We start from the raw sequence: 136,797 nt of genomic DNA, 5'->3' as shown, positions 1-136,797 counted from the left end.
AGTTTTTTTTGTTGAGGAGTTTGGTGTCACTCTTCAAAAGGGATATTGTTCTGTAGTTTTCTTACAGTGTTTTTTCTTGGTATCAGGGTAATGCTGGTCTCATGGAATGGGTTAGAAAGTGTTCTCTCCTAAAACGGAGGAGTCACTAGCTAGGGCTGCCCTGGGCCGGTTGTGTGCCCTGTGGCCAGCACACCAGCTTGGGTGGTTTTGACTTTGAATCAAAGCTTCAGGTGAGGCTCATCCTCTAGACAGGCAACCTTATCACAATTCCAGTCGTTTAATTTTTGTGTTTCTTTGTTTATCGCCACTCTGTCTAGGCGTTGAGCTTCATGAGGTCAGCACCCACGTCTTCTTGGTCCATCGCCCTGCAGACCCGGCCCCGCCAGCACGCGGTGTGAATGGTACCTCATGTGCCTTAGGTGAACAGGTGAGCCAGAGCCATCCTGGAGCTGAGAGGATGCTCAGCACGTGAGGTGTTGATGTAAAGTAGGGAGCTTTGTCTTTTTACGAAACGCCATTAACGCTGCCTGTGTGGGGACTTACCTGGTGGTCCAGTGGTTAAGACTCCATGCTTCCAATGAAGGGGGCGCAGGTTTGACCCCTGGTCAGGAAACTAAGATCCCACAGGCCGCGTGGTGCAGCCAAAACAACCCAGCTGACAGCCTGGCTGCCTTTGCTCAGTTCCTGTCTGAAATCCTCTCTGGAAATGCTTTATTGCTTCTTTTCAGTTAGCTTATGAGTCGGCAGGACCTTAGCATTTACAGAGTGCTTCCCATGTGGTTTCTCATTGGAATAATCACCCCCATTTTGAAGTTAAGACACTTAGTTGCAGAGAATAAATCTGCTTGCGTCACACAGCAGGGACATGACAGGGTGAACTTGAACCCTGCTCCCCAGTGCCAACTTGGTGCTTTTTCTGCTTTACACCCACAGTGGGCGTCTTGTGTGGTTTCCGTCGAGGGGTCTGGGCCTCTTGTGTGCTCTGGGAAAGAGGGCAAGATCACTCAGGCATCTTCCAGTAATACTAAATTCATTTTATAAAGCACATTAGAAACCAAAACTGTGGGGCTTCCCTGGTGGCGCAGTGGTTGAGAGTCCACCTGGCGATGCAGGGGACGTGGGTTCGAGCCCTGGTTCGGGAAGATCCCACGCGCCGCGGAGCAGCTAAGCCTTTGCGCCACAACTACAGAGCCTGAGCTCTAGAGCCCACAAGCCACAACTACTGAGCCCATGAGCCACAACTACTGAAGCCCGCGTGCCTAGAGCCTGTGCTCCGTAACAGGAGAAGCCACTGCAACGAGAAGCCCGTGCACCGCAATGAAGAGTAGCCCCCGCTCGCCACAACTAGAGAAAGCCTGTGTGCAGCAACAAAGACCCAACACAGCCAATAATAAATAATAAACTAAAAAAAAATAAATAAATAAAAGAAACCAAAATTGTTTTTTGTGACAATGTGTCTAGGTAGCTATCATAAGTGCTGTTTTTAAAAACTAGTCAAAGACCTTGACCCATAATAAACGGTTAGCCTCCAGCACCCTGTCCAAGTGTCAGGAGCCCGCGCTGCAGGGTCTGGAGCTGTGCTCAGCACCTCTCATCCCACCCTCCCAGGCTGGGCATGCTGTGCGGCGGGGGCCCAGCATCTTACTGGAGAGCATTGCTCGCTTCTCCAGGACTGGATGCTCAGGACCTGGTCTGAAATACTCGCAGGCCTTCCTCTTGGTTCTGTCTTCACTAATGCCAGCCTGCACTCCTTTAAACTGGGGGCCCTAAGGCTGCATCCCAAAATACACCCCATAGACCACTCGTTCATGGCTCGTTCCAGCATTCCAGAGAGGGCCTGCTGACCTGAAGGTATCCTCTGGTCCAAGTTACTCTGCCCTGAGTCAAAAGACCAGAGTAGACATGGGTGCCGAGAACTGCCACTGGTGAAGTATCTGCTGTCTGAGGTAGGATGCTATCTTTTCTTTTCAGTCAGAGACGGCCTTAGCTGCTGCTTCTCATACGCTTGAGACCAAGAAAGAGTGGCTTTACTCTGCTTTTACTTTCTGAAATTAGATACGTATTTTCAGATATGGGTCATAAGCATGACCTGTAGCTTACGTCACCTGTAATAGAACAGCTGGCTGTCAGCGCTAACACACAAGAGTGGATGTGGGCTATGGGAACTGAGCCTGACTGCTTTTGCTGCCAAGCCCCTCCTTGCCCTGTGGCCTCAGTCCTGCCGTCCGGTTGGAACCCCTCTCTGCCCTTTAGCCTGATTTTCTTGTGCATAACATGGCAACTTATTTCATGACTAATCCTTCCAGACCTGAACTCATTATCATTTTTTTAAAATTAATTAATTTTATCTTTGGCTGTGCTGGGTCTTGGTTGCGGTGTGCGTACTTCTCATTGCGGTGGCTTCTCTTGTTGCGGAGCACGGGCTCTAGGGGTGTGGGCTTCGGTAGTTGTGGCACATGGGCTCAGTAGTTGTGGCTCGCGGGCTCTAGAGCGCAGGCTCAGTAGTTGTGGCGCACGGGCTTAGTTGCTCCGCGGCATGTGGGATCTTCCTGGACCAGGGCTCGAACCTGTGTCCCCTGCATTGGCAGGCAGATTCTTAACCACTGCGCCACCAGGGAAGTCCCTCATTATCATTTTTAACTTTGGAGGGTTTTCAGATCCCCTCCTTTGATTTTCAGATGTAGCTCTTAATGGTTTAATTTCCGTGTGTGGTTTCTGAGTAGATTCTAACGACTTGTTTTTATTGACGGTTCAATTTATTTTATTTTTGTAACTGAGAGAAGAAAGGAATCTTAGGAACAGATTCCATCTGTTTAATGCAATGTAGAATTTTGGCCAAAGGGTTGAGAATGGAACAGATGGCATAAGAGGTGACGTGCCTGCTCCGAGTTGGTTTCTCGGTGACGGTCTTGTTTCTAGTTTGAGGTTTCGAAAGCCTCAGTAGAAAGGAGGAGAGCAGTGCAGACCCACAGACTTTCCGGCCGCCTGGCCCAAGTGACAGGCACCTGTGAAGGTGCTTTTCCACCTTCACACTCTTTTGACTTAGGTCTGGAGCGCCGTTGTGTGTGCTGCGAGAAAACACAGGCAGACCACCTGGGCCCGTGACTTCCTCTCTCTGGTCACTTCCTGTGTGGGGAGTGAGTGGGCGTGGCTGGTGTGGGTGGGCGGAGCCTGCCTCCCCTCTCTGCACGTGCCTGTCCTGCTTTTGGCTCTGGCTCACCGCACTGCTGGGCTGACTGTCCCTCTGTGCTGTAAGCTCATCTCCAAATGCTGGGAATCGTGAGCAAGATTGTTTTCCCACTCCCTTTTTTTTTACCACCAGTCAGTTATATCTGAAACTAGCAGTTTTAAGAAGCATTTTGGCATAAAATGCAAAATTTATAAGCATGTTATATGCCATTTTCAAAAAAACCCAGGCCCCTTTTGACCTTGCTTTACATAGGAGATCTATTTCCTGATCTGGAAATGTGGCCAGCCAAGACTTAGTTCCTTTCTTCCACTTGGGAGCTGTCCCTTTTGCTCAGAGAAGGCCCCCAGACACCACAGCAAGTCAGTGGGTCTGAGCTACTTCTTTGTCTAGCTCTCTTGGCCATCATAACTGCTGAGGGTGAGACAGGAAGGAGTTGGCACAGCTACCTCTGAGAGTCTGGGGGAACCAGGGCCCATCGGTGTGGCCATGTGTACTGCAGAACAGAATGACAGGTGGGAGATCTTTAAGAATTTGAAAAACTTCCAGGAAGAGTTGAGATTGTCTATATTAGCAGCTTCACCTGGTCGGGGGAGTTATGCTGAAGTTGAACCTGACTCTAAAGTTAGTGGCTTGCTCTGGGGTGTCTTTTCCCACCATCATCCTGAGTTACTGGGCAAAGCTGCACTGGTTTATAGTTTATGTTCTGATTCTGTGAGAACTTGCCAGACTGAATGCAGATGCACTGTCCTTACAGAAGGTGGGCTGAGGATGGGCCCCCTAGCCTGGTGCCATATTTGCCTCGGGCAGAGTGGCCCCTGGGGCCAGGCGACCAAGGCTGGCTTGCGACGTTGGGTCAGGTGCTCAAGGAGTACCAGGCACGTACAAGACGGTGTGTGGTTTCCCTCTTTTCTTCATGTCAAGGGTTGCTGGCTTGGGCTTCGAACAGGTGCGTGGAGCTCTGGTTGTCTCAGTGGGGCGCCTTGCTGGGTGGGCTTATCTTCATCCTGATCCTCCCCTGGGTATGAGAAAGGGGTGGACAGCACACTGTGGCCCTTGTCTGCTCTCTCTTTGCTGTGTTGGCCTCCATGACTGGTGTGTTGGCCGCATTTTGTTTGTTTCTTTTTTATTTTTTTTAAGTTTATTGAATTGTAGTTGGTTTACAGTGTTGTGTTACCTTCTGCTGTACAGCAAAGTGACTCAGTTATAGATACATGTATTGTTTTATTTATTTATTTATTTATTTATTTATTTATTTATTTATTTATTTATGGCTGTGTTGGGTCTTCGTTTCTGTGTAAGGGCTTTCTCTAGTTGCGGCAAGTGGGGGCCACTCTTCATCGCGGTGCACCTGTCTCTCACTATCGTGGCCTCTCTTGTTGTGGAGCACAGGCTCCAGACATGCAGGCTCAGTAATTGTGGCTCATGGGCCTAGCTGCTCCGCGGCATGTGGGATCTTCCCAGACCAGGGCTCGAACCCATGTCCCCTGCATTGGCAGGCAGATTCTCAACCGCTGCGCCACCAGGGAAGCCCGCATGTATTGTTTTTCATATTCTTTTCCATTATGTTTTATCAAAGGATATTGAATGTAGTTCCCTGCGCCATACAGTAGGACCTTGTTATTTATTTATTTATTTTTATTTATTTAGTTTTTTGCGGTACGCGGGCCTCTCACTGTCGTGGCCTCTCCCGTTGCGGAGCACAGTCTCCGGACGCGCAGGCTCAGTGGCCATGGCTCACGGGCGCAGCCGCTCCGCGGCATGTGGGATCCTCCTGGACCGGGGCACGAACCCATATCCCCTGCATCGGCAGGCGGACTCTCAACCACTGCGCCACCAGGGAAGCCCCGGTTTGCTAATATCTTGTTGAGGATTTTTGCATCTATATTCATCAAAGGTATTGGCCTATAATTTTCTTTTTTGATAGTATCTTTGTCTGGTTTTGGTATCAGGGTGCTTGTGGCTTTATAGAATGTCTTTTTGAGTGTTTCTTCCTCTTCAGTCTTTTAGAAGAGTTTGAGCAGGATCAGTGTAAGTTCTTCCTTGTATGTTTGGTAGAATTTGCCTGTGAAGCCATCTGGCCCTGGACTTTGTTTGTAGGGAGTTTTGTTTGGTCATTTGTTTTTACAGATTTTATTTCACTTTTAGCGATTGGTCTGTTCAAGTTATCTCTTTCTTCTTGATTCAGTTTTGGTGGGCTGTATGTTTCTAGAAAGTTGTCCATTTCTTCTAGGTTGTCAAATTTATTGGCATATAATTGTTCATAGTATTCTTTCATGGTTTTTTTGTATTTCTGTGGTATCAGTTGTGATTTCTCCTCTTTCATTTCGTATTTTGTTTATTTGGGTCTTCTCTCTTTCCTTCTTAGGGAGCCCGGCCATGGGTGTGTTAATTTTTGTTTACCCTTTCAAAGAACCAGCTCTGGGTTTTATTGATTTTTTTTCTATTTTTTTTAATCTCTATTTTATTTATTTCCTCAGTAGTTGTGGCGCACGGGCTTAGTTGTTCTGCGGCACGTGGGATCTTCCCGGACCAGGGCTCGAACCCGTGTCCCCTGCACTGACAGGCAGGTTCTTAACCACTGCGCCACCAGGGAAGTCCAACGAACCTGTTTTACAGACAGAGGTGCCGAGGCCTCAGCGGTGTGGCCTTGACCCAGGCTGGTGAGTAGCTGAGCCAGGTTGTGCACCCGGCCAGGAGGCGAGGGCTCATCTTTGCAACCCCTGTGCGCAGCCATTAGTTGGTGTTTTCCAGGTGGTCTCTGAAACCTCTGAATTTTTAGAGGCAATAGGGCTGCATATTGGTGCTTGATCCCTCGTAGCCTTCAGTGAAGTTCTCACTTAGCCCCAGGTTATGGGTCTGAGACAGGCAGACTCCACAGGGCTGTGATCTCCGTGGGCCTGTGTCCACCCACAGACCCAGAGGCTGAGCCGGTTGTCTTTTCCTGAGCAGCGTCTCCACCTCCCTGGGCTTCCTGGGCATTGTCTGGGCCCCGGGTAATTTGAGCCAAGCAGGGTGGTCCACCTTGGGACCTACATGGTATGAGGATGTGGGATTGCCCTGGGGATAAAGCTCTTCCCGCACAGCTGTCCCGCTGGGCTGAAATGCACCCCACAGCCTGCCGTCTTCAGGGGCTGTGCCCTGTGAAGGCCCCCAGGCAGCACACCCACAGACCCACGGACTGGCGGAGGTGCCCCTGCCTGCTCTAAGCCTCTCTGAGTACTACCAGGTGCCAAACAAAGGATCTTCGTTTTCGTTTTTTTAATTAATCAATTAATTAATTTGGCTGCGTTGGGTCTTAGATGCGGCATGCGGGATCTTCTTGCGGCACGTGGGCTTCTCTCTAGTTGTAGTGCACAGGCTTCAGGGTGCGTGGGCTCAGTAGTTGTGGCACATGGACTCTCTAGTTGTGGTGCACGGGCTCTAGAGCGCAGGCTTAGTTGCCCCACGGCATGTGGGATCTTAGTTCCCTGACCGGGGATCAAACTCGCGTCCCCTGCTTTGGAAGGCGGACTCTTATTAACCACTGGACCACCAGGGAAGCCCCCAAACAAAGGATCTTTGGGTCCTCACCTCTCCCCTGGGACTCGGCCCTGCCTGAATGTCTAGTTGAGGGCAGGGGTTGGTGCCAGTGGTACCCGGGCAATGAGCTCGGCACTTCAGAATCCACTTGGATTGCCAGGGCGTCCTCCTGTGGGTTTGGCACAGTGTAGGGTAAGAGGGAAATGTGTCCACTTAGCAGACGGCAGCCGGCATCTTTCAGAAGTAGATTAAGTGGAGGTTGATAGGAAAGAGTCATTTTTGCAGATGTTCATCCAAGGATGTTCATTTTTTATAGTGATCAAGAATTCGGGTGTGTTTGGAAAGGGAGGTGAAAAATCAAGCTAAATACTAAACTAGCTTAGTTGACGGTTCAAACCGGAGCAGAACCTTTTAGCTTAGATCGGGACGGCCCCTCCCAAACCTGGACTTCAGAGTCAAAGCAGCTCCGGGCACAGGCGGATGCGTGCTGGGATCTGTGTGTTCTTGGCTTCATGGTATCCACAGGGTGGGTGCTGTCTTGGGAAGGGAGCAGATAGGTTTTTAAATATGCGGAGTTGAGGGCTTGGGAGGTGGGCGAGGGCTTATGATTGAAGGCTGCAGGCTTGTTCGCGGGCGCTCTGCCCTTACGTCGCAGCCCCTTCCTCCCCCAGAAGCTGCCGTGCTTCTCACATCCTCGTCCTGGGGGCCCGGGGGCATCCCAAGGCGGCATGCGCGCAGCGTCCCTGTAGCCCCGTGTCTCCCCTGTTGGCTGCTGCTCTGGGCCCAGGGCCGTGGAGGGTGGGAATGGGGAAGGGAGGGGCAGTTGTAGAAGGAACGGATGTTTCCTAAGCGTGGACCCCGCATGGTAGCGCTCGCCACGCTGCCGTGGGCTCCTGATTGGTCCGGCTGACGCAGCTCGCCAGTGGCACTTGGTGGGCACAGGCCACAGTGCAGCGGGGCCTCCACTCTGCGGCCTGAGTCTGCGCGCACTTGGCAGAGGGCTGCCTCCCCTGCCGTGAGTCGCCCAGGCATCCGGAGGCCTGTGGCCGTGGAGGAGCCTGTCCAGGGGAGCAGTGTAAGGATCGATAGAAGAACTTTCCTAGTTTCACGAATATCAGGAATTGAAAATGATACGATACCGGCTGGTATTAAGTTCCTCAAAACAGATTTCTGCAGGAGGCTTGGGGCCTCCTTCACACTTCAGGAGCTGGTCCTCAGCCTGCCTGGGCGACGCGCGTCTGCGCCCCACCGCCCGCTCGCATCCGTGCAGAGAGGAGACTGGTTCCACCACGCTGAACGGTCCACACGGGGCGCGGGGCCTGGGGAGACACTGACGGGCTCAGAGCTGAGGTCCGCGCGAGAGATCTGGGCTCTGTGTCAGACTTGGGGGAGGAGGGTTGGTGAGTCCCTGGCGTCCTCCCACCTCGTCACTGATTTATCTGGTTTGTTCTTCCAGAAAGAGTCTGCTGAGGGCGAGGATCATGGACTTCATCACCTCCACGGCCACCGTGCCCCTGCTGTTGGGCTGCGTGGGCGTCTTCAGCCTCTGCAAGCTGCTGCAGTGGCTGCGCACGAGAGCCGACGTCCGGAACGCCGTGGTGGTCATTACCGGCGCCACGTCGGGCCTGGGCCGAGGTGGGTGGTGGGACAGTGCTGGGCGGGGGGCAGCGGTGTGGGTGCAGACACATGAGGCGGGATGGCATCTGGGCAGCAAGGGTGGCACTGCCCTTGGTCCAGATAGAGACAGAGAGCTTAAGCACAGTGAGAGACGGCCCTGACCTACGGCACCAGGGCCAGAGGCGGAAGCCAGGGAGGGGGCCGCGTGTGCACGTGGGGCAGCCTCAGTGCCGGTCGGTGTGGAAACAGGCATTTGTATGTGGAGACTTTCAAAAATGGACACTAACCAGGGCCAAACAAAACGTTCCTTTCCCTGGGTTCAGCGAGCATCCCAGGTTTGTGGCTCTGGTGTCACCTCCAGCTTGCTGTCCCCTTACGGAGCCGTGCCTCCAGCTGTGCCCTGGCACCTTGGCAGGTGGGGACGGGATCAGTGAGGCCTCAGCTGTTCCTCAGCTGGGTTCTCCAGTTGAGCTCAGCTCTAACCTAGTGACCACATGGAGCTTCTGGGTCCCAGGCCCACCCCACACGCCTGTGCCAACCATGGCAGTGTACCAGGGCAGGTGCAGGTGTGTCAGCTTCCGCACATGCTCCGCGCCACCTCTGCACGCCCCCCATGCTCACACTCAGTTCCATGGAACGAGGCCGAGAGGCGCCCTGAGTTGGGGCACACTCAGCGCCCCTGCGTCTCCTGGCCGGTGAGAGTACAGCCAGTGTGGCCCTGGGCCACGTGCTGGCCCCTAGGCCAGGTGCTGGAACAGACGGATGTGAGGCAGGGTCCCTCCCCTCTGGGAGCCCATGGTCTGTGCAGAGAGGAAGGACTTCTCTCCGTGTGTTGCCCTTTCAGGACGGGTGTTCACAGTGGGCTGGCAGGGGAGGCACCTAGGTGCGTGCTGGCTTGGGCTCATCTCCCTGAGTCCTCATAGCTGACGCTCAGAGAAGGTGCGACTTGCCCTGGGACTTCTAGGCAGGAGTGCGAAGCCAGGACTTAAGCCCTTGTCTTGTCTCCCTGGGGGAGGGGGCAGGGTGGGCCGTGAGCATGGGTCACACAGGGGCTGCTGACACTCGAGAGCTACGGGAACACAGAGGAGCAGACGGGGAGTGGCGTGCAGGCGGCCAGGGGACCTGGGCAGAGTGCGGGGAGCAGGGGTCCGTGCGTGCACCAGCATGGCGTTCAGGTGAGCTCTCGGGGTGACCCAGGGTCTGCCATCAGATCTCCAGGCCCCAAGCCATAGCCGGCCTCTGACCTTACTCAGCTGCTAAATATAGGGTGTCAGCAGCCGCTGCTCCACCACAGAGAGAAGTGTTTTTTTTTTTAATGTCCTTGAAGTGTGTCAGGGGGTTGGCTGTGAGGGAAAGGCACACTGCGGCGCCGACGCGCACACGCGTGACGGAGATGCTGTTCTCTCTCCATCCGCGCTTCCTCCTGTGACACCAGGGCCGGGAAGGGGATGGAAGACACAAAGCCCGCGTGTCTGTGTGCGTCCGTGCTCTTCCCACCATCTCCTAGATTCCATCGGAGGGCCAGGAGGGCGTGTATCCCTCCCCCTCTGGCTGTCTCAGTACAAACACCCCTCAGCGACTGCCCAGGAGGCGTGGGGAGGAGACCCCGGCCACCCTCATGGCTCTGCCCAGCCTGTAGGCCACCCTGGAGGCCTGGGTGACGTGCTGAGTGTTTGGACAAATCTCGTGTTTCTCCTGCCTTGTCTCCTGGCTTGTCCTTGTGGACTGGCAGGACACTGGGTGAAGGGACACGTCTCGGTCCCGAGGCCATGAGCCTAGTGGACTTATAAGCTGGTAGTGCTGGTGGCTGGGGACCGGCTGGCAGCCCAAGATAAATGTATTCCTTTTTCTCTCCACCCTCCCGCCTCTATCAGCTTTTTCAAGAAATGAAAATGGAATTTTCTCAGCCTGTTGGCATTTCTGTCATTCTCTACACGACCTCTGATTTCCTCCCTTGGCTTTCCTTGGGAAGCAAAGCTTAAGTAGAACGCGGGTGGCCAGTTTCCAGAGCTGTTCAGACACTTCACTGAATGTCCATCGTGGTGGCCAGGTCGGGACAAAATGGGGCGAGGAAGCCAGCAGGGCTTTGGGCGTGATAGGAAACGGGCCTCAGGAGCGCCTGCCCCCAGCCCCACCCCCGAGGAGGCTCCGCAGGGCAGGTGGGATGGGGGCCGTGACCCAGGCAGACCCCGGGGCCAGAGCGGGGGCTGTGGCTCCGTCCGGGTTTGTGCCCTCGGTCAGGGTGAGCTTCAAAGAAGACAACACCGCACGCCTGGAAGTGCACTGGTTTAGTTGAGTTGAACCTCCTTCCAGAAGGCTCCGTCGGGGTCAGGCTGGGAGGCGCCAGCCCCGGGATAGCAAGTGACGCTGCAGGAGGCGCCGCGTCTGGAAAGAAGGCTTTGCCGCCAGGGAGCCTCCTCCCTCCTGCCCTGAGGGACGCTGGCATTCTCCCTGCTTCGCTTTCGCTTTCGCAGCGTGGGTGGGGGAAGGACCCCGTCTGGACCCCAGAGCCTCCTCCCTTCCTGGATCCCTGACCCTCCGGTGGGCCCCTGGGGCCAGCCTTGCCCTCCTAGCAGCCCGCGGCACCAAGACTCCGCTTGACCAGCCGGCCCCTGAGACTCAGTCTGGGCCCCGGGGGTGGCCGCATGGTCAGCTGGGGCCGCACACACCTGCTCTTGGGCACCTGAGGGAGACTAGGCCTCTAGCGAGGACAGACTGTGCCCCTTTAAGCCCCACGTTTCCATTCTCACTAACAGCCAGTCTTTGGAACATTTTAAGAGGGCAGCTTAGAAGCACAACGAAGCCCTTGTGCAGTGCTTTCTCTCCTCGCGGTGCTGGCCCGGCCGCTGTAACCCGCTCAGTCCTAGCGCTGCTGACCTGCACCTGCAGAAGAGGGAAGTGGGGACCAAGAGGTCGAAACTTCCCACGTCACAGGGCCGTCAGGGCTGGGGTCTGAGTCGGACACAGGAGGTCTCGCTCGTGTCCGTCCTCTTGACCGCAGGGCTGTGCGGCTCTCCGCGGGCATTTAGCTTCGGGGCACCAAGCGCTCGGCTGTGTTTGGGGGCAGGGCGAGAGGACCTCAGCCCCTGCTTCCTGCCTCTCCTTGCCCCTCCTGTCGTGGCCTTGGGAGTCACACGTGACCCTGGCTGGCCTAGTCCTAGTGATGCCGCCCCCACCAGGGCTGACCTGGTCCCTCCCAAGGATTTGGACACCAGAGCTTGGAGGGAACAGGCCAAGGGCACCCTTGTTGGCCGAGGAGTGGTGTCCACGGGAACGCAGCGCTGTCTGCAGCCCCGCCCCCATCTGGTGGAGAGGCCAGGCTGGGAATGCAGTGGGGAAGGGACCTGCTAGCATTCAGAGAGCTTGATTCCTGCTGCCCAGGACCCTGGGCCACCACCACTCCTGTCCTTCGCATCTGAACCATTCAGCTCCTTCCCTGAATTCCTGAGCTACCCTGGAATCCTCCTGATAAATCCTCTTTTTGCTTTGCCCCGGGTGACTTGAGTCCCTTTTCTTGCCACCAAAGAATATTGACTAAGAGAGGTGCCCAGATAGTTCTGGACTCCCCGGCCATGGCCTTCATCATTTGTCACCTGGATGCTGTAGTGACTCAGGAACCCCCAGCAGGAGGGAACCTTTTAAAATGATGCCACCCTTGGACTTCCCTGGCGGCGCAGAACCCTCCTGCCGATGCAGGGGACACGCATTCAGGCTCTGGTCCGGGAAGATCCCACATGCCGTGGAGCAACTAAGCCCGAGAGCCACAACTACTAAGCCCGCGTGCCACAACTACTAGAGCCCGTGCTCTGCACCAAGAGAAGCCACCGCCATGAGAAGCCCGTGCACCGCAATGAAGAGTAGCCCCCGCTCGCCACAACTACAGAAAGCCCGCACGCAGCAACGAAGACCCAACGCAGCCAAAAAAAACTGACGCCACCCTTAATGCCGCCCTGCTGCGCGGGCGCTCGGCATACTTTAGCTCTTTAACCTCCTCGCAAGGCTGTCAGCCTCCCCACGTCCTGTCCCCGCTGCGTGTGTCCACGATCCCTCGGGCCTGTGTACTCTCGGGAGGAACAGCCTGCAGGCTTCAGGCCTCGGGGGAGCCTCTCTGCCCCTCTCACCAGAGTCCTGTGTCCCCTGTGCGTCCACAGAACCACAGAAGCAGCCCCAGCAGGTACGTGCCTGCTGCGTTGAGGTGACGGCATCCCCGAGCTGGCGCTGCCTGACCGTCGGGCACATCCCTTGCCTCACTGAGCTCCTCGCCATGAAAGTGGGGATACTGCTCGCAGGGTGGATCAGAGCTAAAGGTTATGCTGGAAAGTTCTGAGCCTGGTACCTAACAGTCTGTCCCCCAGCTGCTGCCTTCCTCCTGCCTGTGGACGTCTGTCACAGCCCCGAACGTGGGCTCTGCAGTGGTGACAGCAGAGCTCCCTGTGCCGGGTCCCTAACCCTGCCCCCCAGCCTTCCACGGCGGGCCGGTGCCGATGGCTGGGGAACAAGTAGCCCTATGGTCTGGGGCTGGGGAGCTGGGAGCTGAGCTGATGGTGAAGGCCTGGGCCTCCCCAGCTGCCACGCTGCTTTCTTCTTCCTCTAGAATGTGCCAGAGTTTTCCATGCTGCCGGTGCCAAGCTGGTGCTCTGTGGCCGGAATGCCAAGGCCCTGGAGGAGCTCACCCGAGAACTTGCTGCTTCCCGGGCTACCGAGGTGAGCCCAGGGGTGGTTTTCGTGGGGAAGAGGTGCAGCCCTGGTCGGCCAGCTGGGCTCAAATCCACCACTTCCGCAGTGCCGCGAGTTTAGGGAGGCCCCTCTGTGAGTGCCTTCTTCCTCCCCCATGTCTCCGCTAATACCTGTTCACCTCTTGGCCGTGGTAGCCGGGAGGCTGGCAATGACTTTTAACATTTTAAGTTAAGATGACATTTAACATTTCCTTTCCAGTTGAGGTGCCTTTTATCCTTTTTCTTGTCTAACGGCTCCGATTAGAACAACAAGCTCTGCTGAATAGCTGCAGTGAAAGCAGACATCCTTGTCTTGTTCTGGAGCACAGTGGAACACTTTCAGTCGTACACCACTGGACGTGATGTTAGTTGTAAGTTTTTCATAAATACCTTGGGGGAATTTCCCCTCTGTTCCTGGTTTTCTGAGAGTTTTTATCATGAAAGGGTGTTGGATTATGTCAGATCTCTTTTCTGCGTCAATTGAGATGCTTACATGGCCCTTCCCCCTTCGTTCTATTAATGTGGTGGGTTACACTGATTGCTTTCCTCACGGTACACTACCCTTGCCTTGCTAGGATAAATTTAGCCTGCTCATGATGAATAATCCTCTTAATATGCTGTTGAATTTGATTGGTTAGTATTCTGTTGAGGCTTTTAGCATCGATATCCATAAAGGAGTTTGGTCTGTAATTTTCTTGTGGTGTCTTTATCTGGCCTTGGTATCAGAGTAATGCTGGCCTCACAGAATGAATCAGTGTTTTCTCCTCTTCGGGTTTTTTTTGTTTTTTTGTTTTCTAAATATTTATTTATTTATTAGGCTGCGCCAGATCTTACTTGTGTAAATGCGGATCTGTTGTTGCATTGCACGGGCTCCAGAGTGTGCAGGCTTAGTTGCTCCGTGGCATGTGGGATCCTAGTTCCCTGACTAGGGATCAGACCGCATCCCCTGCACTGGAAGGCAGATTCTTAACCACTGGACCACAAGGGAAGTCCCTCCTCTTCAGTTTTTCGGAAGAGTATAAGTATTGGTGTTAATTCTTCTTTAAAATTTGATAAAATTCACCAGTGAATCTGGTTCAGGATACTTTTTGTTGGGAGGTTTTAGGTTACTGATTCAATTTCTACCCGTCACATGTCTGCTGAGATTTTGTTTCTTCTTGACTCAGTTTAGGTAATTTGTGTTTCCAGGAATTTGTCCATTTCTTCTAGGTTATCTAATTTGTTGGCATACAGTTGTTCATAGTATTCTTTTATAATCTTTTTTATCTATGTAAGGTCCCACTTTCAGTTCTAATTTTAGTTACTTGCACCTTTTCTTTTTTCTTTGGTCTAGCTAACGGTTTCTCAATTTTGTTGATCTTTTCAGAACACCAACTTGTGATTTCATTCATTTTCTTTGCTTTCTATTCTCTCTCTATATATCTTTGTTTTTAAATATTTTATTTATTTATTTATTTGGCTGCGCCGAGTCTTTAGTTGAGGCACTCGGGATCTTTATTGCCGTGTGTGGAATCTTTAGTTGCAGCATGTGGGATCTAGTTCCCTGACCAGGGATCGAACCCGGGCCCCCTGCATTGGGAGTGTGGAGTCTTAACCACTGGACCACCAGGGAAGTCCCCTATATTTTGTTTATCTTCTTTCTAACCTGCTTTCCTTCCTCTGCTAGCTTTGAGTTTAGTTTGCTCTGTTTTCCTAAGATGCAAAGATATATTAAAGATATGTTATTGAGGGGCTTCCCTAGTGGCACAGTGGTTGAGAGTCCGCCTGCCGGGTTCGTGCCCCGGTCCGGGAAGATCCCACATGCTGTGGAGCAGCTGGGCCCACGAGCCATGGCCGCTGAGCCTGCGCGTCCGGAACCTGTGCTCCGCAACGGGAGAGGCCACGACAGTGAGAGGCCCGTGTACCGCCAAAAAAAAAAAAAATCATATAGTTAGGTGTTTGTTTTTTTTTAATTGCCAATCAGTCTTTTGATTAAAGGGTTTAAACTATTTACATTTAAAGTAATTACTATTTAGGAGGGACTTCTGCCGTTTCGCTATTTTTTTTCTATATGTCTTGTAGCTTTTTTGTCCCTCATTTCCTGCATTACTCTCTTGTGTTTAGTTGATTTTTTTTGAGTGAAATGCTTTGATTCCCTTCTCATTTCCTTACATGTATATTTTATAGCTATTTTCTATGTGATTATCATGGAGATTACATTGAATATCCTGAAGTTGTAACAATCTAATTAGAACTTATACCAACTTAATGTCAATAGCACACAGAAACTCCACTCTGTCCTCCCCCATTTCTGCTATTCATGTCATAGATTACATCTTTATACACTGTTTGCCCAGTAACATAGATTAATAAGTTTTAAAATGCATTTGTCAAATTATGTAGAAAATAAAGAGTAGAGTTACAATCCAAAGTTACAATACTACTAGCTTTTATAATTCCCCATGTATTTATTTTCCTGGAGATCTTTATTTCTTCAAATGGCTTTGAGTTACACTGTATAGCTTCCTTTCATTTCAAACCTGAAGGACCTCATTTAGCACTTCTTGCAGGGCATGTCTAGTGGTAACAAACTCCCTCAGCTTTTATTTATATGGGAACTTTAATTTCTCCCTCATTTTTGACATTATAGAACACAGATATAGAATTCTTTGTTGACATTTTTCTTCCTTCAGCACTTTGAATATATCGACCCACTGTCTTCAGGCCTCCAAGGTTTCTAATGAGAAATCAGCTGATAGTAAGGATTTCTTTTATGTGAGGAGTAGTTTCTCTCTTGCAGTTTGCAGATTCTCTGTCACTTGGCTGTGATTGTGATGTGTCACAGTGCGGGTCTCTGAGTTTATCCTACTTGGCGTTGAACTTCTTGGATGTGTAGATTCATGTCCTTCATTAACTTTGGGACTTTTTCAGCAGTTATTTCTTCCAATGTTTTCTCTGCCCCTTTCTCTCTCTCTCCTCCTTCTCAGATTCCTACTAGGAGTGTGTTGGTCCACTTGGTGGTGTCCCACAGATCCCTTAGGCTCTGCTCACTTTTCTTCATTTTTCTTGTTCTTGGATTTGAGAATTTCAGTTGTCCCCTCTTCAGGTTCATGGATTCTCTCTTCTCCTTGCCCAGATCTGCCTTTGGACCCCTGTAGTGTATTTTTCATTTCAGTTATTGTACTTTTGAGCTCCAGAATTTTTTAATAATTTCTGTTTCTAGTGATATTCTCATTTTGTTATACATGAGTTTCCTGCCTTTGTCCACATCTTCCTTTAGCACTTTGAACATCTTTAAGACAGTTGTTTTAGTCAGTTCATTGTCTGGGCTTCCTGAGGAATGTTTTTCTGGGGATTTATCTACATTTTTGAATACCAGAAGGCAAGTGCAACTCCATTAAACCTACTGGAAGCCACTTCAGCAGGTGGTGGTTAAAAGAGTGCAGGCTGCTTCCATGCTGCAGCTTGGCGATCAGAACAGCATCCACCATCAGAATGCAGTCCTGATATGTGGAAGACAAGGTCCTTATTGTCTACCTTGGCTCCTTCAAGCTGCAAGAGAAATGTGGGTTGCCTTTCCCACAGCTGCCCACCACAGGGGTGGGGCCACCATGGAGCTAATGGTTGAAATTGGCCAAAATTGTCTATACTTTGCCAGCCGAGCACTCCCCTGGAAGCTTCAAGCGTTCAAACAGACTTCAGAGTCATGACGTCATTTCACTCCAGAGAGTTGCCGCCAGTGCACCTGTCCAGGCAGAGGGAGGGCTCCAGGCACTTCCATCTCCATGCTCCCTCTGACTCCATCCCCTCCCTCATCTTCTTAGATTCTGCGACAGCCCCTGAGTTAGACTGCTTGGCTAGTCATTCTCTTCAATTACAGAATTTGTCTGTTTCCCCCACAAGACTGCGTGCTTTAGGAAGACAGAAGCACGTCTGTCTTGCTTTCTGCCATGTCCCCAGTGTTGAGCATATAGGGGCATATAAAAATGTTTTGTGGGGCTTCCCTGGTGGCGCAGTGGTTGGGAGTCCGCCTGCCGATGCAGGGGACACGGGTTCGTGCCCCGGTCCGGGAAGATCCCACATGCCGCGGAGCGGCTGGGCCCGTGAGCCATGGCCGTTGAGCCTGCGTGTCCGGAGCCTGTGCTCCGCAACGGGAGAGGCCACAGCAGTGAGAGGCCCGCGTACCGCAAACAAACAAACAAAAAATGTTTTGTGACTGAAGAATGAAACTGATTTGGCCTGAGAAGGATAGCAGCTCTGTGACGTAGGACAGGTCAGCGCCAGGCTGGCACAGGGCGGCAAGGGGAGCCATGCTGCCATCATACGTGACCCCTGCCCCATGGCATTTACAGTCAGTTAAGGAGAAAGGCTGCCTAAGTGAGGTATGAGCAGGGTTGGCAGGCTCCTCCAGGTCACATCCTTCAGAGAAGTGTTGTGACCTGTCCCTTCACAGCCAGGCCCTCCAGCACTGAGAAGCAGGGCCTGGGGCTCCCACGCCCGTCGCTCTGAAGCTACGTTTGGCTTCTGTTGTTCTTGCCCAGGTGCAGACTCACAAGCCTTCCATGGTGACCTTTGACCTCACGGACCCTGGGGCCATAGTGGGGGCCGCTGCAGAGATCCTGCAGTGCTTTGGCTATGTGGATGTGCTCATCAACAACGCCGGGATCAGCTACCGCGGCACCATTGTGGACACCAGCCTGGACGTGGACAAGAGAGTCATGGAGACAAACTACTTTGGTCCGGTTGCTCTGACGAAAGGTAATGGTCTTGGGTGAAAAGGAAGACGAGCACAGGTACGTCGGCATTCTTTGTATTTCCCTTGGTTCCTTCTTCCTAGACCTGGCCTGTCCCATCCCTTTGACCCTGGAGTCAGTGGTGTCCTTACAGCCTGGGTGTTGGCTTTTCTGGGCTTATATTTGCATTTTCTTCCACTGCTTTATGGTCTTACATCGAGATGTTTTCCTCAGCAACAGCCTCATCTGCACAGTGTTGTTGGCTCCACGTCTTTCCACTGTGTCTGCACACCTACAGAGTGGGGCGTTCTGACGTCCAGCCACGGTTCTCACTCCAGGGAGAGGCCTTCCCTCCCCTCCTGGGCGCAGGGGGCTAAGAGTTCCAGTAAACAGTCCCCCCCCCCCCCACCCAGGCTCTCAGCATGAGCTGCAGTGACCTCTCCCCTCTCCCCACAGCGCTCCTGCCCTCTATGATCAGAAGGCGCCAGGGCCACGTTGTCGCCATCAGCAGTATCCAGGGCAAAATCAGCGTTCCCTTCCGATCCGCGTGTGAGTACTTCCTTCTCCTTCCCACGTTCCCTTTACTGTTTTCTCCCTGTTATAAAAACAACACGTTCACTGTCCAGAATACAGACGTTAGAGAAACACTCAGCACGGAACGTGCAGGGACGTCATCAGCGTGTGCTCCTGAGCAGAGGCCTGGGCTCAGCCCCAGCTCTGCTCCTCGTGCCACCTGTGGCCCCCGTGCTGTGACCCCCGAGTGTCGGCCCCCAGGTGCTGCCCCACCGCCACTTTACCGCATGTGCCTCCAGAATTCTTCTACATGGGATCAAATGTGCAAAACTGGGGCACGTTATATGTAGCTTTGTGGTTCGCTCATTCCATTTGACAGTGTCTTTCTGCATCAGCACATGTGGATTTACCTAGTTCCTTTAAGTGGATATACAGTCATTAATCGAATGGATGTGGCATAATTTCCTTAGTAGTTTTCGTGACACGTGAGGATTTGCGTCCTCCCTTCAGTCGGTGACCAGTAGCAGTGATGTGCTGTGTACAGCATCCTTCAGCATTTTTATCTCTGGGCTCTCATGGGAGGGTTTCAGTAAGATTAGTTCCAAAAAGTGGACATAGGACCAAAAAATTAACGCTGCCAGCTTGACTTCCGTCCCAACTCTCACCTCCCTGCGTGAGTGGCTACGACAGAATGTTGAGACTGCGCCATCACGAGCACCAGCAAGCAGATTCTACTTTTGTTAAAGGATTTGAAAGGTGATTTCACAAACTGTCCTGGGAACTGCGTTCTTTGCTCCACCGTCTGCAAGGAAACACTCAGCTGTAACAGTCTCCCCCTCTCCAGATGCTCAACGTAGCCACGGGAAGGGAGGGGAGGGGTGAAGCTGCCTCCACACCGTGAAAGGACGGCCACGCACACCCAGCTGGACGACTGGGAACCACCTGTCAGCCCGAACGCAGCGCAGCCATCCTCCTGGTCCTCCTGGTGCTGGCTGTGTGTCTGGGTCAGCCGTGGGACTCGTCTGAGCCCGCACTGCCCCCTCCGCGGCCGTGCTCAAGACAACGTGAGACACCCGCCGTATCGTGCTTGTTTCTGGGGCGGTTATCCCTGTGCCAGTTCTCTGTTTCACTTCGCTGGCACAGGACAGCCTCCTGAGGACTAGATATGCAGGCATCACATGTGACAGAGCAGATGAGGCAATAATAGGGAAAAGGGTATACAGGGTAAAGGAGTTCTTTGTAAAGTGTTCTTGTACTGAATTATTTCCACACTTCACTTGGATTTAGTCCCACTGAGGTTTGTCCTCCCCTTGGCTGTGACTGTGTAGGTCACACTTGGTTGTTCTGGGTGCTTTATAACCACCAGGCCGGACGAGGCGGTGCCTCCTGGGCATGTCGGCCAACCCAGCGGGCAGCAGTCTCCCCACTCGTGAAGTGGGGGTGGCTTCGGGTACCTCTCGGGGCTGTTGTGAGGCCGAGTGGGAGGATCCAGGATGTGTGTAGAGCGCGTGGGGCCCTGGGGACCACAGTCACGGCGTCTAGGTTAGCACAGCCTGGCCGAGGACCTACATGCAGCCCGAGAGGCGTGGAGACCGGGGGTCCTCTCGGGCCTCGGCCTGGGCCGTGCCTCTGGAATCACGGCTGGTGGGAGCGTGTCTCGAGCCACCCGCCCGCAGAGCGTTCGTTCGGCCAGGCCGCCCTCCAGAGGCTCTGCAGAGTCTGGACGCTGCTGGGCTGCTCACAGGACCTACAGTTACGTGGCTGATGGATGCGCTTTCCTCAGGCTCGAACGTGTGGGCTCCAAATCCGGAAACCGTCAGTGGAGATGCTGTTTCCCAGGAGTGCCATCGGAGGGTTCCGCTGTCCCCTCAGAGCACCTGACGCTGTGCAGAGAGGCTGTTGCTGGGGAGTGGAGGGGGCCCGGACAGCTCTTCCAGATGAAAGGCCATCCTGTGGAAGCTGTCAGGCAAAAGACGTGAGAAGGCCAGATGTGGGTTTGTACACACGCTCCTGCACGTGCAGGGAGGCTCCCTGGACGCACTGTTGCAGTGTGGCCTGTGACCACGAGGGGCATGGCAGCTGCCCCGTCTGTCCCCCGCTGGAGAGAGCTACGTGCAGGAATGACACGGAAACAGGCACAGCGTGAGGCCGTGTCCGCACAAATATGACTTCTGTGTCGCACCCCGTGTAGGTACCTGGTTGATGTGAGAAATGAATGCTGAGAAACCGGCAGCCTGGCTCCCTCTGGGGAACCGTACTGGAAGGCACGAGGAGGACTTTCACTTGGTTACTTTATTTCCTCCTGAACTATTTGAATATTTTACCCAGTAGGCATTAAGTGTTTTTTTTTTAAACTTTTAATTTAGATTAATTTCACACTTAAACCTTGCAGGAACAGTACAAAGAACACCCTATGCACCCTTCCTATACATCCCCAGTGGTTCACGTTTGACCATGTGCGCTGTGTCATGTTGTGTGTGAGCGTACCTGTAGGTCAGTGTATCGTGTACAGTGTTTTCCCTGAACCACACGAGAGCAGGAGACCTGACACCCCCGCGCCTGTCCAGGGCCCAGGCTGGGCGCCTCTGACTCAGGGAACGAATGCGTCCCCGCCCCTCACTCACCTGCCTCTCTGGCCACTGACCTTTGCAGACGCGGCCTCCAAACACGCGACCCAGGCCTTCTTCGACTGTCTGCGGGCCGAGGTGGAGCAGCATGACATCGAGGTGACCGTCGTCAGCCCCGGATACATCCACACCAACCTCTCCCTCAACGCCGTCACGGCCGACGGGTCCAAGTACGGAGGTTAGGCCCTGGTGTCGCTTTTCTTCTATGCAAAGCTACCTGATGATTCTGTGGTCGTTTTCATTTTCTTTCAGAAAATAAGTTTAAAACTGAACCACTTGACGTGTGGGTGTTGGTCGTATATACTGAAGACTGACCTCACTCGGCATGAACCCGAGCTCAGTGAGTCTCTCGTTTCATTTCAGTGATGGACAAGACCACGGCCCAGGGCCGAAGCCCCTCGCAGGTGGCCCGAGACGTGCTGGCTGCCGTGGGGAAGAAAAAGAAGGATGTGGTCCTGGCCGATGTGGCGCCTTCCCTGGCTGTTTACCTGCGCACTCTGGCTCCCAGGCTCTTCTTCAGCCTCATGGCCTCCCGGGCCAGGAAGGAGCAGAAACCCAAGCATTGCTAGTGCCTGTCCGGGCAGGTGGCGCGGCAGCACCGCTGCTCCACAGGGACAGGTGTGTTTGCGTGGACTGTACTGGATTCTTGCCTCATGGCGGGGGTGGGGAGGGAGTCATGCCTCTCTCGCAGACCCCCAGCCTGTCCTGCTGGAGGAGGACAGGCTTCCTCCGGGGGGAGGGGTAAAATGCAGCTGGATCTAAACTCTAGGACGTGAAGTAAAGGGTTGAGCTGTGGAGCTGTGATCCCTGAGGGCAGGCAGAACCACGCCTCCTTTGAATTCGGGTCTCGAGATCAGAAGACTTCCTGGCATCTGACCCAGTTCTTGTATTTGACTCACCTAGCGCTGGGGGCTTGGGGAGAAGGCTGCTGCCGCCTTCACACCGTTCACGGGGTCCCCCAGCATCTTGCTCAGCGTGGCCAACAGTCAGCATGTGGCTGGCTTCTCGACGTGTCCCATTGTTCCGTGTGCTGGAGCCGCCTATCTGCACCTGGCTTGTTTCTGGTGACAGCTTCTGCTCAGCTGCCCCAAGGTGGCCACAGCTGGTCCGTCTCCAGCTGCCTTACCCATGAATCTGATCTGCAGGCAGATCACAGGCTCCCTTTCCAAATCTGGCCTATTACAGAAACACCTCCCAGTCCCACCCAGCAGGCTCAGGAGGGTGGTGGGCACTGCACGGTCAAGATAGGTCTGTTTAGGATCACTGCCAGTTTACCCTTGTTCCAGACCATTTGCCACCCAGCACCCAACTGAGGGACCAGCATTTCCAGGCCCTTGGAATTAAGTCAAAGTTTCTCACTCTTCTAAAATCTCTGGCTCTCCTCCTGTGAACAGATGGCCCCATCACCCCCATACACCCTTTTGACACCTTCCCAGCACCCCTTGTTACTCTCTGGTGTCTGATCTTCCTGAGGGATCCTTTAAAACCACGTGAACATCAGTCTGGTTGCCGCTTAGAAAAGTGCCCCTTAGGGATGACCGAGCAGAGTCTCGGGCCGGCATGGCCCCCTTTTCTGTGGAACACGAGGGGGGCAGCAGGTTGAACTCAGGACAGCTTCAGTGCTTTAAAAAAAATACAGATGTTAGTTTGTGTTCTCCTAAATCAGAATCTGGACAAGAGGTCCCAGGCCCCAGCTCTCCAGGTGAGCCCAATGGAGACCCAGTGACTGCCAGGCCTCGCCACCTACCTGTCCTGCCACACCCCTGAGCGGCACTGAGCTGCGCTGCCTTGGACCAAGGCATGAGGCTGCTCTGGGAGGGGCTGGGCCTGCCTGTCCAGAGGCCTGTTCGCACTACAGGTGGTGCCCCTCCTGCCACCTGCATGCTCCCACCAGGACCGTCACGGAGAGAGCAGACACCTGGAGTTGAAATTCTTATAATTTTAATGGTCAATAGCTTCTGGTTGGCTCTGGATGGTACAGTTAAACAACATACTTAACGACCCCCCAAGCGCGTTCACATCCCCTCAGTAGCGTTGCTTCCATCACATCCTGCTGCCTGGTCGGCCTTCCACAACCTCAGGCCCCCGTGGGTTACAGGAATCCACATCTTAGTGTGATGAGCTGAAAAAACCCCTGGTACACTTGTGATCTGTTATTTCTTTAAAATAACCAGCGTGCAGCCAGACGCCTTCCCGGGCTCCTTCTGCCACCTCGCGGGCCGGGCTGCCTGCTCCCCCTACGCTGCCCCGATCATACGGCGCAGAGCTCGTAAATCTTCCTTACACAGTACACCAGCGCCGCCAGTGCTATCGTGTTGTGCAGTCTCTTTCTGTGCAAGTCGTCCTTCCGGACCAGCACCACCGGGGTGGAGGAGGTGAGTGTGTGCAGGGGCAGTCGGGACAGTTTGTAGGCGTCGTACTCCACCTGGTACTTACAGCAGGGGTCGAACTGCCAGGAGATGCCGTAGAGGGTGCAGCACGCCAGGCTCAGCACGCCCGCAGGCAGGGAGATGTAGTGGGAGTACTCCAGGGGCAGCGCCAGCGGGGTGAAGAGGCAGGCGGTGCCCGCCAGCACGGTGGTCTTGTGTAGGCAGTTGCCCACAGTGATCCAGCGGGCTGTCTCGTCACCGATGCGTGTGGGCTCGATCACGATGTACTTGTACTGGGCTTCCAGGGCCTGCTCCAGCTCGTACTCAAACTGGTCTTGGGCGTTCTCCCCGTTGTAGATCTCATGCACAATGTAACAGTCTGTGGCCGACAGGCTCACCCTTAGGAGGAAGGGGTGGGGAAAAAGAAGAGCTGGTTAGAGGCTGCTGCTCTGCAGAGATGCCGTCCCCAGAGGAGAGGCGCCTGCCCTGAGCACACCAGGCGGCCGCTGGGAGCGGGGCTCGGAGCTGCCTGGTCAGCGGCTGCACAAGGGGCCGCGCGCGTAGGTACCAGGGAAGGCTTGTGGAACGAGGTCACCCCAGAACCTCCAGGGTCAGCATTTCCTTCAAAGAGGAAAGCTGTTACGCGTTCAAGGCAGTGGAGACCGGACTGTTGGGTAAACTCCCGGGAGGAAAGACAGGCGAGGGAGAGCCGGCCACTGGTGCCCGCCCTTTTGTGCTCCCAGGGGGATTTTTGGGGGAGCCGTACTGCACGGCATGTGGGATCTTAGCTCCCCAACCAGGGGCTGAACCCGTGCCCCCTGCATCAGAAGCATGGAGTCTTAGCCACTGCACCGCCAAGGAAGTCCCCCTCCCCATTTGGTTTTAACTCAGAATGGAGACAGGCTCCCAGGTGGGATCCAGCACCTTACAAGGCACCTTAGCAGACAAGCAAACCTAAGAGGCAGGGCCTCACTCCCGGCAGGAGCAGCTCTGGCAAGTTCATCAGCCAAGACAGGCCCAGGGAGAGAAGCACGGGAAAATGGAGGGTCTGTGCCGCCCCGCGGACCGTCAGAGTGAGGCCAGGGGACGATGCCTCCCTGTCGGCGTCCAAGGTGAGCTTTCCGGCCACACAGTCCCTCTGGAACGCTCAGAGCGAGGCGCGGGTGTCAAGGCCGGGATTAGAGAACATTCTTGCCCAAACCCTAACCTACCTGAGTGCAGTGACAAAACAGGCCCAACAAGGAAGCACCAGTTGAAGCCCCAGCATCTCGGGGACACGTCAGTGGGCAGACCCCACCCTCACCTGGCGCTCACCCAGGCCTTCCTTTCCCGTCTGCCCCACCCTCGCCTCTGCCGCCCACCCCTGGGGCGGGCTCCTGCTTCCTCCCACAGCGTGCTGGGCGAGCCCATCTCCACAGGTTGGTGGCTGTGCCCCCAAGTCCCTCCAGGCTATGGCTCAGCCCTGATGGCACGGGAGCAACTACCAGTGGACACGGGCAGTCGGGACTGCACAGCTGAGGGTGTGTGGATGGCATGCTCACCCACCAAAGCCGCCTGGAGCCCCAGTCTTACGCTGGGCCGGTCACCCCACTCCTGTCCGTCACCGCCAACCAGTGACCAGCCTTCCACAGCGCGGAGAACCCTCCCCGGCGCCTTCCGACACAGCAGGCTCAGGAGCCAGCCAGCCCAGCGGGCACACCGCCCTGGGCTCACCACCAGTTCTGCTCTAGAGGCCAAACCTGCTTTACCTGCTCAGGAAAGGATGGACCGTGACACATAAAGCAGCAGGTTTCCAGGACTCCACAGTGTGCAGGGAAGGGAAGCAGCACAGGGTCCAGAACAGACCCAGACCCACCAGCAGGCGCCCCCTCTGTCAGAGGACCCACCCTGCCGTCAGCACCCACAGCCCCACCTGCTTGGGGGGGCCGGGGAACCCTCTGCCCTGCAAATGTAGTTTCAAAGGCTGCCTGGACCACCAGATTCAGTCCTGCAGTTGACAGGACTGTTGCTTCTCAAGCCAGGTGGCTGAGGACTCGAGAGTGAGCCATGGCCGCCTCTGCCCGGCTACCCCAGCGCCCAATTAAGGAAAGAACCCCGTCAGAAGTTTGCCGTGAACCATCTCAGAGCACCACCAGCCAACCCCCAACTTGAACCCTGTACACAAAAGCAGATGAAAAAAACCCAACAACTAATAGCTAATTGGGATCCTTTGAGTCCTGGGCTTCCTAAGCGACTATATTTTTGCATTTTGTTGCAGGTGTGAAGTGACCAGCAAGAGAGCATAGTAAAAAGGGTTCACGTTGAAAAAACTGAGAGCGCATCGATAATGGAAAGAGGTCTTTAAAGTGAAAAAGCCAAGTACAGACCAGTGTTCGCAGCCTGTGGTCTTCAGTGCCTTTCTGAGAAAGTGTGCGCTTGCTTGTAGATGCACAGATGTCTCTGGGCTGATATACAAAGACCCAAGAGTGACGACTCTCTCTGAGGAGGGGAATGGAGGGGCTCCAGAAAGAAAAGGGGCCCCTTCTTACCAAATGACTTTAGAACTCTTTGAATTTGGCAGGTTCCATGGAGCTTACAGTACGGAACTGGCCTGCACAGAAGAGCACAGCCTGCCGGGCCACGGGGCTGCTGCAGGCGCTGCCTCGGGTCAGCGTCACGGGCTCCCCCTGGGGGCTTGTGAACCTGCCTCCAGCTGGGGTCAGTCTCCTCCTCTCCTCGTCAGAATCGGTTCCAGCAGCACCCAGGAGATAGTCCTCAAAGGAATCCTGGGGAACGTGGCAGCCACCACGAAGAGCCCACAGAACAAACCTCATTTTGCCAGCACAGAATCCGGCCCAGGGGATCCCACGCCATCTCGAAGCCAGTCTTGAAGGAACCTGGGATTACAGGAGCCTCAGACATGGGACCCACAAAGTCGGGAGACAGCTCCAAAAGTCAGGGGTGCACAAGAATGTTCAAAGCAGCACTCCTGGTGAGAGCAGAAGACTCAAGAGCAGAGAGAAAGAGACCGTGACTCAGCCTAGGGAGGGAAAGCCGTGGAGGCACAGCCGCCCAGTCCCTCCCGACCCTGAGGGGGAAGTGGGTGCACCACACCCGTGAACGCCCCCCCCCCCTCTCTCTCACACACCTCTCTCACACACTCTCTCTCTCACACACACACTCACACACACACGGCTCAGGAACATGCAGGACCAAGCACATGCTGTCACGGAGACGATGGAGGACTCAGGAGTAAGGTGGCTGCTGCCTGCGCTCGGGAGGGAAGTGTGGGCCAGGGAGATGCTAGCACTTGGTTTATTAATTTTTTTCTAAATTATGGTAAAATACACATAACACAGAATTTACTATCTGTAAATTCTGTGTTATGTGTCCAGTTCAGTAAGGTTAAGTACACTTAGACGTTGTCGGGCAACCAATCTCCAGAACTTTTTCGTCTTACAAACTAAAACTCTGTCCCCATTAAACCACAACTCCCACCCCACCCTTCTACATTCTGTCTCTCTGAATTTGGCTGCTCAGGGAGGGACCTCATGTAAGTGGAGTCACACAGTATCTTTTTTTTGTGGCTGGCTTCTTTCACTTAGCATAATGTCCTCAGGGTTCATCCACGTTGTAGCAAGTGTCAATTTCCTTCCTTTTTAACGCTGAGTAATATTCCCTGTGTGTATAGACCACGTTTCGTTATCCATCCATCCGTTGGTAGGTTGCTTCCACCTTCTAGCTATTGTGAACGATGCTGCTGTGAACACGGGTGTAAAAATATCTGTTTTAGTCCCTGCTTTTAATTATTTTGGATACATACCTAGAAGTGGGATTGCTGGATCATGTGGTAGTTCTATTTTTAATTTTTTGAGGAACCTCCACACTTTCCCACAGTGGCTGTACTAATGTACATTCCCACCAACACTGCACAAGGGTTCCCTTTTCTCCATATCCTGGCCAACACTTTTGTTTTTTCCATAGTAGCTATCCTAGTGGTATGAGGTGGCATCTCATGGTGGTTTTGACTTGTGCTTCCTAAATGACAGCTTTATTGTGATAGATTCACCCAGTTAAACTGCACAAGTCAGTGGCTCGACACTTTTCACTGAGTTGTGCAACCAACACCACGATCCATTTTAGAACATCTTCCTCACCTCAAAAGTAACCCCGTCACTCCCCACTCTCCCCTGACCTCCGTCCATGGCGATCACCAACCTACTTTCTGACTGCGGATCTGCCTCTTCTGGGCGTTCTGCAGGAACGCATCACGTGGCACGTGGGCTTTGGAGCTGATTCCTTCATTTAGCCTCGTGTTCCCAAGGGCATACATATGGTAGCAAGTTTATAACTTTTCATATGGTAAAGACATACTTTTGATGGATTTAACATATAATTTTTAAAATTCCAAGACAAAATATCTGGTGGGAAGCATCAAAGATGCTCTGCATAAAAAAAGGCCAATAATGTTTTCTCTGGATGGTGGCCCAACAGGTAACTTTTAAATTTTAGTTTTCTGTATTTTTCAAAAAGAAAAAATAAACGTGTTTCTTTTGTAATGGGAAAATTAATTATAAATTTTTTCATAAAAAGAAAGATCCTGTCCAATAGCTCTGTATCCCTTGGGGTGGAAGAGACCAGACAGGGCAGGCCCTCCCAGCCGAGGAGAGGGGGCCCCCCTCCTGCTCCAGTGGGCACTGGCCCTGCAACCCACCACCTTTTCTGGTCATGCTGGAACCAGAAGAACCGACCCAAACACCTGCCTTAAGGCCCCTTCCTGGAGCTGCCCTGGGCTCACAGTCTCAGCTCAAACAGAGGAGGAGGTGATGCCAAGCTCCTTGAGGGCAGTGACTGTTTTCATCGCAGTCTGCTTCGCCCCACCCCACCCTGGGCCTGAATGTAACAGGTTCCCAACAGACTTAGAGGAAGTACGTTTGAAAGGACTGACAGGAGACGAAAAACAATTAACAGTAATTAAGAGCACCTGTGGCTGAAAAGTAAACTAGGTCCATGCATCAGGTTGCTTTCCACCCAATAAGCACCGGGTCACGTGACCAGCTGTGACATGCCGCCTGGTGCCACCCCTGCATCCCTGGTCTAGGGAAACCCACTTCTGGCAAACCCCAAATCACTTCCTTGGGAGCCAAGGAAAGCAGTAAACTCCTATGCTGTGGATTCAAAGGCCAGTTAGGACTGAAAGGCACAGGCTTGTAGCTCCAAATACTGAGGACGTTTCCAAACTGGCACCTGACGTTCTCATTGTTTCAGAGGAAGCCACGTGCCAGGGAACAGGCTCCCCGTGGTGCTCCAGGGACCGGGCAGCTCTGCTTTGGGGACAAGACCACGGCGCACCAAGAGTTCCTCTCAGTCACTCACTGGCTTTGTGTCCAAGGACAAACCCCCTTGCTGCTCTGAGCCAGCTTCCGTCGTGTCAAACGGTGCAAAGGCCCCAGCTTGCAGAGTGCAGACGGGGTGAGATGGGCTGAGCCGGGCACGCACACAAGGTGACAGCTGCAAGGCGCCACCCAGCGCAAGGCCCGAGCACTGTTTAAACTTAAGTAAAATGGAGTGAAATTGAAAATCCAGTTCCTGGGCTTCCCTGGGGGCGCAGTGGTTGAGAGTCCGCCTGCCAATGCAGGGGACGCGGGTTCAAGCCCTGGTCCGGGAAGATCCCACATGCCGCGGAGCAACTAGGCTGGTGAGCCACAACTACTGAGCCTGCGCGTCTGGAGCTTGTGCTCCGCAACGAGAGAGGCCGCGACAGTGAGAGGCCCGCGCACCGCACCGCGAAGAAGAGTAGCCCTCGCTTGCCACAACTAGAGAAAGTCCTCGCACAGAAACGACGACCCAACACAGCCAAAAAAAAAAAAATTCAGTTCCTCAGACACACCAGCCACATTTCCAATGCTTGACAGCCGCAAGTGACCAATGGCTGCCCTAGTGGACAGCCCTGAGCAGAATGGCCGAGACTGCCCAGGAGGCAGTGCACAGAGGCCCGGTTCAGGACACAAGACCACCCTCCCTCCTTCAGAAAGTCAGGCCTGAAGGACTGAACTATAGAGGCACGAGTTACTGCCATTGGAACCCCGAAGGCTTGAACGAATCAAGGAAAATGGAGATTCACCCCAGAGGACGAACCCCAGCAGACCCTAACCCACAACATCCAACTTCCAGGATCAGAACCTTCTGGCAGCCAGCTGAGCGGGACCCACACCCTCAGGCCTGCACACCCGCGGACCTGGGTGCAGATGCTGCACTGGCACGACTCATACAGACCAGGAGGAAAGAAACTCAAGAGAAAGAAAACATCCAAATCCCCTGGAGGCCCTCAGCTCTAAAGGAAACGACCAGGTCAGAATGAGGGGAACATCGCCCTGGGAATGTCAGCCACCTGCCCACGTGGCTCGTGGTCCACCTGTTCTGGGAACTAAACCCTCCACCAGCCAGCCAGAACCACATCCATCCAGTTCAAAGATTACAGCAAAGCTGTCAAAGAGGACGGCCCAGTCCCCGGGAATAAAGCGTAGCACAGAAGATGTGGAAGTAACCCCACAGAACTGGCTGCCTAGAGAGGCTGGAGCAGACACCCGCATAAGCCGGGGAGGGGAAAGGCCACAAAACGTGGTTTCACCCTAAAGCCAGAGCCCGGCCCTCTGAACACTCCAGGCCTTTAAACAGTGCTGCTGCCTCACATCGTGATCAGAATCAGATCCCATGCATCCTCACAGGCTGCACTCACATTCAACAGTCACAGAGAACTAGGGACACTCGGGGGCCCTTCAGGAGGAGGACAGGCAGCCCACATGGGACAGAGCGGCGACTCTGTGAGCTGGCCCAGGTTGGCACCAAGCGGCAGAACACACAGATACCTGCACCGCGCCTTCCCAGACGGGCAAGTTTGTCTCAAAGAGGCCGACAGGACAAGTGGCAATCTGTTTGCTGTGCTTGCTGCCAGTGTGCGGAGTTTTGGACAAGAATTCAGGTTACAGCTCAGGGTCTGATGTTCTTCATTACAAACACTGTGGGTTCCCTAGATCTAGTGGACTGAAGAGAAAACTCAGCGTGCAAGCAGCTCTCATTTTGCTATTTCCACCCCTCTCCTATTTTGGTCTAGACCAGCGCTGACCTTCCTATTCTCTATCTGCGCTGTGCAATATATTAGCCACGAGCCATGTGTTGCTACCAAGCACTTGAAATGTAAATAGTGTGACTGAGGAGCTGAATTTTTCACTTTATTTAATTTTAATTAATTTAAATTTAATTGCTGCAAGTGACTAGTGGACACTGAATTAACACAGCTCTAGACTCAAGAACCAGGTAAAGCAAGAATTCACACACTATGTATTCTAAACTGGACCATCATTAACACACAGCTGACAACAGTAACTCCTGCGGAAGGTCTGGCACCAAGCAGGGCCTTCAAATACAATGCAGGCTTCAGAGTTTGCAGCCACAGGGAAATCTGGAAAGTCTGCCCAGAGCGTTGCTCTGCTCCAGCCAATGCCCCAAATTAGACGACGTTTCCTTGGGTGTCAGCATAAAGCAGATTGCAACCAAGTGTGTGCAGCAACTCGGGAAAGTGGTCTTACAGCGTGGAGCTGAAATCTGAGTCAGCACAAACATGCCATGGAACAAAGTCATTTCAGAACACCATAATCAGCCTACTTCGGTCACAGGAGCCACTAGGTATGCTTGGGCCTCAATCTATGGTGTGGGCAATCAATTAATCCAGCCTGCCCCACCCGGAAGTCTTCCCACCCACTGAGCAGGAATGGAGGTGTGCCCAGGCTAGGTTTCCATCTCCTACTCAGCGTGGAGGATCTCTGGGAAACAGCCCAGGCAAACACTCCTCCAAAAGAGCCCAGCTAGGGCCTCACGGCAGAGGCAAACAAAGGGGTACCCCCAGCCACTCCCGGTTATCTGGAAGGATGACAGATGGTGCCTCCCAAACCACAAAACCAGACGCCCCATTCCTGGCATATGCATGTGCAAGCAGAGCCTGCCGTTCAGGCCAAAGGGTGCAACCTGAACACCTAAGGAGACCAGGCAAATAACTGCAATGAGTCAAGCTGGCAGGTGAGGAATGATGAGCACCTGCCCTGACCAAAAAGAGCCACCACGCAGCTTTTCCAGAGGAGTTTTATGTGAACTATTTCCATTTATAACCACTGGCAACTAACTTAAATTCTCTTAAAAACTAAGGATCACAGTCAAGGACTAGTTTCAGCCTTTGGGATCCTGGTTTGCAAACTCAGTTTCGAATTAACACTTGTCTTAAACCAAAGAGGAAAAAAACCCAATATCCAATTTCTTAGATCAGTAAAATTGTAACTTTTGCTGGCACGGCCCCTGTATGGTGTCTGGGGCGTCCTCATTTGGCCCCTTCTGCTGTTTTTATCCAGTAAGGAGGAATGCTTCTCTCTCTGCAACTGAGTCTTCTAAACCAGTTATTTCCTATTACTAAAGGATTAATGTTTGCATTAAAGATCTTGAAAATGTTTGCTAGTTTTTCAGGCCATCTGGAAACCATCGAGATCTCTTCTTTAACTTTGTATGGTCTGATCTAAGAAATAACCAGGTGGGAGGTGGAAAAACAAAAATACTTGCTGGCCATTCACTGCTGCTTCTCCAAGAGGAAGTGCGGCAGGGACAAGGCTGGATAACTCCGAGCTCGAGAATAAAATGCAAGCTGGAGGGGTCTATCAGCACAGCTAACCAAACAGGAAGGCGACCACAATGAGTATGTGATGCAATCAAAGAGAGAGAATAACGCAGAATAGTCGAGAGAAAAAGAGAGCGGGGCGGGAGGGGAGAAAGGGGGAAGAGAAAAGAAAGAGAATTTTTCTGTTCAACAATCCTCACCAAAAAAACCCAAAAGCAAACCCGGAGATCCTGCTGACCTATGTCTACCGCACCAGCCCACTCGTAACAGAATGGTCAGGACAGTGCAAACCGGATGACTCCACGAATACACATCCTTTCCCAAACTTCTGGGGCCTGAACAGGTTCTAGTGGCTTCTTCTACTAGCTGAAACTGTTCCTCAGAAGCAAAAACTGTAAATTCAACACGAAACACGAAAACGACGACTCCAATCTTATCTTCTAGAAATAAGTCTTTCAAATCGAGATCTACCTTGTTAGAAACAAGCTCCCGGCTCCCTGCCCTACTCACGCACCGTTCGTTAGGAAAGGTCGCTGCAAAGGATTTCCACGGCAGGGGCGCTGGCGGAGACGCCTCCAAAGTCCCAAGGATCACCCCCGGGGGAAGCGGCCGGCTCCCCGCCCGGAGTCACAGCGCGGAAGGCTGAGGCCCCTCGGTGACCGGGCGAACCACGCCGCCCGCCCCGCATCGGCCCGCGATGGGAAGGCGTCCCCTGCCTCCTCCGTCCCAGGAGCCACTCCTCGCTACGGCTGAGAGGACCACGCGCGCGACCAGGCGGCCGGGGTCTCCGGCGCCGCTCGGTCCGCGGCATTCAGGCGGGTCCCGCCGCAGCCCGGCCGTGCCCAGCCCGCCATCGCCCCTTCCTGAGCCCTCCGCGGAGGCCGCGTCGACCAGGACCGGGACCCCGCGCGCCCGGCGGCGGACCGGGGCGAGCCGCGGGGTGGAGGCGGGGACGGCGCTGCAGCCTGAGGAGCCCCGCCGGCTTCCAGCCCCGAGCCACCCGCAGGGAGCAGCCCGCGCCTCACCTCTCTCGGGCGCCGCCGCCGCCGCCCGGGCCAAGACGCCTCCTTCCCCACGCGGCCATCTTGGAGACTCCCCGCTCGCGAACGCCTCACGCCGGGCGGCCTCGCGACACCGCGCGGGCGGGAGGGAGTTGTAGTCCGGCCGCCGCCCCGGACGGCGCGCCGGCTGGGGATCGGGCCCCGCGGGACTATAAGGTCCACAATACACTGCGCGCCGGAAGCCCACCCCGAGGCCGCCTGGGAAACGCGGGCCCAGACAGGAGGAGCTGAGGGCCCACTTCCGGACTAGCCGCCGCTAGGCCTCCTGCGCTTCGAGAGCTTCGACTGCCGAGGTCACCGAGGGGCCACTCTCGCTCATCCCCCAAATTCTCGGGAGGCGAGACAGACGCGGCCCCCGCCGCCAGGGGGTCCCTGCTGGCAGGCTGTTGGCAGAGAGTGTCTGGAAGCGGAGAAAGGGGAGAGTTTAACGTGTGATGACTCCTGGGAGAGACAGGGCGCCGCGCACGTCGCAGCCTCGTCCGGCCGTGGTGGCGAGGACACAGCCCCGCACTCGGGCGTCTTCGAAGGCGGGTGCTGGCCCCTCACCCCGCCAGCGGGAGCCCTTCCTGGACCCTGCCGAGTCGGGAGGGCGGACGGAGCCCAGTGACTCCTGCCCGCTGTCCCCTCCGAGCAGGGGCTGATCCGGGGGACCCCTCGCAGCTCTGAAGTTGTAGTCCCTCCCCTGCTTCCGACCGACAGCGTTGCTAGACATATTAATTGGTCCCATAAGCATTTGAGCAACTCTCATGCTGAAATCAGCGCCGTGTCCAGAGACGGGAGAAGCACGGCGCCTGCTCTCAGCCCCCGGGTCTCGCCGAACCGGGCGAACCAGGGCCCGAGGGCTGTCGGGTGTAGATGCGGCTCCCATCGTTGAGGATTCCTCAGGATTTCCTTTCGGTTCACAGTCTACAACAGTCTTAAGAGTCTGTCACGGGCCCTCAGTACCTACAAGATGCAACTCAAGCTCCTAAGCGCGACCCAGAAGCCCCTCCGTAATGTGGAGGTTGCTCCCCTCTCCGGCTTCAACTGCCTCCCTTCCCTGCCCAGAGCCAGGTTAGCAGATTCGGAGGTCCCCAGACGGTCCATGCTGTGCCTAAAATGCCTTTCTCTCCCTGCCAACCATCCTTCAGCAGCACCTGCTCTTCCTGTTGGGTCACAGTCCCGCCTCCAGGTAACAGTGTGCGGCCCTGCTTAGTGACCTCCGAACGATGACCATCTCGCCTTGTGATTAGTCTATTTTCTCTGGACCAGTTTGCTGATTCAGAGGGTTTCTAGGGATTCTAGAACAGTTGGGTTTGAAGCATGGATCTGGACCTGGGGCTGCTTTGTGTGTGTGTTGGGGGGGGGGCTGCTTTTATAACCTCTCTTTCTCAGCCTCCCAGTTTGTAACCTGGGTGTGATATTAACACCTCTCCTCAGAGGACCAGTATGAGTATTACATAAGGTGACACCTTAGAACTCAGAACACCACACAAGGTAACAGTCAACGGACGTTTAAGTCAGGCCAAGCCCTGTTCTAATTATTTGAAGTGATTAACTCTTAAATCTTCACAACAGCCCTGTGAAAGGGATACTGTTTTTATCCACATTCTCATTTTGCAAATGAGGAGGCCCTACCTGAGGGACTCGCTAAAGTCATGCGCCAGGATTTGAGCCCAAGCTGTCTGGTTGCCGAGATTTCGCTATGCTATGGTGTCTCTCAGGAAGAGTCAGGCCAGGATCTAGTGCACAGAGGAAAGTGCTCAAGCAACTGTGGGCCTGGGACCATCTCCCCATCTCCCTGCTCTTGCACTTAACTTCTAACAGGCCATCTGCCGCAGTCTGCTGACTTGAGTGGAGACACCCAGAATGTCACCTGTTCATCACTACTAGTGCACAGACACCTGGAAGATTCACGGGCAGCGTGTAGTAACTGAGCTCCCACTGAGGGCACAACCTGAATGATGGGAGTTGAAATTCCTGTGGGCCCCCAGAGAGCCCTGATTGCTGGCAGAGAAGCAGCCAGCAGGAAAGGTGGGTCCTAGCTGGTGCTCAGAAATCTCTGCCACTTCCCTTACTCCTCTGTTCATTCATTCTTACAGCAAATAATTGTGTGCACAGTCAGTATCAGGTACTCTCAGGCACCAGAGTCACAGCACTTAGTAAGACAAACACTTCCTGGTCTCATGGAGTTTCCAGTCCAGCCGAATAAACAACTAAGTAACTAGGAGTTTTCAGTGCATGATAAATACTAACAAGAAACTAAGCAGGATGATGTAATAGATGACTTGGAGATTACAGTTGGCTAGAGGTCTTTTCAAGAGGTAGCATCTGCATGGGGCCTGGATGAAGAGTGTGCAAGGAAGAGCTGGGGACAGCATTGTGACCCGGTAATGGGACCAGACTGACAGAGGAGAGGTACTGGGTTTGCTTTTGGTTAGTCGTTTCCTCTCTCTGAATGTCACTTTTCTCAACTGTAAAATGGGGGTAGTTTTATCAATATTAGTCAGTGTCTAATTAGGAAAAGAAATCCACCCGAGGTATTTCAAACAGAAGGGATTTAATACAGGCCATTGTTTGTGGAGGTGTTGGGCAGGCTGGCTGAATCACTATCTTAAACACCTGAAACTTATTCAATATTGTACATCAACTATACCTCAATTTAAAAAAAACCTGCTTTCTTTTACCCAAAGTCTGCACGCTGTGCCTGCAGCTCTGTCCTGCCGTTTAACTCCAGGCTTAGAACCTCCCAGGACCACCTTGCCAGCCAGGCTGCCTTGAGGGGACCCTGCCCCATGCTGTGAGCAAAGAGCCCTCCCCCAATCCCCCGCATCCCAATGGGGGTGCGTTTTCCTCTCTCCCCATCCAGGCCTCAGAACGCAGGCTCCTTGTTTGTATGGCTGGAACTCACCCCCAGCCTGCCCTGAAGCCGTGCTGGGAACACGAGGGGCCCCTGGGCCCCATCCTGCCCGTTCCACAGCTGGATGTGGTCGGCTTTGGGGATGGGGACTCTGCAGGCTGGAGGGGACATGGGCCTCTGAGTTGCTGCTCAGAGGAAAGCCTAGTCACACCCACGTGGTCAGGAAAGAGCTGCAGAAAGTGTGCAGGCTCCTCCTGAGAGGTGGCCACTGGGAAGCAGGACGAGGAGGGCTGGGTGGGCAGGGGTCACTCAGCACCCATGACTCCTGCCCCGGCTGCCGGCTCCTGCCCTCCCTTCTCCCGGTGGGACCTTTACTGGGTCTGTCCTGTCCCTGCCCCGCCGTTTCATTCTGGTTCAGGGTAGACGGTAACTTGGGTTTTACTTCTAGACCACAGGCTGCTGCAGGGCGGGTGCTGGGGGTGTCCCCGGGTATTGCCCTGTGAAGTCCCCGCCACGGGATGCAGACGTGGAGGGCCAGGAACTGGGTGTGGGTCCTGGTCCCCTCGCCTTCCTGCAGCCTTGTGAACTCCCCACCCCCAGCCTCTGGTCCCCAATACCTGGTGTCTCACGGAGCTGCTGTGGGAGCCGAGCTGGCCACGATGGAAGGCTGGCGACCTGGTGACCGCACAGCCCCTTCCTCTCCGTTGGGGCAGCGATGTGACCCCCTCCCCCCCACCCCCACCCCCGCCAGGTGGACCTAGAGGAACACGCCCCATCCAGGAGTCCTCAGGCTCCAGACACCATGCCGGAGGCTCTCCATCGTCTGTGTTCTGAGTGCCGCTTGCCCCTGGCCTGTGCCCCCCTGGGCCAGGAGCTCCAAGGGAAGGCTTCCTGGGGAGAGAGGGACAGGGCTAAGAGCAGCAGCTGATGTGACCTGACAGCCTCTTCCTGGTCACCCCATCCAGCCACTCCCAGCGAGGGGAGCCAGTGCCAGGGGCATGACTGTGGCCTTAGAGGGGCCCATACCTGGGAGGAGGCACGGGCCGGGCCGGCAAAGCCCCGAGATCCTGACGCCACCTGCGCCTCTCAGAGCCTTGCTTCCCCTGCCGCCAGCTAGGATGCGGGAACACAGAGCACCTGCCAGGTCTGCCCTCTCACTCCTCCCTCACACCTGAGGGCCCCCCCCAACCTGGGTGGAGCCCGACTGTCATGGGGGTGGAGCAGAGGCAGGGGCGGGGGAGGTGGGGCGGGGGTGGGGGGGGTGGGAGGAGTGCCCCTGCCCTTCCAGAAGCAGTCCTGGAGCTGCACTGGGTCACACCTTTTATTGAAATGTACGTCATGCAATCCGTCTGGAGACCAGCCCTGGCCCAGACGCCACCTGCAGCAGGTCCTGAGTGGGAAAGGCACGTGAGTGACCACCTGTCTCGACCGGGTGAGAAAGAGAGACCCACAGTCAGCTGTGGCAGGAGGGCACGGGGCCTCGGGGGCGATCTGCTTGGGGGGCCTGGGTGGGTCTCTGAGTGTCCCCCTGCCCTGCCAGTGGCACACAAACTGGCCCACGTGGCCTGCCTCCTGAGCAAGGGTTCCCCAGGTGTCCCGGGATGGGTGGGGCTGGGGGCCGAGGCTGGGACGCCAGTCAGTCAGGGTAGCACGGGGTGGGGGGGCAGCCAGCCACAGCGGGATGGGGTTGGGCGTGCTGGCAGGGGGGGGGGGCTGGGGCTCCGGCGCAGGTGTCTGCAGTGGACCCGGCCCGACCTGGGAGAGTTGGCCGTTGCTGCCGCCGAGGGCTCTAGCGGAGCAGCAGCGGCACTTTAAGGCAGCCCGAGGCGAGGAGGCCCGGGTCGCACCTGCAGAAACTGGGGACAGGCTGTCCCTGGGTCCAGTGCTGCAGGGGCCCTGGAGACCCCGCACATCCCCTGGTTCAAGTACTAAGTGTTTTGTCTGCATGCCGGCTGGGCACCCAGTCACCTGCTGTTAGAACACAGGTGCAGGCTGGGACGGGGGTTGGTGGGCCCTGGTGCCACCCAGCCCTGGGGTCCCCTGCGCCACTGCTGCAGGACACCCGGCTACGGACAGCGCCCCCTGGAACTGGGCCACCTTGCCCCAAAGGCTGCAGAGGGGTCAGCACCAGCTCGCTGAGCTACTGGAGAGAAGTTCTCATGACGGAGTCTGTGCTTGAACTTGGGAGGGATATGTGGACAGGGAGCGGGTGGTGCTGGAGAGGGAAATGGCTCAGAGCCTGGGCTGCCCGTCAGTCCACTCTCAGGCCTACAACCCACTCTTTCCTTATGCTGCACCAGGAAGGGGACACCCCCGGGCTCGGAGGGGACCCAGCAGCCGAGCCCACCTCCTGCCAGCACGGTAGAGGCCCAGGGGCCTCCCTGACTCCCCCAAAAGCCCTTTGCAAACAGAGCTGGGAGTGCAATGGTTGCCCTCGGCCCTCTCAGGGATTCCTGGAGGCCAGAGTGGGGCTGGGGGCTGGGACCTGGGAAGGTGGGGTGCTGAGGACGGGGACCCTGGGGCTGCCAGGCCTTCAGGCACGCAGACAGAGAGGTTCCCGCCACCAGGTGAGAAGGCATTTGTGCACAGGTGTTTGGGGGCCCCGGGCCACTGCAGTGGAGAAGCGGGGCTTGGTGCAAGACTGGGAGCGGACGAGTGGGAAGAGGACACAGGCCAGTGCCTGCCGAGGTCAGGCAGGGAGGTGTCAACGGGGCAAGCAGCCCACCCTAGCCAGAGGGCTGAAGGGGCCACGTCACTCATGCCTCACCCCAGAGGGACCGGACTCCTGGGCTCCCCTCCAGCCCCACAGAAGAGCAGGTGTGGATTCAGCCCTCGTGGGGAGCGCGGCAGCGGAGGCTGGTACCCTGAGCCCTAACCAGCCCCCAGAAAGGCTGGCCCCACAGGACAAAGGGTGCTGGGGTGCTTGCTCCCCAGGCTGTTCCCAGGAAGGCTGGTCCGGGAGGGGCCCCAGGACTCCTGACGGGCCACGAGCTCGCAGGAAGGCAAAGACGCTCTGATGTCTGGCGGCTGCACAGGAAATCCCTCTGCAGAACTACTTCTTCCTCTTGGGTGGTGCGGCTGGTTCGTGGAGGACGGTTTTCTCCCTCCTACCCCAGCTCGGAAGGGCCCTCTCTGAGAAAGCTCAGCCACAGCGAGGGGCGGGGACCCCCAAGATACTCGGGCTGGAAGGGGGAGGGCAGCCACGGGGGGCCTGCCTCTTGCAGAGCTGAAGGGCGTTGCAAGGAGTAAGGAGACATGTGCGCGCGTGCTTGGCCCGACGCCCCCAGCAGTTGGCACACAAGGTTCCTCGTGGCTCCTCATCTGCGGAGACGACCCGGCCTGGGCATGTTGGCAGGGCCCCAGATCAGCCCCCCTGCCCATCACGGAGCGGGGAGCAGCAGGTGGGACCCAGAAAGACCAGAGGGACGCCCCTGTCCGCGTTCCGGTCCTGACCGCGGGCCCTCACGGTGTCTGCAGAGCAGGAACAGCCGGGCCCCGTTCGCCACGGCAGCTGGGCCACGGCCACAGACAAACGTCCTTACAAAAATAACTCTGAGTCTGTCCCCGTGGGGACCAGGGTTCCTGAGAGCACGCAGAGGCCGGGGCGAGGCCCGGAGGGAGGGTCCGGTGGGCGGGCTCGGGCCCCGCGGGGCCGGGGCTACGGCTGCAGGCGCTCCAGGTACTGCGGCAGGGGGTTTTCCTTGACGAACTTCTGGATGTACCAGCACGTGACATGGGCTCTCAGGTCCTCCTCCACTACGAAGTCCAGAGCGGCCTGGCAGCCGGGCAGAGAGAAGAGCGGTCAGGGCCCCCAGCGGCACCTCGGCTCAGAGGCCCAGCCCCTCAGGCCCCGGGCTTTCCCTCGGGTCTGCGATGGAGCCAGGGGTGCTGCCACCACCCCCGTTACAGTCGGGAAGTCGGGGCAGGAAGCTCTGGCGAACTGCCGGAGGAACAAGGCAGGGAAGAGAGGGGCCAGGGTCGGATCCGCCCTGGGAGAGCGCTGCCCGCCCGTCTCCACAGCGAGCCGGGGTGCCCAACAAACTCCTCTTCTCCTCTAATTCTTCACTGGACACTCCTCTAGGAGCCTCCCCTATGGGCTGGGTTGGGGCGCCCGGGGCTCCCTCCGCCCCTGGCAGAGGTCACTCAGTTTTCACAGGGATCCCAAGAGCAGCAGCCGGGGGTGGGGATGTCAGCGTGCAGTTGTCGTCCTGGTGGGTCTGGTGCACCTCCCTGCCCCAGTGCCCTGCACACACTGGTGCACAATAAACGTTTGCTGAAACAGTACAGCACAGTCTGGGTGTAGCTGGAGGGTCTGATGACAAAGGCCGAGGGCTGACTAGGCGCCTGGGCTCCTGGTCGCCCGTCTGACCCTCCGGCCACCCCCCAGCGGCCCACACCTGACCCCGGGTTTCAACCCGAGAGCCTCTAGTGACAGGATTCCAGGCTCTTCTCCCATTTTGCAGATAAGCGCCCTCACCCCTGGCAGATCCCTTCTCCTGTTACCCAGGTAGCAACTCTGGGTTCCTTGCTTGTAACGGGGTGGGCCCATAGGCCAGCTCGAGCTGCTACTGAAAGACACCTGTCCCCCGCCGGGGGCCAGCGGGGAGGGGGCGGAGGGAGCAACGGGGCAGCAGGGGGAGGGGCTAGGCCCCGTCAGCCGTCAGGGGAACGCAAGGCCGAGCTCTGCTCCAGGTCAAAGGCCCTTGAAGCCCAAGCTGCTCTCCTAGCGGCTGGGGACGCAGGGGCAAGAGCCAAGTCACTCCAATGTCTGCCCACCTGTTCAGCAAGGGTTCACGGAGCACCTACCACGTGCCATACACGGGGTCCCGGCAGTGAGCTCCCGGCGCCGGTTAGGTGTGTGCGTACGGCGGTGGGGGCCCGGAGGCCCAGCCCCCAGAGGAGGGGAAGGGCGCGAGGCGGCCGCAGCCGCTGGAGGAGGGCGGGGCCTGGCCCGGAGAGGAGGGGAAGGGGGCGAGGCGGCCGCAGCCGCTGGAGGGCGGGGCCCGGCCCCCGGGGCGTGGTCTCCTGTGAGTGGGGGGCAGCCCCCACGCCCCTACCTTGGCCAGGTGCTTGGCGATGCCACGCCCGCGGTAGGCGTCGGGGACCTCCGTGTGCTGCAGGTCCACAATCCGCTTGCCCACGTACTCGTAGAGCAGGACAGCCCGGTCGTGACACCCTGTGGGGAGGGTGGTTGGCGGGTGAGGCCCGAGCCGGCACGGAGGCCTGGGCCTTGGAGGCGCAGGCGTTTGGAGCCCGGCTGAGGAGCTGGGTCTGGAATCGCCTCTCTGCGCCTCAGTTCCGCGTCCATAAAGTATGGATGTAACAGAACATTCCTCATTAGAGTGTGTGGAGGGTTAAATGAGGCAATTTCCGTAAAATGCTTAGAACAGCGACCGAACATACCGAGCCCCGCGTGGGCCTTTCCCGCTACCCTCCAGCCAGCATCCCAGGGCCCCCGGCGCCCCCCAAAGCTCAGCTCTCTGCATCCCCACCGGAGCACCTGCCCGAGGGACTGGGAGCCCCAGCGCTGGATGAAGAGCAGAGCTCAGCAAGTCGCCAACTAAACCAGAGCCTGAAGAGACAAGAGAGCAGGACCTCCCACCGGACCTGGGGAAGGGCAGAAGGAGGGGCACACAGGAAAGCCACGCCAGGCACAAGAGGGAGAGCAAACTGGCCTTCATGCCCTCTCAGGCCTGGCACTCTGGTCTACCCTGGTTTCCTGCTGGAAAAACATTTAACTGGAGTTCCTCCAACCAAAGTCTTCAGTTCCTCATCCGCCTGTCTGTCTGTCCATCCAACCACACACCCACCCACCCATCCGGCCCCCATTTGCCTGCCCATCTACCTGCCCAGGCATCCCATCCACCCATCTGTCCACCTGTTCCCCTTGACAAAAGTTCACTGAGCCCCAGACACTGTTTCAGGAGCTGAGGACAACTCCATGGGTTACTATTTCAGGAAGTTTCAAGTGTATGAAGGAAAAAATAATCTGGGCCTGGGGAGACGGGCATTTAGCCAGGGGAGACCTCCCAGGAGGAAACCTCTGAGCTGAGGGGTAACTGGGGAGCAGCAGACGTCTGAGGGAAGAGCAGGGGAGGGGTGGGCAGAGGGCACAGCCAGCACAAAGGCCCCGAGGCAGAATGTTTACGCAGGGCAGCAGGCCACGTGGGGACTTCACAGGCACTGCGCGGACCTCTGCTTCTGCACCGAGGCCCCCTGCAGACAGGGGGCAGGGTCTGGAGCCCTTGTCAGCCTTCTCCGGGTCCCTGCTCACTCGCTCACCCATCGCCTCCCTCAGCATTCCTGAGTGACAACTTGGGCCACAGATGGACCAGATCCCAGGATGGCCTGGGGGATTCTCTGTCCCTCCCACTCCGTCAGCTCCTGGTGGTCCCAGGGGCTTGGTCACCACCACATCCCCAGTGCCCAGCCCGGAGCAGATGCCCAAGAAATACCTGCCCCACAAACTCCTGCTGTTCTCTGTGCCACACACACAGCAGGAGCTGAAGGCCGGCTCGTGGCTGCTGTACGCCCAGTACCTCCCTGGAGCCCGACCCCACGCCCTTGGGGACACTGGGACAGGACAGCTGCAGCTCACACTGCTGGGGCCACTCAGCCCCTGCACACACCAATCCTCACGAGAACCTTACAAGATGGGCAGGGTTCTCACAGCCCCATCGACAAACAGGGAAACCGAGGCTCTGAGAGGCTATGGCGCAGCTCGGCATGTGTGGAGCTGTCTGGGGACCCCGGGTCTTGCGGCTGAGAGGAGCAGAAGGGCATCGGGCCGCGGGGCAGACGTGGCTGCGTGTGAGGGACAGGGCGCGACGCTGTCCCCGCCCCACACCTCCCTGAGCTGCGGAGGAGGCAGACGCCAGTGGACAGCCCTGCACCACCTGGGCCTCAGTGACCGCAGAGGCTGCCCAGTGCCAACTGCCCCACGCTGCCTGGAGACGGCCACCCCCCGAGGCGCTTCTCATACGTCTCTCAGCCTCTGCTCTGACCTCCGGCAGGCCCGTGGGAACAGCTTTCAAAACATGCCCGGAATCTGGCCACTTCATACCTCCGCCGGCCCCTGGGTCCCCCGTGGAAGCCGAGTCACATCCCGTCCGTCCTCTGCTCAGGGGCCTCCTCGTGGCCCCTCACGTCCACCCAGCCTCGGTCGGGTGCTCCCTCTGCCTGGCGCCTCCCACCGGAGAACCCCCTGACCTGCCCCCCTGGGCACCACGGCCACCCCATCCCCGGCATCTGGGTCCGTGGATCCCACAGCCTCCGCGTGTGGCAGCCTGGCTGGACCCCAGGCCCTTCTCCGGGCTGGGCCAGTACTTGCCATGTGGGGGCCATGGAGCCAGCCAGGGCCCCGGCTTCCAGTCCCAGCTCTGCCAGGAGACCTCAGACGTCACTAGGTCTGGGACAGCGGCTACCTCCCTCCTGAGAGTCACGTCGAGATCATGGGCTGTGACTGGTTTTGAGAAAAGTTAAAGCAACCTGGCAAATGAGGAGACCTTCCCTCCGTCTCCGCCCTGCCTGCACCAGTTCCGAGAGCAGGCCCGGCAGATCAAAACGCCTGTTATACAGGCGATGAGGCAGAGGCAAAGCCAGACCCCAGGCTCTCTGTGCCCTCTGGGACGTAGCTGGTCAACGACAATTGGGCGAGGGAGCCCAGGGCGGGCGGCACCGCCTGGCTTCTCTGGGCATCTCCACCTGCAGAGCCTGCTGTGGGCAGGGGCCATGGGCTGGTGGCTCAGAGCTGGGAAGCGTGAGAGGGCAGACCCTGGGGGCCGCCCAGGAAGCCCACCCACAGGCCCAGCTGGTCCCATCCCCCCCAGGCACCCTGCCCAGGGACCCGCTCTAGCATGCATCCCAGGACGCGAAGGGCATGAGGGTGCCCTGGGAGCACAACGTGGCTCGGGCAGGGGCCTCCTGCCCGGGAACTGGGATCTGAACGTAGGAGGCCTCTGCTGCGCTTTCAGCCCTGCTGCCCCCAGGGCCTCAGTCTTCCCATCTGCAAAGTGGGGGCTGGGGAGGATGTGGAAGGCGCTGGGTTCCAGGACCCCCAAATGACGCTTCTTGGAGCAAGTGGGACACTCGGCGCTGGCTGAGAGGGGAAAGCAAAGGCCAAGGGTGGGGCCGCCCAGGGGTGGGAGCTCAGTTCTGGCTTTGCGCTTTCCCCACTGATGAAATGGTGATACAAGCTAGCTTTTCAGACCCTGGATCTGGGGACCAGACAAGCCTGGACACCTGCATTCTTTCACAGCCCACATCAGCAAGACCCATCCACGCTTCTTTCAGCAGCCATCCAGGAGCTGGGATTTCTCCCCTCCTCTCACACCGCCTGCTCCAGAGCAGTAGCCATCCTTGCTCCTGTCTTGCCCCGGAGCAGCCAGAGGGAGCCCAGGACATCCCACCCGCCCTCTGCTCAGGACCCTCCCAGGCACCCACCTCACCCGGAGTCAAGGCCAAGTCCTCACAATGCTTTCCACGGCCCCGCACCACCTGCCCCCAAGACCTCTTGACGTCCTCTGCTATGCGGCCTCTCCGTCTTCTCGTCCCTGCTGCTCCCAATACACATCAGGCATCCTAGAGCCTTTGCACTTGCCGCCCCTTCCACGTGGAGTGCCGTTCCCACCATAGCTCCCTTCCTTGCCTCCTTCCCAGGGCGGCCGTCCCAGACACCTGACTCTAAACAACAGCCCTTGGGACCTCCCTGGTGGTCCAATGGTTAAGACTCTGCGCTTCCAATGCAGGGGCCAAGGGTTCGATCCCTGGTGGGGGAACTAAGATCCCACGTGACGCATAGCGCAGCCAAAACAAAGAAGAGCCCTTTCCTGACGCCCGACCTTATTTCTCACCAGCCTTGCTCTCTAGGACACTCTACACTTTCTCGTCCACTGCCTCCAGACGGTCGGTCCCAGGAGCCCCCAGCACCTACAACAACGTTGCGCAACACACAGTAGGTGTTCAACAAGCACTTGTGGAATGAATCCTAGTTCTTCTACCTCCAAGGTGCAAGCCCCTGGGCACGTCAGTCACTTTCCCTGCCTCAGATTCCTCCTCTGTAAAATGGGCAGAGCAGTTTGGACAACGCCCCACCCCCCACCAACAAGGCTGAGGATAAAGCGACTCCCTGTGCGTGGGGCCTCCTGAGGACTGAATGCGCACAGCTGCTCAAACCTCTTCCCTCCCCAGACCTGGAGGCTGCTGGAGGCTCCTCAGCCCAGCTGTGCCAGGGGATGGCCGGTACACACCTGCACCTGGAGCCCCAGGGCCACTCTGCCTCTCGGCCTCAGTGCCCACATCTCTCACAGGCGCAGTGAGCTGGCCTCCGGGAACTGCCTGCAGGTTAGGAGACACCACGGCAAGCCGTTCCCCTCCCCAGCTGAGGCGGGGTGGGGGCTTGGGCACAGATGACTCCCCGCCCCCCATATACACCCAGACCAGGTCCGGCCTGGCTGCACAGCCCCCGTCTCGCAGGCAGGCAAGGAGCTACTCCCGGGCATGGCTGGGGATCCCGGTCCACTTTACGGTTAGCCAAATGAGCAGTAGGCAACAGAGGTGCAAGTTTAGAAAGATGGCTGGTCACATCCAGCTCTGACCACAGCCAAGTCTAGAGGGGTGTCCTTTGGCTGTACTCACTAGGGAAAGAAAGAAGGAAAACCCAAAACATTCCCTTTTTCTTCTTTCTCTGAGTGTCTAGGGCCTCCTGAGCTCCCCAAGGGAATCTAAGGCCTCTCTGGAGCCTCAAAAGGAGGATTTGAAAAGCCATGGGGCCTCGTCCAACGAGAGCAGCGGGGCTCGGAGAGTCACGGCCAGCCAGCCAGCCGGGCCACTGCAGGCAGTGTGGCGGTGGAAGTACATGCCTCCAGGTGGAAAGACGCGTGTCTGAGTTCCGGCCTGCGCTCCTCCCCTGCACCGGCCTCGGCTCACTCCCCTGAGCTGCGGTGGTGATGTCCAGGTCACAGGGATGTTGTGACAGGGATGTGCTGGGCCCAGCTCAATGCACAGCACAGCCCAAAGGGGGCTTCTGAGGAAGGTCCGCGCTCCAGGCCCCAGCCCCTCCCGGCTGTCCAAGTGCAGGTGGGAGGAGTGGGCCCAAGCAGGACCCCATCCAGGCTCTGCGCATCCCCCCCACCTCAGGAAGCCTTCCCCTTCCCTCCTCAGAAATGGGCACAGTGGCCCATAAGGACCCTTCCAGCTTGGACACTGCCACAGGGGGCCCAGCTGGGAGGGAAGAAAAAGTTATTAAGGCAGAAGGGGTGGGACACAGGGATGAAAGTTCACTCCTCCATTTCATAATTCCACTTCCCATCCCCAGATCTCTTAGGCAGAGGGAGTGTGGGCTAGTAAGTGGTGGAACCTTTCTCTACAGGAAATGAGGACTTGACGTTGCTTCTGGTTTAAAAAGTAATGCCCAGGGACTTCCCTGGCGGTCCAGTGCTTAAGACTCTGCACTTCCAGTGCTTCCACTGCAGGGGGCACGCGTTCAATCCCTGGTGGGGGAACTAAGATCCCGCATGCTGCACCTCTTGGCCAAAATAATTAATAATAATAATAATAATAATAATACCCAGTCAGTGTTCACCAACATTTACTACCTGCCGCAGGCGCTGTTCTGAATCTTACTCTTACTGGGGCATCTGGTCCTTACCACCAGCCAGCAGTTATGCGCTGGGGTTAACCCCATTGTAGAGATGGAGAAACTGGAGCGCACAGAGATGAAGCAACTTAGCCAAAGTCCCAGAGCCTCTGGGGTCTGATGGCGACACCATCCCTCTACACCCCCTGCCCCTTCCAGGCAGAAGTCCCTCTGTCTGTCAGCCCCGGGTCGGCCCAGAGGATTCTTCCAATCCCCTTGGTGCAGAAAAGCTAAGGTTCCCAGGTGCAGCCAGAAGCCATTGAACATCGGGGAAAGGGGAGGTGGTGGCTCACCACGGTCCCCAGGACCTCGGCAGCAGCCCGGAAAACAGCCAGGCCGAGCAGGTGCGGGTTCCCCGGGGCCGAGGCGGGATCGGAGCTGCCCGGCGCCTGCCTCCACCTCCCCGGGGCCCTCTCCACCCCGGGCGCCCGGCGCGGGCTCGACTCTCCCGGCAGCCCGCCTCCACCCGGCCCGCGAGTGCGCCCCCAGCCCAGCGGCGCGCAGACAAAAGGCGGGGGCGGGCCGGGCCCCGCGTTACCGTTGAGCCGGACGGTGAACTGGCGGCGCCTGCGGTCGTGCTCCACGCGGATGGGGCAGCCCTGCTCCGGCGCGCCCGGCGGCACGGCGGCCGGCGAGTGCGCCATGGGCGCTGGGACCTGGGCTGCGGGCGCGCGGCGGGCTCCGCGAGAGGCGCGCGGACCCGCACAGCGGGCCGACCGCAGGCGGCGGCGCAGAAACTGACACTCGGCGGCGGCAGCAACAAAAAGGGGGGCAGGAAATCAGCTGTGCGGTCACGTGCAGCGCGCGGCCAGTAAGCGCGCGGCCGCTCTGTTTTGGTGCATTCCGTTTGGCTCTTAAAGGCGCCGCGCCGCTCACAGCTTCGCGCCTGGGCCCTTGGGCCTCTGGCCTCAGCTGGCAGGAGACTTTGGGGCCCGCACGGACCCCTTCTCAAAGACACGTGACGGGGCTTCCCTGGTGGCGCAGTGGTTGAGAGTCCGCCTGCCGATGCTGGGGACCACGGGTTCGTGCCCCGGTCCGGAAAGATCCCACATGCCGCGGAGCGGCTGGGCCCGTGAGCCATGGCCGCTGAGCCTGCGCGTCCGGAGCCTGTGCTCCGCAACGGGAGAAGCCACAGCAGTGAAAGGCCCGCGTACAGCAAAAAAAAAAAAAGACACGTGACGACCTGTAGGGCAATTCTCACCGTCCCCTCGCAGCCACCAGTTGTTGTTTTTTTTTTTTTTTTTTTTTTTTTTTTTTTTTGCGGTACGCGGGCCTCTCACTGTTGTGGCCTCTCCCGTTGCGGAGCACAGGCTCCGGAAGCGCAAGCTCAGCGGCCATGGCTCACGGGCCCAGCCGCTCCGCGGCATGTGGGATCTTCCCGGACCGGGGCACGAACCCGTGTCCTCTGCATCGGCAGGCGGACTCTCAACCACTGCGCCACCAGGGAAGCCCCCAGTTGTTGTTTTTTTAAAATTTATTTAGTTTTGGCTGCGTTGGGTCTTCGTTGCTGCCCGCGGGCTTTCTCTAGTTGTGGAGAGCGGGGGCTACTTTTTGGGGTGCGCGGGTTTCTCATTGCGGTGGCTTCTCTTGCTGTGGATCATGGGCTCTAGGCACGCGGGTTTCAGTAGTTGTGGCTCACAGGCTCAGTAGTTGTAGTGCACGGGCTTAGTTGCTCCGCGGCATGTGGGATCTTCCCGGACCAGGGCTTAGAACCCGTGTCCCGTGCATTGGCAGGCGGACTCTCAACCACTGCGCCAGCAGGGAAGTTCCTCGCAGCCACCACTTATTAAGCGCTTGCTGTGTGCCTGGCCTCAGCAAAGCCCCAAGGAAGCCTGGGAAGTAGGTTCGCTTAACCCCTTGTCACCGGGAGGACAGGGGCCCGGGGAGATCTGCGAGGTCACCTTGCTTGCTTTGGATCCGGTGAAATGCCACCTCTACCCCAGAGGCAGCAGCGCGGGAAGCGCCTTGGAGATCCCTGGAGCCACTCAAGGCGGGGCGGGGGGGGGGAGGACTGAGTCCCAAGAGTTCCAGGGACTTGCTTGAGGACACACAGGACTGGGGGTGTGAGGACCAGACTACTTTTTTGAAAGGGGACTGGACAACCCCTCCCCACCCCCAGCTTTGCTCAGATCAGAAGCAGCCCACCGAGTCAGGTGACTGCAGGTTTTACTAGTTCGTTAATGAAGGTGTAAGCATGACGTCACTCCCACGTGACCACTGCCCAATACCAGATACCCGACCCTTGTGTTTCCCCCTTCCTGCCAGTGCCCCACCCCTTGACTAATTTGCTTTTCCTAGAACTTCATGTAAACAGTATCATATAGTCTGCACTTTCAGGGTCGTTTCTTTTTTTCAACATTTTATGTGTGAGGTTAATCCTTGTGGTTGTATCTTTTTCATCACTGAGTAGTATTCCATTGTGTACATATTCCACAATTTAGCCGCCTGCTGTTGATGGGCGTTTGGGTTGTTTCTGACTGTTACGAATAAACGTACTGTGGACATTCTTGAACATGGTGCTCCTTGCAGGTGGCTGCGTCTTGTAGTCAGTGTACCTTGAATTTTATGAGGACTTGCCAGGCCATTTTCCAAAGTGGTTGTACCATTTTTACACTCCTGCCGACAATTTTGAGAGTTACGTTTGGTGCTGTCAGTCCCTTTAGTTCTAGCCATCTGATGAGTGTGAAGTCATCGCTCACTGGCTTAAGTTTGCATTCCCCTGATGACCCATGACGGTGAACCTTTTTCATCCACTCCTTGACCGTTTGGATATCTACTTTTGTAGTGCCTGTTTAAGTTTGTTTGTTTTTCGTTTTGGAGTTCTTTTTCTTGTCTGGTTATTAGTCCTTTGTCAGATATATTTATTGAGAATATCCTATCCTAGCAGATTTAAAAAAAATAAGTGTGTGTTGTGTCACAGAGTTTGGAAACAAAACAAGGCTGAGGAGTGAGTCATAACATACAAGGAGATAGAAGAGGATCCTGGGGTCAGAGGGGGTCTTGACTTGAGCTGAGTCAGGGCTGGCTGCAATCCTGAGCAAGACGTAATCTTGTGTGTGTCTCAGGTGATTTCTTTGTCTCCAAATAAACTTGAGTGGTGTGGGGAAGCCAGAAGAAGTTTCCATCAACTGGAAATTCCATCAACTGGCTATGCCGTTTCCCATGCTGGGCCTTTGCACGCGCTGCTGTCCAAGCATCACCTCCCTTGGAAGGCCCTCATCGAAGCTCCTCAGTCCTCCTGGGTACAGGGGAGATTCCTGGCAGGGCCGAGGGCACACCAAGTCCACCATAAGAGCCCAGGATCCTCCCTGTTTTTGATTCCCTTCTTTCTGTCCTAGTTTTAAATGTCTATTATCTCGTTGGGGTCTTTAAACCTTGCAGAAAACCTTTGTGGAACAGGCAGTGGATCAATCAAAGAATAAAGCAAGCAATCAGTCTTTACAGAGTTGAAAGGACTTGCCTCTATCTTTCAACACCAAAGCATGCTGGTCATGGAGGAGCCTTGGGGAGGGGGCTCCTGAATGAACCTGTGACCCCCCCCAAAGTTAGAAAGCAAAGCTGGGTCCCAGCAGTCCTGGGGAGATGGGCCCTGGGTCATGAAAGCCCCAATGGCCAAGGCTTGGTGGGGCCACACGGAGACCGGGTCCCATGTATTGTACATAGGGTATCATTTATTCAGTCAGCCATTAATTCATTTAGCAAATATTTATTGAGCACCTACTGTGTGTCAGTCACTATTCTAGGGGCACCCAGTGAACAAACAGACCAAACTCCTTGCCCTTCAGGAGCTGACATTCTAGGGGAGGGAGAGGCACCAAGAAGGAAATAAATCCGTGGTCCGTCTCACTGAGACAAGGGCCCAGGGAGACTCAGTCGGGGGGAGGGGAGGAGGTGCCTTTGGAGAGGTTTCAGAGGGGGTATCGAGGACAGACCTCTACAGACCGGGCTTTTTTAATGAAAGACTTGAAGGAAGTGAGGGAGCCTGGTCCAGGCAGAGAGAACAGCCAGTGCAAAGACCCTGGGGTGGAGCTGAGGCCATGTGGCGTCTCCAGCTTTTATTCTGAGCCAGGAGGGGCCGTGGGAGGGTTCTGAACAGACCAGGGATCTTAGGGTTTTTGTTTGTTTGTTTTTTAATGTTGGAAAATTTCAAACACATATGTAAGTAGAGAGAATTATAAAATGAAGCCCAGCGTACCCATCGTGGCTGTGGTGTTTGTTTCTGTGTTTTTTTCTTTTATTAAAAAACATTTTAGGTAGTGTTTACATATAGCAAAAATTCCCCCTTTTTATAGTTTTGACAAATGTGTACCCCGTGCAGCTGCATCACAACCCAGTTGTAAAGCACTTTTATGAGCCCCGACCCCGTGCTGTTCACCAGCCCCACATCCTCCCCGGGGAGCTCACCGTCCCGCCCAGCGGCCCCCTCCCCGCCTCCACCCTGGGACAGAGCCTCTCCTGTCCTTCCTGCCTAGTGGATGCACGAGGGGCCTGACTTACAATCTTCCGAATAATCAGGAAGATATCCAGGAGACCGAGCCCCTCCGAGGTCCACGCCTGGGGTGGCGTGTCCTCCCGGGTGGCTTCTCCTCCTGCGACGTCATTCCTTCCTTCCTTGTATGGAGCAAGTGCCCTGGTTCTAGAGTCTGGAACTCGGCAAATAAGGCACCAAAACTGCTCATGTGAGCTCTTTACACACAGGCAGTGTTTCCTCCAGCACACGTGGACTCATAGTCACTGTTTTGTAGTCTTTTTTCCCACTTAACAGTATAATGTGAGCAAGTTCCTTTGTTAATAGATAGGAAACCACAGAATCATTCTTTAAGAATACTCTTATATTTAATTTTTGATTATGTAATATAGTCACATGTTTCCAAAACTAAAACAAAATGTACACAAGCCCCAGGGGACACTCAACCTCCCTCTCCCATCTTCCCCCGCCTCACAGAGGGAAGCATCCTCACTTGTCATGAATTTTTTCCAGTTTTCCACACATAAACCCAAGTAAATACAAATGTATATTCTTTCTTCCCATTTGAACCCCAAAGTTAGCATATAAACCCAAAGTGAAGCCTGTCACTGAGCCATGGGTCCTGCAGCCCGGTCAGTGCCAGCACGTGCCGAGGACCCGCCCTCCGCCCAGTGTGTGGTCATCCGCTGAGTGGACACCATGACGTCAGTAGCAGAGGACAAGGCCCTGGCAGCCCCCCCGCCCCACGGCCCTTTATTGTCAGGCACTTGAGTCATTTCTAAATACAGCCTCTGTCACGACTGCGGCTCTTCCATCTTAAGGAGACAATGATCCTCTGAGCGGCCCCTGTCACTGGGCCGTCGGGTCAGGCGCCAGGATCTCACTGCACTGGGTGTGTGCTGGGTGCTTCCGGGCAAGGTCTCATTTTCTCTCTCACCCCCGTGAGGGGCCAGGGTCCATCGAGCGAGAGCAGGGGCCGCTGAAGCTCTCTGGGGGGAGGTGGTGGAGCCAGGACTCGGACCCGGGAAGGCTGAGTCCAGGGCTGATGTTTCAGGTGGAGGACAGGTCGGGCCTCCGGGCAGGCCTGGCCAAGGACCTCCCTAGACGGCCGGAGGCCCTGAGGCCCTTGGGGTAGATCGGGGCCAACAGTGCAATGGGGGCGGGCCCAGGCCTGCTATGGCGCAGGGACTGGGAAGGCAGGCGGGTGCTAGGCAAAAGGGGTCAGTGCGGAGTGTGGCAAAGTGGGGCTTCCTGCCCTGCCTCCCCCACTGGGGCTGACAGCTCACGTGGGAAACCTGGCGGGTCTTCTGACGTTTCAGTGAGAGCTGGAAAGAAGAAATGAAGCGAGGCCTCCTAATGCTCAAATGATGGCAACTGACTAACTGCACAATTACACGTGGCTACTGCCTGCTCGTAAAAGGTTAGCAGAGGGAGACAGAGGGTCTGGCAGGTAACGTCCGTCTACACGTTCATTGCAGGATTCTGGCCCATTTTCTGGAGATGCAAATTTTTTTTTTTTTTTTGCGGTACGCGGGCCTCTCACTGTTGTGGCCTCTCCCGTTGCGAAGCACAGGCTCCGGACGCGCAGGCTCAGTGGTCATGGCTCACGGGCCCAGCCGCTCTGCGGCATGTGGGATCCTCCCGGACCGGGGCACGAACGCACGTCCCCTGCATCGGCAGGCGGACTCTCAACCACTGCGCCACCAGGGAAGCCCTGGAGTTGTAAATTTTTTAAAATTAAAAATGTGGGGAAAAAAAAAAAAATGTGGGGACTTCCCTGGCGTTCCAGTGGTTAGGACTCCGTGCTTCCACTGCAGGGGGCACGGGTTCGATCCCTGGTCGGGGAACTAAGATCCCACATGCCGCTCAGCGCGGCTCAAAAAAAAAATATATGGGAAAAAAGAGATAAAACCAAGTAGAATATGTGAATCTTGTCAGATCCTGGTTTGAAAAAAAAATCAGCCATAAAAAACATGCGGGGTTAATGGGATACTTGAAGGTGGCGGGTGTATTAGGTGTCTGTGGCATGATGGCTTTTTTCTTAGGTGGGATAATCGTGTTGTGGTTACGAGGAAAATGTATTTGTTCTCCAGGGACACATGCTGAAGGGTTCAGAGAAAAAGGTTATGCCAGTGAGAGAGCCCAGGAGCTCCGCGTGAACATGGCTGGCCCAGGCTGCTACTTCCTGTGTGATTTAAGCTTTGCATAATACAAATTTGAGGGGAAAGGGGGGAAAAGGCAGGCATGGAGGGAAAGCAGAATGTGTGTGGGTGCTAACTGTGGCCCCCAGTTTTCCACCTGTCATTTAGCCAGTTTGCTCCCACGAGCCGGGGAAACTGAGGCCCAGGGAGGAGGGAGTGTCCCCTCTGGCCGCTGACCTACCTTCCTGATTGGTTTCCCCACCCAGCGTGAGAGCAGGTGTCGGCCACGTGGGGACGGGGCCCAGGCAGCGCTTTCCAGGCCTTCGTCTCTCTCCCCCCACTTTATGGAGGTGGAAACTGAGGCCCAGAGAGAAGTGAATGGACTGGGCTGTTCATCAAAGGCCTCAGGCCTCCCGTTTTCCCTCTGTCCCCAGAGCAAGGACACTAGCTTTGGAGTCGGCAGGTCCGGCTCTGTCGCCGGCTTTGTTGTGTGACCTGGGGGACTCACCTGACCTCTCTGAGCCACAGCTTCGGGTGAGAAGGCTCCTGCCTGCTGCCCTGTGCACATTGGTGCTGTCACATGTCCTTCTGCCTTGCGTCCTTGAAATCTCAGCATCTCCAGCAGCCTTCCCACAGGCTGCCCTGGGCCTGAGCCCTTCCCTCCACAGCCTTGGCTGCCCCAGCCCTGGCTCCACCTGAGGCTTTCCCACCGGCCTCACTGCCAGCCTGTCCACATCCCCTCAGGTCAGCATTTGCCACAGGCTTCGGAGCCATCACGTCACCTTCTGAGCCTTGGTTTTCTCACCTGTGACACAGCAGAGACTGCCCCAACAGGAAGGGAAGACAGGCTTCCCTCCACCCTGCCCCCTCAGCTTTAATAAGGTACAATTTGCATACAATAAAATTCACCATTTAAGTGTGTTTGACAGTTTTTGGCAAATGTATAGTTAAGCAACGACCACCACCAGCATCATTTCCTTTATCACAAGTTCCCTTGAGCTCCTTTGCGGTTAACCCACCGCCCCCACCCTGGCAGCCACGGCTCTGTCTTATGTCTAGTTTTGCCTTTTCCACAATGGCATTCAAACGGAATCCTGCCGAGTGTCACCTTTTAGGTCTGGCATCTTGGACTCAACGCCCTTGGGACGCACCGTGTTGTTCGCATATCTGGAGTTCGTTTCTTTGTTTCTGAGGAGTCGCCCATTGACGGACTGACCACATTCGTCTGTCCATTCGCAAGTTCTGTGGGCATTTGCGGTCTTTCCAGGATTTAGTTATAATGAATAAAGCTGCTATTAATACTTACATACAAGTTTTGTGTGTGTGTCAGTGTAGGTTTTCATTTCTCTTAGGAGTAGAATGGTTGGGTCGTAGGTAGGTATAGATTTGATTTTATAGGAGATTGCCAACATGTTTGTAGCAGATGTAAGCTTTTATATGTAGGATGGATAAACAACAAGGTCCTACTGTATAGCACAGAGAACTATATTCAATATCCTATGAAAAACCATAATGGCATTGGGGGCTTCCCTGGTGGCGCAGTGGTTGAGAGGTCGCCTGCTGATGCAGGGGACGCGGGTTCGTGCCCCGGTCCGGGAGGATCCCACATGCCGCGGAGCGGCTGGGCCCGTGAGCCATGGCCGCTGAGCCTGCACATCTGGAGCCTGTGCTCCGCAATGGGAGAGGCCACAACAGTGAGAGGCCCGCGTACAGAAAAAAAAAAAAGTAAAAAAAAAAAAACCATAATGGCAAAGAGTATGAAAAAATATATGTACATGTGTAAGTGAGTACTTTGCTGTAGAGCAGTAATTAACACAACATTGTAAATCAACTAGACTTCAATGTTTAAAAATCTGTGTATAAAAAAACACCTTAGCTGTCCTAACAGGTGTGCGATGGACGCTTTCCGCGGTCTCAGTTTGCATCCCTGGTGACTGGTGGTGAAAGCGTCTTTTCATCGGCTTGTTTGCTGTCTGGATAGCTTCCTTGGTGAGGTGTCTGTTCAGGCCTTTTGCACATTTTTTATTAAGTTGTTTGTTTTCTTATGATTGACTTGTAAGCATTCTTTGTATATTCGGGGTACAAACCCTTTATCAGACATGTGTTTTGCAAATATTTTCTCTCAGGGTTGTTTTGAGAATTAAATAACACCATACACACTGAGTAAGTGGGTACTCTTATCGTTATTATTCTTTTTGCTACTGTTATTTATCACTCTGTTTTGTCCTGTGGATAGAATAAGACCTCACGCCTCTCCGCGCAAACTCCTCGTGGCACCTGCAACAAGGCTGCCCGAACCCCATCCCCCCAGGTCCCCTTTGCTGGGACTCCCTGAGGGGGCCCAGCCTCCGCTGGAGCCCAGGACATCCGTGTTGTTTGTTGTTTACATGTTCGCTTATCTAAACCATCCAGCTGGCCCTGGCCGCTTGGCTGGGCCCAGAGGAGGCTGCAGAGATGGCCTCGCCTCACCCGCCCCACTCTGCCCGCTGGACCGAGCCACATCCCGTCCGATCTCCAGCCCACGCTCCTCGTGCCAGCATGCACAGACACGCCGCTCATCTGAACCTCCTCACAGCACCCAGGACCCGAGTCCCGTGTGCCAGACGAGACAGGGGAGGCTCAAGGAGCCGGTGTGGCCGCCCAGAGTCCACAGCCCAGAAGGGGTGCTGCGGAGACCCTGGCTCTCATGCCCTGAGTGTGTCATCTGCAGCACTGTCACTTGGCAAACGTCCCCCAGGCTGAGTGGAGGACCAGGGGAAGCAGACAGGGACCACTGAGCACCTGGCTCTGCGTGAGTGATCTCCCTCCAGGGAGTAGCTGTTATGGTCCCATTTTACAGATGAGGAAACTGAGGCTGAGAGAGAACAAGTGACTCAATAAATCAGTGGCAGAGTAGGATTTGAGCCCAGGTACCCTGGCCCCTCAGCCTGAGTGCTCGACTGCTGGGCCAGGCTGAACCCATGGCCTCTGTCCCTTCTGCGGGGCCTGCCCCAACTGGGTGAGGGTGGCGTGCACCTCAATGACCGTCACAATACCCGTGGGAAGTCAGCCACGCCACCCCCACTTCACCCATGACTGCCCACTTCCCTTCTCCCTTCAAGCTCATTGTGACCCCCCTCCCTGTCTCTGTACCCTCGTCTGTGCCGGGCTGCTTCCCGACTGCCCTCCAGACCCGAGCACCTCCTATTCAGTAGACCCTTCCGTGTGGACATGGCTGGCTCAGAGCCTCTGCTGGCCCCAGAGTGCGGAGGGCAACGTAGCCACATCTGGCTACACTGAGGAGCGTGTGCCCTTTTCCAGCCGCCCCCTAGGGACTGTCTTCCTCGGATACACTCACGTGGGTGGGAAATGGTGTTTGCACGAAGACATTCATTGTCAGCGCAGAAGACCGGAAGGCTCCCGAATGCCTGCCAGCAGGGGACTACTGAGTGCCTTGCGGGGGGAGTCACTCTGTGGACACTCTGTAGGCCGCTGTGACGAGGACGGCTGCTCTCCCCATGCTGAGCTGAAAGGACACTCGGGGCCTTGGGACGGCGTATGGAGAACAGAGGCTGCCTTGCCGCGCAAAGATGCACACGGGCTACATCGCGGGGGGGCACCCGGGCGTCGGGGGACAGAGCCGGGGACACTTTTCACTCTATGTCTTATCCCTGTTTGAATTTCGAACTGAAATGTCTCCCTCCTCCGGAGGTCACCTCTGATTCCACCCCCTGAAGTGTCCCCACCACAGTGTTGTTTTGAGTAACTTGCGGGTCGGGTGACGAACCCCCCCTTTTCTAACACTGCTGCCCGCCCACGAGTTCTTGGGGAGCGCCTCCCACCAGCCCTTCCCTTGTGGCCTTTGGGTTATACCAGGCAGCCCTGAGGGAGGGGCCTGGCGTCTAGCTCAAGACCCTAGGCGGCCTCTGAGTTGGCCCAGATCCTAGCCCTGTTCCTGCCTGACCTCAGGAGGGGGCTGGTTTCTCAACCCAGCCTCGCTGAAGCTCTGACTGTGTGCTGGGCACATTCTAATCCTCACCCTGACTCTTAAGAGTGAAGACCATTAAAATACCCGCTTTACGGAGGAGGAAACTGAGGCTCAGAGATCCCTTAACTCGCCTGGGGTCACACACTAGTGAGGGAAGAGCCAGAATTCCACCCTAGTGAGGCTTCCGGCAGCCCTTGGAGGGATATGGCTCTTCCTGGAGCTGCGAGGCCCCTCAGCCTGTAGGTGCCTTTCTCCTGCCCTGGATGAGGCTGGAACCTCAAAGATGCGCTGTCCTGGGACTGAGGTCTCCGAGCCAGTGTGATGAGGGCAGAACAGGGCTTTCGGGAGCCCAGAGGAGGGAACGGTAATTCCACCCGGAGCAGCGGGGAGGGCTTCCTGGGGAAGGTGGTGCTGGCACTCAGCCTGCAAAGATGAGGTGGCCGTCAAATCTTCAGTCCAACGTGTTCCCACCAAACTCGCTATCTTCTCTTCCCACACCTACTGCCCCACCCCATTTTATTTTATGATTGACACCCTCCTCCAGGCCCTGGAGGAGGCTGCGAGCCTCCCTGTAACCCTGGCCTCCTCCCTTGGCCTCTACCCACTTCCTACCAGCCACTAAGGCTTCCGAGTCTTTCTCAGATCCCGTCCCCACCTTCCAGCCCCACTCCTGTCCCACAGGGACTTGCTCCAGCCTCCTCCCTGGAGGAGGAAGTCCCCGCTGGGTCCCTGCCCTGTGAGTCACGCTGTCACATGGGAAGTGCGGTAGGTAGCTCTGGGAACGGTCACTGCCCATGACAGCTGCAGAAGGGGTGTGGAGGTTTTGAAAAATGGCTGCAAGTTCTGTCATTCCACTCATTGTGGGGCAGGGTCGACGTCTCCGCCCCTTAGCACTGGGCGGGTTGCTTTGGTCCATAGAGTCAGGCGGCAGCAATACCAGCAGAAAGGACCATGCAGCTTCCACCCTCTGTCCAGCCCCTGTGAGGAAGCCCTGGCCAGGGACGGAGGTTGTGTGGAGGGGCTCCAGCCCAGGAGTCCTCCCAGCCCAAGTGCCAGACTTGGAAATGAATGGAAATGAAGGGCCTCCGGATGAGGCCCCAGACATCGTGGGACAGAGACAGCATGGTAAAAGAGTTGTTTAACACCAGTGAGTTTAGGGAGGTTGGAATGCGGCAGGAGATGAGCAGAGGGGGATTTTGTGACTTTCCCCATCTCTGATGTCATTCCTTTCTCGACACATTTCTGCAGGGACCTCTGAGGGGCTGGGGGCTGCGGAGGCGGTGCTGTCTTGGAACTCGGCCCAGGGTCAAACCCTAGAGCCACTGTTTACCCCTTCCCTGTGAAACTACGGGGCTGGATTAGAATCAGGGGACATTGGGCATGACCATCTGCTCCCCGCAAACCACTACATATACCCAGCCCCTGACACCACTGGAGTAGAGTCTTGGGTCACTTCGTGGTGTCAAGTCTCATGAGGATCAATTTGGGTAATCCAGGAAGGCTGCATGTAGGAGGCAGGATTTAGTTGTAAAGAACAGTCAGAGTCAAAAATAATGATGTCATTTTGCTTGTTTACATTAAAATATCAAAATAATATATTAACTGACTTTTTTAACATATTAAAATATTATATATTTAATTTATATTAAAAATAACAAATAATTCTTGGGACTTCCCTGCTGGCGCAGTGGTTAAGAATCCGCCTGCCAGTGCAGGGTACATGGGTTTGAGCCCTGGTCCGGAAAGATCCCGCATGCCGCGGAGCAACTAAGCCCGTGCACCACAACTACTGAGCCTGTGCTGTAGAGCCCACAAGCCACAACTACTGAGCCCGTGAGCCACAACTACTGAAGCCCACGTGCTACAACTACTGAAGCCCGTGTGCTTAGAGCCCGTGCTCCGCACCAAGAGAAGCCACCGCAATGAGAAGCCCGTGCACCGCAACGAAGAGTAGCCCCCGCTCACCGCAGCTAGAGAAAGCCCACGCACAGCAACAAAGACCCAACGCACCCAAAATTAAAAATAAATAAATAAATAAATTTATTAAAAAAACAACAACAAATAATTCTTGCAGAAATGTTTGAAAAGAAAAGCATACCGAAGATAAACACATTCCTTGTGAACTTAGGCCCAGATATCATTACGGCTGGCCTGCTGGAGTACTTCCTGCCTTCCCCCCTTGCAACTGGGACCAGGCTGCAACTTTGGGCAAACTTTCCCAGTGGTTCAAACAAGCCACAAACCGGCTGGCAGAAGCGGGTGTTCCCACCAGCAGCAGAGGAAGCCAGGCCTGTGGCATGTGGTCCCGGCCGGCGTGGAGCCCTCCTCCCCTGCCCAGCCACCAACAAAAAGGTTATCATGCAGCTGGTGCCCTGGTCATTCAGAGAACAGCCCTGTGGAGGGACACCTCCGAGGGTGCCAGACCCAGCATCCTCCCTGCCACCTCTCGGCCCTCTAAGCCCCAAGCACAATAACCCCCAGGCCCAGGGCAGTGGAAGCCACTTGTCCGAGGAGCTGGGGGATCCTGGGGGCCGCCCAGCAAGTGTCAGAATCAGTCTGAGTCCTGGGCCTGGGGAGGAAATGAATTTCTTCCTCTGGGCATCAAGGCACCCCACCCCCAGCAGCCCGAGGGGGGAGGGCGGGAAATTCTTCTTTCTACCCGAGAGTGTTTGTGACCCTCCAAGTTCAAGCACTTGAACTTGTACTGTCTCTGGCTTTTCAGAGGACGACGTGTCGGCCGCTGGAGAGGGTCTGGGAGCAGAACGTTCCTCGCGGTGGGGCTCCGCGGTCCCAGGGCGCCAGGCCGTGCCCTCGCCCTAGGCCTGGGCAGCCGGAGGGAGACGCTGGTAGAAAAAACTCGACATTTATAGCATTTTCTGCTGCAAAGCGCTGGTCACAGTACCCCGTGGGGTACCACGCAGGACTGATCTGGGGCTCGACTCGGGGTCCGATGGCCGGTCGGCCCGGATTCCTCCCCGGCGGGCCCCTCGCGGGCCCCGCACCCACGCGACCGGCTCCGCACTCGGGCTCCGCTGGAAACCAGGCTGAGGGCAGAAGGGCGGCGCCGGGCGGGGTCGCAGGGCCAGCACCGCCGATGCTGTGGGAGGGCGTCTGGCCCGCAGGGCTCCTGGGAGACTTGCGTCTTTGTTCTTGAGCGGGTGGCCGGCAGGCCGGACAGCCCAGATCTTCTAAAAATATTCCATTTTTGGCTTTCCACGCCCCGGGCCTGCTGACCTCGTAGCCTCAGGCCCTCACTCCGCGGTCCTCGCCTCCTGCTTGGGCTGTACTCGAGACACGCTGGCCTTTAAGTGTTCCTTCAAGCGACTTCTAATTCTTATTAGATCGAGGCAGGCACATAGTGTTAGAAGTCAGACGGCACTGCAAGGCCTATGAGACCAGGAACAGAAAACCAGCAGCCACCTGCTTGCACCCGCTGACAAACAGGAACTGAGCACCTACTGTATACTGGGCTCTAGGCACTGGGGATGCAGCAGAGACCCAAACGGACCCTCCCTCAGCTGCCATTCTGGTGCGACTGCTTCCAACCCTTGTAGTTCCCCCTTACTTCTCAATCACATGCTTGTATTGCTATTTCTTTTCTCTCTTTTCGGTGTTAGACAGTATCTGATGCTTCCTACTACAGGCAAGGACTTAGTCCCTTCCACAAGGATCCCTGCACTTCCCCTGCCCCCAGTACTCACTCTCTTTTCGTCACAATTTTTGGATCTATCAGCATTTGGTGTTTTGGTTTACGTATTATGATTATGTAAATATTGTTCCCAGCTGAGCTGTGCAGTACTTTATGACTACATTTTCTTTTCTTTCTTTTTTAAAAATTAATTAATTAATTAATTATTTTTTGCTGTGTTGGGTCTTCATTGCTGCGCTCAGGCTTTCTCTAGTTGTGTCAAGCGGGGGCTACTCTTCGTTGCGGTGCACGGGCTTCTCATTGCGGTGGCTTCTCTTCTTGCAGAGCACGGGCTCTAGGTGCACGGGCTTCATTAGTTGTGGCACGGGGGCTCAGTAGTTGTGGCTGGCAGGCTCTAGAACGCAGGCTCAGTAGTTGTGGCGCACGGGCTTAGTTGCTCCGCGGCATGTGGGATCCTCCCGGACCAGGGCTCAAACCCGTGTCCCCTGCATTGGCAGGCAGATTCTTAACCACTGTGCCACCAGGGAAGTCCCAATGACTACATTTTCTATTTTGTGTTATTTGTTTTTCCAGGAGTTGATAATTGCCTTGTTTTCTTCTTACATCCAGCTGGGCATTGAGGGGGATCGTTTCAATCTGGGAACTCATGACCTTCGTTCTGGGAAGTTGGAAGGCAGAACTCCTCCTTTCACAAACTCTTAGCTTATTTTCTTTTCATCCCTGCCTGCCCTTTCCCCTCCAGAGGGACCTGGTGTCTCCCAGGCTGCTGTTTCTAGGGGCTGTCTGTAGGTGGTCTGGCCGCAGATTGGCTTCCTCCCCTGTAGACTTTCATTTCACTTTCCTCTACTCTCCTAAGTTGGTTACCATTTTTCTATTCATTTAACAGCTTCAAAAGTTTTATAGATTCTGTCCCTGTCATTGCCTTTCCTGTTCTCTTTGTCCTTGTGAGTTTGTGCCTTAAAGTTTTCTTATTTTACTTTTATTTTAGTGGAGTTTTGGGAGGGAAGGGAGAAAAATATCTCTGTTCAGTTCATGGTTAATTAGGGGTCCCCCTCACCTTCTCTTTGAGCATCTGCTGTGTGCCGTGGACTATTTAAAGTCGGCTCCTACACCCAGTTTCACATAGCTCCTTTTTTGTCACCCAAGTTTGAGCTCAGAAGAAACCTCCTCCAGGTAGGCCTCCTTGACCACCCATTTAATGGAGCCACCCCAGTGCCTCTCTATCATGTTGCCCTGCTTTACTTTTGTTTTTAGCCCTTATCACTATTTGAAATTAATGTATAGATTTACTTTCACTGATATATTTTCCTTCTTTTTCAACCTCCCCCAGAAGGCTGGCTTCATGACGGCAGGGACCCTGTCTGTTTTGCTCTTCACTGCCCCCTCAGCATGTAACATGGTGTCAGGCAAAAATAGATGTTCAGGAAATATGTGTTGAATGGATGGATGGAGTTGAGCCTGGGATCTTCAAGAGGCGATTTCAGCATAACTTAAGGAAGAAGCTGGTAATGGGCAGAGTTTCCTGGGAATGGAAGACACTGCCAGTGAGAGGGTGAACCCCTCATCAGAGAAGGGATGTAAGCCCAGGCTTGGGGATGGCTGAAAGGGGACACAAACTCTAGTGAGAATGGATGTGATCACCTCCAAGGCCTGGCTGAGACAGGTGATTGGCTTAAGGTCACTCACCTCCATCCTGGTGGAGCCAGGACTCCCCTCAGATTGGAAAACAGCCCTTTGCAGGCAGATACTGGGCTGTGTGTGGATCGTGGAGTCAGCCCGGTCCGGACACAATTCTTTCTCTCTTCTCCCTGGTCCTGTGATCTTGGGAATGTGGCTTGTCTCTGTGTTTGCAGTACTTCTCCCCCAAACCACAGTGATGAGGACATCTCTCAGGCCCTGGATTCTAGGGGGCAGGCTTGAGCCTGCTAGTAAAATGCCTGATACACGGCAGGCTGCTCCTGACCAGGGCTAAAAGCCTGGCTTTGTTCTACCTGGCAGTGGAACCTGGGCCAGCTGCTTGAAGACTTGGGCCTCAGTTTCCTTGTCTGTGAGATGAAGGTCTAACCACACTGGCCTTGCCGGGTCACGTCAAGTCTTGGGCTTGGAGTATAACGCGTGTCAGTGAACCCCTGGCCCTGCCTCCCGGGCGTGAAGTGCTATGTGTGAGGGCCTGGGGACACACAGGCTCCGGGCCAGGGCTCCTGGGATGCCCTGAGCCCCTGGCTGCCTGGAAGATTTCCTGGGGGGAAAGCCTCAGGGTTTCTGTGCAGCCGGGAAGGGTCCTAGGCAGGATATACCTGAGGGCTCAGTCAGAAGCGAAGCGCTTGGCATCTTCCCAGAAAGCGGTGGAGGGAGTTCAAGGGCGATGTGATTTGCCCAGAAGGAGGGTGTCGCAAACTACTTTAATTAATGGAAGCTTGGGCAGGGAAAACTCTGTCTCCGTCTGACCATTCCAACAACAGCTCTGCCATTGCCAGCAGCCTTCAGCCCCTCTCTGAGCCTCCACTTCTCATCTGTTACACTGGGATGATGATAACAGCTGCCCCTTGCTGCAGTACTGTGAGCTCCTCCTTTCCACAGCTGTTCACTGCACACCTGCAGTGTGCGGGGACACTGCAGTGACCAGAGCAAAGTCACAGCCCCCATGCAGCTTGATTCTAGTGAGTCCACAGAATCATGAGCTTCAAGGGATTAGCACATAGTAGGGGCTCGATTCTGCTGGAGACGCAGGTGGGGTTTCCGCCGCTGGCAGAGATGGGCTCCCAGGGGGCAGTGTCAGGGAGAGCCTCCCCTCCCTGTTTCAGAAGTAGGCTTTGAGGGATAGGAATGAGTCAGGTGGAGAAGGCAGGGAAGAGCATTCCAAGCTGAGGGAACAGCCTTTGCAAAGAAATGTTCAGGGAGGAGAGCTGGGGTTGGGAGTGGCTGGACTGGGGAGAGCCTGGGGAGGCTCTCCGCTGAGTGAGCCTCGGCAGCGTTTGAGCTTGACCAGCCGTGTTCTGGAAGGCGCTCTGGCTGCTGTGGAGGAACTGGGGGCAGGAAGCACGGGGAGGGGGAGGGGGAGAAGACGAGGTCCCGGAAGTGCCCAGGGCTCTGTAGAGTGACCAGCTCACGTCCAGCCGCCATGCCAGGGCTGGCCACCAGAGGGCACTGTGGGCGCAAGCTGAGGGGGCCCTTGCGGAGTCAGAGCCGTGTGCGGTGTGTGTGTCTGTGTGTGTGCGCGTGTTTGTGGTATCTGTGCACGTGCCTGAGCCTGCGTGGCCGCACCCCGCCGTGCTCACAAGCGTGTGCATGTGTCGTGGCCACGTGCATGCACGTGGCGGTGTGTGAACTTGGGTGTGAGCTGGGGGGGTGGGGGGCGAGGGCATGAGTGAGCACGTGCAGGGGTGAATAGAGGTGAGCGCAGGGCCCTCATCCCCCGCTGCTCCCGCCTGTTCCTCTCCCACCGGCCATCCACCTCAAGGCCTTTGCACACGCTGTTTCCTCCCCCTGGAATGCTCTTCCCCACACCCTCATGACACCTCCCTCACCTGCTCAGGTCTTTGCTTACATGTCACCTGCCGGTGAGGCTTGTCCTCCCTCTTTAAAATTACAGCCCCACCCTCAGACGCACGCCAGTCCCCTTCTCTTCTTTCCCGGTAGCAGATCCTCCGGCGACTATAATTTAATTTGGGCATTTCGCTTGTGTGTTTCGTCCACCAGTCACCTCCCAGAGGGCAGGGCCTTGTGTCTGTCTCTTCAACGTCGTGCCCTCAGCGCCAGGCACACAGTCAGTGCTCACTACGGAGCTGTCGAGTTAATGAAGGGACGAGCTCCCGCCATCCCGGGCGCAGACATCCTCTCTCCAGCCCTTGGTAACCCCAGGCCCCGCCCACCTCAGCTCACACCCAGATCCTGATCTGACCACACCCCTTTCACTGAGTCCACGGAGAAGGGTGTTGGGGACCTATCTTCTAGGAGTCAGGGCAAGAAGCAGCCTGTTACAGGGACCCTGTCCAATATCCCTTCTGGTTTCTGAGTGGTCATGGAGCTGCAACCAGCGAGGAAGGGACGACGGAGCCCTGCCTCCCCACCGGGCCCTCACACGGGGCCCCTTGCACAGCACCAACCCTCTACAGGGAGACTGTTTCTTGCTTCTCTGCCTCACGAGCTCACAAGCTCCTACTGGTCCTTAAAGGTCCAGTCTCAAAGTCACCTCCTCTGAGGAGCCTTCCCGACCTCACCTAGGTGGAGCCTGGCACCGTCCTGGGTCTCTTGCTCATGCATCTATTTATAGCAGCCCACATGGAGTTTTGTGATTCTTGGGCTGTCTGTCAGGCTCCCTGACTAACCGTCACCTCCTCCAACGGCAGGGCCTCGTCTGAGTCATAGGAGCAGGCCAGCATGGGACTAGAGTTGCTCCCAATGTCTGTGGCATGCTTTCTGTCTGTCCTTTGCTCATTCCTCAAACATTTTTCCTGGCCTACTATGTGCCAGGCCCTGGGCTGTGCATCAGGAATGCCCCAAAGCGAGTGAGTTGGCCAGATCCCCGCCCAGGAGGCGCTGACCGTCCAGATTAAGAGTCAGATTAAAAGCAGAGGAAATAGGAAAGGCATTGGTGGCATGAATGCTGTGCAGAGAATTACAACTGGTTTGGGGGTATGGCCGGAAAGCCTCTTAGGGGAGTTCATTTAAGAGGAGGCCTGCAGGATGAAAGGGACCAGCCCCAGCAGTCACGGTGGGAGGGTGGGGGAGAAAGATGTTTCAGGCAGAGGGAACAGCAGAGGCACAGACCGTGAGGCAGGACCGGTATTGGCGTGTACAAGGGGCAGCACTGAGAACCCTTGCATATGGCATGGAGCGGAGGGGGTGACAGGGAGCACGAGGGGAGCAGGAGTCCAAGTGGTTGGCAGGGGCCCGAACCCAGAAAACCCACCAGACCAGGCCTGCAGTCCCACTAGGGAGGTATCTGCTGCTGGGGCCCATTTTGCAGATAGAAAAGCAGCAGGACCCATTTGGGACCGAGCGCCCTGGGCCACTCCAGACACCCAGGTGTTGTGAGGCCGGGTCAGCTTCCTGTAGGAATTTTAAAAACATTTGCTGGGCACCTAGTGAGTGCCAGGACCTAAGCCAGGAACTTCCAAGCTTGCACTTGTGAACCGACTTTGGAGAGGCCGCCCTGTCCCCGTGGCACAGGTACGTCAACAGGCACGGAGTGGCTCAGGATGTCTCTGAGTGGCAGGGTTGGCATTTGAACCTCTAACCTGATGAGTCCATAGCTCATGCCTTTCCTCCTACTGCCTGGGGATGCAGGAGGAAATAATGACAATTAGCAGGCCTCCCCTTATCTCATCTTGCCCTCCCCATCACTGTGTGGGTAGGCCCTGCTGTCACCCCATCTTACAAGTGGGAGGGCACCTTACAAGAAGGTGGTGGAATCTGCTTCCCTCATGTGAGGCTCCTGGCAGGTCACACACTCACGCCCGCGTGAAGCGAGGGACTGACCCTGTGACGTTTGCCAGGGTGTCCATCCTAGTGACCTGGTCCCACTGCCAGATTGGTCAGTGGCTCCCGAAATCCTCCAAGGCTCCACGTGGGAGCCGAAGGGAGGGCTGGCCCGTCCGGACTGAATAGTCAACAAACACCTCCTGAGTGTCCGCGGTAGCCCAGGTCCCTTTCCACCAGCTGCGACCGGAGGCGCGGACGCGAAAACAAGCTCCGGGGTGACCTGAGTTGCCCAGGTCAGCCCCGCTAGGAAGTAGTCGAAGCGGGATCTGACCCTGGCCCCACCCGGGGGGTGCACTTTGACCCCCGCAGCACCCGCCTTCCCGCTCCCCGGGGCCGCAGCTGGGCGGGCCAGGGGTTCCCAGGGTTTCTGCGCACAGGAGCCAGCGCGCGTGAGGCGGGGCCCGGGAGTGGGCGGGGCTTGCGTCCGGACAGGCAGCGGGAGGGACCCGCCGGGGCCTGGGGGGCGGGGCCTGACGGGTTTCCCGGTGGTGGGCGGGTTTGACAGGCGGTGGGAGGAGCCGTACCCCGGGCCAATGGAGGGCGAGGCTTGAGCTTGACGGGCAGGCCCCGGCCGGCGATTGATAGGCAGGGGCCGGGCACGGAGACCGGCGGGCCAATGGGTGTGCGGGGCGGGGCCTGCGTCGGCGCCGTCCGGCCGGGGCCCCCGCCGCGCTGCCCAGTCTGGCCCCGCCGCCGCCCGCCGCGGACGCGTACCGGCCGACGCCCTGCTAGCCGCCCGGGCCACCCGCCCGCAGCCATGAGCGTGCTCCGCCCGGGCCGAGCTCGCCGCCCCCTGGACTAGTCCCGCCGCCGCCCCGACCCGCCTGCACCATGGAATCTCCTGCCGCGAGCCAGCCCGCCGGTGTGCCCGCATCCAAAGGTAGGAACGCCCGGGCTGCGGACCCGACCTCTGCGCGGTCCCCCGGCCTGCACCCGGGCAGCTCCCCTGCCCGGAACGCCTCCCTTAGGTCCCGGGCCCAGCCGGACCCCAGTTTAGGCCTTGGGGCTGCACCCAGGCCCGAAGTCGGGAGAGGGTCTCGTTCTGATCACCCCGTTCCAGGTCAGGAACCTTGCTTGGACCTCCCACTTTGGGCCTTAACTGCACCTTGGACAGGAACTCTCCCAGTCTGGGTCTCTCAGCTGGACCCAGGTGGGATTCACTCTGATCTTGCATCCAGCCCCCTTCCACTCCCGGGTCCCAGGGCTGTATCCAGTCTGGGCCCCCAGTGGTGCTCCCCTGCTGCGGATCTCTCTGTAAACGCCCCCTCCCGTGTGGCTGCCCTGGCCACGGTCCAGCTCAGAGCTCCCCGTCCTCTCCCCCAAGGCTCTCCACCCTCCTAGGTCACACATTGCCCCATCCCTGGCGGCCTGCACCCCGTCCTGCAGCTCTGTCTGCAGCCCTGTCTTCCGGGGAGCCTCTCTTGGCCTCCCACCCCACCCTACTGCATGGCCTCTCCATCGGCTCCCTCATCTGGACTTGCAAGCTTCTCTGTGCACGGGGGCGGGCGGGGGGGCGGTGCTCACCTCTGACGCTGCCTGTGGGTCCTGGGCTGGCTGCCCGGTGGGTGCTGGCCCTGCGATGGGCTTGCTCTTGTTTTCTGCAGGCAGCCGGCCTTCCTGGAAATGTCTGTGAGGTGGCGGCTGCGGCAGCAGGCTTTGTCATGCAGAGGGGGAGGATGAGACTTGGAGGGCGAAAGGGGGATTTTTTTTGGCAGGAAGAGGAAAGGATGTTTTTGGCATGTCGGAGTCTCAGCGGGCTGGGCTGTGTGAGAGAGTTCCAAACCGGACGCAGCCGTAATGAATGGGCTGCCCGCGGCTCGCTAACTTGCTGTCTCTGGGCCTCGGTTCCTTTATCACACCTACCTTCCGTGGACTCCTGGCATAGGATGTGAGACAGTGAATACTAAAGAGCTCTAGGCAAGTGTGGGTGATGAGATGAAGAGCTCAGAGGTGCTGGGGAAGGGGTACTTGCTGCGTTTTATTACTGTTACCATTCTTCTCGCTGGAAAGGCCTCAGCCATGTGGGATCCAGGCCTTGCCTCCGTTGGGCTGTAGCTGCAGAGTGAGGGGGAGAAAGGTAGCGGCTGGTACTTAGGGGGCCCCTAATCAGGGGTTGTCTCTGCCTCTTTTTCTCTGCGGTTGGGCGAGCCCAGGCAGCTGGAGGGCTTGTGGGGTCCTGGGGAGGGTGTGGGTCCTTCGCTGCCCCTGCTCCTGGCGGCTGCTGTGGCTGGGGCCAGAGCCCAGCCAGCCGGGTGGGCAGGGTAATTACGTCTTACATAAGTGGGAGGCCGGATCCCTGACCGTTGCCCAACCACTGTGAGTAACCCAGGAGGCACTCGAGGGGGAAGACGGCTGGGGAGGGACTTGGACTGCGCAGACCTCGTGGAGCTTGGGAACCGGGAAATCAGACACTTCTTTTCCCCAGATCCAGGTGTAGGCCTGGCCTGGCCAGCGCTGTGAGACCTCGGGCAGGTCCATCAGCCTCTCTGGGCCACAGTGTTTTCATGGGTGGAAAGAAGAGGTTGGAAGCAGTGTTTGTTTTTGAAGGCCCTTCAGCTCTTCCAGGCAGGGAATGCCTCATCAAAATAAAAATTAAAGTTGCAGGGTTGGGAAGGGAGAAGGGTCATGGGTGTGAAGGAATAAAGCACTTTGGGGAAACACTCAAATGCTGTGTGACCTGAGTCCCGGCATTGCCTTCTCTGAGCCTCTCTGCAGAGAGAGGGCCGGGATGCATTTCCAGTCTGTGGGTCCAGGTAACAGATGATATTGGGTGGGGACGCTGTCATCCTCTTTGGGGTCTGTGGCAGCATGTGGTGGGGAAGCCATAATGACCTCTTGCCAAAAATCCCAAGAGCTCCCACTTACCAAGGTTTTTCCGTGTGCCGTGCGCTAGCCCGTTTATTGCTCACAGCCCCATTCGCAGACGAGGAAGCTGAGGCTCAGAGGTGTTCGTTGCCTTGCTTGAGGTCACACAGCTGTGACAGATGGAGCTGCTGTTCTAGGGCTCAGCGCTCTTCTGTGTCCCATTTCTGTGATGGGTGCTTGGGCTGAGCTGGTGGGATGCTCCCCCTCCCCCGTCACACCTCTGTTCTGAGGCATCTCCTCTAGCCCATGCCTGACCTGGAGGACGGACTGAGCAGAGGTGATGTCTCCTGTGTGCAGAGCCCTTTATAGCTGGCACATTTCATACTCTCTGCGGTCCGGCCCATTTGTCAGGTGACAAAACTGAGGTCAGCTGGGAGGAGTGGCTTGACCCAGCCCTCCGTGTCCTGGGCACAGGCCACAGTCTGTCCTTCTCGCCACCTTCTCGAGGAATTTGGACCAAGCAGGATGTGGTTCGTGCTCGACCTTAGGGAGCTTTGCCTCTAAGCTTCCTGCCCTGCAGGGGTGCCCTGCCCCGTCCTCCGTGCCACAGCCCTTGGGAGTTTTCCGGGAGTGCGCGAGGCCCCAGGCCCTACAGCCCTGCCGTTTTCCCCGCTTCCTCGCCCACATGCCATCTCTGCCTGGGATCAGAGGCCGAGGGCAGCCGCGGCCAGAGGGCAGGGGCACGTTCGGTCGGCACAGTCTGGGTCTGCTGCCTCTGGCCACGTTTGTCCTTGGGGTGCCCCCACTGCACCGTGAGTGCTGCCCCCTTGGGCACTTCCTGGTTGATCCTCAAGTGGCTCCCGGATGCCTGACGGTGACACTGAGGCTGCAGGAGCACCGCGTCCCGGCCCTTCCTGCTGTGCAGCTGCCCTCCCCTGACCTGCCCTGTCCTGTCCTGTCCTGTCCTGGCTCTCGGAAAGATTGGAAGGTGGCACTTGGGGACTTCCCCCACCCCTGGCGTGACGCACAGGAAACTATCCGCCAACCTGTGGCTCAGGGCCTGAAGGGAGCAAAGTTCTCAGTCGCTTGTGTGGGGAGAGGGCCGGGGCAGCGGAAGGCTTCCGGCGTGAGTCAGCGGGCACTGGGCGCTGACTCACCCGTGGGGCACGCCAGCCGGCTGGCTGCAGCTTAAAGGGCCAGTGCCTGGCCGCTGGTGGGTGGGAGGGGGCTGGAAGTCCCCACCTCTCGGGCAGCCTGTAGCCCGGAGCTGGGCACGGAGGTGGCCCCCCTCCTGGACCTGGGATAGAGCCGGGAGCCCCCTCCTGGCCCTGCGCCCACCCCCCCGGAACTTCCTCTGTTAGGCAAGGGCCCTGCTTCCTCTGTCCAGGGAGCAGCGGCCGTTTCCCGCCCTTGGCCCAGGGCCTCCTCCGGCTCCGATGTGCTCCCGGGGGCCGCGGGCGGCCGAGGAGCAGAGGTGGTGCAGGGTCCCCTGGGCTCTTGGGAGACAGGGCTGTGCAGAGGTGAAGACTCTGCCGTCAGATGCCAGCTCAGCCCCTTCGCTGTGACATTGGACGTCCGCTGCCTGCTGTAAATGCTTTCAGTCCCCTGGCACCGCCCGGCTCTCGGATGTGAGGCCTCGGTTTCTTCACCTGCAAAATGGGAGTGGGAACCCTGCGTGCCGTCTTGCCGGCAGCCGCGAGGACAGGTGTAGACAGCCTCATTCCACTCTTACTAAGTGTCGGGTCCTGGGAACAGCGAGACTGCCCTCTGCCCACAAAGAACCTCAGCGAGACAGGAAGTAGGGCAGAGCCTGGGCTCGGGGGTTCAAATTCTCACTTGCTCCACTGCTTCCCAACTTCCTCACGTGCCCTCTCTGACCCTCAGTCTCCTCTTCTGTAAAGTGGGAGAAAACAGCCCCGCACAGGGTGGTGGTAAAGGTGGGAGATGGTGTTTGTCAAACAAATGTCACCTGTTGTTATTTTCTCATCGTTACGGTGGTTCAGTTGTTCGTTGCTGGATGAATGCCAGCATGGGGACCTCTGGTGATGGACTTGAAGCTCTGTGACACGACTCTGGCTGCAGGGCCCTGTAATGGCAGCTAGAATATACCAGGTTCTTTCCCCACTGCTCCCCAAGCTGGAGCTGGGAGCTTCATTGCCTCTTGGGCCTTCCTGGGGAGGGCTCGCGGGGAACGGAGAGGACGGCGGGCCTGCCTCGGCCTGCACATCGGCGTCCCCTGCAGCATGGGGGCGTGTGGGACCGGGAGTTGGGAGGGTGGGAGCCTCCTAGGCCAGCCCCTCAGTGGGTGGAGCTCCGTCAGGGCCAGGCGGGGCACCTGCTGCAGGAGCGCAGGGGTAGGTGGAGAGCGCCCTAAGCGCGGAGCGGAAGGAGGCCGCGGGGGAAGTGGTTCTGAGGGTCCAGCTCCAAGGCCTCCGTGTCGGTGGGCGGCAGGGCTGAGCTGAGTGGGGAGCAGCTGGGCGGGGCCTAGGCCGCTGTGGGGAGCATCGTCAGCGTCTTGGGAGGGGACACTGTTGGGTCCCAGAAGAAGAACGCCACGCAGGGCCCTGTCCCAGCTGGGTGCGGCGACGGGGCGGGCCTCCCTGAGCTCAGCTTCCCACGCTGGGGCTCATCACCTTCCCGGGACTGGCCGGGCCTCTCGGTGTGGCCCCTGTGGTCAGGCCTGCTTCCCCAGCAGTGGCCGTGGAAACCCCCCAAAGACTCTTGTAAAGGGCGTGAAGAGCAGGGAGGGCTGGGAGGCAGCCCCTCTGCAGCTCAGACACCACGCTTGGGCCCATGTTCCACCCCAGAGGGGGTCACCAGGCTCACCCTGACAGGGCTTCCCCCTGCCCCTCCCCCCAGTCCTGGGCACAGGTCCCTGTCACCCTCCCCCTGTCCTGAGGTCCTCTCTGGGGTGTCCTTGCAGGCTGAGCTGGCATCCAGGGGCTGCCCTGGCTTCTCTGGGAGGCGTGTCCAGTCGCCCCTCTCCCCTGGTGCTCGCCCTGGGCCTCTCTGCACTGGCCCTTCTGCCCTGTCAGAGCAGACACCGGAGGGATATATGGAATGTACCTGTACGTTTTAAAGAATAAAGAAAAGTGAATTCTGTATACCCAACACCCAGCTAAAGAAATCTCAGCTTACTGTGCGCCTGCAGCCCTTCAGCGTTGCCTCTCCCTGACAACCGTCCTGATGCGTGTGCTCATCATTTCTGTATTATTGTTTTCTTTTTTTTTTTTTGCGGTACTCGGGCCTCTCACTGTTGTGGCCTCTCCCGCTGCGGAGCACAGGCTCTGGACGCGCAGGCTCAGCAGCCATGGGTCATGGGCCCAGCCGCTCCGCGGCATGTGGGATCCTCCCGGACCGGGGCACGAACCCACATCCCCTGCATCGGCAGGCGGACTCTCAACCACTGCGCCACCAGGGAAGCCCTGTATTATTGTTTTAAATCAAGCCCTAATGTACGTGTGGTGTCGTTAAGCTCACTGGCCTGCAGGAGCCCCAGGCCGGTGTCCACGCCATGGTCCGTGGGACCAGCATTGGTGTGTAGCGGTGTTGGGGGAGCGGCTAGAGCTGGCTGGCGATCAGGCGCTGCACTGCGGGGGTGATACCGGGACCTGCGTGGAGGATTCAGCGTGTTAACACGTGGCAGCACTAAGTATGGGGCCTCAGGGTTAGCGTGTCTGAGTGCCTGCAGCTGTTATTACTGTTGCTTCAAGTGAACGTTCAGCCCAAGCGGCTCAGTGCTCGGACTGCGCAGCTGTACCACAGCCCTGAGTTGCCTCGTCTGCGTCACTGTGCAGCTTCGAGGGTTTGTCTTAAGGTTTGCACGAGCCAGTGGGCACGAAGGGACAAGTGAAGGGCCTCGGATGTCCGCGGAGGTGTTTGGGTGCCACCAGGAAGTAAAAAGGGGGCCACGGGGCATCGCTGTGCCTCCCTAGGTCGCTGCTTCCCCGGCGTTGGCGGTCAGCGGCTGCTGAGGCCTGGATGGGAGGCTGCCCGAGGCCGCTCGGCGCGGGCGCTGGAGAATGTCTCCTGCCCTTTGTTCTTCTGTGCACCTGGGTCTGGGCCTCCGGCCCACGCCACCCCCTCTCACTGCAGCCCAGCTCGTCCCGGCCCGAGTTGCCCTGCGCAGACCCGGATAGTGTGGTTGGACCGTTGCTGGGTGAGTCTGCGGGCACTTCCAGCCCGAGCCCCCTGCCTGGATTCCCCCGCTGCAGAGCTCTCCAGGTTGCCTCCTCTTCCCCGTCAGCCTCAGCTCAGATCTCACCTCCGCAGGGTCCCCTGCTTCCCTTTTCTTCAGAGCACTTAGCACTGTGGAAATCGACGTAAATGGTGTGTACCCGGACTTTGTTAGTTGGCTTTGTCTGTGGCCCTGTCTCTCCCCAGCCCCGGGCGTCTAGGGCCGGATCGTTCTGGCTTGTGGGGCAGCACCTCTGGCCTCTACCCACCAGATACCAGTAGCATCCCAAGTTGTGACAGCAGAATGTCTTCAGGCTTTGCCATGTGGCTGTGGTTAGAGCGTGATCCTGGGAGGGCGGGGCCCTGTCTGCTCACTGCTGAAGGGACGGATGCTGTGAGCTGGGTGGGCTTGGGACCCTCCCCACGGGCTCTGCAGATGAGAAGGGCCCTGGAGGTGGGGGGGACGAGGGATGCCGAAGGCCTCTGAGGCCAGGGCCTGGCCCGGGGGCCACCGTGCCGCTGTGGGGGCACAGGGCAGGGCTGCTGGGTTGAGCGGCCGCCCGCCCAGCCTGGCACTCCCCTGTGGGCTCGGTGCTAAGGGCACCGTGGCGGGTGCGGGCCTGGCCCGTGGAGGCTCCCAGGAAACGGAGAGCCCTCCCCTCTGCGGGACCTTGGGGAAAGGCCACTGCAGAGCTGGGGAGCCGGTGTGAGGGGACGTCCCTCCTGTGCCTGCCTCTCCCCCCGCAGAGCGGTAACGGGGGGATCACGATATCGGGGGTGGGTGTGGGCCTTGGCTTAGCTTGGTGCAGGTCAATGTACTGCCCCCCGAAAGCCTCTGCGTCTCGGGGCCTCAGCTTGCCCACTTGAGCAGTGGGAGCGGGTTGGCCTGGTTGGTCTCTCTCTGTGGGACCCCCACAGGATAGAGGTGGCCAGCTGGGGGCAGGGCCAGGCGGGGGCGGGGGCGTCCTTGGACATCTGGCCTCTGACACCTCCGTGGTGGCATGCGCTTACTTACCTGATGGGCACGGACCTGGGGGACCCAGGACGTCTCCAGCAGGATTGGAAAGCACGAGAGGCACCCCAAATATCCAAAAGTAGGAGGCGGGAATAACAAAGTGGGAGCCGGTGCTGCTTTCGTCGGGGATGAGACAGAACGTGGCGGGGTGTGGGGCTCCCGTGCGCGCGAGGCCCGGCAGGGCCCGTGGTGCGGGGCTGTCTGCCCTGCCCCCCGCCGCGGCCGCAGCCTGAGAGCCGGGCACGGCCGTTTTGTTGGAATCTCCCCAGGCCCCGCTCAGGGTCTGCTCCCCACCAGACGCTTGCTGTGACCTCGCCTGGTGCCTCCTCTCCGACCCTCTCGGTGCAGCAGACCCGTGAAGACGCTCCGGGGCTGCTGAGGGTGTTGACAGAGCGGCCGTCGGGGCTGCGGGCCCCGTGTTAGCTTGGGTCCCACGCGTTTCCAGGTGGCTCAGTCTAATCTTCCTCGCGCCAGGACCACTAAGGCAGGGGACTGGACCGCGCGGGATGCGCTGATACCCGTGCGAGGTCGGTCCGTTGTCCCCACGTCACAGTTGAGGCCCAGAGAGGTGAAGTCGTTTGCCTGAGGACACCCAGGTAGGAAGTGGCAGCTTTGCAGTTTGAGCCCGGGCTGCCTGGCTCCAGAGTCAGTGCTGCCTCTGAGATGTACCTACAGGGCTGTGACTTGTGTGGAGCCGGCTGGACGCGGGAGAGCCAGTTAACAAGGGCGCTTCGCTGCACTGAACAGGCAGAAGCTGAGGCTCACGTCAGCTGGGACAGAGTTGCAGGGAAGAGCATTCTGGGCAGAGGGAACAGAACCAGGAAAGGCCCTGAGCTGGGAACGACGGTGGCTCATCAGGTCATGGCTGGAGTCCTCGTGGCCTCCTGTGGCTCCCCTGGAAGGCCGGCGCGGACGAGGACACAGGCACCCGGTACTGTGCGCTCCTGCACCGGGAGCTGGCGGGCTCGTCGTGCTTTGCTGGTGGCAGCCCACAAAGTCTGTTTGTCGTGGTGACAGTCGCCACAGTGGCCTGCACCTGGGCAGCCCTGGCCCGGAGCAGACGGTGGGAGGGGCCGGTGTCCTGTTTCTGGCCGCCCCGCAGACCCAGTTGTGTCACTCTAGACGTAGGCCCGGGGACCCTGACAGGCAGGGGGTCCTCGCCCTCCTCCCCTCCCCCCCACCAACACTGCAGCCACAGGCAGGGAGACTGAAGCTTGTCAGGGGGACGTTCCCAAAGCCCGGGGCGGGCCGTGGGTGTGCAGGCTGAGCCCAAGAAAGGTGGAAAGGGGGCTGAGAGCAGAGAAGGCGCAGGAGGGCCTGCGGCTGTGAGCCCCGGACACCCCCACGTGGATTGTTGCCTCTTAACTTAAAATGTTTTATTTTCTGGTTACAAAATAGCATCAAGTCAAGAATAAAAGCCACCCGTATTTCTCACTCCTTAGCATGGATTTTTTTCACCTCTGCAGAGGCGCTGATGATAACTGTGGTGTCCACCTGTGGGCCAGTAGAGGGCCGCCTACTGTGTGCCAGACCCTCGGCCTTGCCTTTTCGGGTGGCAGGTGCACCTCCGAGCGGGTGAGAAGTAGAGGTGCGGGCAGGAGGGCGCTGTGCCGGGCTCCAGCCGGGCTGCAGAGCTGGGCTTCCTCTGGCCTGGCCTGTGGCGTCCGCACGCCGTGGACCCCTGCGCCACCTTGGGGCCTGGTGGTGACTGAGTCTGACCCGGGGCAGCGCAGGAGTGGCCTCAGGAACCGAAGCCCCGGCTTTTCTGTTTTCCTCTTGGCGTGTGGAATGTGCTGGCTTCCCTTGGGGGGGCGTGACAGGCCTGTCCCTTCCTCCTTGCAGGAGGGGCGCTGTGAGCCGCTGGCCTGGCCTCTTGGGGTCTCCAGGTGTGACTCCTGGCCAGACCCTTGACTAACGTGCAGTGACTCCATCTCCGAGCCTCAGTTTCCCCAAGTAAAATGAGGCTAAGAGCTCCTCTTCCAGGGTCGTCGGGGCGTCTGGAGGAGATGGGAAGGGCCCGTGTGTGAGTGGCAGGTTGCTGCTTCATGGGCGAAAGGACTTTGAGGGAGACCCCCCCACCCTGGCCCCTGACAACCAGCCACCTTGCCTCGTCTGTAAGATGGGATGAAATCTCTCCACACACAAGGTCACGATGGGGCAGCTGGCACACCCCCGTGCTGGGGGCAGGCAGTGGCGCCAGTCAGGTCCTGGACGGGCCCTGGGGGCTCAGAGGTGGTGAAGCAGCTCGATGCAGGCCGAGCGCTGTCCTAAGTGCTTTATCTGATAACTCTGCAGGGAGGTGCTGGTTTTTTTGTGTGTGTTTTTTTTTAATTTGGTTGTGCTGGGTCTTACTTGCGGCAGGCGGGCTCCTTAGTTGTGACATGCAGGCTGCTTAGTTGTGGCATGCGAACTCTTAGTTGTGGCATGAATGTGGGATCTAGTTCCCTGACCAGGGATTGAACCCGGGCCCCCTGCATTGGGAGCATGGAGTCTTAACCACTGTGCCAGCAGGGAATTCCCAGTAGGTGCTGTTTTTGTCCCCATTGTATGGATGAAGATACTGAGGCCCAGCCTGTAAGGGGCAAAGGTGGGATTTGAATTTGTGGCAGAGAGAGCCCATGCTTTCGGCAGCAGGGTTGCGCGAGAGCCGAGCCTGGTGTGGAGTGAGCAGGGGCCCCAGCTCCGGGGCTGTGGGCTGTACCATCGGAGCACTGACTCGGCCGCAGGCCCGGGGCCGCCTGGGTCAGGGCCTTTGGCCAGGACTGAGGCTCTCCTGCCGGCCGCCAGGGCACAGACGGATGCACCTCAAGCCTGGCATCTGGGGGCCCCTGGGGGTGTTTCTATGGAGAGGCTGCAAGTGTCTGCCTACGTCACCCACCGTGGGGTAGATGCTGGGACCCCAGCCCCACCGGACTTTTCCTGGTGGTTCTCCCAGCTCTCAGGGCAGCTGGGCGCGGGCCTCGTCTTCCCAGGGGCACTGATAACCCCTCCTATCATGGACAGTGGTGGCGGCCCCGCCCCCGCTGCTGGGCCGGAGCGCGTGGGCCTGTCTGGATTCACAGATGAGGCGCTGAGGCTGCGCAGCAGGGTGTGCTGGAGGCTTGATCCAAACCCGGTTCAGAGGCAACTTCAGGAGGGTGTGCACAGGGTCTCCTGGCGCCCTGTGCGCACCTGCGGCACGAGGCACGGGGCCGTGGGCGGGAGGCGGAAGGACGTGCCTGCGGGAGAGGCACATGGGCACCGTTTCTGCTCCGGGTGGTTTCGGGAAGTCCTGGTCGAGTCCCAGGTCGGCCCAGGGCGCTCGATGCCGATTCTTCTTTAGCACCGACCGTGTGCCGGGCACCGGGTCGCACTCTTAGCTGGCCAGAAAGTCCTGGAGAGGCGACACTTCTTGTCAGTCCCTGGCGGTGAGGGGTGAGGGAGGCGTCGCCTCGGGACTCAGGCCCACCCCGCACCCTGGGGGGTGGGAGTGGGCTTCCTGGGGCCGTGTGGTGAGAATGTGCACAGGCTGCGGCCTCCAGGGTGAGTGGGCCCAGCCAGAGCTGGCCCTGCCCGCGCCTTGGGTGGTCTTCCTCCCCTGGGACGTGGACCCCGCCAGGCCCCTCTCACCTCCCACCCTGTTGGCTAGAGCTGGGGGTGGGGCTCCTCACAGATGGGGATACTGAGGCCCAGGGGCACTGCAGTGTGCCCGGGGCAGTGGGCAGGGGTGAGATGAGGCCATGGGTGCGTCCTCCAGGCCTGGATATGCCCTGCTTTGGCCCCTGCAGGCCTGCTGGCCTTACTTCCCGCTTTCCCAGGAAGGTGGGCCCCCAGGAACCTCCCCCGCTCCCAGCCCGGCGTGAGCCTGGGCGGGGATGCCGACAGCATCAGGGGTAGCTGTGGGTACAGGCACCTCAGCCTCGCCGCCTGTCCACGGGGAGGGCTGTGTGGAGGGCTGGGGAGCTGGCCCCAAGCACAGGCAGGCTTGGCAGCAGTGGGAGCTCGGCCGGTCCAGCACCCTCGCTCCACAGGGGACGTCCTGCCCTGCCCTGGCCAGCCCCGGCTGTGGAACCAGCAGACCCGGGTGCACATGCGGTCCTTTCCTGACTCACCTTCCTGCCCTTGGCCCTGGCCCCGTTTTCCAAGCTGAGCCGGTGCCCTGGAAGGTGGTGTTTGTCCTCATGCTGTGTCCAGCTGGGGCCCCTTCTGGGGAAGCTGAGGCTGAGAGGGGCGGGGCGCCTGCACACAGGGTCCCGGCCCACGGGCCTGGCTGTGGACACCCCAGGCCGGGTTGCATGTGTTGCCTGCCGGCAGGGCCCCCAGCCTGCATCTGCGCTCCAGCACGACGGGTGGGGACGTCGAGGCTCAGAGGCGGGGTGGGCGGCAGAGCCGGGGCTCCGGCTTGGTGGGTGCCCCCTCACCGAGGTTAGCACTGCATGGGGGTGGGGCGGGTAGAGGCCCTGCTACCTTCCCAGGCTGCTGGACAAAGCCCCACACACTGCGCGGCATCAACACCGCAACCTCCTGTCCCCCGTCTGGAGGCCGGAGCCCATCCAGGTGTCGCAGGGCTGGTCCTGCTGCGGCCGTGACGGGAGGAGCCTCCCCAGTCTTGCCCCCGGGACTGCAGACGGCCATCTTCTCTGACGCGTGTCTGTCTCTGTGTCCAAATTTCCCCTTTTTAAAAGGGCACCTGTTATGTTGGATTAGGGCCTCACCTTAAAGACCTCGTTTTAACCTGATCATCTTCTGTAGCTCTCCAAATAGGGTCATGCTCGGAGGTACTTGGGGTTAGGACTTCAGCTTTCAGGGGTTAGGACACAATTCAGGCCTTCGGAAAACTTGGGACATAGGGCTCTGCGTGGGTGGGAGCACGGGGGCCTGATGGGGGCCGTGGGGGCCAGTCTGTGACGGTACGTCTTCCTCGGAGGTGCCGTCTCTTCTCAGGTGGCTGTGGGGTGACTGTTCCAGGAGGACTGGCGGGGCTCAGGCCCTCCAACCCAGGCTGGGCACGTCCTCTGGGCTCCCGGAGGCCCCGGGGCCCCGTCACGGCGCCGACTTCGCTGACCCTCGGCGTCTATGTCTGTGCCGGGGCCCTGGGGCTCCTGCCTGTCCCGGGAGACGCTGACTGAGCGGTGGCTGAGCGGACGCTCCCTTCTCTCCCTCCCATTTAGGAAAGTCCAAGAGGAAGAAGGATTTACGAATCACCTGCGTGTCCAAGCCGCCGGCGCCCAGCCCCACGTGAGTTGGCCTCGGGTTTCCCCTGGCGCCGCCCAACGGCCTCCTGAAGGGGCCACCATGAGCCGGGCCCCTGCCTGGGCAGCACCTCCTCTGGGCAGCTGCGGGGGCCACGGGCCTCGCACGTCCGCTCAGGGCCCTGCTCTCCCGCTGAGGACGGAAGGCGAGGCCCTGGCCGCGTCCGCGTGCTGTACCGCGTGCTGCCCCGCACACGCTCCGTGGCTGGGGGTGGGGGCTCCCGGGCAGGATGTGCACCAGGCTGGGCTGCCCGCTCAGGAGGGCGTGGCTCCCCGGGCTCACGGCCCCGCTCCTCCCTGCAGGCCCCCCCGGAACCTGGACTCCCGGGCCTTCATCACCATCGGGGACAGGGTAGGTGTTGTCGGGCCCTGGGAGGTGGCTGCGGGTGGTGGACAGAGCTGGGCTGGGGCGGAGCGCCGGCTCCCCGCTGCTGACCAGTGGCCCGTCTGGGGAAGAGGTGGTGGCTGCCTCCTGGGGCCCTGGTGAGCCGGAGCCGGCGTGGAGCGCCCTGACCTCAGAGGAGTGGTGCTGAGCGTGCAGTTCCCCGGCCCTGCCCTCGGGGCCGGTGCCCGGGCACCTGCGTTTCACTCGCACTTCCTGATGGCTTGGGAGGCCCGGCTTGGGGACCGTGTGTGGACCACAGGACACGCCGAGGCTGTCCCGTTCGTCCCCTGCTCACTCCCTTTTATGGCTGCTCCCTGTGAGGTGAGGCCCTTCTGTTGTCCTGTCCGCGTCCCCGGTGCCTGAAGCAGGGACTTGCGTGTAGTAGGTGCCGAACGAGTGGTTCACTCTGTCCACCTGAGCGGGGTGGGGCGAGAGGGAAGGAGCATCTCTCAAGGGCCCCATGCCGCTGGGAGCACTTTCCAGGCTGGCCTGCTGACACCTTGCAGCAGCCCTTGGAAGGAGGTGCTGTGCCTGTCCTGTAGAAGGTGAGGGGAGGCTCAGAGAGGTTAAGTGAGTTGCCCCAGGGCACACAGTGGAAGTGGTTGGGGCAAGATTTGAGCACAGGTCTGACTGGCTGGCAGTCCTCTCTTTCTGCTGCCCCAGCATCTCCACTGGCGCCTGACTTGGCCCCCGTGAACCCTCTCTCTTTTGTGTCCCCCAAGAACTTTGAGGTGGAGGCGGATGACCTGGTGACCATCTCAGAGCTGGGCCGAGGCGCCTACGGGGTAGTGGAGAAGGTGCGGCACGCCCAGAGCGGCACGATCATGGCCGTGAAGGTGAGCAGGGCCCCCAGCCTGGGGCTGTCAGGGCCGGGGGCACCGGGGGCCGTGCACCTGCCTCCCAGCCCCTGACCGCAGCCCTCGCCCCGCAGCGCATCCGTGCCACCGTGAACTCGCAGGAGCAGAAGCGCCTGCTCATGGATTTGGACGTGAACATGCGCACGGTCGACTGCTTCTACACCGTCACGTTCTACGGGGCCCTCTTCAGAGAGGTGGGCCCTCGGGGGGCGGGCCCGGGGGCTGGGGCTCAGCCAGGCCCAGGCCGTGGTGGGGGAGACACTCCAGCCTCACCACAGGCTGGGTCAGAGCTGGCAGGGGGCCCAGGGGCTTGGGGGTGCCCCAGGGGGTGCCGCACCCAGCCTTCTCAGAAGGCTGTCTCGGGTAGGGCGGGCGGTGGGGGGCTGGCGGAGGAAGGGCCCGTCTATGCCCCGAGCTGTGGGGCGGCGGGGGGGCGGGTGTGGGGCTGAGGCAGGAGGGGTCTGCAGGGCCGGGGCATGGGGCTGAGCTGGCACAGGCAGGCCCCAGAAGCCCCCACTGGAGGGACACAGTCACTTCTCTCTGGAGCCTGCCGTGGAATTAGGGGTCAGATGGGGGAGCGCAGAGGTGACAGCGGGGGTGGGGGGCTGCCGTGTGGAGCCAGCAGAGTGGGCAAGCCTCGGGGGAAGGGGGAGGAGCTGGGAGGTTGGGGCATCCGCAAAGGCTGAGGGGTGTAGGTGTGTCGGGGGCGCTGGCCGGCTCCGGGGAGGTGGGCACGGGAGGACGCCGGCCCAGGCAGTCCTGGGCGGGCATGGCTGAGTTCCCGATGTCCACGTGCAGGGAGACGTGTGGATCTGCATGGAGCTCATGGACACATCCCTGGACAAGTTCTACCGGAAGGTGCTGGACAAGGACATGACGATCCCAGAGGACATTCTCGGGGAAATCGCTGTATCTGTAAGTGGCTCAGGCCCTGCTGGGGTGGGGGTCCTGATGTTGTTGTCTCGGGCAGAGTCGGGCCCCCAGTGTGGCCCCCGGCTGTGGCCCTGAACCTGGGCGGCTGCCCCTCGAAGCCCAGCTGCCGCCACCCTGGGCCAGAGCCTCCCTGCTGAGGAGACCGGGGCGCCTGGAGCCGCACAGCTTTGGCAGAGCAAGGCCCTCTGGGGCCACGAGAAAGGACTTGGTGTTTACAACTTCCTCATGCCCGGGACGAGGCCGCTCTGGGGCAGCTCACAGAGGCATGGTGTCGGGGGAGGGGTTCGCATCCGTGCTTGCCTCCTGAGCTTGCATGTTCCTAGGGCAGGGCGGCAGCCCCGGGCATGAGCGCCCCGGCAGCCAAAGCAGAAAGGGAAATGGAGTCAGCGAACCAGCGGTCCTTCCTCCTGACCGCACCTGCGAACGTGCGAACATCCCCCTGGCATTGAATCAGGGTCTTTGGGGTCATTCCTGTGGGGAATGGCTCCGAGCATGTAGCCCACTGACTGCTGAGGGAGGGAGAGGAAGCAGGGAGGCTGCAGAGGGCTGGGTTCTACCAGGAGCCTGGTAGGGGAAAGGGACAGCACCCTGGGAGCTCCTAAGTCTGGGACTCTGCAGGGTCGTGGGCATGTCACTTGAGACCCTTGCCCACTCAGAGCAATGCAGGAACCCAGTGCGTCTGCACCAAGGTTGCTGGGACCCCACAGCAAAGGCTGGGATGTGGGCAGGGCCTAGGGTAGTGAAGGGTTGGGTGTGTACCTGGGAGAGGGCGACGGATGGCCCTGGGTGGGGTGTCTTACAGCTCTGTCATTGTTGATGCAACCGGGAATCACAGCCATCCGGTCTCTTCCCCCCTCTTCCTGTTCCAAATGCCAGATTGTGAGGGCCCTGGAGCACCTGCACAGCAAGCTGTCCGTGATCCACAGAGGTCAGTGCCCAGGCCGGCCGGCGGGAGGGGGCCTGGCTGCTCACACACACGCTCTTGCCCGGTCCTGCTGGGCCCGCACCGCCAAGGCTCAGAGGCAGCCGGCTCTGACGTGCCTGTTGGGTCAGGCGCTGAGCCTGTTGCCCGGTCCAGGCCACTGTCCACTCCTCCCAGCCATTTTCCTCAGCCCCCAGGCCCAGTCCCAGTTCCACTGGCTGGTGCTCCGAGCACGGATGGGGTGGACCGTTGTCCTGGGAAGGCTGAGCCGTCTTGTTTTGATGTGTTGTTTACGTGTCGCAAGACACGTAGGGGGCTTGTGTACCGCTGCGTGAATCTGATCGTTGTTTACGCTGTGTAACCCCCCGCACATCAAGGTGAAGGTGTTTCCAGCCTTCCCTGCCCTCCCGGCAGTTCTCAGCCCTTCCTGCTCAGTCATGCCCCCAGCCCCCGACGCCCTGGAGCCGCACTCCTCTGATTTCCCCACAGTGGGTTGGTTTTGCTTGTTCTCAGCCTCCCGCTTGGCCCGCTGATTCTGAGACTCACCCAGGCAATGTACGTCCTGCCTCTTCATCTGTGTTCTGGGTGCTCTGCTTTTCCAGACCAAGTTCATTAGGCTAAGCCCCCTTGACCACTCAGTGGCAGGTTGTCACGGAACCTTCGGCCCTTTTTCTGGGCGTCTGTATCCACACAGAAGTCCCCATAGAAGGCAGCAGAGATGCGTGTGTGTGTCCTGTGTGTGTGCTCGCTGGGCGGTCCCTGCTGTGCCCTCCAGCACACTCCATGTCCACCTCGAGTCCGGGGGCTCTGGGTTCTCCCGCAGACCCCTCTCCTGTGTTTTAGCTGCTGCCCTGCGCTTCCTGGACAAATCTGCCGACCCCTCTGGGTGGGCATGGGGTGGTTTCCAGTGCCCACGCTGTCAGTGACGGGTCCCCCTGGAGCCTGGGTGGACCGCAGAGCTAGAGGTTGTGCTGGGAAGTGGCGGCAGAGTCCCAGCTGGTTGGCTGCAAAGACATGGTCCCGGGCGAAGCCCCAGAGCCCTGACCTCCTCCCCTAACTGTGGCTGGAGCCCGGGGCTCCTGGCTGTGTGGCCACCAGCTCTGACCTGGGCAGTGGGGGCCCCACAACCAGGAGCTGAAGGGCGTGTCCTGCCCTTGGCAGACGTGAAGCCGTCCAACGTGCTCATCAACAAGGAGGGCCACGTGAAGATGTGCGACTTTGGGATCAGTGGCTACCTGGTGGATTCCGTGGCCAAGACGATGGATGCCGGCTGCAAGCCCTACATGGCCGTGAGTGGTTCCTGGGCCACCCCAGGAGGAAACAGCCAGGCTTGGCCTCCCCCGCCATGTCCTGTGTCCATCAGGGATGAGGCCTCCCCAGACCCCGAATTTCCTGCCGTTGGGGGCAGAGGGGTCTGCTGCCCGGCCCTGTCCACCCCTTTCTGACTGGCCCCGTGGTGCCCATTTGGGTAATAAGTCTCACCTCAGGGAGGTGGCTGGTGGGGCCTGCGGGGTCCCACCCCTCCCCCAGTGTCCCGAAGGTGGGACCCCCAGGCAGGGCAACTGGGTGGCAAGACTCAGGCCTCCACCTTGAGACCCTGGCCCTCGCTGGCCTCAGCTTCCTCATTTGCCCCGGGCGAGGTGGGATGGGTGAGCGCTGGCCGCTCGGTTTGGGGTGGGGGAGGCCAGACCCAGCTGAGGATGCCTGGGCGACCCTGCTCTGGTCCCTCTTACAGCCTGAGAGGATCAACCCGGAGCTGAACCAGAAAGGCTACAATGTCAAGTCCGACGTCTGGAGCCTCGGCATCACCATGGTACCACCTGGGGCTCCCTTGCTACTTGGGAGGGGCTGTACCAGGTCCTTGAGCTTCCGGGGCCTGGGAAATAGTTTAGCCTTGGACAGAAATGTTGGTTGGCTTCACAAACTGAGGAGAGACTGTGTCATCAAAAATTACGGTGTCTTAAGGGGAGCATCTGCAGGTGCCTTATGCCCGCCGTGGGGTGAGGGGCAGCTTTACATGTTCTCGACGTCTCTGATGACTCGTCCATTAGACTTTACCCGGCGCTCGTGGCGCTTGTCGAGAAATCACAGTCGACCCCAAATTAAGTGAGCTCCCTGTACATGTGGCCCCCTCACGATCACAGTGAGACTCAGCCCTGGCGCTGGACGGTCACACTGCTTCTCCACGTTTACTGTCACAGATAACATCGTGCTGTGCATCTCTGTGCCCAGAGGCTGTTGATATTTTTGTGGTTTTTTATTTTTGAGCTCCTTAGAAAAAATTACCAGGAAAGGAATTACGAGGTCCAGGGTTTGGACACTTCTCTGTCTTCCTACTTGTAAACTCTGGTGGTCCTTCTCTGCTGCCCAGGCAGGGTCCTCACTTCTGTGTGTCGGAATCATTGGAAACTCTAGGAAAAAACGCAGGCTGAGTTTGTCCTGTGAAAACCCAGGGTCACACCCACACGCACCGCACTGTACCGCCTCCATCTGAGGGGTGCATTTGTGTCTTGGCTGGAAAGGGGCCTTTAGCCTAACGGGAAGGTGCTTTCTTAGCACAGGGACTAGCGATCTCTTTGGGTGCCAGTCACCACCAACAAGAAGCGTTTGCTTGAGCTGAGGTCTCTTCTGTTCACTACGGTGATCACTTGTCAGGGAAAGGGGCCTGGGTGGACCTGCTTTGTGTTTTCATCTCAGCGGTCAAAATCGGAACCCAGAGTTTGCTGTGAGCTGCCAGTCTTTTTTAAAAAATTAATTAATTAATTAACGGCTGCCTTGGGTCTTCGTTGCTCTGTGCGGGCTTTCTCTAGTTGCGGCGAGCGGGGGCTATTTTCGTTTCAGTGTGCGGGCTTCTCATTGTGGTGGCTTCTCTTGTTGCAGAGCATGGGCTCTAGGTGTGAGGGCTTCAGTAGTTGTGGCTCACAGGCTCAGTAGTTGTGGCTCGTGGACTCTACTTTTCGTTTAGGTGTGCGAGCTTCTCATTGTGGTGGCTTCTCTCGTTGCAGAGCACGGGCTGTAGGTGCGCATGTTTCAGTAGTTGTGGTGCATGGGCTCAGTAGTTGTGACTTGCGGGCTCTAGAGCATCAGCTCAGTAGTTGTGGCGCATGGGCTTAGTTGCTCTGTGGCACGTGGGATCTTCCCGGACCAGGGCTCGAATTCGTGTCCCCTGCATTGGCAGGTGGATTCCTAACCACTGCACCACCAGGGAAGTCCCGAGCTGTCAGCCTTTCCCACAGATGACTGCTGCCAACTGCAAGTGAGGCACCCAAGGCACAGGGAGGTCTGGGTCTAGTAGGAGAGATGAGGCCATGGTAGCCTTGTGTCCAGTGAGTCAGGGAGAAACAGTGATGAGGTCAGAGCTGGAAGGCTTCCTGGAGGGGGAGGCGTTGGAGATGGGCCTTACAGGTATTGGTGGCTGGGCAGTGGGGACTCTGTGGAGGAGGAGGGGCCTGTAAACTTCATTTCCTAATGGAGTCTGGTGGATTGTTGCACAGTCCAGTAGATGAAACTCATGGTCAAAGGCAGACCTCACAGTCTAACATTCCTTCTGCAAACACATGGGAGTCATTTCATTTCCTGTTTGTCCTTTCAGTAATAACAACAGCCCAAATAAATGGCAGCAGACGCTTAAGTCATTGTTGAGACATTAGGGAGTGGGGAGTGGCCTGTGGCAAAGGAAAGGGAAACTGGTTGCCTATCCGAGTTCCTTTGCTGCCAGCAGCCTGTGGGAAAGCGTCCCCAGGTTGGCAGCTCCTCTGATTTCTTCAGATTAGCTGAAACCTGGGTTTTCATGTACAATCTTCTGAATTCAGATTGTTTGAAAACCTGATGATAGCTAAGCCAGTCAAAACTCAGGGTTGGATTTGCTCCATGAGCCATAGCTGCTGGCTGGGTCAGAAGAACTAACTACTGGTGTCCCCTTGGCTTGCATCTTTGGTATGATGTCACCTATCAGCCCCTGGACCTGCCTCACAGTCCAGCTCTGGGTGCTGGACCAGGACAGGCAGGATCTGTGAAGGCCCTGCTTCTGCGTGCAGAATGTGGGTGCATCTGACCCAGTGCCGCTGTTTCCACTGCAGATCGAGATGGCCATCCTGCGGTTTCCTTATGAGTCCTGGGGGACCCCGTTCCAGCAGCTGAAGCAGGTGGTGGAGGAGCCGTCCCCGCAGCTCCCAGCTGACCGCTTCTCCCCCGAGTTTGTGGACTTCACTGCACAGTGGTGAGTCTCAGCCCTGCCTGGACCTCTGGGCCTCCCCAAGCCCAGTCAGTACGCCTCCCTGTCCTGGCCAGATCCCAGCTCCTCCCTGGGCTTGGTCTCCTTCTCCTTTAGCAAATAACCCCCAAACAACATAGCATCAAAATAAGTAAGGCAGAAATAGTTTGAGTGCAAGGAAAATTTGACAAACTATGGTCCTAGTGGGGAGATTTTAATATAGTCCCTCTAGAAATGGACAGATCATGAAGATGGAAAAAGAAAACAAAAAGCATATGGAGGATTTAAATGCATAACAAATTTGCTTTCATTGCTGTTTAGAACTTCGTATCAAATTAAAGAATGCCCACAGGATCCTTATAAAAATTAATTATGTTTGAGATTACAAAGGAAATAGAGGAAGAGGCAGAAGGCAAAGCCATATAGGCCACATTCTCTGACTGTAATTAGCTGGAACAGGAAATCCATAACTGAAGAGAAAAAAGCTACATGCAAATTAAAAGTAAATTCTTCTAATGCACTCTTGGGTTATGAGAGAGATTTAAACAATAAAATTATAAACTAGTCAGAAGTGAAGACGATGAGAATATAACATGTCAACATCTATGTGTTGTGGCCAAAGAGATACTCAGAGGAAAATTCGTAGCCTTTATTTCTTTTATTGGAAAATAAGAAAGACTGGAGACAAGTGAGCCTGGCAGACAGAGTCATTTTCTCCCAAGACCCGTGGTAGGGGGTATCCCGATTAAGGATACCAAGTAAGTGATTGTTAATGTTAGCATTTTGGTATTGGGATCATTGCAAATTCCCTAGATCACTATAGAGACAAGAAAGCTAACACCCCAAGAGGCAAAGAAACTTGGTCCAAATCTCTGTAGTTTGCGCCATGGATCCCACTCCGCCCTTGGAAGCCCCCCCAGAACAGTCCGGCCCCTTCTTCCCTGAGCCCAAGGAGCATGTGTGTCCCCTTGCTGCCCGGGCAGGGCTGAACCCAGACTGGCTTGGCTGGCCTGGATGGGCTGGACTCACTTCTTCCCTGCCAGTCTGGCCCCAGCCTGCCCTCAGCCTGCCCTGTTCTGTCCTAGCCTGAGAAAGAACCCTGCGGAACGCATGAGCTACCTGGAGCTGATGGTGAGTGTGGGCGGGACTCTCTGGGAGAGGGCTGCATCTGTGCACAGCGGTGGGCAGCTCCTCTGGCTTGCCTGGGCATTCACTCCTAGGAACTCCCGTCACTCATGTGTACCCTGGCTCCCTCCTCCCCACTCCATGCCAGGCCCTGTGGAGGGAGGCAAAGGGCAAGGGGGGGCAGGTGGACCATTTTCTTTGGAGGCATCAGGGAAGGCTTTGCAGGGGAACTGGGCCTAGAAGGGTGAATAAGGATTTACCCGCTGAGGGACAGAGGCCTAGCGTGCACGGGGAAGAGTGAGTTGAGGGTGGCTGCGGGGGGGCTGAGGAGGAGGCCGTGAACGTTGCCTCTAACAGGAGGGCTTCTGGGGGGCAGAGGTCCTGGAAGGATGACTAGGAGTTTGCTGGGCAGGAGGAGCATGTGGGAGCACCTCCACCTCGCCCCCTCCAAGGTGACTGACTGCCTTCTCTCCCCATCAGGAGCACCCTTTCTTCACCTCGCACAAAACCAAGAAGACCGACATCGCTGCCTTTGTGAAGGAGATCCTGGGAGAGGACTCGTAGGCGGCGGGGCCTTGGACCCACTCTGGCCCCGCGGCGCCGCGCAGCCCTCTGCTGCGGCAGTGCTTGCCCACACCCATAAGCTACTGCCAACCTGGCCTTGGGCGCCCGGGAGGAATCCAGGGGGCTGCTCCCGCCTGACAGGCTGTCGGTCCCAAGTGCCAAAGAACCAGACCATCGGGGCCCTCCGGTGCCTCTGCCCCTGCTGCTCCAAGGACTCTGAGACTCTGGACTTGGAGGGGCCAGACGCCCCTCACAGAGAAGGCAGTGGTGCCTTGTACAGGCCGCTGCCTTGGCCCGGCCCTGGATGCCACCCAAGTTGTATATTTTTTTATCTCTCGACTGAATGGACTTTGCACACTTGGCCCAGGCTGGCCACACCTCTGTCCCGGCATCGGTAGGGGGACCCAGTAGGGGGATGAGCCACGTGAATCCCCTGGAGCCCCCATGAGGCAGATGCCAGAGCCACCGAGGCCTTCACCCCAGCACTGGCAGACGGGGCTCTAAGGGCACCGGGGCCACCTCGCCCCTGCCTGCCGCCTCTAGGGGTGTTGTTTCACTTTTATTTTTTTAATTTATCCTCTTGATTTTTTCCTTTCGCTTTGTGGGTTTGGCTGGTTTTTCTTGCATGGTTTGGAGCCGATCACTTTTCTGTCACCTGCTAGGGGACCATCAGGCTAAGACCTGCCCTCTCTGCTCAGGCTGGGGTCTCGGGGGATGGGCCCAAGGTCTCTGCTCAGAGAGGCGCTAGGGGAGCCATCCAACTCACTCTCCTTGGGGACCGGCTCGACGGGGGCTGTGGATTTGCTTTTGGTATTGTTTTAAAAAAAAGAAGAAAATATATTTTTTTGAAGAAAGGACTTGCCCGTCCAGGGTCCTGTCCCTGATTGGCTGGGGCAGTTACCTGATTGCTGTTTTAATTTAAAAAAAAAAAGTGGGACAAAAGGTCGTGTGAGACTGTGTGTCATAGCGGCGAGCCCTCCTCCTGCTTAGTGACGGCTGGTGGCCCTGGAGGGGGGACCCCTTGCCCCGGGACAGGGACACGGCAGCGTGATCAGGGGAGTGGGGGCCTCTCACCTGCCGGGGCCCTGCACTTCCACATGTGAGGACGCGAGGCTGCCCCCAAGGGCCGTGATGAGCTGCCAGGCCCTTGCTGAACACTGGACAGAGCGGCAACACAAGCCCAGTCCCGAGGGGCCACCTCTTCCCCTGGCATTGACGAGTGCATTGCCAGGTGCTGCACCTGGGCCTGGGCCGTCACCTCAACTGAGGGGTAATGTCGTCATTCCTAGATGAGAAAACAGGCCCGGAGAGCCAAAGTCACTTTCCCAAAGCCACATGGCTTGTGAGATGGAGAAACAGGCTTGGGGACAGGTAGTAGCCCCTACGGAGGGAGTGGGGCAGCTGGAGGAAGGCATCCTTGGCAAGATCCGGTCTGGCTCCGTCATCCTCGGGGCCTGGGCTGGGGCAGAACGGGGTAGAGGCCCGCTTCCATCAGACTGAAGCAGAAGGGGATTTAATAGCTCATGTAAGCAGAACTGAGTCTGGCTTCAGGCGTAGTGGGATCCAGGAGCCAGGTTAATATCCTGTGGAACTTAAGTCTGCCTTAGCTGTTTCCTCTGTCTCAGTTTCACACTCGCCACACAGGGCCACGTCAGGACTCAGTGGCTCCCACCAGCTTAGCAAAGGGGCCCAGAGCTCCCACCGAAGTCCCAGGGCCGGCTCTTCTCAGCTAGGAAGGGTCATATGCTCATCCCCAAGCCCATCTCAGGCTGAAAGGACCCAACACAGGAGAGTCAGCCTCCCTACATCCCAAGGTCTGAGGACTAGCCTTGCTAGTCCTCCCAGGGCAATGGGTGTGTTTCCACAAGGAGACACGGATCCCCTGGGGTCCATCTCCCCTCTGCCTCGTCCACCAGCCCTCCCAGCCTCAGTTCGGCCAGAGGCAGAGTCTGCTTCTCGTCCCCAGGTAGCCTCAGTCTGGGACAGCCTCTACCTATAACCCTCCCTGGCACAGCATTTAACAGCTCCAACCTCCTTCCCACGTGAAGGCTGTTCGCACCTCGGGGCCTTTGCGCTGATTGTGCCCTCTGTGTGGAACGCTCCTCCCCATCTCCTTGTGGCCCCCTGCTCACCGGTTCCTGTCTCCCCTGTCGCTTCCCCAGGGAGGCCCGGCACCTGGGCCCATCGGTGTACTAACCTCTCTCTGAATTATCTGGGCCGATCGGACCCGCCACCATCGTGTGCTCAGTGCCCGCACCCGGGGAGCGCTCAACCTGTGTTCAATGAAAACACTAGTGAATGAACACACGAAAGGAAGGACGAGGGCGTGAGTCCTGAAGGTGCGCGCGGGCGGATCGCCCTGCGTGCGAGTGTGGCTCCGTGTGCACACACGGCCTCACACACACACGCCCACGAACGCACACACGCACGCACGCACGCGTGTCCTCCGCGCGCGCGCAGGACCAGCAGACCCAAGTCCCGGCCGCGGCCCCGGCCCCTCCTCCCTCCGCGGCCACCAGGAGGCGGCAGAGCCCGCGCTTCGACCCCGCGGCCCCGGAGCGCCCGCCCCCAGCCCCACCCGCGCTTGGGCCTGGAGAGGGCGGTGTCTGGGTTGCGGGGAAGGGGTCGGGGGGACCCTCGCCGCCCAGCTCTGCGCCCCGGACCGGAGCCCAGCTGGCGGCCCGCGCGCGTCCGTCCTCAGCGTGGAGGCCCGGAGGGGAGCCCGGGGCCGAGGGAGGGCGACTCCTGACGCACGTTCTCCTGGGTGCACAGCGCTCTCCAGCTGGCAAGTCATCTGCAGTGTCCACAGGACTGCGGTTTACAAAGCCCAGAGCTGTTTACAAAACACAGCTTACAGAGTAATGTGTCGTGCACAGGGCCTCCGCAGGATCATGAGGCGCTTTACAGCTCAGCAAGTGGTTCCCAGTTTGCCAAGCCCGGGCCATATTAGAACGTCAGCGTTTGTAGGTTCCTCTCGGCATTAGTGCAAACACGGTTGTTTACAGGTTCGGGTACTATTTAGGGGGCGCTTCGGCTTTTACAAAGGGTGTCCAGGCATCCAAGCGGGAGGAGCCGGTGTGCAGGTCACCGACATTTACAAAGCACGTGCCAGTGCCCAGGCCCTTGACAGTCTATTCAGCCCGTGATTGCCGCGCGTGGCAGGGGCCCCTTCCCTGTCCCTAGGCTGTGGGGTGGCGGTCATGGGCACAGGGACCAGATGGGCAGGCAGGGCCCTATCCCAGACCTGGGGTGAATGAGTCTCCCTGGACTGACAGCCACATGGTGGAGGTTCCTGTACTTTCTGTTTCAGTTACAGCCACGAAAGCCTCCTCGACCGCCAGCATTAAAAATACAGCGTCTAGGGGCTTCCCTGGTGGCGCAGTGGTTGAGAGTCCGCCTGCCGATGCAGGGGACACGGGTTCGTGCCCCGGTCTGGGAAGATCCCACATGCCGCAGAGCGTCTGGGCCCGTGAGCCATGGCCGCTGAGCCTGCGCATCCGGAGCCTGTGCTCCGCAACGGGAGAGGCCCGCATACCACACACACACAAAAAAAATAAAAATAAATAAATTAATATAAAATACAGCGTCTGGGCCTGGTTGAGAGCAGGAGGTGGCCTCTGAGGGAGAATTTGGCGAACTCCCTTCTGGAGGCCAGGAAAGGAGGCTTTGCTTGTTAGACACCAGCTCGGCCTCCCCTCTCCTCAGAGCCCTGCTGTAGCTCCGACCTCCCTCTGTCCAAGCCTCCCCATGGCCCCCACCAGCCAGCCCTCCCCCCACGCCCCCGCCCGTACTCTCCCTTGCTCCCTGTTCTGCAGCCATGCCGCGCTCACCTGCCTCAGGTCCTTTGCACTAGCTGTCCTCTACTGCCCAGAGCGGGCTCCCCCAAGCCATCCTCCTGGCCGGCTCAGGACGCCTCTGCTCACCTCCTCAGAGATGCCATCTGCTCAGTGAGGCCTCCCTGACCACCCTGTCTCTCTGTCCCTTTGCCCTGCTGTGTTTTCCTCAACCTATTTATTCACACTCTTGTCTGCCGGCCAGCTCCCTCACTAGACTGGGAGCTCTTCTAGGGCTGAGGTGGGTCTGTCTTGCTCAGAGCCTGGCATGGACGAGGGTCAGGCAATGACAGAGGAAACAGGGCAAGTGCAGGGAAGGTGCCCTCCGGCCCCAAGAACGATCCCAGAACCAATGCAATGGGGCCCAGAGAGCAGGGCCCTGCCAGATCTGTGCGAAGGCTTGGGCTGGGGGTGGGGGTGGGCACTGCAGTTCTATTTATTTGGGGCTGTGGATCCCAGGAGGGCTCTCTAGGACCGAGGCAACCCCCTGGTTGTACTGAACGGGGACTCTGCGTCAGAGAAGGGAAGCGATGAGCTCAAGACCACACAGCGAGCAGTACCAAAGCTGGGACCACGTCGGGGTCTGAGGCAGGCAGGGCTGCCTGCGTCACTGCGGATGTCAGCACAGCAGTCCCAGGAGCGGTAAGGTTTACCCGCCCATCCCCCCACCCTTGCTCCAGTTTTTAAGTCCGTGGGGATGACTCTGGCTCAGGAAAAGGGGAAGGGGCCAGCACCCGGCTCCTACCACCAACCCTACCTCCGGCTGCATCCCTGACTGCCTTGTGGCCAGGGGCAGTGGCTGGGAAAGCGGGGCTGATGCCATCTTCTCTCCCAGCTTAGCATCTGGCCAAGCCTCTGTCCGGTGCAGGGATCCCTCCCCACTCACACCGCTGCCAGGCGCTGAGGCCCTGCTTGCACACCGCCTCTGATGGGGAGCTCATTCTCATTCAGACGTGCTTCTTGGAGGGACCTGAGATTCTTCTTGTCCTGGTTCTACTCCCCGAGGCTGTGACGTGCGAGCCTCCTGTGTAAACTCTGGCGCGCTCTAAATGTTCATTTCTTTGCCTCTTGTGAAAGCCGTTTTGAATCCTTTTGGAAACCAGGTGGGAGGGTCTATATATAAATCAGCTGTGCTATCTTTAGTGTAGCTCGTTCATCCTCAGGCCCAGGGCAGTCAGGCTCTCCTGGAGGCCACAAAGCCTCTGGGAGGGTCCAGGCTTGCCTGAGGCCCACCAGACAGTGAGCCAGTAACCCAGGAATCCTGCCCTACCCCCAACTCCCACCCTGCGTGAGCCACCTGCCGAGCCGGGTTTAGCTGCATCCACCCCCTCCAGCCTTGCAGAAGACGTGGGCTGCTCTATTTCTGTCCTGGGCTGGCCTGGTGGCGGGGACTTGGGTGGGGAGGGGCTTGGGATGCGGCAGCAGCTGTCAGCTCTGGTTGGGGATGCACCAGCCCAAGAAGTTCTCCTTTCCTGGCTTCCAAACCCTCCATGGCTCCCTATTGCCCACAGAATCCAGGGAGGGGAGGCCCAGCACCACCTTTCTACGGCAGAGCCTTGCCCGGATTATTCTCTGCAGGGCTTGGCACATGGAAGGTGTTACCTGAGCACCTACTGTGTGCCAGCAGCGTTCTAGAACTAGAGCTGCAGCAGGACCTAGACAGACCTGGCCTACCCTCCTTGAGCTCAGAGGGCATCAGACAGCATAAGCAAACTCATAAATGCTTACAGCAACATTTCCCACTTTTTCCCCATTATCATTCCCTAAGGAGAAACATTGACTTATTGAATTAAATCATTTAATTAAACTTAATTACAGTTAAGTAAATTATTTAATTTCTCCCTAATGAGAGATACAATACTAACGAATAAGATTTTGTTATGTGGGGCCACAAGTAATTGTAACATCTATTTTTTCAGTCCCCCAAGAACCAAATTTTGCCCCCCTTGAAAATGCATGGCTCAGAGGATTATAATCTGTGCTCAGTGGGGTGAAAAGGAGACACACGAGGCGGGGGGGGGACCCTTACTGGGTGCTTGTCTTGGGGGGCGGCCCACAGCCTCAGAAGACTCCCAGTGAGCGGGTAGGGCAGCAGCGGGAGGGCTGGGAATCATATAGGTGAGGAGTGCAGAGAGCAGATGGGAAACAGCCTGTGTAAAGGCCCTGGGGTGGGAGGGGCCTCGGTGCCACCGAAGAGAATCGGGGGTTGGGGGCAGATCACGCAAAGCCATGGCAGAGACTCCGGACTTTATCTTCAGAGGGTAAGGGAAGTCATGGTCAGGTTTTAGGCAGGGGAGAGATGCAATTGGATTTACGTGAAGAACAATGATAACAAGAGGATCACCTTTCTGAAACGTCCTCGTGTCTTTTGGCCTTCAAAGCCCCGTTCCATGCCTCCCACCCCCAGCTCGTGGGTCAGACGGCCCTGAGCTTGACTCTGTCACCCCGGGCAATGTGACCTTGACGACATCATAGCGTCTCTCAGACTCATGTCCTCTTCTGCGCATGGAGGGTACTAATGCTGGTCTTACAGGATAGCGGGTGGCTTCCACGAAATGCTGGAGCGCGCAAGGCCCATCACGATCCTGGCACACGGTAGGTGCCCAGTTAATGAACCTGTCCCTCCGGTTCCTGGGCCGCCCCTTGGGCCAGGCCCAGAGTGTGAATCACGAGCTTCAGTCCCTGTATTCCACGGCTCCAAATTCATTCCCCGTCTCACAGTTGCCTTTAAAACAAAGCTTCATTCCTCCTTGTCCCCCTAGGATGTACGGCTGTGGCCGACATGGGCTTGCCTTTTAAACCTTGGTCTCAAGGTCTGTCCTTGCGAATGTAGGATTTCACAGGCTGCTGTGGCAGGTGGGGACGGACCCGCCCATCTCGGGGTGCTGGAGCCCCTGACTGGAACAAGGGCAGAGCCTGGCCAGCATCTAACCTTCTATGGGCGACCTTCAGCAAGTCACCACTCTTCTCAGGGCTCAGCGTTGTTGGCTGTGAAATGGATCGGAGAGGCCGACCCCCGTCCAGCCTGCCCCCCTGTGATCGCAATGGTCTTAATAAGGGAAGCCTGGGGGAGGGCAGGGCTCGGGTGCAGGGCCTGGGGGCCAGGATCTCTCATGCAATCGCTCCCTTCCACTTCTTGCTTATCCTGGTCTTTCTGCCAGGATTTCCCTACAGAGTTCTTTGCTGCGAGCAACACAAAGCGACTCTGTCCACCATAAGTAAAGGGGGGCATTTCTTGGCTCAATCTAAGGGCTTACAGAGTGGACAAGAGAACTTTCAGGGGCTAAGGGGGCTACAGGGGCCTGGCCATCAAGGCCAATATGGTCAGGACTCCCTTGTCGCCATTGCCTCAGATATTAAGCTTCAAAGTCCCAGGCAGGAGTGGCCTCCTGACCAGACCAAAGTCTGGCCCTTTCAGCTTCTGCAGTGGGAAATAGGACCCTGCCCACTGGGGACTCTACACAGAGGGATCCCTCCCAACTAAGAAGGGGTTTGGGTGCTGGAGAGCCACCCCACCCCAACACACATATTCCCTACACCCCCTTTTTTGCTGGCAAACTCCTACTCATCCCTCAAAACCCACTTCCACAGGTACTAGTCACCTCCTTTGCAGGGTTCCCCCCAGCCCCCTGCTTCCCTCCATCCAGTCCCAGTCACACAGGTGGCCATGTCCATGTCCCAGTCTGCTTCCCACACCGGATCTGCTGCCTTGAACCAGAGGTTGGTCAGCATGTTTCCAGCACTCGTTCTGTGCCAGGCACATCCCCAACCCATGCTCTTTGCAGGAGTCATGCATTGAACCCCTAGGAGGTGGCTTCTGTTACCTTTCCCATTTTACAGATGGAGAAACCAAAGCACAGAGAAGCTAGGCAGCTATCCAAGATCGCACAGCTGGTAAGGGGAAGACCTGGGATCCAAATGCAGCAAGCCTGGCCCGAAGGGCAGGGGAGCGAGGGGCTGTCCAGTCCCCCAGGCCCGACTCCATCCGGGTGGAATCTGGCACTTGGCTGCTCTTCCCCTCTCAGGCGTTTGAAGACAGTGACCTTCCTCCCCCCGAGGGGGTTAATCGAGTAGATAAAATGCCAATGTCCAAATGAAAAGCTCTACGTCACTCAATTCTTGAAGTTGTTCGGATAAAGAAGGCACACAGGTCTCAAACACTGGCATGCTTTATTTACTCATTTATTGGCCGCTGGGCTTGTGGCATCTTAGTTCGCAGGCGACGGATGGAACCAGGGCCCTTGGCAGTAAAAGCGCGGAGTCCTAACCACTGGACCGCCAGGGAATTCCCGCTATTTCTAGAACTTAGAGGGAGAAAGTGCTGGAAGGAATGGAAGGATTTTGTGCCCAGGGCCAGAGGGGCCACGGGAAGCCCCTCGACTCTGAAGAAGGAAGTACCAGCCTCAGCTGGTGCAGAGTGTCGGCCCCGCCCTGGCCCCGCCCCTGCCACCCGGCCGCGCCCCGGCCCGCCCCGGTGCCAGGCCCCGCCCCCTCCCGGCCCCGCCCCACAGGCCCCGGCCCCGCCTCGCAGACCCCGCCCTGGTACCGGTGTCTGTGTCGGTGCCGCCGCTGCGGCCGCCGCCCCTGCCCCCGAGCTTTCTTGGGCCCTCGCGGCCCCCAGCTGCCCCAGCTGGATGCAGCTCCAGGCGCTCAGGGGAACTGTGTTGAGAACACGCCCCGTCTCGCTTTCCTGTGGGCATTTCCCAGGATTTCCTTGCACCTAAATCCTCCTCAGTGTCTGCTACCTCAGAGGGAGCGCCTCTGCGAATGAGGGTGGGGACGCAGGCGCTAACCGAGGTCAGGTTTTCAGTCCGTAGATGTGCTCGGTAAGTGACACCTGCAGTCATTACAGGGATCCTCCCGCGGCGCTGTCTCCTCCCCATCAGCTCAGTCCCGTCTCTGCACAGAATCTGGGGTCTACTTCTCCCGGGCTCTCTCAGGGCTTTTCCGTTACACTGCCCCTCCCCTGGCCCACCCACCTCAGTCCCTCCACTTCAGCTGTGTGGCCATGGGCAAGTCGCTGCACCTCTCTGATTCTCTCCGTGCTGGGACTTGTTGCCTTTTCAGGGCAAACGCCAGCATGGCTTCCTGGGCAACCAAATCCGCAGTGTCGCGGCATCTTACAGCACACTTGGCTAAGGGTCCCAGGGAAGTGTCTGTGGGGCGTTACTCACCTCGTCTGGGGCCACAGTGTGAGGAGGGTGGAGAGGCTGACAGGATGGGAATCGCAAAAGGTCTGGGGGGCTTCCTTCTGTGTGTGGAGCCCTGTCGGCGCCTTGCCAGAGCCGTCAAGGGAACCTCTTACCTGGTCCCCCCACTGTCCTGGGCCTGGCAGCTGGCCACCCACATCTCAGACCTGCTTCAGAGAGTGGCCCTCAGGCCCCCGGAGCTGCATTGCCCTGAACAGCTGGTAGGCCTGGGAGTTGACACCTGCCTCCCTGGGCACCTCCGGCCCATCTGCTGCAGTGGGAGAGCCCAGCTCCTCGCTTGGAGCAGCACAAACTCAGAGGTGTGATGGACACTGCAGAGCTCCCTGGGGTCGGGCCACGGCCAGGACAGAAATGCACCCTTGGTGGGCTTCTGCTGCTCTCTCCTGTTCCCCTTGCTCCACACTGGTTTCTGCTGGGAGAACTTCCTTCCTGAAGCTCTGGCACCTGAATCCTTGCCTCAGGTTCTGCTTCTGGGAGAATCTGACTAGACAGCCTGCTGGCGCTGGGTGTCTTGGGGGCATTTTAATCAGGCGAGTTTATTGGTTAGGATCGAGGTTTGGCGGCTTCTTAAAAACACCAACAAAACCAAGCTAATGTTGGTTTAAACCAGAGAGACGATCATCTCTCTCTCCTGTAACAGTTTGAGGGTCAGTGGTCTGTAGCAAAAGGGCCGTTTCATGGAGCAGGGCCTAGATTCCTCCCATCCTGGGTGTTTGATGCCTTCATCCACGTGACCCCAGACGGTCCCCGGCACCAGCCCACAGTACTGGGCGGCAGGACGGCAGGAGAGGTGGAGAGGTGGCACATCCCTTCCCTTGAAAGACACAGGCATCATTGGCTCACATCCTGTTTCAGTCACATGGTAACCACGCTGCAAGGGAGGCTGGGAAGTGTAGTCCATACAGGCAGCCCAGCACCCACCTAAGCTTCAGGGGCTCTATGGCCTGGGAAGAGGGGGATAGAAATGGGGGAAGTCTTACGTCTCAGCACACGTAAGGAGGACAGAATATTACTCTAAATCTGGAACAAAATTCTTCCTTCAGAGATAATGGTCTCTGTTTAAGAAAATATGCTTAGGTTCCTGTGGCAGTAAAGGGGCTCCTGTTCGGGAGGGCCCGTGGGTGCAGGGGAGGTTAGGGCTTGTGCGGTGCAGCGGGGCTGGGCAGGCAGAGACAGGAAGGGGCCAGGAAGAGTGGCCTGTGGGAGGGGCCCCTCCCTGTGGAACCCACCAGCCTCCACCCTTGGATGGAAGTGTGCCCACTGCAGCCTGGGCGGGGCTTGTCCGAGGGCAGAGGGGAGAGTTGCAAAAGAAAGCTGACCTGGGAATGTGAGAGACACAGGCCAGAGCAGGCTGGGTTTGAGGGCTTCTGGAGGATCTCAGGGAAAGCCGATTCCCCATGAGGGGCCAGGGTCAGGGCATCTTAACACGCTTCATACTCACAGCGTGTCCCATGAAGCTGATAAGGGCTCCGCTCATTTTCCACGTGTGTTTGCAAAACTGGACTCCTGACAGACGTACAGACGTGCATCCTCGGTTCACCCAGCGTTAAGTCCACCAATTTCCGTTTTGGTGGCTGCCCAGCGGTCCATCGCCATGATGTCCGTGCTTCACCGACACGACCCCTGTCGCGGGATGTGGCCCCCCAACGCCAAGCTGTCACCCCAGTAACTGCGCCGACGTGGGCATCCTCGAGCGGGCAGGGCGGCTGGCGTTTCAGGTTTAGATGATTTCCCCGGGCACGATTCCCAGAAGAGAGTGGGGCGGAGGCAACCACATCTGCCTGTACGGCCACGGCTTGTGCAGCCAAATGGCTTCCTGGCTGGGTCTTGCCAAGGGGCCCACCCGCCTGCAGAGCCCGGGCGAGAGGGAGCCAGTTTGGTTTAATCTTTCTTTACCAGATTTTTAAAGTGCTGTGTGTTCATTGTAGAAATTTTAGAAGATGAGTAATGAGCAATTTAAAAAGAAAATGTATCTATAATCCCATCTGCCAGAAGTATTTATGGCTAGCATTTTTTAGAATTCATTTTCACTGAGATACAATTGACACATAACATTGTGTGAGATTAAGGTGTACAGCTAGCATTTCGATTTATATCCTTCCAGCCTTTTTTTCTAAATATAAGTTTTTATTGTGCAAAAATTTACATACATAAAGCTTTTATTATGAAAGGGTCAAACGTATACAACATTAGGTTCAGTAATGAGCCTGCAGGCACCCAGCACCCTGTTTCAACGGTGATCAGCACACACCAGTCTGGTCTCATCTCTGCGCTCGCCACTTTTTCCCTCCCAGACTGTTGGGACAATCGTCCTGTTCATCCCAGACATTGTGTAATTTCATCCACAAATATTTCAGAGTGTATTTCTGAAAGGTTGTGACTTAAAAGACCGTATCGTTGTTTAGAACTTCATATGTAACAACCATTCCTTAATATCAGCAGGAATCCAGTCTCAGTTTACAATTGTGTCCTAAACGTCAAAATGAACAAAATATGGTTTGAATCAGGATCTGAATAAGGTCCCCACGTCACACTGCCTGATGTAACTCCCAAGTATCTTTCATCTAAAGGCTCAGCCCGTGTTTTCTTCCTTGTACCTTACTTGTTGGGGAAACTGTATTCCCCCCGTGGGAGGCGCGGCGTCCTACCATCTCTGCTGTGTTAGCAGCTGCTGATTCTCAGCGCCTGGATTCACTACTTTACTAGTGGTTGTAGACTGGTGACATCCTAATTCTACCATTCCTGCCTCATTTGTTAGCTGAAGTGTTTCTCGGAGAGAAAGTTGCCCTCCCCAGTGTTTGGCTACCTGGTGGTGCCGTTTTATAGAGGAAAGGCAGGATACATGCTTGCCTTGTCCCTGTAACAGTTTTCTGATTAAGTTGGTCTTCCAGTGGTGATCAAGTAGGGATTAAAAAAACAATTAGGAACACATGGATTTAAAGATACTTTATGTGTTTCAGCTGTTTGTGATAATCACCCTTACTGAGGCTCTCTCCCCTGTATGTAACCATCAAAAAAAATGGTTTATCCTTGGTGGTCATTTTAGTTGTGAAACACAGCTACGAATTCTTGGACACACGTCTCGTTGAGAAGTGTGGTCTCTGTCCCCCCCTTGACTCTGGGGAACTTGGGCCTGCCCCAGCCACCGGCAGGGTGTGGCTGACGGGCGCTGGGGGCCCGCAGAGCTGGGTGTACACGCCCGCAGAGCCGCGCTCCGCGGAGACCCTGTGCTGGAGAGCCAGGTGTAGACACACCAGTCCAGAGTCCCCGCGAGCCCAGCCTCCAGGCCAGCCTGTCCTCCAGCTGGATGCCAGTGAGGGACCTCCGTCAACGCCACGTGGAAAAGGACCTACGCGGCAGGCCTGCCTGGGCTCCTGACCACGAAATCGTTTGCACAGTGAACTGATCGTCTACGCCAGCCATGGGGTGGTGGTGGGGCAATAGGTCATCCGAACTCTCTCCTCCGAGCTTTGCACACTGGAACACGAGCTGACCCCTACCGCGTGCATCTCCCCCTACGGCACAGCTGCTCCCTCTGCCTCAGACTTTCCCTGGATGGCGGGCTCTGGCGGTCACTCCAGCTTTGGAGCTTCCTTTCTTAGCCAACCTGAAAATCTGTTTTCTATTCATAGGTGAGTTAAGACCAATCGATCAGTATGTTTAGCCTCAGTTCTGCATGGTGTTTTATGTTACATTTACACCTACCCGTGCAAGAGTTTTAAACAATTTGTCTTTAAGTGTGGTTTTTATTTTATTTATTTTATTTTATTTTTTTATTTCTTGCGGTACGCGGGCCTCTCACTGTTGTGGCCTCTCCCGCTGTGGAGCACAGGCTCCGGACGCGCAGGCTCAGCGGCCATGGCTCACAGGCCCAGCCACTCCGCGGCATGTGGGATCTTCCCAGACTGGGTCACGAACCCGTGTGCCCTGTATCGGCAGGCGGACTCCCAACCACTGCGCCACCAGGGAAGCCCTCAGTGTGGTTTTTATATTCTCTCTCTCTTACTGGACTTTATCTTTTTGGTACTTAGGAAAGGTTCCTATTTTTGTTGCAACTGTTACTTTTACAGTAATATCTGTACGCAATATTGGTCCTCTCTTTTATTTGTCTGTTGGTTTCCTACTATGAGCGATATTGAAACTTGCTACAATCCTCTGCGCACAGCATCTGATTTGAATTAATATCCTTTTACTCTCAGACTTTAACTACAAGGCAGTCAGTAAGCTTATTCTATTTTCTCCATGTTCTTCCCACTTTCCCTCAAATATACTCTATCTCGTGTGTCCATCACTGGTCTTAACTGTGTAAGTTCCCATGTGTTCTACCCATTTAGTTCTCACAGTCAGACCTTAGGATTATGTTTCTCTGGTTGTCTTGGTTGGTTGAGACCTGTTTTCTGGTGGGTCCTCAGAGGGCATGTGGGAATAACGTCCCGGAGTTCTTGCCTGTTGATAACTGTTTACGACCTTTGTACTTGAAAGGCAGTTTAGCGGGACCTGCCCCGCTCTGCTCCCGCCCTTGGTGTCTAGATGTGCCCCCGGGGCTTCTGGCAGGAAGTGCTCACATCAGAGAGTCTGACGACAGCCTGATTTTCCCGGAAGTGACTTCATCTTTTTTTGCCTGAATTTCCAAAGGCAGCCGTAGACTATGTTGTAGAATATGCCTCTCTGTTGGCTGTTCTGGGTCAGCTTGTCCAGGTACCCAATGCTGTTTCAAGTTTTCATATATTTCAGGAAAGTTTTTTTCTTTTTTTAAATTACAGCGTTCAGCGTTCGACTGAACACTTGGACTCCTTCTGCGGGACTGGTGTTGCACACGTTAGATCTCACTTAGTAGTCACTTTCTCTTGAATCCTACTTCTCGCTCCCATTTTTTTATTGTTTAAAAATTTCCCTCCATTCTAACTTCTGATTCTCTTAGGCAGCATCTCATAGTGTTTCGTTGTGTTGTGCTCCTTCTACTGCGGTTGTCGTCCTGAAATGCGTTTTTTTCTCTTCTTCCTAATTCTTTCCTCAGTTCCAGCACATCTTTTCTGAGGTCTTCACATATTGATTTGTTATTCTTTTGTATCTTTTCTTTTTTTTGCTGACTCATGCAAAAATTTCAGGATACATTTTTTTGTTTGTTTCTGGCTGTGGTTCTGTGGTGTGTGTTTCTGGAACACTGCCTTCATTATCCGTAGGGGCACTGCTTGGTTTTCTCATTTCTCCAGTAACTTGGTATGGGACTTAACCGTAACCTTTTCTGTTGTTCATTTTTATCTGAAATGCCTTTCAGAACGTCATAATCTTTAGTTTCCTTTTCTGCTGTTTTCATGAAACGTTAAAAAAAAAATGGTCTTGTATTCCCTCCTTCTTCCCTCCCTCCATCCCTTCCTTTCTTCCTGTTCTCCTCACTCCCACACCTTTCATTTCTAGTTTTTGGCCCCTCTTGTCTCTGTTCTGTCCATTTTGGACTCTGTTCTCAGCACCTCCTTCTCAGTGTAGGGCCCTGCCCTGGAGGCGAGTTTAGTTTGTGTTGAGAGTTGCAGGCCTGCCGTAGCTCCTTCATACATGGCCTGCTTACAGGCACACACACCTGGGCGTGTGCAGCGAACCCTCCCAGTTCCCAGGCTGCGTACACGGTCTCTCCACCTCCATCACTGCTGTGCTCTTCTTGGGAGGCAGAGCTGCGTCGGGAGGGCCCGGATCCCCCATCAGGCCATGCCAGACCACGTGGGAGCCAACAGTGACCTTATAGAGTGGGGAGCCTTTGAACTCTGGGGCTCATTCCACAGCCTTCCCTGTTCTGACTCACAGAGAAACCAACACGGAGGAGAAATGCTGCCACTGCAGACCCGTGGCGGGGGGTGCTGGCCTAGCTGAGTGTGGCCAGGCGGCCGGGACACCGACATCCGGGGCTGGAAAGACAGAGCCGCGTCCGCAGAGGTAAGCCATCTGCAGACCAGCCTCCTATGAGGGTTGGGAAGGTGCACGGAACGGCTTCTGAGTTCATGGTTCCCGGGGAGAAGTTGGGAAAGAAGGGGTCGGTAATGTTGCTTTGCTGCCATCAGCTGCATTTGGCAAGGGTGACAGGAAGGAAATCAGCTCAGAAGGAATGGAAAGGTGTTGGGGTGAGTCAGAGGTTCAGGAGAGAGCAGGGCGGGGACACTCGGGGGCCTCCTGATTCCTGACAGTCAAGTGGGGTTTAAAAGGCTTTGGGCCAGAAACCCAGCAACATCTCTCGCTGGGTGAACGTTAGAGTGAGGATTTGGCCTTCCCAGCTCTGTTTCAGATAGATTCAACCAGTAACTAGAGAAAGGGGCCCATAGATGATAAAGGGAAATTGCGTAGGTGAGAACTGTTTCTTGGGAAGAAGAAGTTCAGGTGTAGTAACTGGCACGTGGAACAGACCTGAGGCGAGCAGGTCAGAACCTGCTAGGTTTCCAAAGGGAGTGTAATTCCAATGGAATCCCATTCCTGGCCCGCAGAAGCCTCGGTGACTGGAGACTTGAAATGGGATGAGGTGGCGTGGGGACTTTCACCCTCCCTGGAGACGGGCAGTGGGCTGAGCAGTGAGGAGAGTCACTCCGGATGCGGCCGAGAGGGGAAACGAGATAGGAGAGAAAGAGGCGCACCCCCAAAAGGCAGAGCGAGGGGTCACCGGAACATGGCTTGCGGCGCAGAGAGGGCTCAGGGCCCAATGCCTCAAGACGGGGATGCACAAAGTGTGCCTGGTGGCTTTGAACTTGGAAGTGTCTTGATGGGCTCCAGATGGGAATCTTACTGTTGTTGTCTGATGCCCGTATCTCATGTGTGTGTGTGGAGAGGGTCGATAACCCACTGTTTTAGTTCACAAGGCTCTGGAGTTAAGAGGAGCCGCCCAGACAGTGGCCACTGCATGTCCCCAGAGATCCCTTGCTCTGAGCTGGAGGCCGTGCTGGACGGGACGAGGGGTGTGTTCTCTGTGTAGGAAGGAGGGGGCAGGCGTGTTTGGAGGATTACAGCAGAGGCCGCGAGCGTTCACTGGAGGCCCGTGTTTCCAGTCTCCCTGGCCATTGGGTTGGGGCCACGTGACTTGTTTGGCCCATGGGCAATGAACAGAAGTGACGCATGTTAATTTCAGGATGACACAGGTGGGAGCTGGAGCTCCTCCATCCTCAGCCTTGTGGACAGAGACTCTGCAGGTTCTGAACGAGAGGGTGGAGGCTGCCCGGATGCCAGCTGTAGTCAGCACGCAGGGGAGAGCAGCCGTGACCATCGGCCAGCTTGTTCTAGGCTGGGACGTGAGTTTGAGAAGCGTGGTTTGGCTCACCCACCAAGACTGTGGGCGTTTGCCACCCAGCGTATCCTAGTCCTAACCAACACAGATGTGTACTTTTTTTTTTTTGTGGTAGGCGGGCCTCTCACTGTTGTGGCCTCTCCCGTTGCAGAGCACAGGCTCCGGACGCGCAGGCTCAGTGGCCATGGCTCACGGGCCCAGCCGCTCCGCGGCATGTGGGATCCTCCTGGACCGGGGCACGAACCCGTGTCCCCTGCATTGGCAGGCAGACTCTCAACCACTGCGCCACCAGGGAGGCCCTGTACTGGTTTTTTTCACACAAAATTGAGGCCCTACCAACCATGATATTTTTTTTTTAGTTAGCTAATTAATTAATTTATTTTTGACTGCATTGGGTCTTTGTTGCTGTGCGTGGGCTTTCTCTGGTTGCGGCGAGCGGGGGCTACTCTTTGTTGCGGTGCGTGGGCTTCTCATTGCGGTGGCTTCTCTTGTTGTGGAGCGCGAGCTCTAGGCGTGCGGGCTTCAGTAGTTGTGGCTCGCGGGCTCTAGAGCACAGGCTCAGTAGTTGTGGCTCATGAGCTCTAGAGCGCAGGCTCAGTAGTTGTGGCACACGGGCTTAGTTGCTCCGTGGCATTTGGGATCTTCCCGGGCCAGGGCTCGAACCCGTGTCCCCTGCATTGGCAGGCAGATTCTCAGCCACTGCGCCACCAGGGGAGTCCCCAGCCATGTTATTTTATAACATTCTTTTCAAAAAGGCTGTTAACAGTCTGCTTTATTGAGGCATAATTTATGGATAATAAAATCCACCAATTTTAAGTGACACCTTGATGAGCTTGATAAGTGTCGACAGCCGTATAATCGCCGCCTTGATCAAGGTTAGGAACAGCGCTTCCTTCGTTCCCGAAATTCTCTCTGACCAATTGGCAGTCGACCTCCAGTCCCACCTCCGGCTCCTGGCAAACGCTGGTCAGTTTCCTGACACTGTGGTTTTGCCTTTTCCAGAGTGCTGTATAAATGGAATCCCACTGTACGTAGCCTGTTATGTCTAGCTCCATTCACTTAACGTGATGCTTTTGAGATTTACCCGAAAGTCTGTTCCTTTTTGTTGCCAAGCAGCCCTCCACAGTATGCATGACTGCTCCCCAGCGGACAGACAGTTGGGTTCTTTCCAGTTTGGGCTGCTGTGAGGAAAGCTGTGATGAACATTTGTGCCCGAGTTTTGTGTGGTTGCGTTTTCCTTTCTCGTGGGTGAATACCTAAGGGTAGAATTGCTGGGTGCTGTGGTAATGCATATTTGACCCTAGAAGAAGCCGCCAGGCTGTGTTCCAAAGCGACCGCACCACATTGTTTCCCAATCAGCCGTCTATCAGAGCATAGCCTGCTTCTAAAGTTAACTCCTATATCAGCAATATTTCCCTGAAACAGGATTTCAATGGTTTTGATAATTCAAACCATCCCCTGTTGTTTAGCACTTAGGACACTTGCATTTTTCCTCATTACAGATATGATTGGGAAGGACCTCTATGCGATGCTGGTACACATCTCTGGTTATTTTCTAAGGCAAAAATTCCTAAAAGTGGGATTACGAGGTTAAAGGGCCTAAACTTTTCTTTTGACTTTTGACATACATCAAGGCGTACTGCCTTCTTAAACCGTGGGACTAACTTATATCAAGACCAGCAGTGTGGGAGCGTGTTCATCTTTTCTTAGCTGATTTGGAAGGGCCCTTCATATAGCGGTGATGTTAATCTCTTCTGCCTTATGTTGTGAATACTTTTCACAGTTTTTGTTTTGCCTTTAGGACTCTGCTTCAGGCATATTTTATCCACAGACGTTTTTAACTGTTTTGTCATCCAGCATGTCGGCTTATTCCTTTGGGGCTGTCTTTGGTGTGATGCTTGGAAAATCCTTCCTCAGCTGAGGATTATAAAAACAGTTACCTAGATCCCCTTATTATTATTATTTTTAAGAACTTCTATCTTTACATTTAGCACTGTATGTATTTATTTTTAACTGTGAAATCTATGAGACGTACCAAAGAGTCTATGACACGAATGCAAGTTTAACAAATAATAGTAATAAAAATGCCTACCCCAAAAATAACCAGGAGAAAAAGCAGTGTCAGAAGAGATGTCGCATTTGCTTTATTGATTTTATGTATGTAGAGGTTATAACTGAACAAAACTGAACTATCTGTTGTTTAAGAACATGCCTGGCAAAAGTGTAAAGGAAAGCAAGGACATGGTGAACACGGCGTCTAAAGGGTAGTTTCTTCTAAGGGATGCGGTGAAATCAGGCAGGGACGCTCGGCTTCACAGGGGCTATGATGCTCTATTTCTTCAGATGGTTTGGGCCCACGGGGGCTTGTCTTTGCATTCTGGTTCAACCTGGACAGTCATTTTATGTACCCTTCTGTATGTGTATATCCCACGTATCATTTAAAAGTTTTAAAATTGTGGTAAAATACATGTAATGTAATGTTGAGTATCTTAGCCATTTTTTTTTTTTTTTTTTTTTTTTTTGCGGTACGCGGGCCTCTCACTGTTGCGGCCTCTCCCGTTGCGGAGCACAGGCTCCGGACGCACAGGCTCAGCGGCCATGGCTCACGGGCCCAGCCGCTCCGCGGCACGTGGGATCTTCCCAGACCGGGGCATGAACCCGTGTCCCCTGCATCGGCAGGCGGACTCTCAACCACTGCGCCACCAGGGAAGCCCAATCTTAACCATTTTTAAGTGCATTTTTAAGTTCATTCCTGTTAAGTACATTCACTTGTCGTGCAGCCACAGCCCCCAGAACTCTTTTCACGTTGCAAAGCTGAACTCTGTCCCCAACATAAAACAACTCCTCACCCCCACCCCAGGCCCTGGCATCTGCCATTCTGCTTCCTATCTCTATGAATACAAGTATGATATTTGTATTTTTGTGAGTGGCTTAATTTCATGCAGCAGAATGTCCTCAAGATTCACCCACGTTGTAGCAGGATTTGCTTCCTTTTTTTTTTTTTTTTAAGATTTTTTTGGTGTGGACTATTTTTGAAGTCTTTATTGAATTTGTTACAACAGGGGTCCCCAACCCCCGGACCATGGACTGGTACCGGTTTGTGGCCTGTTGGGAACCGGGCCACATAGCAGGAGGTGAGTGGTGGGCGAGTGAGCGAAGCTTCATCTGTGTTTACATCCGCTTCCCATCGCTCGCGTTACCGCCTGAGCTCCGCCTCCTGTCAAATCAGCGTCGGCATTAGATTCTCATAGGAGCGCGAAGCCTACTGTGAACTGCACGTGTGAGGGATCTAGGTTGCACACTCCTTACGAGAATCTAACGCCTGGTGGTCTGAGGTAGAGCTGAGGTGGTGATGCTAGCGCTGGGGAGAGGCTGCAAATAGAGATTCTCATTAGCAGAGGGGTCTCAGGGCTCCCACTGATTCTGCATTATAGGGAGTTGTATAATTATTTCATTGCGTATTACAATGTAATAATAATAGAAATAAAATGCACAATAAATGTAATGTGCTTGAATCATCCCGAAACCACACCCCTCCCCTCCACCCCCCCCACCCCCGCCCCCCCAACCCGGCCCCGGTCCGTGGAAAAACTGTCTTCCACGAAACTGGTCCCTGGTGCCCAAAATGTTGGGGACTGCTGTGTTACAATATTGCTTCAGTTTTATGTTTTGGTTTTTTGGTCAAGAGGCATGTGGGATCCTAGTTCCCCAACCAGAGATCGAACCTGCACCCCCTGCATTGGAAGGGGAAGTTTAACCACTGGACCACCAGGGAAGTCCCGGGATTTGCCTCCTTTTTAAGGCTGAATAATATCTTGTTGTATCCATATACTACATTCTGTTGATCCATTCATTCATCAGTGGGCTCCACATAGAATTTTAAAGAAATAAATAAAAATATGAACCGTTTGCTTCTGCATTTGACCCTTTAATTGACCAGGACTGTATTTGGGTAGATGGTGTGAGGTAGGGGTAGACAGCTCACTTTGAATTTCTCCACTTCTTCACAAACTTTAGTGTAAACATACATCACGTGTAGGGCATGGTGGAGATGCTAAGATAAATCATCTATTCGGATCTTAGTTCCCCGACCAGGGATCGAACCTGTGCCCCCAGCAGTGGAAGTGTGGAGTCTTAGCTACCGGACCACCAGGGAAGTCCCAAAGCATCTGTTCTTTCTTCACCAAATATTATTTGAGTGCCTGCTACTCGCCAGGCACTTTTGTAGGGTCTGGGGGTACAGCTCCATGAGGATGGATAGCGACCCTGTCCTTGCTGTGCCGTGGGTTGGTGCTGAAAGATGGGGACCAGCCTATGGGTTACAGGAGGAAGGGGTCACTTCCTGCTTTGTGGGGGATGTTAAGAGAAGGTGGCCCTTGATCTGGGCCCTAAAACATGGCTGGGATTTGCAGAGACTTGAGAAGAGGGACCTTTCACTTTGAAGGAACGACTTAGAGGCCTGGAAGTCGGATGCAGGTATCGTTTCATAGTTTATCAGTTAGAAAGTACTCAGCTGCAGGTGACAGAAATCCCCAACTACAGCTGCTTGAATAATAAACAGTCTCATACCAAGAAAAGTTCAGAGGCGGCAAGTTCCACTGGTCAGTGGAGGCCCAGTCTCCTTCCATCCTTCTGTTTTGCCCCCTGCTGTGTGTTGGCTTTTGTTCTGAGACTTATTGCCTTATAGCTGCAAGAAGGCTGCCTTAGCTCCAGCCTTCACATCCTTTCACTACAGTCTTCAAAGGCTGCAGGCAAGGGTGGGTCACCAATGTGTAAAGTGTCTGCTCCTCCCACATCCATCCCTTTGTACCAGGAGGATCATCTTTCTCAGCCTTCCCTTCTGTCTCCCTGTTCAGTAGAAGAGACCAGCCACTGGCTCTGGGCAATGGGATTCTATGACTGGTTTAGACCCATCAGGATTTATCCTCTAGAGCTGAGGACTTTCTGCGAAGGCGGAAACGCTCTGAATCTGTGCTGCCCGGTGTGGTGGCCGCTGGCCTCACGTTGCCACTGAGCACTAAACTGTATGTAGCTAGTGAGACTGTGGAACTGAATTTTTATTAAATTTAACTTTAATTAATTTAAATTTAGAAAGCTACGTGTGGCTAGACGCTCCTGTAACGGCCAGCACAGCCGGAGTAAGGTCTGGGTTCAGGGATCCGGGGAGAAGGCTCTGAGAGGGTCAGCGAGGGGTCTGCTCAGGACGGCCTGTGAGCAGATGAGGATCCGGTGTGTGTGTGAAGGGTGAGGCCCCGCGGCTGCAGGCGCTTCCATCTCCGCCCAGGCGGGGAGCTGGGGAACACTCACCCGTGGGTGGGTTGGCCGGTGCACTGGGCTCACGGCTTCCGGTCCCACCTCGAGCGCTGTAGAAAGTGCAGCTTCCCATCTGGCGTCTCCGAGGACCCTCTGGCTCAGACTTCCCCCTTCTGGTCAATGTCCTGACCCCTCTTCAGGCATCCAGCTGAGGCCCTGCTCCAGAGCACAAACACTGACTCAGCAACAGTGCCCACTGCCCTCATCCTCTGCTGAGTCACGCTGAATCTGTGTCACCGCAGGCCACGGTGTGGGGACGAGAGGAGCCGGGTGCACATGCGTCCAGGGAAACGCCACGTGGACCTTCAGGGGGCGGGGCGATGCAAGCCCATTTCTCGGGGTGGGGAGAGGTGTGGTGGTCCCCCTGGGCTGAAAGGCGGGGTGTCACCCGGCCTGGCTCCTCCGGAGCCTGCAGGGCCTCTGGAGTCAGAGCTGGAAGCAGCTGCAGACCCCAGCCCGTAAGCCGGGGAAAGCCAATGGAAACATTGTGTGGGTGTGTTTTCAGCCTCGCTGGCCAGAGCCAGAGGTCGGAGTCCGGCCGTCCGTCAGGGAGGATGAATGGGCTCGGCGGTGGGCAGAGGCCTCGGGCTGCTGGGCCTCCCGAGAGAGTCCGGGTCGGGGGTGGGGGTGGGGCGATGAGCCCAGAGGGTGGTGACGTGGCCAAGGTCGCACTGTGTGTGGGGCAGAGCGGGGAGGTAAAGCGCCTGGGGGTGGAGTCCTGGGCTCTGGAGTGAGGACTCAGCTCCAATCCCGGCTCTGCCTCGGGCTGGTAGCTTTACCTCCCTGGGCCTCAGTTTCCTCATCTGCAAAATGGTGTCACAGCACTGCCTCGGGGCTGGATGCGAGTCGGCCATGGCCCACGGCAGACACTCAAAAGCACTAACATTTGTGCAGCCAGTTCTGTTCTGAGCACCTTCCGTGCCAGCCTGCACGAGACAGCTCCCCTCCCGAGGGCGCGGCGCAGACGTCTGACCCCAGGTGGGCGGCTCCAGGCTGCGCTCCTTGCCGCGACCCCGCAGGCAGGGCTGGCTCCGGGGCCATTAGAGCAGTGCCGTTCTCCTCAGTCCTGAAGCCCGCGGCTCCCGTTCTCCGCTGAGGCCCGGCCCCCCAGCCTCGTCCTGCCCTGCCGATCACTGCCTCTGCTCCCTGGAGACCTCCCGGCCTGCCTGTGGTCTCAGGAGATTCTGAGCTCGGCTCCACAGGCCCTGATTCACTCTCTCGTCCACTCACTCATCCAGCACGCGTCCACCAGCCCCGCCGTGAGCAGGCTGCCTGTGGATGCGGCCTCGAACTTGACCTGCCCCGGGGGGCTCAGGCTGGGAGGGCGAATAGATGGCAGAGAAACGAGTCGTCCTAATCGCAGTCACAGGAGGGGTGAGGCAGGGCCAGCGTTCCCAGGGTTTGCTGAGCCGTCTGGGGCCCCCCAGAAGAGGTGACACGAAGTGGACGGAGATGTGGACGGCAGTCCTGGCAGGGCAGGTGCAAAGCACCTGTGTTGAGGAATAAGCAGGGTCTGTTGGAGGGATGGAGAGAGCAGCCCTCTGGACGTCCAGGCTGGCAGGGCCGGGGGTGGCTGTGGCTAGAGTGCAGCAACAGGGCCTGGGGGTCCGCTCGGAGGATGGTGGTGTCCCTTTCCAATGGCTGACTTGGCTTGACCTGGGCCTCGTGGGGTCAGAGGGAGGCCCAAGGCTGCGTGGCTGGGAAGGGGCAGAGCCAGAGTGAGCCCAGATCTGAAAGCCTCTGGGGCAGGTGTCTCCACAACACCAGGGTTAAGTGGACTCATTTTGTCAACCTTTTCTTCATGGTTCTGCTTAAATAAAGCGTGTTCACGACGTGTTCACACGTCCGCCACGTGGCCACCACCCAGGTCAGGCCCCGGCACCCCGCAGGCAGCCCCACTCCGACAGCATCGCCGAGAACCAACGGGCCCGTTTGGAGGCATGTGTGTGGCTCTGCATCTGGGTCCCTCGCCGGGAACGCGTCTGCAGTGCTGGTCCACGTGACTGGTCCGCGTCGCCGCCGTGCTGTGTGCCGCCGTGTGGATGTGCATGGTGTGTTCGTCCTTCCTCTTCTTGCTGGGTTGCTTTCAGTTTAGGGTGATTCCGAATAAAGCAGCAAGAACGCTCTGCTGTGTACCTTCTAGTGGATTCACTTCCTGCGGGTTCACACCCAAGAGTGGATCTGCTGGGTCACAGGCTGTGGGCATCTTTAGCAGATGCTGTCAGATGGCTTCCAAGGCGCTTATCCTAATTACACTCGTACCCACACTGCATGGAAGTTAACAAACTTATTGAGAAAAAAAGAAGGAACGTGCTCCAAGCCCCGATATGTAAAACACATTGGAAGCTGGAGCAAGGTTCAAGGTGGGGGGAGCCTGCATCTCCTGCGCCTGGCACCCCTATGGATCCGAGGGTGCTCTGGGACCCAGTTTAAACCCCTGTTCCAGCCCAGTCCTTCCCAGCCCTGGCCATGGGTAGGAGTCATGGGCACAGGCAGACAGGGCAAGGCGTGTTAAAATACAGGTTCCGGAGCCCCATCCACACAGTGTTTGATTTGCAGTCTGAGGCGGGACCTCCCGCCCTCCCCCAGCCCCCCTGGACCTCACCCAGTGGCTCACAATCATGACCGGGTTCGAGATGGCTGGGATGAGTGGACACGGTGCCTGGGGAATGCATTTTCCTGGAGAAGTGTAGTCAGAGCTGGTGCCTGAGTTTTACTTCCTCTAACTTACCTTAATTCAGGTCAAGTCCCTGCTGGGACCTGGCCTGTGCGGGGTTGGAGGACAGGGTGTGGACAGAGTGGCTTCTGCCCTCGAGAGGTTTCCATGCTGGCGGGAAAGAGGCCGCTGAACTGACCATTTCAGCTCAGGGCCCGGGCCTGGGGGTGGGACACAGAGAGAAGGATCCTGCCTGCAATCAGGGCCAAAGAGGACATTAACGTGGCTGGGCTTTGAGGGTTGCACACAAGTTGGCCATGGTCTGACAAGGAAAGAGGAAAGGGCGCACCAGGCAGTGGAAGCGACAGCTGCAAAGGCGTGGCAGGTACAGAAAGTGTGGTCGGCCTGGTGCGGCCGGGGCTGCAGGGGCATGGGAGGCCCTGCCCGCCAGCGGGAAGCAAGGCAGGCTCTGAGCGCTCCTCCTTACCTTCCCGTTGCCCCCACGCAGGCCACAGCCAACTCTCAGATGGAGGAGAAGACCCCTCCTCGCGGGTCCAAAATCGGTGGGGAGGGGACGGATGCTGGTCCTTGTACCCTTGTCTGCTGGGGCCTAGCTGCCCCTCGGCCAATGAACAGCCCGTGCCAAACGTCAGGAGGGCTGAGAAGGCGCCCTTGGCGTGAGCTTTATCTGCAGCAACACGTCTTTATCAGTGAGCCGCCAAACTGCTGACAGAACTGTCACAGCCGTCCATTCCCAGCGTGCGCACTCTTCATTCACCGCGGCTGCATCCCCTCAGCTCCTCGTGACGGGACAGTGGGTAGGATGCCCCCTTGCAGATGGAGATGAGGCCTGGAGATCTGGCCCACTGAAACCTCAAATCTCCTCACCTGAGAAATGAGGATATGATGCGTACCAATCAGCTCTCGCACTGTAACATACATCCCCTAAACGCAGGGGTACAAAACGACAGTGCTTTTATTTTGCTCACCATCTGTGGGTTGGTGATTTGCATTGGGCTCGGCTGTTCTCCACTGGGCTTAGCTCACTGTTGGCCAGCTCAGGTGGGGTGCCTGGGCCTCACTTCCAAGAGGCCCCTCGCCCTCCAGCAGGCCAGCCCAGGCCAGCTGACCGGAAAGCTGCAGGCCCTTTGGAGACCTGCTCTTAGTCTCGGCCCGGTTTCGCCTCTGCCTATCCTACAGCTACTGTAAAGCTCACGGTTCAAAGCGACGGGAGATAGAGTCCACCTTCTGGTGGCGGTCACTGCGAGGAATGTGTGGCCATATTTGCAATTTACGTGTGGTGAAAAGCCATCGTGCATTCAGTCAGTAAACATGTTCTGAGCTCTCAGGCCTTACGTTGGGTGTCGCTGGTGCCACAGAGAAATCAAACTCAGCGTCTGCTCCCCAGAAGCTCTGGTGTGATGGAAGGGGCAGGCACAGTCAGGGGGGGGACTAGAAGTTAGGGTGCTGGAAGTTGATGGAAGTTTTGACCTAACAGAAATGAGGTCATGGAGGCGGGCTGTGGGAAAGAAGCTCTAACGGGCTTCATGAGATAAAAAGTGCTGATTTTGTTTATTATTCACCACAGGTGTTCGTGATGCTCTTGTCGGCTCTGGGCTATTAGCTGAGGCCCAGGCAGCTGAGGTCACTTAGCCTGAGGTCGGTCATGGCCCAACCGGCTTTGACCGCAGTGATTCAGTAGGTGAGCCACTGACCTCACGTCCCAACATGCAGGTGTGTGTGCCTGGACTGGACCCCCGCAGAGCCCCCAAGTCAGGCACGGTGAGGGCCTCCAGCCGGGCCTGGTCCCTAGCCCCACTTGCTCTGGCTTTGCTGCCGACCTCTCCAGACGACTCACACCTTTCCTTTCCCTTCTGCCGTGTTTGTTGTGTCAGTCATGCCGGGAAGGGGGTGAGGGAAGGTTCTCCCTGAGGACAGCTGCAGGCCCTTGGACGGGACGCTGGCGTCCCCTGCACGGAGGGGCCCCGCCAGCCGCAGCAGCAGCAATGGTGGCGCCAGTGTCATCTGCTGGGCGCCGCCCTGGTCTCACCTCCCTTCCTGCTCGCGACAGCATCCCGCACTAGGCGTTATTAAGCCCGTTTTGCAGATGAGGAGACCAAGGCAGAAAGGCAAAGAGCTGGCCCAGGGTCACACGGTGAGTCAAGGTGTGGCCCTAGGAGTGTCCGACTCGGCGGCCCTGCTCATCTCACTGACTGGCCTCAGAGGCCGGAATGTCAGGCCCAGCCAGGCGCATCGTCTGTGTCACGGCCCTGAGCTTCCACGACAAGCTCTGCTGTGGGGCCGATGCCACCAGCCACGTGGGGGACGGAAAGGCCACCCGTCACAGTCGTGTGGCTGGAAGCGGGGAGCCGGGGTGAGTCCCGAGCCCAAGCTGCCTGGCGGGGAACCGTCCGGGCTCCAGGGCCTGTGGCTGGCGGGTGCTCGGGGAGCGGGTTCTGAGGGGCTGGAGAAGCCATGTTGCTCCTTGGGGAAGGTCCACTCCCCAAACCTCTGCTCCCTTGGGGTCTCCTCTGCCTGGCCGGCAGGGCTGTGGCACACAGGAGACGGTGGGGACAGCAGCCCCAGATGCACCTGCTCAGAGGGCCACGAGGGCCCTGGCTCTGCGGAGCCCCGGCCTCCCCTCGGTCTCAGAGGCGACTCTTGTCAGCTGGGCTCTTGCTAAGGGCTTCGTGCACTCTGCCTCACTCGGGCCTGCGGCAGGAGCTGCTGGCCGTGTCCTGTGGAGGAGAGCAGAGCTGCAGGACTCGCCTCCCCAGCCGGCGAGGGGAGGGCCCGGGCGGCACCTGCGTCCTGCTCTTTCCTCTCAGAGCCATCGCTGCTGAGGGGCGGAGGCCTGCGGAGAGGACGGGTCTCACCCTGGTCCCCCAGTGCCTGAACGAAGAGCCAGGACCCAGCATGGTGACAGAGGGATGAGGATGAGCCCACATCCTGGGCGAACCCTTCGCTTCCCCGGGGAGTCGGTTTCCCCACCCGGCAGACAGGACGCTCAGGGCATCTCCTCAGGATGCAGAGCGGTTTGAAGGTGACGTGAGTAGAGACACGTCAAGCATCTAAGCAGCACCTGGCGCGTGTGACGCCGGTGAAGCCCCTGTCGGGGGCGTGTTCATAACTGGCCTGGAGGCGGTGCCGGGTGTCGGTTCCCATGGAAACCCGACGAGGCAGGGCGCACCCTTCAGTTTACAAGCCCGCTCCCCAGGCGCAGGGTGGAGGCGATGGCCTGAGGCCCCTGAACCAGGAACGCGGGGACGTGGCCCCGTCACCCCAGCCCCGCCAGCGGCGAGCGTCCCCTCACCGCATTCCCTGGCCTCAACCGGCGCCGGCCCGGCGGGGACCGGACGTGTGCCTCGGACACTTTGGGGTGACACCCTGGTGGCCGGTGGGGCCGCCCAGCAGTGACTTTACGGGGGAGGGGCCCCCTCACGTTTCGCTGACCAGAAAACTAACAGCGGTGATAAACACGCACGTGGCTCTAGCGCTGCACCAGGCTCGTTCTCACGAGCACGTGGGGCTGCTCGGCAGGGGGCCAGTTCCACGGTTGCTGGACAGCAGGGCTGGGCTTGAACCCTGGGCAGGGGGCTTGGAGGCTGTACCTCAACCACCCACGGTGGGGCAGGTAGTTTTATCATCACACATTTACTATCGGGGAAACTGAGGCACAGAGAGGTCTTGCGTCTTTTCCAGGGCTCCCCAGCCATGAAGTGGCTCTTGGAGGCTGCCCTGGGCCCCGGCCAGCCCCCTTGAGCTCACCCCTCCCTATCAGCTCGCTGGCCACTTCATGTGTTCACCTCAGGACCAGGCCAGCGTGTGTGACTTTCGGTGGAGGGTAACCTCCCCAGGCCTCAGTGTGCCCATCTGAGAAGTGGCCTTGCAGCCCCACAGGGCAGGGGAGGATGGGGTCTCCAGGCCTCCCGCTGCACCCTCCTGGGCCCAGACACACCTGGCCCTTCCCATCCTGAGGCTCCCTTGTCACCCCTCCTCTCCCCCCCCGCCCCCCACTGCAAGCACTTCTCTTCCCTTTGAACTGTCTGTCTTGCTGTGGAGGAAGCTATTCATAGCTGAGATGATGCAAAATTTATAAAGCACGGTTGGTAGGGCTGAATCCGCCCCCGGCACAGGCCACGCTGCCCGTCCCCTCCGGGCAGCTCTTTCTGCGTGTGTCCGTGTGTGAGCGTGTGTGCGCGTCCATGTGTGCGCGTGAGGGCCAGCTCCCTCCCCCGCCCTCTCCCCCCAGCCCCCTTCCTTCCTGGCCTCCCCTCTCCGCCCAGCCCGCCTGAGTCTCCACCCTTGGGCGGACTTGGGCTTAGCGCAGCCAGGCTACCTGGCATGGAGCCGCCCAGCCTGTGGCCCCGTTGCACATTCCAGCCTGACCCTCTGTCTCTTCACCTGAAGAACAGGGGTTGTAAGACTTAGACGTTTGACCCACACCTGTGGAGCCAGTGCCACGAGTCAGGACTCATGCAGGCCTCCCTGCACCCCACAGAGTGGCTGAAATTATTACCCACATTTACAGGTGGGGAGACTGAGGCAGGGAGCCACTGACTGTGGCAACTGGGTCCCGAGGGCGGAGGGCTGCGCAGTGGGGGAGCTGGGATTTGAACCCTCCCCTGTTGCGTCATCCCCGCTGCTGACCCCGTGAGGCTCCGGGAGCAGAAAGGTCCTGGGGCTGGGAGCTCTGCAGATGGCTGGTGTCTGGTCCCTTCACAGACGGGTGGGCAAAGCCCAGGGACGAGACGCCAGCTGACCAAGGATGCGGAGGGACGGCCGCTGTGGCTCAGATCTTGGCCACTGGGGGTGGGGTGGCCGTGGCCGCAGACATGGTCTGGGGCAGCTGGCAGCCTCGCCCACCCAGGGCAGCCAGGCTCAGGTGCTGTGGCCCTTGCTGGTGGCGGTAATGCGGCAGCAGGCCTGCTCCAGACACGCCCACTTGTCCTCCCCGCAGTCCTGGAGCTGGTGTGTTCTCCTCTCCCCAGGTGGAGAAAGGGGGGCTCAGAGAGGGAAGGAACGTGCCCAAGGTCACACAGCCGGCAGGTGGCAGGAGGCAGTTGCACGCGGGCATCTGCTCTCCGTGTCACCTGCTGTCGCTGCCGCGGTCCCACCGTGGCCCTGGTGGTTCCCCCCTTTTTTATTGAGGTACAAGTTACACGACATGAAATTACCCAAAGTGTACAGTTCAGCGGTGTCGAGTGTGTTCAGTGTCGTGCAAACGTCTCCACGCCCTAGTTGCAGACCATTTTTGCTCTGCAGAAGGAGCGCCTGTGCCCGCCAGCAGTCACCCAGCCCCGGGCGCCTCCAGGCTGCTTTCTGTCTGTGGATTTGCCTGGTCTGTATGCTGCGTGTAAGGGGTCATCGTCTTTGTCCTTTGCGCCATCTCAGTTGGCATAATGACCTCCAGGTTCATCCACATTGCAGCCTGGCCAGAACTTCCTTCTTTCCGGGGTGGAGTAATATTCCACCGTGTGGACAGATCGCCTTTTGTGTGTCCGTTCATCTGTTGACAGACACTCGGTTTGTGTCCCCCTTTGGCCATTGTGGGCAGTGCCGTTCTCAACCTTCTCAGATGGTTTTTTTTTTTAAATTAATTAATTAATTTTTATTTTTGGCTGTGTTGGGTCTCCGTTGCTGCGTGCAGGCTTTCTCTAGTTGCGGTGAGTGGGGGCTACTCTTTGTTGCAGTGTGCGGGCTTCAGTAGTTGTGGCACGTGGGCTCAGCAGTTGTGGCTCGTGGGCTCTAGAGCGCAGGCTCAGTAGCTGTGGCGCATGGTCTTAGTTGCTCCGCGGCATGTGGGATCTTCCCCGACCAGGGCTCGAACCCGTGTCCCATGCATTGGCAGGCGGATTCTTAACCACTGTGCCACCAGGGAAGTCCCTCTCAGATGGTTTTGTGAGAACACGGGATTCAGTTCTTTCAGGCAGAGACCTTGGAGGGCGTTGCTGGGTCACCGTCCCTGGTGTTTGGAGGGTTCAACCTCCTTCTGTCCCCAGCAGGCTGCACTCTGCTCCTTCCCCCCTTATCCGGGGGACTGCGGCCGGGGACCCAGGGCTCTGAGGAACCAGGTCACAGACAGGTCGGGGACCACAGGGGAGCTGTGGCCCAGTAACCAAGCTACGCGGGACACCCGGTCCTGGCTCTCCCACTGTCACTGTGTGTCCTGGGGCGGCCTTACCCTGGAGGAAGCCACGCCGCAGGGCACTCACGACCCCAGTAACCAAGGCGCGCGGGACGCCCGGTCCTGGCTCTCCCACTGTCACTGTGTGTCCTGGGGCGGCCTTACCCTGGAGGAAGCCACGCCGCAGGGCACTCACGACCCCAGTAACCAAGGCGCGCGGGACGCCCGGTCCTGGCTCTCCCACTGTCACTGTGTGTCCTGGGGCGGCCTTACCCTGGAGAAAGCCAAGCTGCAGGGCACTCACGACCCATCTTCTTGGGGCATCGACTTTCCTCGAAAATCCAGGGCAGGACGTGACACCTCCTGTGAGAACAAACCTCGGGCAGATTCTGCAGCGGAACGCCAGCCTCGCGTGGGTTTTTCATCATCAGTCAGAGGCAGCCAAGAAACATCAAGACACACCAGGGACAGGGCCCTGGCTGCTCAGTGACCAGGGTGTGATCGACACTCCGGACAGGCTCCCGGGATGCGCGCGTGGGAGGGGTCTCTGCATCCCCTTCCTCCTCCAAAGAGAGGCGCTGCCCAAGCTCACCTGGCCTCCCTGAAGCCTCAAGGTGGCAGGGAAGGAGACCCGCCAGCACGGGCCCAGCCCCCTGCCTGCGGCGCCAGCATGTTTGGGACCGTGGCGGTGACGTTCCTTCTTCCAGATCCCGGACCCCATGCAGTTTGCAGCTCCCCCGACCCTCTGATCAGCCGTGGACACTTGATAAACATCGAGCTGACCAATGAGTCTGTCCCCCTGGCCTGGCCAAGGGAGCCCCTGAGTGCCCCCGAGGGGCTGTATTTACCACTCCCCTCACTGTGCAGGTGGGGAAACTGAGGCCTCCAGTGGGGTTACCCACTAAGGGTGAGGGGTGGGGATGGGCCTGGTGAGCAGCTCAGGATTCGGGCCGGGGTTGTCCGCCCCGTGCTCAGTAGCCCTGAGCTGACGTTCTCACTGGGGAAACATAGTGAAATGCCAGGCAGAGGCGAGCACCGTGGGAATAACACTGGGAAACGGGAAGGCGAGTAACACAGGGAAGGAAGCCCTCTCAGAGGAGGTACCACCTGAGTGGACACCTGAACACGGCGAGAGGTCTGGAGGAAGAGCTTTCCAGGAAGGGGAGGGCGAGTGCAAAGGCCCTGAGGTGGGCACGGTTGAGGAAGTGGCCCACGATGCGGCCCCGTTGCAGGGACAGGTGAGAACGAGGGCTCCAGGTGGTAGTGGGGCAGAGAGGGGCCTGACGCACCCATGGCTCACCTCGACGGTCCTGACGTTCCAGGGGTGACCCTCCCTCAGAGAGGAGAGAGCCAGCTTTGTGGAGGACACGCACTGTCTCAAGGCCACCAGTGAGGGGGTCAGGGCGGCAGACACCAGCTGCCAGCCCTCTGATGATGTCACACCTGGGGGTGTCACTTCCGGTCTCTCCTGGAGGGGGTGGGACCAGGGCAAGTTCAGCAGGCAGGCTCAAGGGCGTCATGGGAGCCAGCCCCCTCCTCCTGCCCTGAGCGCGGCCCCTGGAGGCCCCTCAGTGGCGCCTCATGCGTGCAGGGCGCACCCTGCAGCCCCAGCAGACACCCCCTGAGGTCCAGTGTCCAGGGCTGGGCGCTGCCCACACAGCAGCTCGGGCGGCTGGGTGGGAGACCCCGGCCCTCCAGTCTCTGGGCAAGAAGACTGGCCCAGCCAGCAACCCTGCCTCGACCTCGTTCTCCTGCCCTCTCGGAAGCAGGCGTGCGGGGCTCTGGGCCCTGGACCCGGGACCCCTCCGCACTCTTGACGGACTCGGAGACTCGCAGCCCTCAGGCCTAACTTACTCCCTGAGCCCCGCCCATTTTTAGGGCCAGGTGTGTGGGGCTCAGAGGGTCTGTTCTGTGGCCTCAACTCTGCGTCCCAGGGCTTGTAGCTGAGGCCAGCCCTCACTGGCAGGAACTTCTCACCCCAGCAGCTCCAGGAACCCTGAAGGGCCTGGCCCCTGAGCTCATAGGGTCCTGTTACACACTCTGACAAGGCTGCCCAGACAGGCTGAGCCACTTGCCTGGGGTCACACAGCACCTGCCCTTGCTGTGCTCTGCCTCCAGCCCCTCCCAGCCCCTCACTCCTTTCCTCTCCTCCTCTTTCCTCAGAAGCTCGGAACTCGGGGGCCAAATGGGTCCCAAGCACTCAAATTGAACGTGCCCATTCTGCTTGGGGTCACCTGGCAGGTGGTACCCCGGAGGCCGTGAGTCCGCCACCTCTGCGGGGCCGGGTCCTCAGAGGGCGCCGGCAGGACCCCGTCTGTGGAAGGAGGGGCGCAGTGTGGCGTGGGTGGGTGACTAGCCTTTCAAAGCTCCTCGCAGCCCCCGTCTGTCCCCCGACCAGTTTCTCCGTGTGGTTGTGAGACTGGGAGGAGCGGTGGGAGTGTGTTTCTGTGAGGCCGATTTGGTTGTGTGGGGACAGCGGGGGGGCCTGTCTCTGAGCCCAGAGTGGAGGCCGCTAATGTGAGTGGAGCGGCCGGCTTCAGGGACGGCAGCCTGCAGGGTGGGCCAGTAGTGGGGCCCGAGCTGGGTGCTTCCCTCGTGCCCAGCCCCGTGGTAGGGACAGTGACGGTCAGGTGTGGCCTTGTCCTGGAGGAGCCCGCAGGAGGGGCCTGTCTGTGGGGTCACGCACAGCACAGCATGCAATGCTGTTTGATGCCCCCTGCCCACGAAGCCCAGGCTGTGCTAAGGTAAGCTTGGGGGTGCCGTGGGGGCCCGGCTCAGCCTGGGGGGCAGTGAGCCTGGGGTAGGGCCTTTTTCTTAAACGTCTTTATTGGAGTATAATTGCTTTATGTTGTTCTGTTAGTTTCCACTGTATAACAAAGTGAATCAGCTCCGCGTATACATATATCCTCATATCCCCGCCCTCTTGCGTCTCCCTCCCACCGTCCCTACCCCACCCCTCTAGGTGGTCACAGACCCCCGAGCTGCGCTCCCCGCGCTGTGCGGCTGCTTCCCACCAGCTGTCTGTTTTACATTTGGTCGTGCATATGCGTCCACGCCACTCGCCGGGGGAGGTCCTTTTACCCCCACCAGCCATACACATTCTCAAAGACACAGAGAAAACAAGGAGAAGATACCAACGATGCGGGCCCAGGGCTAAGCTTGCCCTCCAGACACTTCTCTCTGCACCTGAGCACATCTTACTCTCCTTCTGTGATACCTGCAGTCTGCCTTCCTGCTTACTGGCTGTGCGGGGCGCCGTTTACGCCGTTGGGTCCTGTGTGGATGGTGGTCGAGGCTGCCACAGCCCTGCCGCACACATGCCAGACATTGTCCCCTGCTGCCGGACGTCGGGCCCTTTCCACCTCTTAGCCATTAAAACAAACCCTGAGGTTACAACTTCGCGTCTTAATTAATTATTTCTAGAGGGTTTGTGCACCGTTGTAAAATCCCTGTGTCAGTGGGTCAGCAGGTTTCCGTTTACTCAGTTTTTACATTGAGTTTGTAACGGACACATGGGGACGGAGTCTGAGGGAGCAGCGTGGATGCCTCCTCCAGCCCCGCACTTCTCCCTTCTAGAGGCAACCACTGGGTTTCTTGTGTGTACTTCCGGAGGCTCCCATACGCACACAGCACTGATACAAAATCTTTTTTGTGGTTCTTATTTTGAACAGAAAAACAGCACGTGTGAACGCTGTTCCACACCTTATATTTTTTTCACTTGTTACCTTTGGAAGTGTCTCTTGTCCTGAGCGATCGGCTCTGTAACCTTCTGTGTACGAGGGCACCAGTGTGTGTCCCATCAGTGCCCTGCACTGGGCATCCTGGCTGTGCAACGTCTTGTTCTTGCAAACAGGCTGCGGGAAGCATCTTTGCTCAGGTGTTTCACACACGTGCAAGGAAGTTCACGAGCTAAAGTCTTCAGTGGGTCGGTGGTTTCTGGTGAGCTTGCCTGAATGGCCCTCTGGGAGCGGTGGCTGTTAGGCCAGCCAGGAGTGTGCTGCCCACTTCCCCGTGCCCTGCTGAGGTCTTTGGAAATCCGCCGGTGAAAATGCACCTCCGGCTAGCCTGCACTTGACTTGCACCTCTTAGAGCTGGCAGAGTGGAAGGGGCTGGAGGGAGGGACCCCTGGGCGAGCAGGCAACCAGCCATCACACGGGGTGGCCCTCCGTGTCAGGGGCGGGCAGATCTTCCTGAAAGACTCACTTCATGGGGCCCTTGAGATGGGGGGTTATTGCCCCAGGTGAGAACGAGGCCGGGCCTCCCGACAGGTGAATCACTGCGGGCAAGGCAGGGAGGTGTGAATGGGAGGGTGGGCTTAGGGGGCAGTGAGGCTGTCAGCTGGGCAGCAGGGGACAAGGACAGGCCTGTGAGAGCCTCGGCGTGTCCGCGTGTCCTCTGGGCGCTGGCGAGTCAAGCAGGAGAGGGAGAAGGGAGGACCCAGGAAGAGCGGGCGGGGCGAGCCTAGCCTACGAGGCCCGGACACTGGGCCCAGGGCGGTGGAAGGCAGATGTTTTATTCACGCCGATGCAGAGCCATCCGTCACCGCCAAGCCGCCCAGCCCCGCCACCTCCATCATCCTGCCACCTCAGGCTATTTTGGGCTTGGGTTCGGCCTCGCCTCCCCCGTCATCCAGGCCCCTCTCCCTGCCTGGGGTGGGGGCACTCATCCTGGCTCGAGGTGACAGGCCAGCAGTGTGGGTCCACTCCCGCCTAGCACCTGGGTAAACTGAGGTTCAGAGAGGCGTGAGGCCGCCACTAGTGCAGCCAAGGACCAGGGCCCTCATACCCCCCCGCGCAGCCCCCGAGGCAGATGGCACTTGCTCCTCCCATGCGACGGGGAACTGGAGGCCCTCAGGTGCTGTACACAGCTGCAGATCACACAGGCCGTCACGAGCGAGAGACGAAGCTGGTGCTGGCCCCAGCCGTCACCGCTTTCCCCAGCTCTGTGCCCAGCAAGCTCCCTCTGGGAGGGCCCAGCTCCAGTGCCGGCTCCCTCATTCATTCCATAAACGCCCCCGAAGTTCTCCTCTGTGCCAGCCCTGTGCCGGCTGGCCACTGAGGCCGTGGAGAGGGACAGTTCTGGGGCACTGCTGGGGGCCGCAGAACGTCCCCCCCATCTGCTCACCACAACTGGTGAAATCCCAGAACCTCAGGGATCCTGGCTGAGCTCCCTCTAAGGACCAACTAGCTCCAGTCTCAGAGAGGGAGGAAATCCGCCCAAGGTCACACAGCATGGCACTGGCAGGGAGGGGAGAGAGCACATATAATCTGTCCTTACTCTGTGCCCATGGTGTTGAGGCCACATGGCTGCCTGAACCTTGGTCGGTCCTCACGACAACCCCGGAGGTCTCGGGGATGAGCCTGAGCCCCCGCCAGAGCAGGGCACCCGACCCTCCCGGCCTGGAGTTGAAGGGCCAGAAGAAGCAAAGAGACGAATGTGACTGCCCTTGCTGCCCAGCTTCCCACCTGCCACTTGGAGACGCCGTGAGTGGGCAGGAGCCGCGGAGCTGTCTGCATTGTTGGGGCCCACGGGCTTCTCCCAGCGGGGTCCCCCAGGCTCCCAGGGCGGCCGGAGCAGTTACTGCACACCAGCCATGGGCGCACCACATTCCCACATGTCTGAGGGAACGTCGGGAACGCTCCCCCAGTGAGGTCCAGGCAGAGGACAGGCGGGGTCCCCCGTGCGCCGACCCCGGTGTGCCAGGCCTGGGGCGTCAGCCAGCAGCACCCCGTGTTCCGCTTCTCTCCTTCCCGGCCCTGAGCACGCCTGAGCCGTCCCGTGTTTCATGGCCACACTGGCATGTTTATGTCTCGTCTTCCCTGGGGAGTGTTGCTTCCAGGACGCCAGGGACGTTGTCTGATGTGCTCAGCCCTCCGTGCCCAGAGCAGTGCCTGACACATGGTGGGCGCTGGATAAATGCTGTCGAATGAAGGAATTGGATGAGTGAATGACTGTCAGTTCTGTGCTCACTGACTTCTGCCCGCCAAGCCCATTCCCCGTCAGTCTTCCCTGTCTGTGACACTTGCTGGGCCCCTATGGTGTGCCAGTCCCTGTGCAAGGGGCTAGGGACCAAGTGGTGACAGAACAACAGCCCCGCCTTCGTGGAGTTGACATTCAAGCTGGGGATTAATAAATACCAGGGGGAGACGGTGCCTTGAGAAGAAAACGGCAGGAGAGAGGGGCCCGTACTGCTGGGGCGGAGTCTGGGAAGGCCTCCCTGAGCAGGTCACAGCCGAGCAAAGACTAACAGGTGAATGACTGAAGGAGAACCCGTTTGGCGAAGAGCATTCCTGGCAGCGGGAACAGCAGGTGCAAAAGCCCTGAGGTGGGATTTCACCGGCTTGCTTCCCCTCGCCCCGTACCCCACCCCTCAGTAAACCCTGCCGTTCCACCTGCTAAGTTCCAAAGCTTCTCCTGCCACCATCGCTTCACTGGATGTGGCCAGTGGCTGCCTCGCGGCCTCCCTGGGCCACACTTGTCCGCTAACCTCCTCTTTGCATGGCAACTGGGCACGTGACCCATGTCTGGGAAATGCTGGGGTAACAGGGGCTATTTCCTGTCCTTAGGCCTCCGTCCCTGAGGAGAGATCCTGGCGCCCAGGGCTCACGTCTGGGTGGAGACTGTTTCAAACACAAGACCAAAGGTCTTGTGGGAGCCCAGATGAGGTGCTGAGCCAGCCCTGAAGGACTTCCTGGAGGAGGAGAGGGTGAGTGGTGCAGGTTCCGGAAAGGGTTTCTCCTGCAGAAGAAACCACCTGAGCATGGCCCTGGAGGTGGGGAAATGGAGACCTGAAGGCTGAGCCAGGCTGGAGGGAGGTGGGGAAGAAAACAGGGCCCCCAGTGAGTCATCAGGCCTTCCTCTGGGGCCCCATTATGACTTTTAAGCACCCCGGGCACTTTTGCCTTCGTGAGCCCCGCGTCCTCCGTGAAAAACAATGAAAATTAGCTTCTATGACTGAATTGGTATAAAGATGAATTTTAATCTGTTCATTGTCTACTCACCTGTTCATCCGTGCCTCCCTCTTGACCCACCTGCTCACCCCATCCAGTTGTCCATCCTTCCCTTACATACCCTCACCTATCTGTTCGCTCATCCACCTGTTCACATGTCCATCTGTTTTATCTCTCCATCATTTACTGTGTCAGTCTCTACATTCCTCTCGTCTCTAGAGAGTTTTCCAGCATCCGACCCCAACCTTTCCCAGCACAAACCCCCCTCTTCACCTCCTACTGCCGACAGATCCAAGCCACCCTTCAAGCTTCGCTGGGCTTCAAGGCCCTGCCAGGTTGCCTCTTCTCTCTCACTGCTCGCACCGTTCATCCTAGAAGCTGTGGGCCCGGGGCACTGCAGCTACTGTGCCCAACGGGTAGGTTGTCCTCAGATGTCCCCCCTGGCCTGGGTTGGACGCTGTTCCTGAGGGTCTGTGGCTGGGCTCCTGCAGCCCAGAGAGGAGGGGTGAGCCATGATCACAGGGGCTGGAGGGGAGGGGACGAATGGAAACAGGTTGGTGCACCGGGCCTCGCTTTTCTCACTTGAAATGAGGGGGAAGAGCGCGGTGTCGTCCCCCCACATTTTAAGCTGGTTTCTAGACTCCCTAGGCTGCCTGAGTACCAGGGTGGTGGAGGGGGGGGGCTTGCTCTTTCCTTCCCTCCCTGCCACTTATCCACTTAACAGCCCGGGAGGGGAAGGCCTGCTTCTGGAGGGGGCATCTCAGCCCCATTAACACTGTTAACAGCCCCTGCGGAAGCAGCGGCCACCAGGGTCGCAGTTGCTTGGCCATTAGCCCCATCCCAACCCTCACTCCAGCCTTAGGGCCTGCACTTCCTGGCAGAGCTTCCGGCCCCTCACACCAACCCCTGCAGGCCTCAGAGGCCCCCACCTCTGGTCAAGGACCGGTCGGCCTGTACAGGGCTGTGGAGAGCAAAGGCAAGGGAGAGCCTGGCAGCCGTGAGCTGGTGGCTGGACCCACAGAGCAGGTGGTGATGGCAGGTGGAGAGGTGTGGGTCGTGGGGCCAGCAACTCAGCACAGTCCCCTCTGTCCCTTTGCCAAGTAGGAGTTGTGCGCTGTCCTCTGCTTTCTCCCCTCCAGCATATGTGAAGTGCCTTTTATCCAGGAGCAGCTGTGTCAGGTCAGGCAGTCAGTCAACAAACGCCCACTGAGCTAACAACCAACAAAGTTCTATCACGCCCTGCGTGCGAGGGCAAGACTTAGGCTCCCCTAATTACAGAATTCATTCATTCACCAACACGTATTTATTGAGCGCCCACTGTATGCCAGGCCCTGAGCACAGCGGTGAAAGAGACAAATACTCTGGGCCTGGGGGATGAAAAATGAACATGTGAAGGAAAAAATGGGACAGGTTTCACGTGACACAAAGGCGGGTGGCTTCTGTGGTCTGAGGACTTGCGGGGAGGCTCTCGAGGAGGACACCTTGGAGCTGAGGCCTGGGTGGTGCGGAGCCTGGTGAGTGGAGAGCTAGGGGGAGAGTGCTACAGGCAGCGGCAACAGCAAGTACAAAGGTCCTGAGGTGGGGACGGAAACAAGGAAGCCAGTGAGAGGGAGAGAGAGAGGTGGGAGGGGGCACAGGGAGGACTGAGGGGACCCAGGGGTCTGGCTTCCTGTCACGCACAGGACAGTTGCTGGCCAGCTCGGAGCACGGGGGACGCGATCCAGCTCAGGTTTCCTGGGACCCGTCTGGCTGTACGTGGCTGGAAAGGGGCCGGCAGGGAGGCTGAGGGGTGGCTTCTGCCTGTGTCTAGGTGAGCCTCACGGGCTCCAGCCAGCAAGGAGAGCGGAGCGTGGGGGTTGCTTGGACTCCCAGTCATCAGGAATTAGAAGCCTCAGGAATCTTAGAATTTGATTCCCCCAGTTGGGGCGAGAACGGGAAGCCTCGCAGCATCTTGGCCTTAGATGGTGGCAGGAAGCTCAGGGAGACCCGGTCCCTTGCCTTGCGGCCTCAGCCCCTGGGCCCACCCGGACCAGCGTCCCTCGTGGGAGGGCGGCCAGTGGTCCAGGCTGCCCGCGCTGAGCGCTTCGTTAATATTCCTTTCCTGGCTCCTCGTGAGGTCCTGGCGAGGTGCGGGCCGCTCTCCTGCCGGCTTCGTGGAGGAAGGAACCGAGGCTCAGCGATGGTCCGGACCCGGCCTCCGCTTGCTCGGCCGGCCTCGGGACAGGCGGCAGAGGAGCGTGAGTGGGCTTGGCGGGAGGGTGGCCGCGCACCTGCCCTGCCTCCGGGGTTGCGGGGGGGCGGCAAGACGGTCTTGAGGGGAGGAGGAACGTCGAGTGGTGTCTGATTGGGACGCTCGAGGAGAAAAACTGTTACAAGTGCTCAGTTATCTTACACCGAGCCCGCCGGTGCAAGCAGAGAGCCCCAGACGTTGGCAAAGCTGATGGTGTGTGTGTGGGTGGGGGGGGGGGGCACACAGGTGTTTGTGGCGGGAGGGATGGAGGTCCTTCCTTCTGGTTGCGAAGCCAGGAGGGTCCTCCTGCCCCACAGTTCACTCCCTCATGAGCCTCTGGTGGAGGAATTTCAGGCGTCGTGGGGGACGCTTTGGTGAGGATTCCAGACCCTCTCTCCTTGACGGCGCTGGGTGGAAAGGGTGGCACCCTGGGGAGGACAGACCCCCGTTTATCTCTGTCTGGGTCACTACCAGCTTACCACCTTCCATGGCCCCCCAGCGCCCTCCTGATGAGGTCCCGGCTCCACCGGCGGGAGTGGCGCTCGGCAGCCTGCCTCAGCTTCCCTCAGGCCCCGCCCGCTCCCTGCTCTGAGCCACTCTGATTCTTAACCAGGCCTGGGAGGTTCCTGCCGCCTGGACCTCCACCTTCCTTCTGTTCATAGCTGGAGAACCTTACGTCTTCTTTCCTGGCTCGGTTCAACTTTTCTCGTCAGTAAACCGTCATGTGTATCTCACCTGCTGGCGGGAGTCCCTGGTAAGTCCTTGGGTAAACCAACCCCTGCCAGGGCCTCACTTACCGCATCTATGCAACTGGGGCGGGGGTTGGGCTGAAAATTCGGAATACTGGAGCGCCTGTGCCGGGAAAGCCAGGATCTCCAGCCCACAGGCCCCGAGAAGGTTTCCACAGCGGCTGGCCAGAGATCAGGCACCCTCAGGGGCTCTGCCCCCAGCAGAGCCTGGCCCTGGGCAGGTGGTCAGGATGAGGGAGGCAAAGCTGAACATTACGGTTTCCATTTTACAATTAAATTTTAAATTTCAAACGAAGTTTTGAAAACACGATTTTGCCTTCGCAAATATGTCTGGGAATGGAACGGTGGCTGGGAGATGGGAACCTTACGCAGAGTCATTGCTGGGGGCTCTCAGGAGCCAGCCCCAGGGACCTCCACTTCTCCATCTGTGAAATGGGAACACTGACTGCCTCCTTAGTCCTGGGGCCAAAATGAAGCCTCCAGGGAGCGCTGAGCTCTATGAAAGAGGCTCAGTGTTTCTGACAGTGGCTGTAACGGGTCTGGGGGTGGAATGTGTGAACAGCCCTGTACCTCAGAGGCAGGGCTGGGGGCTCCTTGGAGTCTTTCCCAATATCCCTCCCTGGTCCACGATCAGCAGCCTGGATGCAGCTGCTGGAGCCGCAGGACAGGATTCTGCTGGAGAAACGCACATGTCCCCAAAGGCCCATGAAAGCTAAAGGCTGCAGCTTGACGCTGCCAGGGGCCCTGAGACCTGCAGCCCTGGGTGGGGGCATTGTTCCATTTTACAGGTGAGCAGCGGGGGCCTCAGCTGTCAGGGAAGCCGAGGAGGGCAAGGAGGGAGAGCAGAGACCCTTATGCCCTCCTGCCTTCCTGGCCTCCCTCCCTCCTTCCCTCCCTCCCTCCTTCCCTCCCTCCTTCCCTCCCTCCCTCCCTCCCTCCCTCCCTCGCTCCTTCCCTCCCTCTCTCCCTCGTTCCCTCCCTCCCTCCCTCCCTCCTTCCCTCCCTACTTCCCTCCCTCCCTCCTTCCTTCCCTCCCTCCATCCCTCCTTCCTTCCTTCCCTCCTTCCCTCCCTCCCTCTCTCCTTCCCTCCCTCCGTCCCTCCTTCCTTCCCTCCCTCCCTCCCTCCTTCCTTCCTTCCCTCCCTCCCTCCCTCCCTCTAACCCTCCTTCCCTCCCTCCCTCCCTCCAACCCTCCTTCCTTCCCTCCCTCCATCCCTCCTTCCTTCCCTCCCTCCCTCCCTCCTTCCTTCCCTCCCTCCCTCCCTCCATCCCTCCTTCCTTCCTTCCCTCCTTCCCTCCCTCCCTCCTTCCCTCCCTCCCTCCCTCCTTCCCTCCTTCCCTCCCTCCATCCCTCCCTCCCTCCTTCCCTCCCTCCCTCCCTCCCTCCCTCCTTCCTTCCTTTCTTGTCTTGCTCACATCACCCCTTCTTCCCTCCCTTCTTTATTTCAGTAAACGTTCCCCAGCTCCTACTGTGCACCAGACAGCTTGCGGAGCGTTGGGGACAACTGGACAGACACAGGCTCCGCCCTTGGGCCCCTGCAGCTGGTGGGGGGGAGTGGGGAGAGGCAGATTCTCAAGCACCTTCCAGGAACTGTGGGTGACAATCCACAATTACAGCCACCAGCCCCCTTGAGTGACCTGGGGGAGGAGCCCAGGGGCCTTGCCTGTCAGGCTCACTTGTTTGCTCCAGAGGCTTCTCCTGCCTCCCTTTTGGAACCTAAGTCAGCTCAGGTCACCCCTCAGCTCAAAACCTTCCCATAGCTCCGCCTCCCTCGGAGACAAAGGCAAAGATTTCCCAAGGCTCCAGAGGAGCCCCTCCCGAGCCCCCACCCCTCTTGCCCCCTCTGCTCAGCCCCGAGGGCTTCTGGAGCTCGCCTGGCGAGTGCCACCTCAGGGCCTTTGAACATGCTGCTGGCTCTGCAGGCTGCTCTTTCTCCAGTTATCCTCACGGCCCCTCCCTCACCTCCTTCGCAGTGAAACTTTTGTGACCCAACCTAACATTGCACCCCCCCCCCCCCCCCCCCCGGCCACTGCTCTATGTTTCTCCATAACACTTGACATTCTAAGTCCTCTCTCAGCTTGTTTATTCCCTGTCTCCTGCACTAGAGCCTCAGCTGCTCAAGGACAGGGATTCTGTTTGTATTGTTAGTGCCCTGTCCCCAGCAGGTGGCACAGTGCTGACACACAGTGGGTGCCCAACGACCGTGACTGGAATGAATGGATTGATTGATTGATTGATTGCCTCCAGGGCGCCCTGCCTGCTCTAGCTGCCAGTCTGGGCTTAGCCGGAGAAGAGTGTGAAGGGCTGAGGGTGGGCAGTGGCCCTCCCTCCTCCTCTGCCCTCTCCCACCATGTCAGCCCCAAGGCCTCCACTGCGTCCAGAAGGTGGAGATTCAGGTAAGTGTGAAGTGTGGCTCTGACCATGTCAGCAGTGAGCGGCAGAGAAAGGGTTTGTACTAGGAAAGTTGAGGTCAGATGGGGGTGAGAGATGAATGAAAAAACTGATGCTCTAAATGATGAAGAAAGGAAACCGATGGAAAGGTAGGTGAATGAGAGGGCAGATGGATGGGTAAATGGATAGATGAATGGATCAATAGGTGGCTGGATAGATGGCTGGATAGCGGACAAATGAGTTGATGGATGGACGGACAAATGAATGATGGATGGGTCAATCGATGAGTGGTTGGGTGGGTGAACAGATGGCTCGGAGAAGGATGAGAAGAAGCAGCTATTATGTCCTGAGTGATTCCTTTGTGCCCTGCCTGCATTTCACACAATCAATCGCATTTAATTCCCATTACAACCCTGTGAGGGAGGCATTTATCTCCCCATTTTACGGACGAAGATAACCGAGTCTCAGGGATGTGAAATGACTTACTAAGGCCTCACAGCTGAGGAGAAGTTGAGGCCAGATTGGTGCCCAGGTCAGCTTAGCCTTAAGGGCCGCCTTGCTCTTGATGGGGTCACCAGCACACAAGCGGGCACCCTCTGGGGACGGGCAACCCATCTGGCCATCTCTGAAGCGCCCTCCAGCTGGCCTCTGGGGGAGGAAGTCTCTGTGAAGACCTGTAGGCTCCAGTCTGATGCTTACAGCGTCGTTTGGCCCCACAGGAGTGAGGTAGTGAGAGCAGCTCACCCACAGCCAGGTTGTCACCCAGCGCCCTGCCTCCAGGAAAGGGGGTGTGGGTGGGAGGGCGACAGGCGTGATTCGCGGCAGACAAAGGGAGCCTGTTTCATCTGGCCCCGCCACCCCAGGGCCGGTGCTTCAGCCAGCCCCGTAGCCTCAGAGCCCCAAGCCTCAGTGCCCAGTGGGTACAACAGGCATCCTGCCGCCCAGCTCGCTCCCTGGGATACTGGGAACGTACTGTGAGATGATGAATGTGAAGCGTGTGGCACGCAGTCGGTGCTCAGCTTCTAGTGACGGTGATTCCAACCAGTTCTGCCGTGTTCTGCTGGGAACTCTGGCCAAGTCACTTCCCCCTGAGCCTGTCTCCTTCTCTTTAAAACAGGGATGTGGATGCCTCCTCTGCAGCTCTATTGAGAAGATTCTATTCGTTGAACAAAGCTTTATTTTCCCAGGTAACTCTAGGTGCTGCGAATGCGGCAGAGAATAGAACAGACAAACGTTCTTGCCTTTGGGGCGAGATAACATAACAAATAAGTAAATTACACCATATTATGTGGGGTTTAGTGGTATAGAGAAAAGTACAGCTGGGAAAGGGGTGATGGAGTGGGGAGGGGTACAGTTTTAAGTAAACATCCGGAAAGGCATAGCCCTGAGAAGAGATGTGAATAGAGACCTGAGGCTGGTGAAAAGGGAGCCTGCGGAGATGTGGGGGAAGAGACTTCTGGGAAAGGAAGCGGCAAGTGCGAAGGCCTGGGGTAGGCAGGACCTGGTGTGTTCTAGGAATAGCAAGGAGGTGTGAGAGGAGGGGATAGGAAATAAGATCGAGAGGTAGTGGAGGTCTTGAGGCTGCGGCTGAGTTGGGAGGCGTGGGAGGGTTTTGAACAGAGGGTTTCACGGGCCGCCGAGTCAGTGATGTGTGAGGAAAGGGCCATTTCTCCCCAGCGGAAAAGCCCCTCTCCTGGGCCTTTCAGAGCTCAGCCCTGCCCTCCCGCCTCTCGCCCCATCCGCTCACCCCCGGTGACCCCTGTGGAGGCTGCAGGAAGCTGGCGGCTGCCCCTGACCAGGGCTCGGGCAAGGCTGGCATCAGGAGCCCACGAGCCCCAGGAGCCAGGTGGAGACAGCTCCTCCATCAGCCCCTCCCCTGAGACCCCCAACCTGCAAGGAGGAGACTGCGATGGGCAGGAGGACAGGTGCCTGGAAGCGGCTGCCCGGCTCCACGCCTAACCCGCGTAACCCAGTGTCACCTTCAGGAACTTTATCTTTTCCATTTGGAAATGCTTTGTGGTCCAGGTTTTTCCCGAGGCAGAAACCCCTAAGGATGTGCACGACACAGCCGGGCATAAACCGAAACGGTTTCTAAAGCGAAACGACAGAAATCCTTTCTCAGTCTCCCTCTGCGCTCCTCAGATGATGCTGGGGGTGGGGGTGTGCCCAAGCTTCAGAGCCCCTGAGACTGGCGAGGCTGAAAGGGCCCCACCCAGGGTGGGGGGCCCGGGTGGGGGGCAGTGCCTGCTTCAGCCAGCGTGAGCTATGTGCTGACACAAAGGCCTGAATTCCGCATCTTGCTTCCCTCAGTGCACCCATTTTGTGCCTAAGCCCTGGCTCGACTGAAGGCCCAGGAGGGATCCCAGGACAATGGTGCCCCAGCTCTGGGCACTGACCTCGTGGCCATGCATGGACAGGCTCAATCTCTGCACACCCCACATCCCGCTACACACGCACACACACACACACACACACACACACACACAGGCACACAGACACACACACACACACACACACACACACACACACACACACAAGACAAATTGACCAGAGTCCCTGCCCAGATATCTGCAGCCTGCTGCGCAAGGACAGAAGGGTCCTGGCTGCTTGCACACCTCTTGTAATAATGGTACTCACTACCCCTCACGGCAGCTGTGTCTGGCTTTGAGCTGCTGGGGTCGCAGGAACGCTTCGCTCTTTCTTCTGCAGAAAGAACGGAAGAGAAAGAGGCTGAGCTGTGGCCTCCGAGAGACCTTGATTCCACACACACTGCCTGGTCCCACCGCCAGCCCTTTGTCCTTCCTCTTCTCTCTGCCCCAAATGCCCTCCCCGCTCCCATTCATACAGTGATGCTGGACCTTTAGGCACCCGAGGACTGCGGGGAACTGGGACCCTGAAACTTCATTCCTCGGGGAAGGGAGCAGTGCAGCTGTTACGAGCATCGAGTGTGGAGTCAGCTGCTTCGTGGCTGCGTGACATCGGACTTCACATCTCTGCGCCTCGGTTTCCCTCAGCGTAAGCTGGCCAAGATGCTCTAAGTGGGAGAACGGAGATGTGGGTGGAGAGGCTGCCTGGAGAATGCAGTGTGTGGGACCCAGGGGTGAGCTGAATCACCCTGAGGTCTTGGGGCCTCCCCAGGAGGCAGGGGTTTGGGTCTCCATGTTCAGCTGAGCTGCCTGCTTTGGGAGTTCGAGGAGGGGACTGCTTTCTCCACGCAGTCCACCTGCTCCATTCCAGAGCCCCTTACTGCGGACAACTCCTGCATCTTCCCGGCCTCCTGATTGGGAGGGGCTCCCCCGCCCAGACCCTCTGGTCACTCTCCCTAACTCATCTTCTGAGTGCCAGTTTCAGGTGCTGGAGATGCTGGCTTTCCAGGGCCTTCTGGAGTAGCCAGAGGCATCAGGAGCCTCGGCCCAGATGCTGGGGAGGGACTGAGACCTGCGGCTGGGTAGGAGGGCTCCCCGGCAGACTCGGAAGTGGCGAGGCCAGGAGTGAATGTGTGGGGCCTCTCAGGGCCCCCGAATGACAACACCCCGCCCGGCCCCCAACCCCAGGGCTCAGACATCCCCTTTCGGTCTGACCCCCTGAAGGGGCGTAGGGACACTGGAGCTTGTGCAGATAGATGTGCAAGGCCCGGATCAAGGAAGGGTGAGCTTGGGGCTCTGAGGCACGTGGCCACAGGCCTAGGACTGGAGTTGTGGAGTCTCGGCAGGGGTGTGGCCGGTGGGTCCAGCACCTTCGTGGTGCCGTCCCTCTGGGGGCTTCGGGCCCATTCCTGTGCCTTAGGCCCCTCCTCAGAATCTTGGTCTTAAAAGCATCAAACGACGCCCAGGATGCCGAAGGAGCCAGTTACCACAGTGGCTAAAAAGCACGTTTGTGATATGGTAAGATGTGTGCTTTTTTCTGAACGCATCGATGATAATGTTGAGTGGCAGATTTAATCCCCACCATAATTTGGGGCCAGAGATGGATGTAAATGACGCTTGCAGAGGTCTGTAACACCAAGAGTGGGATATGAATACATCTGTGACTTTTCTGGGTAATGAAGTCCTAGGCGCTGCCGCTGACACCAGCACTTGCTGCCTCAATTTACAGTGGAAGGAAACGGTACATTTCAGCGGTGCCTGGTAGAAATAGTGATACTCTTCCCATCAAACACACGGCCCCGAGTTCCATCCCTGACATTCCGCCTGCTCCCGCCCGCCCTGCCAGGAGGAGCGGCGACACCAATAACGCCACAGTCAGTGATGGACGGTGACAAGTGGCACCGTCACTGGTCTTTATGGGGGCTTTGCGCTGCGCCTCACGGCAGCTGTGTCTGCTCTTCCTGCTTCTCATCCTCACCACAGCCCTGCAGGGCAGGCACTAGTACAGTCCCCATTGTGCAGAGGAAGAAACGGAGGCACAGAGAAGTTAAATGACTCGCCCAAGGTCACACAGCTTGTAAGTGATGGTGTCGGGATTTTAACCCAAGCCTGTCTGACCCCAGGACCTGTGGTCGTTACTGAATCCTCTGTGTTCAGAGGGACATTCCCTGGGGCTGGGCTGGGCTCCGTGGATATGCAGCTGATTCTGTGTTTATCATCCCCATCCCTAGGCAGGCTAATGGATTCCAGACGGAGGCGATACGATTGTCCCCGTGCTGTGGATGGGCCAGCCTGGTGGGAGGGTTTCCTCCAGCTCTGAACAGAGACCTGCACTGAACCTACTGCCACGATGCCAGTTGGGGTGGCGCCCCGGGGCCAAGGGAACAGGGGGGCAAAGGTGTGTCAGGACCCTATAGACCACCGGGGGACCGTGCACGTCCCTCAGACCAGTGGGTCCTCCTGGCCCCTGGCACTAGGCGAGGCTGTCCCCGAGGAGCTTCTGTGAGATTCAGGTCATCACAGAATGTTTATTAATCCCACAGACAGGATGGGGTCGGGCAGCTCCTCAGGGAATCTGGAGCTGAAGGAGCTGGTCATGGGAAGGAGTGAGGGGGCGGGTTCAGGACGGCTTTCTGGACCAGCCTCCTGGGCAGCTGAGAGCCCCAGAGTGGGGAGTTTCCCTCTCCCCTCAGCTCTGGGCTACTTTTTAAATGAATTAATGTGGCGGGGCGGGGGGACGCACAGAACCCTTGAAGGTGGTGTAAAGGCACAACGAACTCACAGAGAGCAGCTCACCTCCCTCCTGTCCCCTAACCTCCCAATTCTCTTCTTGGGAGCCAGTTTCTGGTGTCTTTCCAGAAGATTCTATCCAACACCCTAGGGTGTGTGTGTGTGTGTGTGTGTGTGTGTGTGTGTGTGTGTGTGTACGTATCCTGCTTAAATAAAATCCTAATGATGGCGCTCAATCCCCTCTCTTCTGCACTGTGCTTTTTCACTCTATCTTAAAGAATTTGCCTCATTAGATCCATTCCACAAATGTTTATTGAGCAGCTACTAAGTGCTGTCTTGTGGCCGACAGACCAGACCTCTGTCCTCATGGAGCCCAGTCCTTGCTCCCCACAGCTGTGTGTCCCCCGCCCCGGTGCCGTGGTGTCCTCCCCTCTCCAGGGAGCAGTGCAGAGCGGTGCTACTACAGAGCGGGAACCTCTGAGGTACGTCTTGGTACCCGTGTGCAAGCACGTCGGTGGGATGAATTCCCAGCATCAAGGGAGGTGTCTTCTTCACTTGGCCAGCTGTGGCCAGATCGTGGTTGAAATGTCAGGGCCTGGACTGAGG

The 136,797-nt window shown here is 57.5% G+C and overlaps 4 protein-coding genes and 5 long non-coding RNA genes across 19 annotated transcripts in view; 6 read left to right on the top strand and 3 right to left on the bottom strand.

Moving 5' to 3' along the window:
• The window catches only part of LOC141277419 (uncharacterized), a 15,890-nt gene extending 11,087 nt beyond the window's left edge, over positions 1–4,803 (top strand). The window contains exons 2-3 of the long non-coding RNA XR_012328815.1: positions 318–427; positions 1,044–4,803. This is a non-coding gene — a long non-coding RNA (uncharacterized lncRNA). The remainder of the gene's footprint in view (positions 1–317; positions 428–1,043) is intronic.
• DHRS7B (dehydrogenase/reductase 7B) overlaps positions 1–27,808 on the top strand; it is a 38,958-nt gene extending 11,150 nt beyond the window's left edge. The window contains exons 2-8 of one of the 5 annotated variants that reach the window (XM_073798420.1): positions 8,166–8,344; positions 12,921–13,030; positions 17,562–17,778; positions 18,210–18,302; positions 20,919–21,063; positions 21,257–21,511; positions 25,520–27,808. In XM_073798420.1, the coding sequence (XP_073654521.1) occupies positions 8,166–8,344; positions 12,921–13,030; positions 17,562–17,778; positions 18,210–18,302; positions 20,919–21,063; positions 21,257–21,511; positions 25,520–25,547 (1,027 nt within the window). In that variant the 3' untranslated portion in view covers positions 25,548–27,808. Of the gene's footprint in view, positions 1–8,165; positions 8,345–8,377; positions 12,501–12,920; positions 13,031–13,306; positions 13,413–17,561; positions 17,779–18,209; positions 18,303–20,918; positions 21,072–21,256; positions 21,689–25,519 lie in introns of those variants that run through there. The other 4 variants (XM_073798421.1, XM_073798419.1, XM_073798423.1 and 1 more) reach the window with 4 other exon arrangements.
• On the top strand, positions 18,309–19,510 carry LOC141277420 (uncharacterized). Its single transcript, XR_012328816.1, has 2 exons — positions 18,309–19,022; positions 19,111–19,510. It is a non-coding gene; the product is annotated as an uncharacterized lncRNA (long non-coding RNA).
• On the bottom strand, positions 22,818–38,693 carry TMEM11 (transmembrane protein 11). 5 transcript variants are annotated; one of them, XM_033848405.2, is made up of 4 exons: positions 37,122–37,750; positions 36,830–36,916; positions 36,421–36,694; positions 23,539–23,661 (listed from the first exon to the last, which is right to left on the bottom strand). In XM_033848405.2, exons 1-4 carry the CDS (start codon positions 37,748–37,750, stop codon positions 23,623–23,625), a joined length of 1,029 nt encoding a protein of 342 aa, XP_033704296.1. In that variant the 3' UTR covers positions 23,539–23,622. The 5 variants fall into 5 exon arrangements, with proteins under 5 accessions (XP_073654519.1, XP_019784528.1, XP_033704298.1 ...); XM_073798418.1 differs by lacking the exon at positions 36,421–36,694 and having other exon boundaries at positions 22,818–23,661; positions 37,122–38,693; XM_033848406.2 differs by lacking the exon at positions 36,830–36,916.
• An 80-nt stretch (positions 38,694–38,773) lies between these two features.
• On the bottom strand, positions 38,774–47,415 carry NATD1 (N-acetyltransferase domain containing 1). 2 transcript variants are annotated; one of them, XM_033848410.2, is made up of 3 exons: positions 46,978–47,227; positions 40,861–40,979; positions 38,774–39,578 (listed from the first exon to the last, which is right to left on the bottom strand). In XM_033848410.2, the coding sequence occupies exons 1-3, from the start codon at positions 47,081–47,083 to the stop codon at positions 39,462–39,464; spliced, it is 342 nt and encodes a 113-aa protein (XP_033704301.1). In that variant the 5' UTR covers positions 47,084–47,227; the 3' UTR covers positions 38,774–39,461. The 2 variants fall into 2 exon arrangements, with proteins under 2 accessions (XP_033704301.1, XP_033704302.1); XM_033848411.2 differs by lacking the exon at positions 38,774–39,578 and adding an exon at positions 39,585–40,076 and having other exon boundaries at positions 46,978–47,415.
• LOC141277421 (uncharacterized) lies at positions 40,974–52,671 on the top strand. The gene is made up of 2 exons (XR_012328817.1): positions 40,974–45,145; positions 45,501–52,671. It is a non-coding gene; the product is annotated as an uncharacterized lncRNA (long non-coding RNA).
• A 5,895-nt stretch (positions 52,672–58,566) lies between these two features.
• On the bottom strand, positions 58,567–69,839 carry LOC117309807 (uncharacterized). The gene is made up of 2 exons (XR_012328623.1): positions 69,014–69,839; positions 58,567–68,203 (listed from the first exon to the last, which is right to left on the bottom strand). It is a non-coding gene; the product is annotated as an uncharacterized lncRNA (long non-coding RNA).
• MAP2K3 (mitogen-activated protein kinase kinase 3) lies at positions 66,818–89,316 on the top strand. 2 transcript variants are annotated; one of them, XM_033848637.2, is made up of 12 exons: positions 66,818–67,028; positions 79,295–79,361; positions 79,679–79,727; positions 80,483–80,596; positions 80,692–80,811; positions 81,416–81,532; positions 82,427–82,478; positions 83,634–83,761; positions 84,208–84,285; positions 86,552–86,691; positions 87,729–87,816; positions 88,291–89,316. In XM_033848637.2, exons 1-12 carry the CDS (start codon positions 66,980–66,982, stop codon positions 88,372–88,374), a joined length of 1,086 nt encoding a protein of 361 aa, XP_033704528.1. In that variant the 5' UTR covers positions 66,818–66,979; the 3' UTR covers positions 88,375–89,316. The 2 variants fall into 2 exon arrangements, with proteins under 2 accessions (XP_033704528.1, XP_033704529.1); XM_033848638.2 differs by having other exon boundaries at positions 66,821–67,028; positions 87,771–87,816.
• A 7,332-nt stretch (positions 89,317–96,648) lies between these two features.
• Positions 96,649–136,415, top strand: LOC109548936 (uncharacterized). The gene is made up of 9 exons (XR_004523864.2): positions 96,649–97,033; positions 103,217–103,345; positions 125,341–127,961; positions 128,617–128,708; positions 130,153–131,100; positions 132,213–132,282; positions 133,805–134,979; positions 135,191–135,538; positions 135,693–136,415. It is a non-coding gene; the product is annotated as an uncharacterized lncRNA (long non-coding RNA).
• Positions 136,416–136,797: the final 382 nt, after the last annotated feature.

This window comes from Tursiops truncatus, chromosome 20 (assembly GCF_011762595.2).
Source record: "Tursiops truncatus isolate mTurTru1 chromosome 20, mTurTru1.mat.Y, whole genome shotgun sequence".
In the NCBI taxonomy this organism is placed as follows: domain Eukaryota; kingdom Metazoa; phylum Chordata; class Mammalia; order Artiodactyla; family Delphinidae; genus Tursiops; species Tursiops truncatus.
The sequence above is the reverse complement of the archived record's forward strand: the minus strand, read 5'-3'. Positions and strand labels throughout refer to the sequence as shown.

Bases quoted from the DNA above. Each gene is read 5' to 3' on its own strand.
- TMEM11 (XM_073798418.1), bottom strand. From the start codon at position 37,750: ATGCAGACAAAACACTTAGTACTTGAACCAGGGGATGTGCGGGGTCTC. The intron at 36,917-37,121 runs GTGTGACCCAGT...CCCGCATCCTAG, and splicing joins GACGTACATTTCAATAAAAG to CTGGCGGCAGGGGAAGCAAG. The intron at 23,662-36,829 runs GTATGGGCCCCT...CTTCCTCCTAAG, and splicing joins CGGCCCGTGCCTCCTCCCAG to GGTGAGCCTGTCGGCCACAG.
- NATD1 (XM_033848410.2), bottom strand. From the start codon at position 47,083: ATGGCGCACTCGCCGGCCGCCGTGCCGCCGGGCGCGCCGGAGCAGGGC. The intron at 40,980-46,977 runs GTAACGCGGGGC...CCCTCCCCACAG, and splicing joins GTTCACCGTCCGGCTCAACG to GGTGTCACGACCGGGCTGTC. The intron at 39,579-40,860 runs GTAGGGGCGTGG...CCCGGCTGCCAG, and splicing joins TCGCCAAGCACCTGGCCAAG to GCCGCTCTGGACTTCGTAGT.
- MAP2K3 (XM_033848637.2), top strand. From the start codon at position 66,980: ATGGAATCTCCTGCCGCGAGCCAGCCCGCCGGTGTGCCCGCATCCAAA. The intron at 84,286-86,551 runs GTACCACCTGGG...TTTCCACTGCAG, and splicing joins GGAGCCTCGGCATCACCATG to ATCGAGATGGCCATCCTGCG. The intron at 87,817-88,290 runs GTGAGTGTGGGC...TCTCCCCATCAG, and splicing joins TGAGCTACCTGGAGCTGATG to GAGCACCCTTTCTTCACCTC.